The sequence below is a fragment of the Coptis chinensis genome, chromosome 4, assembly GCF_015680905.1.
Source record: "Coptis chinensis isolate HL-2020 chromosome 4, ASM1568090v1, whole genome shotgun sequence".
Lineage (NCBI taxonomy): Eukaryota > Viridiplantae > Streptophyta > Magnoliopsida > Ranunculales > Ranunculaceae > Coptis > Coptis chinensis.
Window position 1 is genome coordinate 103,355,625 of NC_141459.1, and position 139,885 is coordinate 103,495,509.

Below are 139,885 nucleotides of genomic sequence, written 5' to 3' on the forward strand. Positions count from 1 at the left end.
TTCCGAAAACTTCTTGCTATGTACAATCAATGATACTCGATACATGAATATTCATGAAAAGATGTATAAAACTATTAAGCGTCGTATTATCTAAAATTTCTTAAAACAAATCCTAATTAGGATACTAATGTGAGATTTCTAGACAATTTTCATCATTGAAAAGGAAACAAGACTTTGTCACTAAGTACAATTATTAATATGAAAATAAAAACTATATATAGGCTACAAGATGCCTAATTCTTGCTATAGGTTTAAAAGCACCCCAAACAGAATGATGCTTAGTCCTCGAAGGATCAATAATTAAAGAGAGAAAGTACCTGAGAACCGTGAGCAAAATTAGGGCTAGATTGCTGGAACCGAGAGGTTGGAGATCATAATATATTATTCAGAAAGAACAAGAAAATGTTCAATAGCACACTAAACATAGCACACGATATAATAAACCACAGCATATGAAACATGAAAAACAATAGCACACCAAACAAAAGGTTTAGCTAGATATATGTACAATGGCAAACTCAAGTTTACCATCCAGCAGGACGTGAGGGTCTGGCGTCCTCTTTAAGGAAATGCATTTCCTTAGCATCACGCCAATAGATAATAGTCTGCCAAATTTCTGCCCATTCTTTGTCTCCGGATTCCCTCAAATTGGTCTTCATCTTTTTAGTCCTTTGGGTAACATCGAACATGCCTCGGTGTCGGCGGGGACGCTTCCATTGCCGTAAACCTTAATGAAGCGAATGATTACGTTTCTTTGGGCACATGGAATCCACTTTGACCCAGTCATGAAAAGTAGCTGCAAACCTGTGGGAAATGTGTCTTCATGATTAAATTGCGGTGGTAGTAAAAGTATATACTTATCCCGAAAAGTCGCGAGCTCGTTTCAGGCTGGAGACAACACAACCCTAAAATGTTAAATAATGCATGACCCCTGAGCTAGTCTTGCACTGAATACAACGCAAAAGCGACCTCATTGGCGGTAGAAAAATGCCAATCTCCCATAATGTTTAGAATTACAAATAACATGGCAGTCCCCATGTTCATGGTCATGCTTGCTAATGGAATGGTGATGTTTAGCCATGGCACATGGCCATCTCCTTCCCCGTTTGATCTCAAGACCATCACCATAAAATTCGCCAAACGCTTGCCACTGCCACTGAAAGGAACGGTAAGAATTATGAAAGATGTACCGCCAAGATGCAGCTGGTTTAAGTGATATGGGAGGTCCAAAGATAGAGCAAGTTGTTGTTCAAAAAGATATGAGGTGTGTCATCAACTTCGGATTGTGAACCCGTCTAAGTAGAAACCATGCGCATGGTTGAATCTTTGGTGTGTCATCCATATTAGCATAAAAGTATGCAGCCAAACTAGGAGAATAAGTTTGGTCGGGTTGAAGAATTAGGGAAGACCACCCAATGTTTGTGATGTAATCATGGAAAAGATGGCCATAGGCATTGGAATCCATCATAGGCTGAAAGGATTGATTTTGGGAACCATGGATGGGAGGACCATGGATGATGAAGATGCCATAGTGGATGAAGTAATAAACTAGATGCGGCAATTTGGATGGAAAAATGAGTATGTAAGAAAATAGACCCTCCTGTAGCACATGTTAAAATTATATTAGTCACAATGGAAATGATGACAATCCTACTAAGCATTTCATACAAAATAAAACAAAAGGATAAGATAAAATACATAGTACGACGGAAAAAAACGTAATAACATATATGATTATATACTTATTGACTTAGTAATATCATGGATTCTGATATTGATCTAGGAGATGCATATTTTGCACCAGACTGTTTAGGTCTTCTATTTGTTGGCCGAGCTGCATCTGAATGTCCCCTTGGCTGGCAGAGAGTACAGTTTGATTTTCCATTAGGAGCGCGTGATTTTGCAAGGATTGAGAATGAGTTTCCAAGATCTCTTCCTGTTCAACATCATGAGTTGCTTGACGATCTTGGAAATCCTGAAGAGTTGTGATGATGATATTCTGACGAGCGTGTAGTTCCCTCAAACCCTGATGAAGGAGTTTAATGCCGTCCATAGGATTAATAATATTCACCATGGCATTTTCATCAAATAAATGGTCAGAATTTGAGCTTGGGGTGTTCTGCTCATCTATCAGAGTATTAGGGGTCCAAAAACCAACAGAGTAGTCTGTTTGAAAGACCTTTATATATGCTCTTTGAAGGGGTGTCTCTGGAGAAATTACTGGATAACCCCAACGCATCATAATCTGCGTAACCAAAGTGGGTAGAGCTGCTGACCTTCTTGTTTTCTTGGTGATTACGTTCCAGAGGTGTTGGATCATACAAAAGTCATCTCTCTGAGTTTGCAAAATCCAAAGTAGGTGAAGCTGAGGCTTTGTGACTTCAGATTGGTGTGATGTACCTAACACATTATGTCCCCCCGGTGGAGCACAACACGTTGATTCTGTTTCAAAAGCGTTGAAGAACAATGTGATGTGTATTTTCGACGTCGCCATGAGATCGGTAGCTCGCAGTAAAGTTTTAGCGGAATCAAATGATGACTCTTGAAAAAGGGACTCCTGGTTATTTATTGGGATTTGAAGTATGTCGGAGATCATGTCCTTATTCAATTCCAAACGTTGTCCATAGGCATTGAAGTAGAATCTTCCATCTTCATAACCGCTAAATTGGTAGAACATCAAAACCAATTCTCGGGAATAACTAGCTGATGAATGATATAGAAGAAATCCGGCCCTTTGACGGTGATTTCGATGTCAAAATAAGGAGAAAACCGGCCCTCTTCGAAAGATTTCAGGTAGTCTTTCTCTGCCGTTATTTTTCTTGGTTGAGCCATTATTGAGGGAAGGATAGTGAAAATTGTATGAATAAGAATGGCTTAAAAAAAAGAGATTTATAGCCAATCTGGAGTCCAAGTGTAGTTAATGACCCATGTGATTATGAACAACATCATAGGGGATCCACAGTAAGTCTTTGTCATGTCAGATATCCAAATATAATTAATGAGATTGTTTAATGTTTAGAAAATACGGAGGAAAGTTTCACAGGGTAGTTAAACTTACACGTAATTTCAGAATTGATGATCATAACTCAGTAATAGAATATGGATAGAATAATCGAGCTGCATCTGTGACAAGTGTTATGTGTACCTTGTAGCGTGCGTGATTTTCTCTGAACACCATGTGTATCCATTAATGATTTTGTTGAATTTTTGGATGGCCTTTCGTTGTTATGGTTTGCTTATTTATTTACTTATTATTATTATATATATATATATATATATATATATATATATATATATATATATATATATATATTTTTTTTTTTTTTATTTATTTTTTTTTATTGTTATTTTTTTTTTTTTTTTTTATATATTATTATATATATATATATATATATATATATATATATATATATATATATATATTAGAGAGCGAAAAAGACAACTAATAGACACAACTAATTAATCTGGAACTTCTCCATTTAATCGTAACCATTACAAATGTGTGAGAATTATTTAACACACCATACTAATATACAAAATGAAAATCAGAAAAAAAAAAAAAAACGGTTACATAGATCTAGTTATGCTGCATCGTGTTATGCATGAGTGACAAGAGAATGATGATAAACAACTTGTCATCACAATTAATGTGATAGCCCATTCGCGTTGCTCCTTTTCCCATCGCTCTAGTTTATTCATTATTGTCAAGAAATTGAAAATTTGTGAAGAAGAAGTTGTGAAGATTGAGAGAAGGGAATGAGTGAAAGAGGAAAGGAGAGTTGTATTTATAACTTGGTTTCTGACCGTTGGGCATGTGACCGTTTGGATCGATCCGTTGGGTTCGACCCGTTGGGCTTGTGAGTAGGCCCAATGAATCAAGGAGCAAACTCATATTTTTGAAAAGTACTATATTAAGCATAACATAAATAATTTCTCATTTAAACCGTGCGGAGATACAAAATTATGAGAAATCAACCGATATATAATAATTTAGCACTAAAAATAAAAAAATGCAATGCATTAGGAAAATAAATGACATAGTCATTTTTAAACCAAAGAAAATAAACAGACTCTTGGGAATCCTCGGGTTAGCGAGAAGATGAACCCGGTTTTCGTCTTGACCCACGGCGAACTTAATTTGAGTTGGCTGGGGAATGTGTGGCCTATAAGTTATAACAAACTGATCTTGGAATTTTGGCCGATTAGCCATCATCATTCTCTGGAATTGGCCTTGGCGATTTCTCATTTCTTGCTGGAATTCATTCTGGGAAGTAATCATCTCTTCCTGGCGAAGAAACATCCTGCGCATACTAGAATTCATGTTCCTCAAGGCATCCATAGGAGTATTTATTCGGCGCATGGTATCTTCGTTAAAAACGATCACAGTGGTGAAAGAGGAGGAGGAGGTACGTTATCATGCTCAATGTCATCTCTAGCTACTGGGTCCCAATGGTCCAAAACACAAGTCTCAAAAATTCCAAAATTCTCGAAAGCCCTTGTTTCAATGAAAGGCGTAGCAGACTGGAACCCTAAATTAAGCATAAGCTGAGTAACAAGTCTGACAAGAGAGAGAGCTGACTTGTTTGACGCGGTCGTAAGAATATGGCCCGTGAAATGGACCATCTGAGAAAAGTGTGCTTCCTCTCCTGTAGGATCCACAACAGGTGCAAGAAAGTCTTGTTCACGTCAGAGGTCTTTGAAGTTCCAATGACATTGTGCGCCAACCATTGAGTGACGGCTAATTGGTTACGTCTGAGCGAATCTTTGGTACCGCCTTGATTCGAGCGATGTTGTACTCCCCCTCGAGAAGCGTGTCAAACATCAAATCCCTCGTGGTCGGATACTCTGACAATAACAGGGTCGGGCTATCCGAGTTAATCGGAATCTGCGCGGTATTCGAAATCAACTCCAGCGTGAGTTCACGTTCCATCCCATCCGCCGTAATCCAAAATTCGTCACCCCGGAAACCTCCATTGTTATAAAATTTCAACACCAAATCTTCGGAATATTGAGCTGGGATTCGATGCAAAAGATATTCCCACTCTCTACTTTCAATTTCCTCATCAAAAAATGGGTGAAACATCCCGGAATTATATAGATTTTGAAATTTCTCTCGGCGTAATTAAGTCTTCGTGCTTGCCATAAGCGGTTTTAAATTAATTTTTGATAGTGCAAATAGTAAGAGGAGGTGGAGGAGGTGCTGCTGGAGGAAGGGGTGGAGTTTGGTGGAGGTTGACCAGCGTCTTGTGTCGATTCGATGGTGGAGAATTGTCGCGTGGGGTGTATGTTGGGGACCAAGATCCGGTTTTGTGGGAGAAGAAAAAATAGAGGGGAACGGGCGCGGGGTGCCCAGGCGTGGGCTTTATACCGGATCTTGGGTTTTAGGTCGGGTCAAAATTTTGGCCCAAGTACAAATGAATTACAGAAATTCCTCTTATGTCCCGAAAAGTTCGAAATTTCAAACGTGGAAATTGATTCGTTTCAACTCGAATTTAACCGATGAGATATCGAAAATGATCGATTATTAAAAATGCCATCCATTAGAATATGAAAAATCAAATTCAAACATCAATTTTTTTTTTTTTTTTTTTTTTTTTTTTTTTTTTCTTTTTGGTTTTATTTATTTATCCTTTATATACAAATGTACAAGTCGAGAAAGAGCGTGTCAACAACACGGAAATCCAAATAAAACAACACATCACAAACGAAATTAACTTCGGGCAACTTTCATGTGGGCTCTGGGGTGAACCCAATCCACCCGGACTGTGGCTTATCCTTTATGTTTTGGGGGCTAGGGTTTAGGGCGGTACCATCCTTGACCAATGTGCAATGGTCTAATAATAATATTACCCTTAGTACATATGGTATAGCCTCAAACCGCCCGAAAGCAGTCACATAGAAAACTGAATGGGGTTGGCACAGGGGAATCCATTGCCCGTCTGAACTATGAAATATCCGATGGTGCATATCCGCGACTCTCTTTGGGCACCATCTTTGGGTGCTAATAAAACAAAAAATGTATATACATGTTGAGTCTTTTAACGTCGGGATCCTCAAGGCGAATGTGAGTCTTTTAACGTCGGATCCTCAAGGCGAATGTGAGTCTTTTAACGTCGATCCTCAAGGCGAATGTGAGTCTTTTAACGTCGGATCCTCCGAAGGCGAATCCCAACTGTGGGAACAGCGGGGGCGACGACGAAGTTTATCTGTTGAGCTGGTGTCGGACAATAATATACCTTATACCTTATACGGCTCATCTCGGATAAAAGATCAAGACACAGACGAAAGGAGTTTGGCGGTTCATACACCACCCCATCCTTTTAAACAAATTAAACTTTCGAGCAAAAGTACTACGACCATTACCAATTCGAGATGGGTGAGATTTGGACCAAATGATGAGTTGGAGTTCGCGAGGAAGAGAATAGAAAAGGGAAGAGAAAGAAGGAGTTGAAATTTTTGGTACCCATTGTTTTCCTGGAGGCACGTTTGCTCGATTATCAGAAGACATTTATACTCAGTTCTGAATTAGAGTTTTTGTGGACTAAGGTTCCGGCGCTTGCAACCACACACTCTAGGGAATTTTAGAAAAGAAAATAGAAGAGGGCCCGGCTACCCTAATGGCATACTTTTCCTGTTTAAATACATGGAAAGAAGTACACCAGCGAATCTATTAGTCTGTGTAGACTGGATCATTGAGAAGAGTCTCTTCGACATCTGGAGAGCGCAACTCATGATAATGTTTAAGGCGCTGGCCATTTACTTGGAATTCGCTACCATCATTTCACGTTTTTCGAGATAGCCCCATAAGGGGTGACAAAGCAGAGATGATGAAAGGACCCGGACCATCGAGTTTTAATTTTTCACGGAAAAATGTGTAATCTTGAGTTGTACATCAAAACTTTTTGACCGATTTTGAACTCTTTTTACTTAATATGTGCTTGTCATGCACTCTTTTCATGTTGGCTTTATAGGATTTGAGAGATCATAGGCATCACTCCGAATTTCCTCAAGCTCATTTAACTGCAATTTTTCTCTTTTTAAGCCCGCCCGTTAGTGTTATAATTGAGGCTTTTGATGGCCCATAGGGCCGCGGTGCTCAAGTTCACGGCGCAGATGACAAGGTTTTCCAAAAGCGAGGCGATCACGGAGACATCCCTATAGGTGTCTTAAAAGGCATTACAGTATGCCCACAAGGCATCGGATAATCGTAGAACCGATCTTTCCTAGATGGATTGACAGTTTTTCCAAAATGGATTTTATTTCTCGATTAGAGACTTCTACTTGACCACTTGGTTTGAGGATGATCACGGAGTTGCCACTTTGTCGCGTGACTCCATATTTCTTTACTAATGATTCAAAAATTTTATTGCAGAAATGTTTTCCCCATCACTAATTATAGCTTTTGGAACACCAAATCGAGAGAAAATATTTTCTTTTACAAACAAAACTACCGTTTTATGATCGTTAGCCGCGACATGCCAATGCCTCAATCCATTTTGACACATAGTCAACTGCTACAAGTATGTATAGGAAGCCATGAGAATTTGGAAATGGACCCATGAAGTCGATGCCCCATACATCAAAGATTTCCACAATTAGAATGGGATTTAAGGGCATCATATTGCGTTGAGTAATCGACCTAACTGGCGGCAACGATTGCATGCTTTGCAATGCTCATGTGCATCTCTAAACGGTGTTGGCCAATAAAAACCACATTGTAGAACCTTGGCGCGGTTTCTTACCACTAAAATGACCACCACAAGATTGTTCATGGCGGAAGGATAACACATCGTTGTGTTCCCGGTCGGGAATCTGGCGGATTAGTTAGTCCGAACAATACTTGAAAAGGTAGGATCATCCCGAAAATAGAATTTCCGCGATGGATAAAAACTTTTTCCGGTCATTCGAGACCAAGATAAAGGAACTTCCTCGGTAACTAAGTAATTTACTATGTCCGCGTACCAAGGGGACGAAAAATAGAGTACAAGTGTTCATCACGAAAGGAATCCGCGGATAGGATCGGTATCGGCATCAACATCACTTACAAGTCTTGATAAATGGTGCGCAACCACATTTTCGCTACCTTTTTATCTCTAATTTCGAGAGTAAACTCTTTGCAAAAGGAGAATCCATCGGATCAACCTTTGTTTTGCATCTTTTTTATTAATAGATAGCGAAGTGCGCATAGTCGTCGTGTAGACAATAGTTGGAGAACCCACTAGGTAAGGAATGAAAACTTATCTAACGCGTATACAACAAATGGAAAACTCTTTCTCGGTGGTGGTATAGTTCGCGTTGAGCTTCATTAAGGGTTTTACTTTCGCATAGTAAATGACAACCGGCTTATCTTCTGGGCGTTGCCCTAGTACAGCTCAATAGCATAGTTAAACTGCGTCACACATTAATTCAAAAGGTTTAGACCAATCGGTGGTTGAATTATAGGGCGGTAGTTAATCACGGTTTTTTTAATACCTCAAAGGCTTGTTTGCAACTGAAATTGAAATCAAAAGCGGCATCTTTAAGCGGGGAGATTGGTTAAAGGTCTAGCAACCTTTGAGAAATCTTGAATAAATCTCCTATAAAACACTGCATGTCCTAAGAATCGCGAATGTCTCGAACAGTTTTGGTATAGGAAGTGAAGCAATTTTTTCTATCTTAGCTTTGTCTACTTCGATTCCGTCCTTTGAAGCGATATGTCCTAAAACTATTCCTTTAGTAACCATGAAATGGCATTTTTCCCAATTAAGAACAAGGTTTTCTCTTCCTGGCGTGTAAAGACCTTTTCAAGATTTGATAGACGACTATCGAAAGAATCTCCATAAATTGAGAAATCGTCCATGAATACTTCCATAAACCGTTCAACCATATCACTGAAAATATGAAGCATGCGGCGTTGGAAAGTACCGGTGCATTGCAAAGGCGAAAGGCATTAGATCTATATGCAAATGTACCAAATGGACCAATGAACGTTGTTTTTTCTTGATCAGCAGGATCTATGACTATCTGAAAATAACCTGAATAACCATCAAGAAAACAGTAATAGGCATGACCGGCTAAACGTTCGAGCATCTGATCGATGAATGGAAGTGGAAAGTGATCCTTACAGTGGCGGCATTAAGTTTCGCAGATAGTCAATGCATATTAAGCCATTTCTTGGGGATCTGGCGGAAATGCATTCATCTTTATCATTTAGCACAACCGTAATGCCAGATTTCTTTGGAACTACGTGTACAGGACTCACCCAAACACTATCAGAGATAGGGTAAATAATACCTGCATCTAGTAATTTTAACACTTCTTCTCGTACCCACATCTTTCATGGTAGGGTTTAGCGCGTTTGTGGTTCCGCGCGACGTCTTAGCATTTTCTTCCGTGTATCACGATGGGTGCACACATTAGGTTCAATGCCTTTAATGTCATCGAGGGACCATCCAATAGCGAGAAACGATGTTGTTGAATGACATTAATTAAGCGAGCTTCGATCGTCGGTTAATTGTGAAGAAATAATAAGCTGGGTGGCGACCATCGACATCAAAGGTATGCGTATTTTAATTCGAAGGAAGTGGTTTTAATTCGGGGGTGGGCGAGTGGGTATTAAAGATTCTTGAGGAAGGTCATCATCCATGTAGTATCTGAGAGGGATGATCATCCAAGTTACTAGACATCAACATTGTAGGGTCAATTAATGGTACTGACTCTAATAACTCATTTACTTCGTTTGTATAATCATTGTCCTCAAACTTCGAATTAAGCTAAAGGAAAGAAATTGATACACTTCATCCTCAGGAAAAGAGTTTGAGAAATACTCTTGCGGAATGCTGTCAATCCTGTTGACTTCACCATCAATGTCAGGCTCTGGAATTTGTTTCATTAACTTGAACACATTCACCTCGACCGAAAGATTTCCGAAGGACATGGTCATGGAACCATCTCGACAGTTAATAAGAGCATTAGCAGTGGCAAGGAACGGACGTCCTAAGATGATAGGAATGGAATCACAAGCAACTTCTGTATCCAAAATAACAAAGTCTACAGGATAGAAGAAATCTTGGACTTTTACAAGGACGTTTTCCACAATTCCTTTTGGATACTTTATGGAACGATCTGCTAACTGTAGAGTCATGGTGGTAGGTTTGAGTTCATGAAGACCTAATTGTTTAAATAAATAATATGGAAGTAAGTTCACGCTAGCTCCTAGGTCTAATAAGCCCTTGATGGCCGTGTATTTGTCACCTAAGGTGCATGGAACCGTTAATCGACCGGGGTCCTTGTATTTTACAATACCATTGTGTTGTTGTTGATGGAGGGAAACTGTTCAGTGAGGAACGCCTTGTTGAGGAACATTAGTTCTCCTTTTTGTGGTGCACATATCTTTTAGAAATTTTGCATGTTTTGGTAGTAATTTTAAGGCATCGAGAAAAGGTAAGTTGATTGTTAAATTTTGAAAAGTCTCTCGAATTTCAGCAAAATTGTCATCAGGTTTATTCTTTGCCAAGCGTGCAGGAAACGGTGCCTTAGGTCGAAATTTAGCGAAGGGGTCTACTTGCTTGTTTCCTACATTCGGAGGTGTTGACTTTGTTGTATCAGGGGAATCTTCCGTAGGTTCATTATTAGAACTAGAATCCTTGGAACCTTCTTTTTTCTTTTGTTGATCATCTGGCATACGTATCTGATTGTCTACAGTTTTTCCAGATCGTAAAGTAGTGATTGCATGCACCTCACCTTGGTTGGTTGTGCTTGTACCAGGGGCATTGGTGAGTTCAAAGGCTGTGTTTGCTGGTTTAGGGTTTGGAACTGCTTGTGCAGGAAACACGCCTTTCTGACTCTTTTCTTGCGCCAGTTGCTGAAGTGATTGTTGGATAGACGTTAAAATTTGAGACTGTTGGTTCATGTAAGCCAAGAAAGTCTCATTTGTTCTATCCGTAATGGTTGGCGCAGGTTGTGCAACAGGTAGTAGTTCTCGATTATTGCTTAGAAGTTGTTGATTATAGTTGGGATTTGGATTAAATTTGGAACAAGGCTTGGTTGGTCCGATAATTAGCATTGGAATTATTTTGAAATTGACCTTGTTGGTATTGTTGATTATTTCCTTGGCGGTATGGAATAAAATTATTGGTAGGTCGAATCGGTTGATTAAGCGAAACCGGGAGCCCCCATTTGTTGTTATTTTTTTGGCCAAGCGAAATTCGGATGTTGTCTCCACGGTGCATTAGGAATGTTGAATGCACATGCCTCCTCCGCTTGTTGAGTAGGGAAACATATAACAAAGGACAATATGCATCGGGATGATCGGGACTAAGACAAAGGACACAAGGAGCGTGTCAACGTTCATGGCCCAGTTTGGTAGTTGATCATTTACTTGAACTGCAAGGGCATCTACTTTTTAGTTAGGGATTCTATCAAATTTTTTATTTCGGGATCGGGTTTTACCTCAAAAATAGATGTGGCTTTTGTAACGGTATCCTTTGATGATCTAGGCGGCTCGGTGTTACCCCCAAGTGTGTACCTTTTTTAAACTTGTTTTCAAGAAAAGTATAAGCTTCAATAGCTCCTTTGTCCATGAAGCAACCTCCGTTCATTATATCAAGAGTTTCTTTTTGATGATCGAATGGACCATTAAAGAATGAGCGAACAAGGACGACTTTTCTAGTTGGTGGTGAGGACATTCCTAACGGAAGATCGATAAAAGCGACTCCATGCTTCCGTAAAAGGATTCATGAGGATTTTGATGGAAGAATTGAATTTTTGAAGCATTTCGGTTGTTTTCTTACGAGTGTAAAACCTGAAGCATAAAAGCTTGAACTAGTTTATTCCATGTGTCTATGGATTGTGATTGTTGTCCCTAAGCCGATTGATGTTTTTTTCCGCTAAAGTGAATGGAAACGGTGAAGCAAAGAGTTGTTCCTTAGATACTCTTTGGATGATGAAATGTTGTTGCCACTTGTTGAAGTCTACGAAGATGATTATGCGGTTTTTAGTGCTCCAAACCATGATATATTGGTAACAAATTGAAGACGTTTGGTGGGATCTGAAAATCACCGACAATGTCCTCAAGTTTAATCTTGCGGGGAAGAAGGTCCTTCCCGTAATGCGATATAGAAGTCGAGAGGGCTTCTCTGGCAGGTGGAGGATCGTCGGCCATAATGACCGAAGTTGATGGCAAACGAAGGATTGTGATGAAGGTAATTAGCGAAAAGAAGGACAATTTTTATGTGAGAACTTACGCAATTGCTTATCGTATTTTTTTCGACGATAGGTTTGTTCAATTTCTTTAGTGGAACCAGACCTTAATCTCATGCAAGCATAAAATTAGATCTAACTTACAGAAGGAATTATGAGGACTCGAATTTTATTATTATCTTAAGCATTAAAACAACATATGCCTAAGCTGCTGCTAACGTAGCAGTGAAGCTAGGAATATGTGTGCATAAACCAACAGCCAGGTCACAAGATAGATATGAGGGAGGATTTCCGTGCAAGCACGGTTCTAATTAAGTAACCTCAATCTTTCAAGTTTCCTAGACACCATTGGAATATGATTAAGATTTATGGAATTAAAATTTATGCAAAGGTGGTATTAAATTAATTTTAATTTAATTTAATTTAATTTAATTTAATTTAATTTTTTTTTTTTTTTTTTAAGATTTATGCAAGGTTTAAAATACAAACATACAAATACGATCTACTCATACAATACTAGGTGCAGTAGCATGTAAAGGTACTCTACTCATACGTATAGCTATACGAATAGGCAAGCTTGTGTCATCGATAAATATTTCCATACGTCTGATCAAATAAACATCGATGTACGTATATATATATACTAATTTGTAAATCGATATTACGTAAATGTATATCAACAAGACATAATTTGAATTTGAATCAAATACTCATCACGAATCATCTAAATACCTTAGTACCCAAACTAAAATCGACTCTTGTATTGCATACATTTAATGACAATACTCATTGAGAATAGATGACAAAACTAAACATGCAAAGTATTATACCTAAACTAAAACATATTAGACAATACCGTGTACGTATACGTAGAGAAATATCAAACATTTAACAAGCAACATTTATACGTAGAAAGACATATACCCATGCAATACAATACCATTAATATGTAAATATACATTCATATGCAATTCATGTCCGTGTAATCGTATATAAATATTTACCGGTATACGAACTCGATTCATACATAATTCGAGGCTAAAACTTAAATAATGATCCATAAATATTACCTAATACTATATACATGGCATTCATGCAGAAAAAACATACTAATAATAATATAAATAAATTACAATAATACTGAAATTTGGAACTCAGTAGCTTCCCCGTTTTTCGCCAAAGATATGAAAAGCGAGCGTTTCGATTCGTCGACGATTTAATCCCAAAGGATTATCAATTTTTCCGATCTTGGACCAAATATTTAGGCCTGGAAAAGGATCAAGGTGGATCGAGAGATGCTGGTGGCTGAAAATGAGCAATAAACAAGAAAAATTCACACCGAGGACGCCCACTCCCACTCACAAGACGCCGACTCCACCTGTGAGACGCGGGTCTTTTTTTCGAAATGACTTCAATTTTCACGAAAGTCTTATAATTTGCTGAAATGATGTTTCCCAGTCCTAACTTTTGGAACTGGCAAAATGGAGACGAAAATTTTTTGGATTACGTCAATCATGCGAGGGCAAAATAATAAAAAAATATGAACAAAAAACGTATCTGAACTAGAAGGAAAGAAAGAAAGAGAATGGGGGTTCCCCCTTGATGCAACTTTCGCTTTGTAGCCCAAGTTCTATTGCTTTAGAACAGCAGCGGCGCCATTTGATATTTGCTTTTTACGACCACTTAGAGTTTAGAACTCTCTAAATTGAAGCAAAAGAAATCAAGGTTCCTTACTCACGATCTTCGTTGAGTAGAGTTAGAATAAGGATTCGAACTACCTAAAGTATAGAACAACTACAAATTGTGGTTTAACAATAAGGGAACTAAGGAGTAAGGTTATAATACTAGGTTTCTTCCTAACAAACATTAAAGCAAAACATTTAAGTTTGAAATCATGCACTTAAACAAAATACAAATTACTAAAAAGAAAGGTGGAGAGTTAATCCTCCTCATGTGAAACTATCATTAGTTGTTTATTTGAAAAATGTTTTGATTCTTCCTAGACTCATAGACAAGTCCCTAATGGAAAAATAGAGTTGATCCCTAGCATGCATGGCTCACTTAAGAGCTCATACATGCTAGCAAGTGAAACAAACAATGACTTATCTCTAAGCTCATTGTTTGATTTCTAACTAGACACTACACCAACTATCATTTTGGGATAGGATGTAGTGTTAGTTGTTCATCCTAAAAACCTACCAAACTCACAACCAATGTTTTTCCCTCACATGAGTTGGATTAACTCCCCAAAAGGGAAGTTAGCTCATGATCCTTGGGACAAGGACTTATGAACTAATGAAAACTCAAAAGAGAGAGAGAGAGAGAGAGATCCAAAAAATCACAACCAACTCACTTCTATTATTTCTTAGAAGAACAAGTGTTCCTCCATTAAAACTATTACAAGCTTTTTGCAAAATAAAAACTAAAACTTCACTTCTCATTTTCACTAAGGAACTAAAATAATGCCATGTGAGGAAAATAAGTCAAGGGAGTAAATGGAGTATCCCCACCTTTGTCTAATTTCTTCTCCATTTGAGAGAAATCTCATTTCCTCCCACGTGAATTATCAAACCACATTGATTCATTTTTATCTACCACATTAAAACAAAGTGACACCTTGCCTTTTCTCACTATTAACACCTAATCTAATTTATTACATGCAAGGTGTCAACTTTGCACCAATAATTTGTTATCTTTGTCTTGACATGCTCCATGATTGATGACTCATCCAATCTTGTGGCCCCGCATAGTGGGTCCATGTGCATCCAATGGCGATCCGGTATTTTGGGCGGTTTACAACTTCCCCTATCGCGTAGAGTTCATCACATACGATTGTCCGAAGCAACTCTCTTGTCGCATTCGAGTCCCGGTTCGAGAGGTAGGAGCTTTGGAAGTATGATGCTTCTTCGTGGATTTGAGAAAATTCATATATCTGTGTTCCTCGTGCTTTATTGCGGGTTTAACCAATATTTCCATGTTTATTTGCAAATACCGCAAAAAAGTATGAAAACATATTTATTTCATGATTATTAAACACATAATGAACCAAATTTATATGTCTCAATGGGGTTTCATAATACACTTTTGGGTGCTTATCACATACCTTATTGGAATAAGTCATCTGCGGTAGGGGTGGGCAATGGGCCGGGTCGGGCTAGCCCGGCCCTAAACATTTAAAGCCCTTCAGATATTAGGGCCGGGTCGGCCCGGCCCTAAAGTCAGCATAGGGCCGGGTCGGGCCGGGTCACAAGTCTAAATCTCAAGCCCTGACCCTGACCCTAGCCCTCTTTAAGGGCTTTAGGGTCGGGCTTTAGGGCCGGGCCTATATATTTTCTTTTTTTTTACTACATCAGTTTTAAAACTCATTTATATTACAAAAATGTACAATAATCTACAAACTCAAAGTCCAACCAATCTAGTAATAATCCTGTATAAGTCCAAAATTTAAAATTCACATCCACAATCTAATGAACTTACATCGAGAGTTCGAATTTGTTCTTCCTTGTACTCAAACCTCACTAAAATTATATTTAACATTGAAATACATAGACAAATAATTATATTATCATTTTAAAGGAAGAAGTAATAGATATAAAGAAGAAACATAATAGTTTTGGTTAAGGGTCATGGAAGTTGTTAAACTATTTGTAATATCATAAATTATTTCTATAATAGATTCAAACAAATATAATATTACCTTTCTTCTAATTTAAAAGTGATTCAAGCTTTGTATATGGAAATGAAAATATTGGCTTTTGAACAAGTGATGGAGAAAGGTTTGAGATTATAAATGTCATTTTTCTGACAAAGGGTGTTTTTTGGTTTCTATGTTACAAATGTCTGCTCTGTATTTTGCTTTAATGGTGTGGAAGGAAACCTTTAGTTTTAGACTTGGCTTGGATGTGAATAAAAATATAATTTATAAGAAATTAGTGAGAAAAGAAATTGAGAATAATAAGTTATGGACTTTGACTTGATGATCAAAGGAATAAAGTCTTATTTTTTATTAGGCTAGTGCTCATTGTTCTTCATGGCTGCTAAGTTGACAAGTTTTTGTTATATAAAACAAGTTATTGGAAGTACCCTTGGGTGTAAGTGATAAATTACAAAGGACAATGTTATTTTAATTGAAAATATTTAACAAAGAGTTGGACAATTATGGTATGTGTATTTATAGTGAAAGTATGAAACAGGGCCGGTTAGGGCTTGGTTAGGGTCGGGCCTATGTTTTAGAATCTTAGCCCTAGCCCTGCCCTAGAAAGCATTAGGGCCGGCCCGGCCCGGCCCTAAACTCTGTGAGGGCTTTAGTTGTGAGGGCTTTATAGGGCATAGGGTCGGGTCGGTCAGGGCCGGGTTAGGGTCGTTAGGGCCAAATTCCCACCCCTAATCTGCGGTCTTGTTTCAAATTCTAGTTGCTCAGTTGCCCAGTCATCCAGCACATCATCTACATCATAGAAAGCATCCATAAGTTGTCATAGCCAGTTTACAATTGCCGTTTATGTTACTTGCTTTTCCTCTGCTTCTTCAAGGACATCTTGAATTGATGATAGTGTCCTGGAAAGCCTTTTCATCTCTTCATCAACACCCCATGTATAACAGGCCAACTTCATTTTGGAATAAAGATAAGAGGTTCTCATATAATATTCCAAGAAATGGGGAAACCACTACTACTTCTGCCATTGCTCCAAATTAGTATACCATTAAGCATAGTTATGTTATTTCATCTGTGGTACATCATATTCCATATTAATGATGCAATACCTAAGATTCAAACACCCACTCACATAATGAACATCTTCTACTTTTCATGTTAAGCATTCTGTATTAGTAACTCTTATTATCCTGCAAATCCCCGAAGCTTACATTGTAAATATCATAAGGTTACACCAATGAAATAAGAAATCTTGATAGATACACTTTACCATAACCTAGGTAATGACAACATCAATAGTCAGCTAATTGTAGAAAGCTCAAACATGTTTTTCATTTAACGTCGTTGACTACTATATATATATATATATATAGAGAGAGAGAGAGAGAGAGAGAGAGAGAGAGAGAGAGAGAGAGAGAGAGAGAGAGAGAGAGAGAGAGAGAGAGAGAGAGAGGTGTTCAATAATGTCATTCTTCTAAAATTTTGCAGTATATTCTTTAGAATTCAGCCCGACCATGTGACACAAGTCAAACCTCATTGATGTCAACCACAAATGAGTTATTTTGGTGACTAACATTTGACTTTATGCAACTCTATCAATATAAACCTACGCCTTTTGAAGCAACTAAGAACCACTACCTCAAATGGAGAATTTTCAATATCACAAAATAATAATATATTCCACACCAAATAGAAATTTAAGGCCAAACTTAAGAACCTGATATAGAAAGAAAGCTCGTACCATTCAAGCCTGCAAACATTGATAAGAAGACAATGAAGAGGTCTTATAGCTTTAGAGAGTAGGAAAACACGAGAGGCTTGAATACCTGGTGACGAAGAAGACGATGAGTGGGGGCCTGGAGTGGATTAATAAAATTTTGCAACAATAGATTTAGAAGACTTAACGAAAGGAATAAGGACCCAGAAGAACAAAAATGAAAGACAATATGCACCATGGTCGGTATCGGCATAAACTGCATGACTATTTGGTGAATGCATGAGTTGGTTGAAGTTGTCTTTTGACTTATTTCAGATATGAAGTTATTTCTCGGGTATCAACTTAAAAAAAGATACTAATCCTTTTCAAGAAATGGAAGCTATATATTTGGTGAACATAACATGCTCCATATGTCCAGGGATGCATAATGTGTTTAAATAAGAATATAGATACAGATCAAAAGAAGAATAAAGAGAAAGAAGTAGGCTCACTTTAACATAGTCTACCTGTCTTGGACAATCAACATGCGCATAGTGTCGGTTAACAGTCTCATACTCCACATAGGACTGCAAATACACCATAAAATTTTAGAAAGTGAGATATATATGCAGTCCAACACGCAAAAGTAATTAGTTCTTAACTATTGATATTGTAATTCTTCTCTGCCTTTGTGCAGGAGCTTTGTCAATCTCATCAAAGGCAAGAGTCTTGGCTTTTCCCTCTTCTGCTAGCACCTGAGACAAAGCATGTAACAAATTCAGTCATTCAAACTCTACTATGCTGCCTACGCATCCATCAATGTGTTCTGAATCAATCCATTATGCACTACACCACATCGAAAGGACATTGTAACTGGAAAGTTACTTTAACAAAAACAACTTAACCTTTGTAATAGCAGCTGTTAGAGTAGTTTTCTCATGATCAACATAGCCAATTGTACCCACATTTAAATGAGGTCTCCTGTAACAAAAAAGAAAAATAAAGCAATAGACATAAGACAACAATCAAACACCATATGAAACAGAAAGAAATAATATCATAATGCATGAGTATACTATTTGCAATATTCCATTCTAAGTTGAAATGTTTGTTGATTCAACTCCTATCATTTTACACTAACTTCTTCTCAATAATTTGGCAGAGATCCCCCTTGTTTTTTTTTATATCCTCCAACATCTCTACTACTTAATTAATAGCGTGGGCGAGCTAGTGGAAATAATGGAAGACGTGGCTTCATATAAGGTTTTGAAGTTTAGAAAGAGTCTTACCACCAATTCTATCAAAATTGAATCCTCCAAAGAGAACCAATAATTTAGCCAAAAAAAAAAAAAAAAAAAAACATATAATTCAATGTTCTTATAGCAATGACTCTAAAAAAAGAACATTGGAAAATGGAAAATGTTTGATCTCTACTAAACAAACATAAAAATTAAATCCACTTATTTAATTTAACATCAACTCACTTTTTAATTTTCTGAGTTTTAATAAAATATCAATTATTCACCTACATTATCGGGTAAGCTATTATCAAAAGCTTACGAATACCCATTTCGATTTTAAGTCCTTACGCGAACAGGGGACACAAAAATAAATTCATCGAGCCAAAATGAAAAACTCAACTAAACACCCCTTTCTCCATTTCTTCGTGCTTACAAATGGTATGATTCAGTGTTCCCACAATCTCATCCCACTATACTTTGGGAAAAAAACCTTGCTCTTCCTACCCTACTTTCACCATACATAAAACCATTTAGTTTTGGATCTTGTATAGTTAAACAACCAACAACAATATTATAACTATCCACCACTTCACATATGCTTCAAAGTCATTCAAAACATTCCAGCAATTTCATTCAGACTTCAAAATCCAAAAGAATATTAAAAATCTACTCTAATTGGATATTAAAAATATATTAAAATCATAGCTACTCTAATTGGATTAACTTTCATTAATAGATTATTGCTAGCTTAAGAACTCACCTTAACTTCAATAGACTCTTCAAAGATGAAGGCAAAGCCACCATACACTCCCACATTCATCTTGTGTTTGTTAATAATAATTCAAAACATGCATCCAACTTTGTCATCAACTCAACTGTTCCATAGATTGATGTAATATCCTATGTTAGTTATTACCCAGTCCATCGATAGCATCTGCAAAGTTCAGTTGTGTTTTGGATATAGAATTCATGCATTAAAGCAAATTGACTGATTTCGAGAAGTGAAGAAAACAATCATACCTGATTGGAGGTTCATAAGCAATAGAGAGATTCGTTCGTCAATTCCATCCTAGATTAGAGTATTCACTATTTCAACTATTTAGATTTTTTTACCTCGATTGAAATGAATGTCTAGAATTTGTTGCAATGAGAGAACTCAATTTGAAGAGAGGGGGAGAGAGAATGATGGCTCTGTTTAATTTTTGTTGCAAAACTTATTTTTTTGTACTATTTGCAAAAGAAGGGAAACGTAGGGGTGAAGATTGGGAGGGGAGATGTAGAGGTGTATTTATTGATAATTATTACTAATTAAATATTATTTATGGTTAATTTAACGTAAGCGTACAATTCAAAATGGCGTGGAATTGGTTTTTTAATATACCGCCATATGAAAAGACTGATTGCTCCTATTCAAAGGGGTTAAGCAACATTTTAATTTAAGGACAATATCGGTACTGAGAATTTACAAAGACATAAAAAGACCAAGTAGTCCTCATTAATAAATATCTAGGTGTTTGATATAATTATTCATCCAGGGGTATTATGCGTAAGAAAAATACCTAGATGAATTTAAGAGGCCACGATCATTATAGGATATACTACTAGTAGAGATTAGATAATGCTCTCCTTAATTTTACAAAGAATTGAGTGGTTTTTGTATCCACTTTTTGATAGATGCATTTATATCATTTTTTTTTTAAATGTGGTTCGTATACAAATGTGGACTTAAGTCATAAGGCCATTTGGTAATCTGTAATATGAACTAAATTGACGCATACAGTCCAATTTTATTGCTTAGGCCCATAGAGCACTCCTTAGGGCTATAGTACATCTTAGACATAGCCCATAATAAAGTATGTTAACCCATTTAATTGTGGTTGAGTTAATTTTTTTAATGAAAATGTGTCCTTGGTCAAAGTATTATTTATTAAGAACTTTTTGTTGATGTATAAACTTGCACTTATTAGGACTTTTGACACATCAGTAGATTTAAATAGTAGGTTAAAATGTTAAATAAGTGGGTCACAGTGTAATATTACTGCTTTGAAAATAAGAGACATTGTAAACACTTGTTTTAAGCTTTCAAATGGGCTTTGAAATGGGCTATGTTATTTTGGTTTGGTCTCTGCTTATTTTCGAAAAAAAAACATCATCGAACTCAAAAGACCTTTGCCAATCGATTCCCCACCCCGACTGTAACACTTCTTATTTTCTTCTAATATGCTCTAGCAAATCCCCAATTTTCTTCTACTTCAGTCTTAAGGTATGAGTTTTCTTTTCCAATTTTATTGATTTTTTTTCTGACGTCTAAAGTTTGTTTCGGTGAAAGTGTATAAGTTCTTCCCTTATCATTCCTTACACATTCAGCCACAAACCCATTTCCCCTAAACTCATAGTCTTCGATCTCTGCTCTCTTAGTTTCATATTCATTGTAGTCTTACTTATCAACTACCGTAGATGCCATGGATGGGTAAGTTGTTTTAGTCAAATATTGTTTTAGTCCAATTGCTTAAGATAGTAAAGAGACAAAATAGGATGAGTTATGCTAATTTAAGTTTTGGCTGAATTGAATATTTTATGTTTGATTCGATAGGTTTAGTAGTAAAACTGCATCAGGAGTAATATTTCAGAGTATGGATTGGAAAGACAAATGTGTGGCTTTGCAAACACATAAATGGATAGCAAAGTTCAAGGCTGAAGCACATATGCTAGCTGTGGATATTGTTAAAAAATACCAACTGCTGTTTTGTTAGTTTTAGAAAGTTGGTGTTAGTTTTTTTTGTTTATGGAGGGCACTTCTTTATATTTTGAATTGTAATATGTCTTGATACTTTGCAAGTTTGAAAAAAGCTTATACCATGGCATATGTTTATATTATTGGATATAGCTTTGGTAGTGATTTTGAAGAAGACGAAACAGATAAAGGAGCACTATTCTTGATCTTTAGGCATTTCTTTAGTCCCACATATATTTCTAAATATTGTTTTTTTTAGTTATTGGCAGATGATGTTCCAAATCCTCAAGTATGCGCTGTTGGATTGACCCACTTAACTACTCGTTATAAGAGTTAATTTTTCATTGCTTCCGCCAATAAATTTGGGTTAATGTCCGTCTGTTTTTAGATTAGTTTTGTATATATCTTAAATTTTGATATTTTGGCCATGATTAGATCTCCACTTCCGAAGAGATTCTTCAATAGCGAAGCTTCTCCTGTTTGTAGCCTCCACTTTGTTAGGAGCCACGATTACGACCGTGTCGTCGTAATTTGAAATTTGGATTTTGAGTTTTATAGTGCAGGCACGTGCAAAACGTTTGAGGGGTAGTTAAGGCATTTTGAAAGTGGCAAACTTGGTCAATGACGGTCAACTAACGGTAGGGGGACCTAAAACTAATAAATGAAAAACTTTGGATCCAACGCAAATACATATATTATTGGGAGGACCTAAAGCTAAATCACCCTATCATAAATTAGACTATTTTTTTTTTCAATTAGCTAGAAGTTATTGGGGTTTGAAACTTATACGATTACTATTGGGCCTAGGGCCCAAAAATTTTATAATATATGTTTTAAGCAGGTATTGTATCGCAACTTCTATTCAAATTTGGCTCTGCTACCTCTTTTTCCCATGCATATTTCATCCCAAATTCTCAATTTTATAGGATTAACATTGTTGAGTTGATCGCGAACCTCACTTTATAACAACGTTATTCTTAGTTCTATTTCGTCTTCCTTCACATGCCCAAGAGAAACATTTACTCTTGGAACAATATCATTGGTGTGTTTTCGCGGGCGATAACGGCTTCACCCTCAGTTCCTTCAGCTGTCAAAGAGCTAATTGTCCAAATCACTTGCAATTTCAAACCCCCATTTGTATAAAACGATTCAGGAATACTCCCATTATCAGCTGAACAATTACCAACAACCCCAGTAACATTATTCTCCTTAGGAACAACTGACGACACGCCTAAAATGAAACAATTATCAAGCGATGAACCAAAATCCGCTCGCCATTTTAATAAAACAGCATCCCCTATCCCCAATTCCCCACTGGGCAGCTCAATTTGAAGACTTCGAATCTCGTTAAAATTCTTCAACACTTGTGTGGGTGAATAATGAATCACACCACTTGATGATGATCCAATCTCATTATCCGTCGTGGAAGCAGTAGTCGAATTTATAACAACAACAACTACGCTTTCGCCTTTCAATAACTTATCGAGGCATGTCAATAGTTTTTGCTTATGTTATTACAGAGAGGATTTACGACACAAAAAAAGTGTTTGATGCATGGGATGGCTGAAAGAGGCACGGTGCTTTGGGCGGCGATGTTTGCTGGATATGCGCAACATGGGAAGCCATTGTTGAGTTTAGAAGTCTATATAAACATGGTTTGTGAAGAGGTGGAATTAAATGGTGTTGTTATGGTGAACTTGTTGTTGGTATGTAGTCAATTGAGGTGGTTGAGGCATGGGAAGAGTGTCTTCGAAAGACCGTAATTAGTATCCAGTACTGCTTGGCCACAAGCGCTTGACTTGCCCTGAAACCATTCCTAATATGCAGACCTCTTGCATCTCTCAGTTGAATGACTCAGGGTTGGAAGTCAGGCCCACGTTTGGAACCCTAGTGTTGGCATATCTGATCTTAACAATAAGTGAATCTTTCTTCGAATCTTATTCCACCTAGTCTTTTTTCTTGAACTCCTTAGTTTGGATGGGGATTCCAAGGTGTTGGATCGGTTACTTAGAGTAAAAAATGAGCTTGTCGAACCTTATAGTTTCCTCTGAGTTGCGGGATAAAACCTTGCCTTGCTCTTTCTTATTGATTTTGACCGCTTTACAAAAAAAGGTTTATAGGCTAAAGAACCTAGCCATCCCAGTTTCTGTTAATTACGTTATCCGGGAAGTTTTCTATTCAGCGGTCGTGGCTAATTGCTTGAACATTTGGGGCGAGTTTCACACCTCTTGATTGGCCTAGGCTTATACCCTGGTTTAGATACTTTCTGATATAATCTGCGATAAGAATGAATTCCCCTGACAACATAGGAGGGATTCTTACACTGAAGCAGACGACACAATATAATATACAATTTTTTCCCAAACATTTTAAAGAGTTTCTCTAAATGAATTTTGCAAGCTGATCATTTCATGCTGCATTATACTTCTCTAAGACAACTTGACATGGCTTTGTTGTCACATATCTGGGAGCTTTTTAAGCTGCATTGAATGCTATCAAAGTTGATGTTCTTGCTTTGTATCTCATGCTGTAGTAGAACTTACTCTGCAAGTTGGTATATTCGTTTAACTTAAACCTGAAAAAGTAGTCCTGAAGCAATTTCACTCAAAATTTTCATATAATCACTATCAAAATATGAAATTTTTCTTTTTATTTGAGCATGATTTTTCTGCTGTAGATATTTTCTTGGTTATAATTTGGAACTCATGATTAGTTTAAAACTTAAAACTTGAAGGGCTATCATTCAGACAATAACTAACCCTAAAGATTTCAAATTTAACTCACAAATTTCAGATTGAATTAATGTAAATTAATCCAAAGACACTACTAAATACCTCAAATAGTTTAAAACCTAAACATCTTTAATGTATCTCAAAGTACAAATGTTGTTAATGAAATATGAATAAATCCTAATAGAATTCCTAGTAATCTTCCATCCTAAGGCGATATTTTTCATCCTTTGATCTCTTTGTTGTCCTCATTTACCTCTGTTTCTGAATCTTTACGGAATTTTTTGGATGGACGATTTTCTTACAATGCCCAATGTAAGAAAACTGACTAAAAATTTATTACCACCTAGTAACAATAAACAAATAACACATTAACCCTGTCAATATTATCAAGCATCTCATCAGAATCATTATCATTGTAATCTTCCACATTCCCAAGCAATGTATTCATTATTACTCGCTCCCAACCCCCAGCCTCCTCATAAACCTTGTTGTGAGTGAATTCCGCCGTGATGGTTCACCAAGATCTACTTCACATGCTCGTTTAGTACAGTCACTCTCACGACAATACTTCAGTACACTCTTTCCTTAGTGATTAATGACCTCCACAGCAAACGGTGGTAACAGTGGCCGACCCACAACTTGAACATGGGACACACTGCAACATAACCAATGGCGAAAATAACGTAAATAGATCTATAAAGAAAAATGATACAATTAACAAAAAAGGAAAAACTACCCCTCTAATGTTTTTTTCTTAGGAAGGTAAAACGTGAAATTTTAAATACTTTAGAGGTGCAGCTCCTGGCATATCTTACAAAGGTGGCTCCGTAGCGTTTGTAAAGCAAATAGTTGTATAAGTTCATGGTATAAGTCAAGTGTGTGGGAGTATATGCTGTCAATAGACAATACTCATTTGGACATATTGAACTCATACTTCGTTTTATCAGTAACCTAATGAGAAACTATCAGGAAGATAAAATACCTTGAATTCCCTCCCCTCCCTCTCCCTCCCAAGGTGAAGCATAAAGCATCCTGCCAGAATCCAAAGGAATAACTTGGAATGCAGGTTGATGATCAAATTCCTCAGGAGAAAATTAATTTATTACTAAACTTTCATTGGAATCATTTTTTGGCATTACCATCGCAAAACCATAGTTCAAGACTCACCTCATCCCCCTTACCAACCCCCCCTAAAAACACACACAAACAAACAAACACACCACACACACACACACAAAAGCAACATTCCATAAAGGGAAATATTTCATTCGATGTTCATAGACCCGCAAAAAATTTATGGGCTCGCAATCAGATTATGAAAAAGAAAAATAATTTAGTTAAAGGACTAACCATATGTAGAATAATCCATCCAATTCTTGTCTCTGAACCCTACCTAACAACTGAATATGTAGAATTCCACATATTCATGGTACATGCTGCGGTAGCTTAAATTTCTGTAAGCAACTTTCCTATGCATGCCAAAAACAATATAAAAAATAAATGTAAGATTAAAAAAAAAAAAAAAAAAATATATATGTAGCATAATCAAAATATTATTATTTTATACTGACATTCAACCATAATCTAGCTAGCACTTCTAAAAACAGTGTCTCTGTTTTTACTCTGAATTCTACTCTTGAAAAGTGTTAAGATATTAAACAGCTATTCCATGCTAAGTTCAACGGAGAACAAAGGGAAAACTTTAAATGTATCCAGTGGGTAAAAGTCTTGGAAGTTTCGGACATCAAGATTACTAACCATTCCATACTTCTATCTGAACATTTTTAAGGTTAAAACATGTCTTGCTGAGGGGCAATGGCCATAGCCTAAAGTAGAAGAAGCTCTTCTTTTGCCTATCATCTTACCTACTTAATTTGCTATTTAAGTCACAATAAAGCCATATAGAGAACATTCAAGATGTGTAAAGAAAAGCTGTAACGCCCGTATTTTTTAAAAATACATTTTTATCTATTTTATTAATTAATTAAATTATTTATTTAAAAATCTGTTGGTTTGGATTCGGGATACGTGGGCCTGGTTTTGGGACCCGAGTCTGTGTTGGGCTTGGGTTTCGGACCCAAGTATATAAACACATTGTTCTGGAAAATAGGGTTCAGAGAAAAATAAAATAATGAAAATGGAGGCAGAGCTTGAAGCTTGTTTGCTCGAGCGTTGGAGCGCGACGATTCGGACTAGGAGGATTCGTCGAGCTGTTCATTATTGTGAGTAGATATTTTATAGAATTTTTTTATTAAAGTCTTGTTACTGTTGGTTTCTGTTTCGGTTGAAATCTGTGTATTATTAAACTTGAAACTCTGAAAATTTTATTTGAAGTGTTGAACTGCGATACTCTGAACTTAAACTGTTGAAACTTTGTTAAAATTGATAAACTGTCGTAGTTAGGCTGAGTCCAATGGCTCTCTATCCCTTTAAAAGTAGAGTTAAAGTCAACAGATTTTACTCTCTATCATTAATTTCCTCTTTATAGATACAAAAGAATTCTACTTCTATCTCTATTTTACTCTCTATATATAGAGAGTAAAATAGAGATAGAGAGTAGAATTCTTTGTATATATACATAGAAAAATAATAATATAGTAAAATATGTTGACTTTAGCTCTATTTTGTTGACTTTAGCTCTACTTTATTGACTTTAACACTACTTTTAAAGGGATAGGGAGCCATTAGACTCAACCTTATAAACGAGTAAATCTGAAACTATGTGGTATGGACTGTTGAAAGTTCATGGGCGTTAATGGCAGAAAGCCCTATACCAAGAAATCGCCAGTACAATCTTATGTAACTGGTATGGTGGTTTTTGTTTTTTTGTTGTTGACTGAGGATGGGGTGTAGACTTGGGGTGAGGGGTTTGAGTGTTGTTGGGGGCGGTTGGGAGCTTGGAGAAGTGTAAATGGCGTCGCCCAGCAAGAGAAAAACGACCTCCTCAGGTTTGAACTTTTGATGTCGAATTGATTGGTTGTGGATGTATGATTGAAGTGGGGTAGTGTAGGGCGTATGAGGCTGTCGAATGGGTGCTGGGAAGCTTGGTGGAAGCTCCCAAGACTTGTTAATGGCGGCTTGCCCAAACCAAACACTGCAGTAACACAGTTTGAACATTTTTGTTGATATTGTTGTTGTTTGGGTTTGATGATGATGGGGTAGTGTAGTGTGGGTGTGGGGGATGCAAATGGGGGTGTTGGAAGCTTGAACCAGCCATTAATGGCGGCGTGAATTTTGAGATCTAGATTGGATGAAGGATTTGGATTCAAGAATTTGAGGGTTTCGACTTTGTTAATGTTATGGGGGTTTTTCCCCTGAGTATTTTCGATCTGGTTTGGAAGAGTGGAGATTAGAGATGGTGGTGGCCAGAAATTTGGGCTGCTGGTGGTGGAGGAGAACTGTTGGAGAAGAGGACAATTTGGGCTTGGCCTGGGTCGGTTTCTTTGGGCCTAAACCTTTTGTTTGGTTGGGCCCAAAAATCTATTTTAGTTGGGCCGGTTTTTATGTTAAGGTTTGGGCCAGTTCTTTTTGGTTTTGTTTGGGCCCTTTTATATTTGTTTTGTATTTTGGACCAGTTTAATTAAATTTTGTTTGGGCCAGTTCTAGATTAAGTTCTATGGGCCAGTTTCATTTGTTTTGTTTGGGCCTTTTTTCAATTAGATTGTTTTGTTTGGGCCCGATTACATTAAGTTTTGGGACCAGTTTTAGTGTTAGTTGTGGGCCGAGTTCTATTTCGGTTTTGGGCCAAAACTAATTAGTTTTTGGGCCGGTTTCAGTTTAAAGTTTTTGGGCCGGTTTCAGTTCAGTTTTTGGACAGAACCACTTAACTGTTTTGGGCCAGTTTCTAATATTGCTTGGGGCTAGTCCATAGGACTTAATATAGATCCCAATTGGGTCAGGTGGAATAAATAAGTTGGTTTTAGACTTTCGGGTTCTAAGGTTTGGGCTTGGCCAGTTGGGTCCGAACCATTACCTTAGCCATGAGCCCATGAGCCATGCACATTGACCTTAGCCACGAACCATGGCTATGACCCTGAACCTGTCGAACATGGAAACGACAGTTTGACTTTGATAATGACAGTTTGACTTCGACCATGACATGTTGACTTTGACTTTGACCGTTGACTTTTTTTTCCAGTTTTTCACATATTTGATTTTATGGACTATTGTAATAATAAAATGTTGTCGAACATTATATAACGTTGTTTGTCATTATCTAATTATGATTTGACGTGAGTAGTGTGTAAAACATATAGCTATTGGGCTTTGATTGTAGACTGTGGACTGTTTAATTGTGCTACATTTTATGTTCTAAATCGTATGGACAAATCCAATGCTAAAATGCTGTGAAAGCTTGTATAAATTTGGTTGTCATTTATCTAATTAAGATTTGACGTGGATATTGTGACACTATGTAATATGTGGGATATATATATTGAATGCAATAGTTTTGGAGACATAGATTTATATAAACGCTCCATTATTATATATGTGAGATGCTACTATGAGGTAGTATAGTATTTGTGGATATTTCCCACGGGATTGTGGCGTAGTGCAATAATATATTGGCACGTGAAAGAATGAAAGTGGTTATGAGATATAATTGAGATATTTCTATATATTGTGGCTTAGTGCAATAATGTATTTGACATATATGATATAGTGAAATGATGATGAGTCATAAATGTATGACACTTGAATAAATTACGAATTGAAAATCCTAGAACCCGACTACCACAACTCATGTGATTTGGCCCTTCCGGGCGTTTGGTGAATCTGAATGGCCTTCGGCGAATAATGTGATTGGCCCTTCCGGGCGTTTCAGTGAATCGGAATGGCCTTCGGCGTAAGTAATGTGATTGGCCCTCCCGGCGTTTCAATAAAAGCTGAATGGCCCTTTCCGCGAAATTTAATAGTGGCTTGATTATTCCGTTAAGCAAAATAGAACGAGACGCGCGATATTTTATACCGAATAGTGGCATTACTTACATAATGGCTTCCGTGTGAGGATTTACCTGGTGTGCGGCATCCCGCTCAGGGTAGTTACGCACGGAGTGGTACATTATGTAAGGGGAGGCATGTGGATGTACATGTTCGGCATTGGGTAGCGATTGTGGTAGCCAGGGAAACTAGGTAAGACATAGATACGACGTGATTTTAGGGACACACAAAGAAAGCCTTAATTAATATAATTATGGTAATATGTTGGTAAATAATATATCTCTAGATAGATGATTGTATATGTTTGGCTGGTTAGTAGTTTAGTCAGAACCTAAGGCGCCTCGTGGAGGAACTAAATGCCTTTTTATTATGCGTATGGTATGTTGTATTAGTTGTTGGAAGTTAAGGCGCCTCAGTGGAGGAACTACCTGCCTAGATTATTGTACTTAAAGATGTTGTATTAGTTGTTGAAAGTTAAGGCGCCTCGGTAGAGGAACTAACTACCGTATGGATTGTGTATATATAGGTATAATTATATATTTGTATTTTAGAGCTACTCACACCAAAGATTTTTATAATGTGACCCGATTTGCATGTTTGTTTATCGGGTGTGTCCATTAAATGAACACGTTAATAAGTCTTGACAGTTTAGTGTTGAAGAAGATTGGTTTAGGCTTGTGGTTTTATGTTAAGCGTCACATTTCAAGATAGGCCTTGTTTTCCTTTGAGGTGATATAGATTTTCAGTTGAGATAAGGTTATTTGCATTTTCATTTGTAAATTTTGTAATGGAGATGACTTTTGTTTAAGTTGAAATTTTTATTGGTTTTTAATTATCCGCATTATTTAAACTGTTTATGGGTTTTTGGGAGTTGAGAGTGTGTCACACCTCGGAGATCGAAGAGTTGGGAACAAATAATGTTTTTCCGAATTCTGTCGAAATTCGGGGTGTGACAAAAGCTCTACTTGAACTGCAACTCACCCGAGTCATTAGAAATTCGGGTGAAACATATGTCCACCCAAAGTAGTCATCAGTATGAACTGCATCCACAAAACCTGTTTCCATTTCTAGTGGTGACTTAAGATGGCCCATTCTGAATCAAACAGCCTTTGCGGAATATATAGGAAAACCATATTGGAAATACGCTGGGTAAAGAGCAAAACTGGTATTAGTAAGGAAATGGATGAATGTCAATAACCGCTAAAAACAAATGAACAAAAATCTAGAGGAAAACGTTGGAATGGTTGTATGTTGATTTCTGTAATAAAACACAACTTTGAGGACAATATATATGTTAATCTCTCAGGCATCCCAACATCACTTTCTCCTTCACTTGACCAGTAAGAAGCTCAGTCATCAACTCTATCCCTCAGTTCTAATGTGTTTTCAATGCTTTCTTCAGGATAATTATCAGTGCTAGTTGCGCTAATGGCCTTAGCTATGCAATCTGTTGTCCGGGTTTTGCGATTTAGGTTGGGTGGTCGAGAAGAGAGAGTGGGAGAGAGAGATCAGTTCGTGCAAGAGTCGTGGGTTTTGTTGGGTTTCCATTTTGACTTGGAGCAGTTTTTCTCTGAATGAGTGAGCGGGGTGAAGTAAGAGGTTTTGGGGTTTTGAATGAGTGAGCAGAGAAGAAAGAGGTTATGGGGTTTTCGTTTTAATTACGTGCGACCCTCTTCTTAGTTTTTTTTATCGTAATTAGTCTGGACACGTGGACACTTTTCCTCCTGATATATTGTAATTAGTCTGGTGGACACATGGATGATTTATCGTAATTAGTATGGTGGACACGTGGACACTCTAGCAACGCTTTCTCAATTGAGGAGGGGAGAGCTATAATATATATACTAGTTTTCGAACCCGTCCTACGAACGGATGTCGTTATATTAAATTATTCTAAAAAATATTAGCAATTATGTAGAGCTATGAGATATATATGAAAATTATATTAATCACTCATTCAAATTTCTTGCACCACTCTCAATAAAAAGAAAACATCAAACCTTGATAAAACCTATTGACTTCTTTTAGTTGTTAGGTTTAATAATTGAAGTTTGATTGAAGTTTTATGAGAACGCTCAATGTGGCGAAGATGATATTGAAACTACTTGAATAGAAAGACACTCTCAATCATAATAAAAGAATTATGATAAACACTATTTAAAATGTGAAACTATACTTGTTAAGACATTATATTCTCCCTTCAAATAATACAACTAAGTTTCGTGGTTAGTTCAATACATTTGCATCAAGTTTCTGATTTTCTGTTAATTATTCATTAAGGTTAGTTCAATGTAGTTATTGCATCTAGTTTCCGATTTCCCATTAATTATTTTTTGAGGTTAGTTCAATGTAGTTGCATCAAGTTTTCGATTTCCCGTTAATTATTCTTTGAGGTTAATTCAGTGCAGTTGCATCAAGTTTATGATTTCTCGTTAGTTATTCATTAAGGTTAATTTAGTGCAGTTGCATCCAGTTTTTGATATTTCGTTAATTAGTTTTTAAGATTAGTTCATTGCATTTCCATCCAAGTTCCAATTTCTCATTAATTACTCTTTCAGATTAGCTCAATACATCCATCGGTCCAATTTTCCAAATAATTATTTTTAGAGGTTAGTTCGATCTTCAATGCATTTGCATCTAGTTTCAAATTTCTGGTTATTTATACTTTAAAGTTAGTTCGACCAGTTACATCTGATTTCTGATTTCTAGTTAACTATTCTTTGAGGTTATTTCAATGCATTTGTTGATCAAGTTTCTGATTCCCCGTTAAATATTCCTCAAGATATTGTATCCAATTTCTGATTTACCATTAGTTAATCTCTTATTTTAGTTTAATGCAGTTGCATCCAGTTTCTGATTTTCCATTAATTATTCTTTGAGGTTAGCTCAATGTAGTTAAATCCAATTTTCAATTTCTAGTTAATTGTTCTTTGAGGTTAGTTCAATATCAAGTTTCTGATTTCCCGTTAATTATTTTTTGAGGTTAGTTCAATGTAGTTGCATCAAATTTATGATTTCACTAAATTATTCATTGAGATTAGTTTAGTGCAGTTGCATCCATTTTTCAATGTTTCGTTAATTAGTCTTTGAGATTAGTTCATTGCATTTGCATACAGTTTCTGACTCCCCGTTAATAACTCTTTGAGGTTAGTTCAATATATATGCATCTAGTTTTTTATTATTTATGCTTTGAGGTTAGTTCGATGCAATTACAACTAGTTTCTGATTTTTCGTTAACTATTCTTTGAGGTTATTTCAATGCATTTGCATCTAGTTTTTTATTTTCCACCAATTATTCTATAAGGTTAGCTCAACGCATTTGCATTTGGTTTTTTATTTTCTGTTAATTATTTTTTGAGATTAGTTCAATGCATTTGCATCCAGTTTTCAATTTCTCATTAATTATTATTTGAAGTTTGTTTGATGTATTTGCATACCGTTTCCAATTTCCCATTAAATATTTTTCAAGGATTTGCATCCAATTTCTAATTTCTCATTAGTTATTCTCTAACGTTAGTTTTGCAGTTAAATCTAGTTTCCGATTTTTAGTTAATTACTTTTTGAGTCTGGTTTATTGTATTTACATAAAGTTTCCAATTTCCTGTTACTCTTTGAGCTCAGTTCAATATATTTAAATCCATTTTCCGATTTTCTTTTAATTATCCAATGTGGTGTGTAATATCAACTTCAAACAGGACATAAAAATAAATTATGTTTGATTTACTATGTGGGATCATCAAAAATTATCCAATTCCCGATTTCCCGTTAATTATTCTTTAAATTATACATGACTTACTATGTGGGATCTTTAAAGATTATCTACGAACGTGTGATGTTATATTAATTATTCTAAAAAATATTTGCAACTATATATACAGAACTATTATATGTGAATATTATATTGATCACTCATCCAAATTTCTTATAATGTGAAAACCCCACTATCCATTTAAAAAAAAAGAACTCACTCTTGATAAAACCCTTCAACTTCATTTTGTTGTTTAATAATAGAAGTTTGATTGAAGTTTTGTGAGATTGTCTAGTAAGGCGAAGTTCATATTGAAGCTACTTAAATAGCAAGGCGTTCCCAATCATACGAAAAGAGATAAGATAAACACTATTTTAAATGCAAAATCATACTTATTGAGACATTCCCACAACATATAACACAACTATATTTTGAGGTTAGTTTAGTACTTCCTCCAATTGGTGATCAAATTAAGGTCAACACAGATGGGGCTTCTAGAGGGAACCCAGGTCCAGCTTGGTTGGGTGGATCCTTTAGAAATGTTCATGGTGATTATGTCTTACTCTTGAGCAAGGGTATCGGAATTGCAGACAACTATACAGCCGAGTGCATGGCTATATTAGAGAGTGTGGAGCTTGCCCTTTCAAAAGGATGGAGTAATCTCTGGGTGGAATCAGATTCGGCAGCAGCTATCACAGCTTTTAACTCAGGGGGCATCCCTTGGCAACTCCTATGCAGATGGAAATTTGCACGACGAAGGTGCAAAGCTTGAAAGTGTTGCACAACATGGTTAGACATATCCAAATATTATAATTTTTTGTGAGAATGATCTTTATGGTGAGGAGATCATCTCCACAAAAAACCAAACTTTAACTCATTTGTATGTCGAAAATGTGACTATAATGTGTGCATAAGAATGTGCATCTATATATACATACATTATAGTGTTGAAAAAAAATTTATAAATTCAGAAATTTAATTGGAATATGTCGTAATTATTGTGGTTTTTGAAATCCTTAAGGATGACTAAATGTCAAAATCCCAAAGTAGATGATGTATTAAATCTATCCAACTTTATTTGTATAGGCCCATATAGACATATAGTGCATACAATACAATTTTATTTGTTGTCCGCTTAGTTTTGAGTGTACACTGTTACTTATTTTATGATTAGTTAACTTTTCTTTTTCTTTTTTTGTCCCAGTCACATGTGTGGTTAACAAATATAGAAAGTAAATATTCAGGCAACTCAATTCATTTTTTACTTCGTTATTTCATTGTCTTTTTCTAAAAAGAAACTTTGTTATGTTAAACTTCACCTAAGATTAGTGTAGAAACTATTCTTCGTGGCGTAAAGATTTTAGGAAAATCGTTTTAGGTGGAAACTATTGTTTTTAGCAATAATTAGTAATAAGATTTTTCCATATTAGTCTCCTACTTTTTCGTAATTAGTCAAAGAGTTTTACAAATATTGGAGATAAGAGGGTACTATAATATATATATATATATATATATATATATATATATATATATATATATATATACATATATACAAACGACTCCTAAAAGGACCTTAAATAAGTATCAAATCTAAAACACCCACAACTTTTACCTACAAAATGATTTAAAACCTAATCTTTTGTGCATATGATATACTAACCATAAAGAACATCTCTACAAAAATTCAACTCGTTTATGTTCATTTGTTGTTTTTCAGGACAAGAACATAAAGAACAATATAGCTTCTAATAATGATTACTTTCTGTTCATTTGTTGTTTTTCAGGACAAGAACATTGTCATTTTTGGTCTCCCTGTAAGTTTTTATCCTCATTTTTAGTTCTTTCCTGTTTGGTTTTTGTGTTTATGTGAGTAGTTTAGTTTTGTCTCTAATTGGAATATGATAATTTAGTCTTAGAGCAGTGAGTGTCCTTGAGATGTATAGCAATACAATCTCAGGGTCTTCCCAGTGTGAGTGTTGTTGGGTGGATGCTGTGACAATGTCGGCGAGGCAATCGTCTCAATTTGAAATTTAAAAAAAAAATGCAATTCACTGTAATAACTTGTGTACGCTTACTGAGAATTTGTAAACTGCTTTTTAGATTTTCTAGAGATGGCACTACATTTTGGAATGATTATGATGTTTGCTTGTGCATTCCCGCTCGCATTCTGCCTTGCTGCCTTGGTACAATTTGTTAAATCTTTTTATTGAGTTATATTTCAGCTTGTATCCTTTTCAAAAAAAGAAAAGAAAAAGAGTAGAATTCTTCATTTTCCTTGCAAAGATAATATCACGCGAGATAATAACGGATGCATTAAAACTGCTTGCTATGCTGAAAAGGCCTATACCTCATGCTTCTGCAACAATCGGGGATTGGCTAAACATTTTTCAGGTATGCAATTAATTATTAAGTAATCTGTACCTCACTCTTACTGGGGAAGTAACAACTTACCTCTTACTGTCTTACATTTTGCTGGATGTCCCATACAATCAATATTATGTACCTCAACATCTTTTATTAACTATTAAATTATCTGTACCTCTTGTTAGAATAGTTGAATGATCACAGCAACTAAAGTAGAACGAAGGAACAAAGAGCAATAAAGAAACAAGGACAAAAAGAATCGGGAATAACCAAGGCGCGGATTAAGTCAGTCCTAAGGAAAGATTTCGCCCCTTCCAATGGTGCGAAAAGGCAACAAGCATGGCGTCTTCCTCACAGATTCAATGGTTAACAGCAGCCCGACTTTGCACTAGAACAACACTACCCTCTAGAACAGCGAAATATAACTCTCTCTCAAGGGCCGACAGTGAAGAAGAGAAGAAGAAAAGGACTGGTTTGAGTTTTCTGTTTCTCGAGTTGAGTTTCGATCAAGTCTATTTTCTATGGACTCACAAATCCTATTTATAGAGGTTAGGAGAAAGAGAGACCAACTCCTAATAGAACACCTAAACTTGCTGCTCAAGAAAAAAGGCAAAACAAGTTTAGGATATTGGTCAAACCACTACCCACAACAAGAAGCCCAAGCCCAGGGCCAACCCTACCCGATGTGGTGGATAACCAATGTGGGACTATCTACTATGCACTAAAGTGGCGAGAATACCATTTGTTCATCTCCTCCACTTTGCACACACACACACTAGTATTTAGAAATACACAAGAGATTCCAACAATCCCCCACTATTTCAAAATACTAATAGTCCCCACTATTTTGGAATAGGATATTACAAAAGAAATGGGTTCAACGCGAAATGCCGAGAGAGAATCGAAAAACAATGCATAAGATAATCGGTGCTTTACGGGCTTGAACCACCATAGGGTAACATGTCTTATAATACGCGAAAGTGGTGGATTAAAAAATCTTTGAACCAACATTCCCTTGTAGTAAAATAGAGGACATGCACCCACATTGCTCTTTTCATTATATGCCCGTTTCTCATGTGTTATGCTTTTTGGCCCTCATACTTGTTTTGTGTTATGTGAATGCTCTAGAGTACTTGCCTCGAATACTCATAAGAACCGACCAGTTCTACATTCACGTAGGTGGATATCCATCAAGTGTACATAGCAGCTTAGAATACACTATCTCATAAAAAATAATGGACTATGGATTCCATTAAGAGTAAAATAACTTCGGCCTTTTCTCATTGCTATTCAAGTTATACAAAGTATACAATAATGCTATCTAGTCATAGGGTGGGGCGCCTCAAAGAAAGACAATAGCATACCAGAGGCGGATGAGGTGACTTGTTTTTCCCTTTGAACCTAATTCATGGGATCTCCAATCACATAGGTGGGGTTGCCGTCAGTGTCGCCCTCTATCTAAGGCAAAAGTCCCATCCCCCTCGACGTATAACCACTTGCCTCCAAAGAAGTGGTGCAGTTAGACATGTGGCCAAACTAAGTCCAACCTAACATAATCTCTAGCAGCTGCTGATTAAGTTATATCTCAACTTACATGTATTTTTTTCCCATTGCACATAAGATAACATGTCTTAGCTATTACAATGAGACAGTTGCAAAGCATATACACATCAGGAGGCTGTTTAGAGCCAATGGGAAGATTTGCCAAGAGGTTGCTAACCCACTCAAAGATCATCACATGCCTTTTCTAAAGGCATTAGCTTGATGATATCCAAGACACTCAATTTCCACCAAAGGTAAACACATAAACATTACCGGATCCAGGTTTATAACATATTACCCTTCTAACAATGATGGAAATCTACTAAATATCACCATAATCAATGGCTCGCTATAGTACTTGGATAATCTCGACAATATACATCAAAGTTCCTTATAAGGACACAATGGGTTATCACCAAGATGCCATTAATGTAGGCAATGTCATGTCTCACATACATTATCCATCAAGTACAATTGGCTACCAATGATATTGGCATATTTAGTATGAGAAAACACAAGGAGATTATTTTTCATAAGATGGATATTTGCCACAAAATGTGTTAACACATGCTTACTATCATAATACCCATACTTTTCAATGAAAAATATTTCTACTAAGTGCTATAACAATATAATGAGACCAACATGAGTTTTAATTCCTATATTCACCAGTCATTCAATTCTGTAGTGCCCGAAATTCCCCTATACCATCCGGCCGGTCTGGTTTAAGGTACGCTGTGGCCTTCAACCATATTCAAACGTCAACATCTTGACAACTGAATATAGCAGTTACAGAAATGAGTTTAACAACATAATAAACTATCATTTTCAATGACGGTTTATGACGTGTTTCAAATAGGAATTTCTGTCTCATACACATTCTCAATGCTAGCACTCATGATATTAAATCATCTAAACAAAGAGAGATTAACACTTATGTCTTGCTTTGCTCTAAAGAAAGTACACATTTTTTTTTTCAACAACGGTACTTTGACATCCATATGACACTAATATGTTGTTGAATTGCTCATGCCATTTATAGGCTTGAATCAACTCATACAAAGATTTAACTAAATTGTATACCTTCAAATTTCATCACCGGTACTACTTGGTATTGTAGTTCCACAAGACAACTACTCAACTAGAGTCTTTAGAATTTTGTAGAAGAAATTCTAGTTATATGAGCAAGGTTTCAAAATAGTATAAATTTTGTCTCGATTGAAACCCCTTGGCTATTATTATTAACATTGTATTTTGCAATACAACTATCACGCTTTTAGTTTTCTCTTGAAGATCCAATTCAACCTATAGATCCCCCAATAAATCAAGAGTCCAGTTTAGAGGAGTTGTATCCTTCAAAAAGACACTTCTCATGACATTGACAACTTCCTTATAGGTTAATGAATCTTCCTTAAGAAACATATAAACATCATCACTGTTAATGGTGGAAATACTCATTGATAGTCTTCCAAATTTCTTGTGCAGAAATAATGGGATTATCTTATGTAGTTCATTATGAACATTCAACCACTCTATGCCAATTTCTCAAAAGCACAACCTCAAATAAAATTAGCATATAAGACATTCAATAATAGTGTGGTATCTACAAAATTGTTATCACTCATGACAACTGAAAACAAACATCACTATTATGAGTTTCACCAATGAATATCTACTTGATAATTCTAGGTCTAAAAAATATATATATATATTTCTTTTTAGATTCATTCACAATAATAGCTTGGCAAGACACCCCCACATTTTGAAACATTTTTGGATAGGCCCAAGACCTTTCCATACTTTGTAGTTCAGTGTCTTTCCAATTATCTTGTGAGATGAACTATGGTAAAACAATGTCATGCATATGGGTCACTACCCCCCACAGTTCAATGGTTACTCAACCTAATCAAACTTACATGCAAAACACATTATACCGCTACAAACACTAAAAGAAACAACAACAATAAAATACACTCTTATGACAAGAATATACTTTACTCAAGTCTATGATTCTAGATCATATTAAACATAGTCATATTATGTTCATGCTATCTATATGAAAGGAAATCCACAAGTGATTCAAATGAATTTTAAAGAATAGAAGAATTAGATGAAAAAGGTTTTACCCGAGATAATATCATTATCATCCTTCTTTTCATCATTCAACATTCCAACTGCCATAGGAGACAATCCACGACTTGTACATCACCTTGGCTATTTATCCATAGTCATAGGAGGATAATGCCTAATAAGACAATCTACAAGCGCTACATCTCCTTGTCTAAAATAGTCATGGAGGATATTGTCTAAGAAGACAAACCATTACCTTACATCTCCTTGACTAAATTAGGTTTTAAGAGGATATTGATTGTTTCCCATATTGTTTCCTCTCCTCGTGACAACGATGCTCATTACTTAATAATATATGGCATGGTTAAACTTTTATGTCAATGTTAAATAATGCATTCATGCCAAACATGGTAAATATCATATCATAGGTTCAGAAAAGTAAACTTTAACCGCACCCTCACAAAAAAAAGTATACAATATTTAAGCAAATCTAGCCACCGAATATGCAAAACAACCGAGGACTCCACCTCCTTTTTTTATATGAGCTCAAGTAAGATAGAATACCCTATCAACAAGACCTCAAGTACTACCACAACATCTAATGGCTCAATCCATTAATGTCTTCAACTAGAAAAATTTACCAATAAACTATTATCAAGTTTAAAGTAAATCCACGATGATTAATATCCAAAACTAGCATGCTACACAACTTTAACATATGCTATATTGGATATAAGCTACAAGTTACTTCATCTAACATGTATTTTCACAACAAGATAATTATAACCATCGCCTAACAACACGCTTCACTCAATAAAGATAAGCAATTATGCATTGAATACATTATAATTACTATCCAAGATTTGAGTGTGGTTGATATTAACTATCTTAAGGTCTCTCTTAGACCATCTACATACATCTACATATGTACAAAGAAAATTAATATCAAACTACTTCTAGTCAAACCAATTAATTCCTCAGTGATAAACACGTATAATTTGTTGACTAGGTTATTAAAGAAGTTTAAGCTTAGGATTTTCCTCCTAAGAAAACTAGCATGCAACTCAAGGCAAGAATATCACCATATAATCAAACCAAAAGAATCGCAAAGAGTGAAAGAATACGATACCTAACCGATTGAAAAACTGGATTACCATATTTTCCTCCTTCTAGAAAAACAATTCAAAAGAACTGTAATTCTAAACCAGCTCAGGACGAATTGGGTATCAAGCCTTATACCACTGGAAAGCTCTTTGAATCAGCTATCTAACACAAGAAGCGGATTGCAAAACCAAGCTCTGAGTTGAAAGTTATAGCAGTTTCCGTAACGAGTGACGCAGCTGTCAAAAAGACAAACTTTGACGTTTTTCTTGATAGAAATCTCATATTTGACTCCCATAAACGTAGGAGAAAGGTCTACAACCATATAGGGTTTGATAAACCACAAAAGATCAATAAATATTCAATCTTTAATTGGTTTCCCTACCAAAAACAAAATTATTAGAAAATTTCTAAAGTCAAAACCCAATAACACAAACAATAACTCAAAGTAAAAGACTTATCTTTTGATTGTCGTATTAAAGCACTCTCCTTTGTTCTACTACAAAACTCTTTCCTTAAGATTGTTAGAATAGTTGAATGATCACAGCAACTAAAAGTAGAACGTAGGAACAAGAGCAATAAAGAAACAAGGACAAGTGAATCGGAATAACCAAGGCGGATTAGGTCAGTTCCCTAAGGAAAGATTTCGCCCCTTCCAATGGTGCGAAAAGGCAACAATGGCGCCTTCCTCACAGGATTCAATGGTTAACAGCAGCCTGACTTTGCACTAGAACAGACTACCCTCTAGAACAGAATATAACTCTCTCGGGCGGGCCGACAGAAGAAGAGAAGAAAGAAAAGGACCTGGTTTGAGTTTTCGCTTCTCGAAGTTGAGTTTCGATCAAGTCTATTTTCTCTATGGACTCACACAGTCCTATTTATATAGGTTAGGAGAAAGAGAGACCAACTCCTAATAGAACACCTGAAACTTGTCGCTCAAGAAAAAGGCAAAACAAGTTTAGGATATTGGTCAAACCACTACCCACAACAGTAAGCCCAAGCCCAGGCCCGAACCCTACCCGATGTGGTGGATAACCAATGTGGGACTATCTACTATGCACTAAAGTGGCGAGAATACCATTTGTTCATCTCCTCCACTTTGCACACACACACTAGTATTTAGAAATACACAAGAGATTCCAACACCTCTGACTTCTTTTAGACCAGTAGAGGAAACTTTACTTTACTGACGTGATGATATATGATCAACACTATTTTTTAAAAAAAAATCTTCAAGACAGAAAAAAGTATGCAGAGAGCTTGTGATCTAACTATATTTGTGATTGATATTGGAGCATTCTTAAGGGACTATTGAATATGAATTATTTGACTCCACTTTTCAGTGTGCGTATGGTATCATTTGGTTTAGGCAATGCAGCTTGTGAATCATTGTTGACTTCTTGATCGTTGTTTTATTTCTATGTGTGTTTTCCCTGCTTCTTGCATCGCAGGTGCATTCATCGGAGTTTGTTTAGCACAAAGATGTTCCTAGCTACAAAAACAACATCGATAAGTTTAAGGCCAAAGGAGTTGATTCTGTAACTCGTAGTCGTGAATGATCCATAATGCTATGAATGGATGGGCGAGAAGCTTCAAGCCAAAGAAGTCAGATGTTTTTCATGAATTTTATCAATTTTGTCCAAATCTAATTTTTCAAGCCATAAATGATAGTTTCTTTTACATTCTTACGTAGTTCATGCAATGTTCCAAAGAATGTGTTAAGTCTTCTTTTTTTTTTTTTTTTTTTTGATATGTTGAGCTTTAGATTGCTTAAGATCCTTTTGTTTTTCATTGTTTTGTAGGCTTTCAGTTTTTATATTTAGCTATTGAAGGTTTGTTTTGGTACATGGGTCGATTAGAGACACTAGAGTCTTCAAGGATTTTTCTTTATTTCTCGGGTTGGATGGAGATTGTCGCTTTGTGTGCTCAGCTTGGAGGCTTATTTGCATAACGGTAAATATGAAGGTATGTAGTCAATCTTTTATTCATTTTGTATTTGATGTTTATTCTTCAATGGTATATCGATCGCTTATACTGCTCAAGAAAGAAATTGTATTGTCAAGTATTGGTTTGTTTTTCGAGTTTTAGCAGGCATCGGAGGTACATGTCTTAATATTGTCAAAATGTTACTTCTCAAATTTCAGAAACTTATAGTCGATAAAGAAGAGAGAGGTAGATTGTGGGTTTTAGCCTTTTAGGGACAAGTTGATAATGGGTTGTACTCCTAAATGGACTGATTTTAAAAGTATGAAACAAATTCCAAGTAACTTTACAATGATCAAATCAACTACTTGCTGCTTTTGTGTGAGTTTGTCATAACATGTCTAAAAGCTCAGATTTTCATGTTGAGTGCATCTCATTGCCTTTAATTTTGTATTATGAATATGTATTTACAAGAATCGATGACTTCTTTTTTTTGTAAGTCTAAATACCATAAAATGAATAATTTCGAGTGCTCAATAGGTATTCCGCTTATGGCTATATCTAATTCTTATGGTGGCATTGGCGGGTTTATTATTATATTGTTATGGTTCTACTTATCTCATAACATGAGCATTTCAAGAACTTCGAGACAAAGATGGCTCTTCGATCCATCTCTTCAAGGCAAGTGCTAATCTTTAATTTTGATTGCTAAGACATGTAAAGAGAAAGGAATATAAGAAAACTATCGTTCTATCTTAATTTACTATAAAATGAAGGAAATATGACGCTGATCTTCACCTTTTGTAATTATATGCGCAGAAGAAACATTGGGGATGAATTGTCTTTAGCGTAAGGTAGATCTCTTTCGACTAACGAGATGCCGATGCTTCATGTTCAAGAATTGGCTTTAGCTACAAAGAACTTTAGTGAAATTAACTGATTGGTGAAGGAAAGTTTGGGGAAGTTTACAAGGGTCCGCTTCCACGATGGATTGTTTGTAGCCATTAAAAGCTTAGATGGTGCACCAAGCTAGGATTTTATCATAGAGGTAAGTAGTGCATGTTACTTTCAAGGTACAATTAGTTTCTGAAACATCTTACGGAAGGTGCAACATAGCACAACATAGCACAACTACAAGACAGAAAAACAATATATTTTCTCACCTCTACAACTCTTAAATCTGCTCCATGATCTTCCCCATCGAAACCCGACAACTATTAGAGTAACTTTGTTCAGTAACGGGCTGATGGAGGTTAGGTTGTCCGACTTCTCTCCTCGTAGAATTCTCCTTTATTTGATCTGCTCCGAAGTTTCCTACATCGATTGCCTTCTCCGGGTCGCAGACTTTCGATAGAGGATTTGGTAGCTGTAGGGAGGAGCATGTTGGCTCTATTTCATCACATTCTGAGTCTGCTTTCTCTTTATTGAATAACCGGCAAAGAACAAATGGACCCTGCCCAAGGTTGAGGAAGCAAGAACCAAATTCAAACAATGAGGATGGATGCTTTACTGCTGAGTATGTGTAGAAAAATAAGGAGCGTAAAAGAGCAAGAAAAGAATGTATACAGTATATCTAAATATCATGTAGAAGAGCTACATATGAGGCACACTGATCCTATACATAATATCTTAAAACACATGAAATGTATTAGATACAACTACTTGGTAATATGAGATTTTACAACTGGCACCAATACGTGGAAGAAGGGTCATATATTAAGCATGATTCATACCTTTTTTCAAAACACTCGCGTCAAGATTTCAACTATGGCACTTCCTTTTATTTAGGTGTATCAAGGAGATAACAAAGAAGAGAATAGGATCCCAAAGAATCTTGAATTATAAGTGCGCCATTGCAACCAAAATGATGAACAACTTCAGACTCTACAATTCTTAGTAAGTACGTCATCCCGACCTACTCTCTTTTTATCTTCATGGAACCTTTGTCATCTTCATTCTTAACCGATTCCAAATAAATAAATTTTCATTAAGTATATATGGCATGCAATAAAATTATTAATATCCTTCTCAAATTTCAGAAACTTATAGTCGTATAAAAAAGAGAGGTAGATTGTGGGTTTTAGCTTTTTTAGGGACAAGTTGATAATGGGTTGTACTCCTAAATGGACTGATTTTAAAGGTATGAAACAAATTCCAAGTAACTTTACAATGATCAAATCAAGTACTGCTTTTGTGTGAGTTTGTCATAACATGTCGAAAAGCTCTGTATTTTCATGTTGAGTGCATCTCATTGCCTTTAATTTTGTATTATGAATATGTATTTACAAGAATCGATGGTTTCTTTTTTTGTAAGTCTCACTACAATAAAATGAATAATTTCGAGTGCTCAACAGGTATTCCACTTATGGCTATATCTAATTCTTATGGTGGCATTTGTGGGGTTTATTATTATACTGTTATGGTTTTGCTTATCTCATAACAAGAGCATTTCAAGAACTTCCGAGACTGCATGGCTCTCTTCTGATCCATCTTTTCAAGGCAAGTGCGAATCTTTAATTTTGATTGATAAGACATGTAAAGAGAAAGGAATATAAGAAAACTACTGTTCTATCTTAATTTACTATAAAATGAAGGAAATATGATGTTGATCTTCACCTTTTGTAATTATATGCAGCAGGAAGAAACATTGGGATTGAATTGTCTTTAGCAGAAGGTAAATCTCTTTCTGACTAACGAGATGCCAGATGCTTCATGTTCGAAGAATTGGCTTTAGCTACAAAGAACTTTAGTGAAATTAATCTGATTGGTTAAGGAAAGTTTGGGGAAGTTTACAAGGGTCTGCTTCACGATGGATTGTTTTTAGCCATTAAAAAGCGAGCTGGTGCACCAAGCTAGGATTTTATCATAGAGGTAAGTAGTGCATGTTACTTTCCGGGTACAATTAGTTATAATTAACTTGGAATCTGTGAAGAAATATGTTTAAAATTTCCTACAGTGTTTGAAAATTTGTTTGGGGGTTTAGAAAACTGGTAAGAAAACCGTAAATATTTCCACTCTGAGTTGGGGTTTAGAAAAGCATATACTTCACAATTAGCCAGAAACAATATGCACAATTTTAACGGTTTAAAATGGCATTTCCTGGTTTGGGAGCGCAGCTCTCCTTGCGCTACATATGTTTTTCTTATTATTTGATTTCTTAAAGTATATGCTTCCTATACATCTTCCAGACTGCGTGCAATTTTCCAACTTGCCCAGTTTGTCTTGGAAAGACTAGATTCCTTTGAGCTTTCCAAAGTGTCCAGTGTGAACTCAAGTTTCTTTTTAATATGTATGAGGTTTTGATGTTTGATACATTTCACGTGACCATCAAATAACAAACTGTATCAATATAAGGTTGTATTCTTCCTAGAAATTTTAAAAATCAAATCAAATCAACGTAATATAATGACAATGAATTGTTTGTTTGAGGGAGTCAACAAAAGTTATAAATGATTGACAAGTAATATGTATTATATATTAATGTAACATCAATTACGTCACTTTTTTTCCTTTCTCTTTTTACGCTTGAATGATTGAAACTCGATTTCCTATCAGGTATGCTATCTCTCATCTATTCGGCATCGAAATCTTGTGAATCTTTTGGGTTCTTGCCAGAAAATGGTCAACAAATGCTTATCTATGAGTATATACCTAATGGAAGTATTTCCGCATTACACTTATATGGTAACCGCCCGACCATTTATGTGTTACTATAGCTTATAAATTGGTTATATATCCTGGTTGCTTATATTAAGAATTCGATCTAATCGTTTCGCGAATTTTGTGCTTCATTTGGTATATTTATGTGGATACTTAATTGTTTCTAATCATCACAAACTTCAAAAAGTTTACTGCAGTCCGCAGCTGTTCTTCTGAAATATAGTATATATGCAAATTCAGTCACTTAAGTTTCTTGGTTCTCTTTTTGCGGTAGCAGTCGAATTCTAATAAAAACTACAATTCAAGAATAGACTTTCAATAGCTCTTGGTGCATCTAAAGGTGATCCTATGCAAAACAGAGCACATTGACTGCTTCTCTGGTATTAGTTTTCACTTTTCATAGTCTTAGTAAGCTAAGATATCTAAAGGTCTTTAGTGGATCTCACCAAATTTTTAGTATGCTTCCCCGCAAGACGATATAATATATTCCTTGAAGTCCTCTTTAAGACTTGAAAGGTCTTAAACCGTTGTTACCTGAATGATGCTGCCCTGTTTTATTTCCCTGCAGGATTGGCTCATCTTCATGCCATAACTCCTATTTTGGTGTATAAGAATTTCAAGACGACCAATGTCTTTGTTGATGAAAACTTCATTGCTAAGGTTGCAGATGTAGGGCTTCGCAATGTACTTGGTTGAGTTAACGTTGCGGGTCCATCTCATCGAACAATGGATGAAGACGTGTTCTTTGCTCCCGAGTAATGTTCTTTTCTACAAAATTCTCCATGCATTAGATCATATTTGCATGCTTAATATTTCATTTTTTGCAACATTCTTTGCATGCACCCATAATGCAATTTAATCCCGCCTCCCCCCCCGACTTTTTTTCCAGATAAATTGTATCAATTGATATAATTTGGAAATTACATCAAGAAGATTATATATGGTGATCGACAAGTAGCTAATTTGCCACGCACCCAATCCGCCCAAGTACCAATACACCCAAGCTTCGCATGTATCTTGTAGTCCGAAAGGCCATTTGCCTATTTGCCTCTACTATATCATTTGTATTTTCAAATAATAAAACATTGTGTGTTGTTTAAATTAAGTTAACTGTACCTTGGGCTTGGATAAATGCTCCCAGTGAGTATGCGCTTGCTTTGAGACATTTCGTTCTTAGTTGGGCGTTGTGAGTACAGTACATTAGGTATTAAAGTTTAAACCAATACTCAGTTCAACTCCATAAAGTTGGTTTCCGAGTATTGCAACATCATTATGGTCTTATGTTTTTACTATAAGTGAATAAATGATCATGTACCAAAATCATTTTTTCTTTATAGCTTCTGTTTATGTATCTCCTTTTACTGATTATAGGGTGAAAGAATTTGGGAGATTTTCAGATAGAAGTGATGTATCTTGGAGTATTCCTGTTGGAGTTAGTAAGTGGAAGAGAAGCTTTGTAATCGGAGTCTTCAGAATCTGATAAAAGCTTGGTTGAATGGGTAATTAACCTCTTAATACAATGCTCTTATATGTTCTTAAAAGAGTGATCTTAAGTAGATTAGATAAATCCTCCTCTGATCAGATAATACATTGCTTTAAAATGAATATTTAGAGCTTTTCATGTTCTAATTTTTTTTATAGAATATTATGTAAGTGTATTAAACTTTGGAACATCTAGCTCAATATCAATTGGCAATGAGTGGAGCCGACCCAGGAACACATGCTATTATGCAAGATTTTGAAGTTTATACTTCTGATGTGGGACAATGTCCCGTGGGGCATGACTAGAGCCTAAGTACTACCCAACACATAGACTTTGATTTAGCAGGTAAGATGAAAGGCATGGTTGCTTCGATCGACTGGCCAGAGATACCCAAAAAAAAAGCCTCTCGGCGCAACACCATTGCCAAGGATTGATCCAAGAACTTTACTCATAGGTTGAAGTTGGGAACCAAACAATTTAAACGGCTGTCAGTGTGTCTGCTTAGGCATGATGTCAATTGTAGGTGTGCTCACCCAAATTATATATGTTTACACTCTTCAGTAAATTTTGTTTGACATCGCGTGTATAGCACGTGCATCTTGCTAGTATATATAAAGATAGAGTATCTTGTCAACGTAGGAATCGAAAGAGCTAAATTTTTTTATACAGACGCAACAACTTTTGCATTGTTTAAAGAATCTTGTAATGAAGGTTTTATGGGTATCCTCAAATCATTAAATTAACATGATTTCTCAATTCTCAGTTAAAAGGCCAAACCACCATAAGAAAGAAAATTTTAGAATTAGGATTTATACAAATTAAGCAAAATTTTCGTAATATATCTTCTATCATCTCTGGAGTCTGGGCGATTATTCGACATATTGACTTCCACAATAGACTTTGGTATGTGTTTTTTAATATCGATGGAAAGAAAAAGTAAGTGAACTGGAATTCTGGAAAGTTGCTGAACCCAAAGTCCCAAACCAGTGCGAGAGAGGTATCATGCGTCTCTCTGAGTAACCTTCACAGTATAGTCTTCTTTCGATAATCTGAGGGTACCAGGAGGCGGAGGAGCATATACCTCTTTGAAGTAAGCATGAGATCTGATTATTTCAGTCTCTGTATGTAAACTTAATGACCAAAGATTAATTGCGTTGGTGACCCTAGCAAGATTATAGTGCAATACACACTGTAACTTCTGTCACAACCATCAGTAAATCAACTTTATACTTCCCTTCCATCGCAACCAAGCATTCTTCTGTTTCTCAATACGTGACCGACCTCTACTGAGCACAAGCAGTTGAGCACCAAGACTGGTGTGGCTATAAAGACACATGTAATCCCCAAATTTTTTGTCACTACCCCTAGAAACCTTGTTTTCCATGCAGACAATGTGATTTAGATTATAAAAGCATCACAATCAATGTTCAAACACCACAGAAATATCAGATGTACTAAAGTAACTTGAAACTAAAGTACAATCAAAATTTTAACAAACCAAAAGACGACAATTAAGTCTAGCAGACCAAAGGATAAACAGAACTGAATATAATATTTACAGGAAACAGAAAATACGTAATGTCCCAAAGCGAATCACATAGTAGCTGGCAAGTGTACTGAGCATTACTCAATATCCTCACCCATACTTGAAAATACGGTTCTAGCTTTGTTATCTCATAAAATGCATATTTCATCAGATACAAATGTGTTGGTACCCTATAACTCCTAGACGCAACAAATTCCAATAGATGAGCAACATCTTCCTCAATTTTATTATGGACGAAAAGTAAAACGAAGTAAGGAAGGTTAAAATTATGGTGGTCGCAACAGTATCATTTTCTCCCGCAGTCCTATAAAAGTTGCTTTAGAAAATGTGTGACGAGCACAAAGTACCAACTTCCATAACTAAAGCCATATATCTTAATTGAACCAATTTAAGATTTATGCTTTAGTACTTTCTAGAGCATAATGTAGTAATAAGTCCCACTAAGATATAATGGCTTGAGGTCATACGACCAACAAATGACCTGAATGGATGATACTACCGGGCATTTACGATTAAAGAGTCCACATACCGTAGCAAGTCACAAAAATTGAGAAGTATACGATACAGAAGAATTGCGTTGACGTATTCCCAAAGAGATTTACTTGAACATCTACTTAGGTCTCGTAGATGTAGTGGTACCAAGTCTCAGACACACTATACTGATAAAAAAGAAAGAAACATTGGAATTCTGGTTTACATGTCTAGAGTAAAAATTTGATCTGGTATCCAAAACCCTTTTCAATAGACAGATGAATAATACAACAAAAACATGCTGGGTATTGGATCTCTATGGCACAGTTTTTGTCCTCATTGTTGACGCTTTAATTAAGGAAATTAGAACTATTTACCGGTGCTGCTTGCATATCTGGCAATTGGTGGCAGACTTGCGACTGGGATAGGTGAACTGCACAATCCTATGAGGCTTGGACTTCCTGGCTAATGCCAGCAACACTAGATTTGGATGCTGGTTCCTCGCTCCTCCCACCTTGCAACTCACAATTCTCTCCTAAATCCACATCAGCCAAATCATTCTCAAGTGCTCGGACCAGGTTTGCAAAGTATTTCTTAGTCACACTGGTCAGATTAATTAGCTTCGTACGGAACTCCTGGTAATCTTCCGGTTCCTTAGCATCAAGGAACCTTTTTAATCCCTTCTCTGCACATTCATGAAGACGTTCTAACCAAAACTCAGCGTCGCCTTGAAGGTACTCAAAGAACTGCCTCTTTGCAGGTTCATCTTCAGGTAGGTAATATCCATAGGCATAAGTCCACTTGAGCACGCGCCTGCATTCAATTATTTGTGCCCAGGCTTCTGTTATGAACTTGACCTGTACTTCTGATTCATGGTGTCCGTCACGTATATTGTTAATGTGCACAGTTTCTGCTTGATGTAAATCTGCAACTGCTTTTGTCCTTGATTTATGGTTGGCTTCCCATCTTTCATAGTAGTGAGTATACTTCTCTATAATACTCTTAGCCATCTCCCTTCTTTTCTCTTCTTCATCATACTCCCCCTCTTGCTTTGCTTTCTCATAACGATTACATGCATAGAAACCACCAGTTGCCTCACCATGAGTTTCCCACGAGCCAAGACACAACCAGCAAAACTCGTTTTTACAAGGAGGTGTGCAGGTCATATGCATGCAACCAGCATTTTTCTGAATAGGCCGCTTGCATTTTGGACAAGGCTTGGAATTAGCTAAGATCCAGGTGACATTTTCAGACTCTGCACTATTCTTCAATATCCACGTAGCCACAGTATCACATCCCACTGGACGATGTGTTTCCTCGAGACAATTCCAACAGAAGTTGCACTTGCAGTTGCATGAAACATCATAGCTCCCACTACCAGCGACAAACTCCACAGCATTATCACAGTCTGGCGCAGGGCACCACTTAACATTTGTATTAATTTCAACATATGATCTAAGAAGGTAACGGGAATACTTCTTTTTCTCTTGACCAGAAACCAATTTATCAACTATGTCTTGACCCACGATGGCAGGACACTTGATCTCAGGACATCGCAAAGTTAAACATCCAGGGCCATCATTAATTGAAGTAGTAATGTATCCCTTCCAACACAACTTACAAAACAAATGACCACAAGCAACACTAACCATATCTCGAGGGCAAAAGTCATCAAAACAAATTCTACAATTAATTTTCTTATCAGGTAGATAATAAACGACAGGTTTCACCAAAAGCCCAACTTTCTTCCTCACCTTATCCTCGTCCGCAAACCAATCATCAGTGACGTTGGAAACCCTCCAATTGTATTCACAGAGTAAAACGATAGCAGAATCTCTTGGAAGTGATAGCACAGACTCTACCTCCGTAATAGCTTCGTCTTGGCATGCTTTAATTTCCTCTTCGGTCAACACGGTGTGGTTCTGCCCACAATCTTCGTGGGAAAACTCATCGTCATCACTAGGATAACCCCCTTCTACTACATCATCATCTCCATAATCATATTCAGTTACGTTTTCTTCTTCGTTATTAAAATCCTCAACGGAATCCATATAGTCATCACTTAACTCTTCGGAATCCATCTAAATATTTAACCACCACCAAATATAAAAAATAAATATTTGATGTTTATTTCTATTTAAATATTGATTCGGAAAAGGAAGGGTATTTACCTTTCTAGAAACAACCGTGTTTGAAGTGGGAACGCACGGCAGCCAAGTTGAGTTCTGTTTTTCAGAACAACTACAACTTTCGGCGTTGCCGTGTTTGCATAATAAACAATGATTTTTTTTTTATATATATCAGAACTTTATGGCCTTTTATGGCCCAGGTTTCTTCCGTGGGGGCCACGTTGACCATTTTTTCTAATATAGGGTAGCACCTCCACGTCCGCTTCCATCTATGTTCCCCAAATCAATTGCCACCGAACTATGGAGTGGCCACTGATAAAGAATCCAAAAGGGTTGCTACAAGCCTACAACTAACATACACTACAAATGTTTTTTTGGGAGAATTATATACACTATTGTAACTAGTATATACCCCCGCCCCCCTCTAGATCCTCCCCTGCTTACGTTAAGTTGCGGCAAAACACCAAATATAACGGAATGCGTCAAAACGCTAACCCGCCAACACTATCGGTATAAATTTATTTATTTATAGTGCCAATTTTAACGAGATAGCGTTAAATCTACATGCTAATATTAGTGGCGGGTAGAAGAAATCTAAGCTACATGCCACATTGTGTGGCGGCTAGATTTTTTTTTCCACACTTTTGACAAAAAAAAAAAAATCATGGACGCCATAAGTACTAATGGCTATGAGAAAAACCATTGCTTTTTGGAAATGCAATACACACATACCCCTTTTTTGTGATGAGTGGCTGTGATTCATCTCGCGCACTTTTAATGAGAAAAACCATTGCTTTTGGAAACGCTATTCAGCTAACTTTATACACTATACTATTGTGGTTTGGTTAGACGGCGCTCCAAACCATTGGACTTACTTACAAATCCTAACATTTGAAAAGGTGTGGTTTCATGTTAATTAGGCTTAAAATGGACGCTTAGAGAGCAGAAGTCGAAAATTAACCAAAGGTCAAACTCAATTGAAAACAATGCTCATCAGTTACCAATCATGAACAGCTCAATCATAGCCCACAAGCTAAAGATATCCGACCTCAAAAGGAATCATAGTTCTCCATTATTCAATTGTATAGAGCCATGTATATTTCAATCTTCGTCTAGCTTGCTCTGCTAGAATCCTCAACCCGTGCACTCCTTTAAACCAGGCCTGTCCTAAGTTTATTCGACAAGTAATTAAACCATCTCATGTTTCTACGTTTCTCAACGTACAGTCTACAAATTACTTAAAATATTATCAAGAATAACCACACTCCTACTTCCATCCATCACAAATTATCAATAATGCTTTGGCTCTCACTATAAAAATGGTCGTACCTGTTTTATCTCATAAAAAATGTATGTATCAGTTTAATAGAAATGTGTTGTTGGTAACTTTACACCCTAAACCTCTTAGAAGCAACAAATACGAATATATGAGCAATATCTTCCTCAATATTTCTATCCTTACTGACATGGAAAGTTGCTCTAGAGTATTTCACATTCATTAGATTTAACAACTGATTATTTTGGCATGCAGTCCTACTTAAGTTGCACTTGAAATTTATGACCGGCATAACGGAACAATAGTATATATAGCTTTAGCATTTAATTTACTGAGTTCATATGATCTTATAATATAAGTAAATGGAAGCAACTGACTACCAGGCATTCACAAGTAATTAAAGACTCAAAGGTCTAACTTGCATAAGTATATGATATGGAAGAGTTGAAAACTTGCAATGACAATTTCCTACAGAGAACAGGATGAAAATTCACTTAGGTCTACTAGTACGGACCTGAATCTTGAATGATCATTGCAATAAGAAACTCCCCTCCTTTTTAAGTTGGAAGGAGAGAGTTAAGGTTACCATGGATGAGCAATTACCTTTATAGTGGTAAACGGTAATGGCCACTACTCACATTGTCAGTCATCATATCTTACCCAAGTGCGCGGTCAAAAGAAAATCTAATCCATTATTGCGCAGGAATTGGATAGACAAGAACTTGTTAAGAAACATAGTGTAAGATACCTGAGACAGATTAAACTCACACAAACTAGCTCGGAAGAACCAACAGATAAATCATAAATATGAACTGAAATGAAGAGACTGGGAAAAACGCTTGGTTAACAACAACGAGAGTTCGAGACGTTATACTGTATACCATGGTGACTGTGCTTGTCATCAAGTAAAAGTTTGCTACCAATGTCAGCACTTCAAAAATGAAAATGTAGAGTTACAACAGAGAGTCAGTACTTACAAGCACTCACCCTGGCCCTTAATACGCAGTACTTAACATGGACAATCAAGATTTGTTCTGCAGTTTTTAGCTATATTTAATTATTTAGCATAGCCGCTATCCACGATTTGAAAGTAGACGATGTATCCTGTTGGATAATTTAAAATAAACGGCACATTCATTCATATTGTCACATCTTGGATTATTAAGCTAATTCAGAGTCTCGGAGACAATATATTGATGAGAACGAAAGAAATATTGGGAAATTCTGATTACATATGTGAAAACAAGAACTTGATCAACTTGATCTGATATCGGAAAAACCATTTCAATATACAGATGAATAATACAGCTAAACTCGTCAGCGTTTGATCTCTATGGCACTGTTTTTGTCCCCAAACTGTCGACGCATTAATTAAGCAGGAGAGTCGAGCCCATTTATCGGTGCTGGATGTACATCTGGCAAGGATAAGTAATCCTAAGAGCTTTGGTCTTCCAGGCTGATGCCAGCACCACTCGGGTTATTTCCTCACCCATCCCACCTTGCAACTCGTCATTCCATCCCAAGCCATTTGCGCTATCTGTCCACATCACCCAAGGTCATTCCATTCTCCAGTGCTCGGACCAGGTTTGCAAAGTAATGCTTAGTCACCCTCGTCAGATCAGTTAGCTTTGTACGGAACTCCTGGTAATCTTCCGGTTCCTTAGCATCAAGGAACCTTTTTAATCCCTTCTCTGCACATTCATGAAGGCGTTCTAACCAAAACTCAGCCTCACCTTGAAGGTACTCAAAGAACTGCCTCTTTGCAGGTTCATCTTCAGGTAGGTAATATCCATAGGCATAGGTCCACTTGAGCACGCGCCTGCATTCAATTATTTGTGCCCAGGCTTCTGTTATGAACTTGACCTGTCCTTCTGATTCATGTTGTCCATCATGTATATTGTTAATGAGCACAGTTTCTGCTTGATGTAAATCTGCAACCGCTTTTGTCCTTGATTTATTGTTGGCTTCCCATCTTTCATAGTAGTGAGTATACTTCTCTATAATACTCTTAGCCATCTCCCTTCTTTTCTCTTCTTCGTCGTACTCCCCCTCTCGCTTTGCTTTCTCATAACGATTACATGCATAGAATCCACCAGTTGCCTCACCATGAGATTCCCATGAACCAAGACACAACCAGCAAAACTCATTTTTGCAGGGAGGTGTGCAGGTCATATGCATGCAACCATCGTTTTTCTGAATAGGCCGTCTGCATTTTGGACAGGGCTTTGAATTAGCTAAGATCCAGGTAACGTTCTCAGATTCCGCACTGTTCTTCAAAATCCACGTAGCCACAGTATCACATTCCACTGGACGATGCATTTCCTCAAGACAATTCCAGCAAAAGTTGTGTTTGCAATTGCAGGAAACATCATAACTCCCACCCACAAACTCCACCGCATTGTCACAATCCGGAGCTGGGCACCACTTAATTCTTTTTTTAACTTCAACATATGATCGAAGCAGGAAACGCAAGTACTTCCTCTGCTCTTCATCAGAAACTAATTTATTCACCAACTCCTCACCCACAGCAGCAACACACTTAATCTCAGGGCATCTCATTGTTAAACATCCAGGGCCATCATTAATTGAAGTAGTAATGTATCCCTTCCAGCACAACTTACAAAACAAATGACCACACGCAACACTAACCATATCTCTACGAAGAAAATCATCAAAACAAATTCTACAATTAACTTTCTTACCCGCAGGCGAATAATAAACAACCGGTTTTTCCATTAACCCGACCTTCTTGCGCACCTTCTCTTCATCCGCAAACCAGTCATTGTTTACAGTATCAACATCCCAATTGTACTGGCACAACAATATAGTAGCTGATGTTTTTGTTATATTAAGAACAGACGATAATTCTGTAACATCTTGTTCTTGGAGTTGTCTAATATCAGCTTCACATAAAGCTGTGTGGTTCTGCCCGCAATCTTCGTTGTTACCATAGTCCTCCTCCTCCTCACTAACATATCCCCCTATGTCATTATTGTTATCGTCCTCCTCACAAGGATATTCCCCTTCGTCATCACTTCCTCTTGCAGAAACCATTTCCTCGTCTTCGTTACTGAATTCTTCTTCGTCTGTGACCATGAGATAATCAGCTTGGTCTTCGAAATCCATGATGAATCATACACACCTGTAGATATATATATTTAGATTGAGAGCCCAATAACGTGTTTTCCTATTCAATTTTGTTACGGAAACGCAATTAGAAAGAAACACGACTTTTTCCGAAATGGTAAACACGGTTATGGAGCAAATTTGTAACATGAAAAACTATTTTGGGCTTATGGCACAATAACTTATTTCAGTATTTAGAGGTTTAGCTGTAGGCCCAATGTTAGGCCCAATTTTATTAGGTAGCCGCCTCCACGTCAGCTTCCACCTAGCCACCATGGTGATAATGTGAAATACATTTTTCCTCGAAAAACCAACGACCCTGCCGAAACCATCACCAATGTTGGCTTAATTAGAATTCCAGATGCTGGCCTGTCTTAACTCTGAAGTATCTAATCAAGTTGCTATGACGGGTACACTTATTATTTGGATAACGTTGGTTTGCATTGCAATACACACAGATACGCATCTCTATGTAAATCAATTATTAGAACTTTTAACACATCAAGAGATTCAAATAGTAAGTCAAATAAGTGAGTCCGTGTAGCATTACTAGAGTATTAGTGAGTTGCAATGAAAACAAATTGGGCATTACATTTATAGAGTTGCAGTGGAAAGTATGAAAATGTACATTAAACATTTAAACTTCCATATACAAAATTGATTATTGTATTGCGTTTATTATTTTTAATTTTTACACGTTTTTTTTCTCAATGTCATTTTACTCTGAACTTCGAAGGTTTAAGTCAGGTGATGCCATTGTCTACAATGCAAATTTGATTTTGTGCTCTGCGAAAAAATCTGGATACAAATCTGACTATGCAATAAAAAATGACTCAAAGCAGAGATGAACGTCCAACAAATAGGAAACAAAAAGACTCATCAGAGCAACAATGAATGTGGCACTGCGCATTAAATTTCAATGCAGTATGACTATGCATTGACAAAGTTCATATCAGAGTAAACTCCACTCCGCATTCACTTACCAAAACAGTTAGACGTCCAAAAAATGAAGGTGTTTGTTACTGCCGGACCCCATATTGTGTTGGGCAGACCCAAAAACTAAAACAATTATTACAAATATATGTCATTGGTCCAAAAGTTGTTTTGTGTTGGGCACCTCCCAAACCAAAGTAAATTTGACTTGTTGCAATCTTTTCAGCCCTTCTATTCTATTCTCTTCTATTCTCTTATCTTCCACCATCAAAAACCATAAACCCTTAAACCCTTAAACCCTAACACTAACACTAAACACTAATGGAAGAGCTCAACCCTATTTTAGAACATGAAGATGACGAAGAAAATGTAATGCATCATGACCACATTCAAGAAGAAAATGTAGAACAAGTTCCAAGTTACCCCAACCCTATTTTAGAACATGAAGATGACGAAAAAATGTAATGCATCATGACCCCATTCAAGAAGAAAATGTAGAACAAGTTCCAAGTGACCCTATTCAAAAAGAAAATGTAGAACAAGTTCAAAGTGAAGAAAATAGAAGAATGGATAATGATATATTTAATAAGAATAAGGTAAATCTAAATTAAACGTAATTATGCATGTAGTAATTATTTATGTGTACAGTGATTATACATGTAATAATTATGCATGTAGTAATTAAACGACCCGGCTAGGTCGTTTGTATTTCACACCAAATGGTCTGGTCACACCGTCTAGACTGTGTGTCCAAAACGATGTGGCCATGTCGTTTGGCATATGGACTAAAAAAATTTGCCGGTGTGGGCACACTGTTTGAACTTAGTCCCAAACGGCATGGCCACATGGTTTGGGACCTAGTCCAAACGGTGTGACTATGTCGTTTGGGATTTGAACTTGGAAAAAAAGACTTGTCTGTTTTTTTGCCACTTGAACGGTGTGGCCACACAGTTTGGAGTTAGTCTCAAACGACATGGCCACATCGTTACTTCCAAACGATGTGGCCATGTCGTTTGGGATTTGAACTTGGAAAAAAAGACTTGTCTGGTTTTTTGCCACTTGAATGGTGTGGCCACACCGTTTGGACTTAGTCTCAAACGACATTGCCACACCGTTTGGGGTGTGGCCATGTCGTTTGAGATTTGAACTTGGAAAAAAGACTTGTCTGCTTTTTTGCCACTTGAACGGTGTGTCCACACCATTTGGCCATGTCATTTGGGATTTGAACTTGGAAAAAATATGAAGTTCTGTTTTTTGGAATCTCTAACGGTGTGGCCATTTCGTTTTAGGATTTGAACATAGAAAAACACAAACAACGGTAAATGGTGTGTTTGTCGCATTTGGTACTTAAGCCAAACATCAATTAACAACTGTTCTTTATTTAGGATCATTTGGTGTGTTTCGAGAACTCTAGAAACTCGAATGACGTGGATGATGTTCAACCGCTTTCAATGGATACAACAGAAATATTTACTACGGAAGAGGTACATAGTAGGCATTGTTTTCACTTGTTTTTATTTTCTAAATGAAATTATATTAGTTTATTGATTGTTGTTTTCTTTCATATATTTAGGTATTTCATACACGTAATGACATAATTGGTTGGGCAACTGCTCGGGGAAAACAATGTAATGTGGTTGTGGTAATTGGGAAGTCGCAGAATGCTAACGAGAACCGAGTACCAAGGCTGGATTTAGATTGTGAGAGTTCAAGCGTGTATCGTTCACACAAAAAAGCAAAGAAAACTAATAAGAGAAATACGGGAACCAAGAAACGTGGATGTCCATTTAAGTTAAGATGTATTTTCCAACGCGGCACTATTGATAGTTGGAAAATTGTCATTCTTAATGGTGTTCACAACCATCCATTAGCGAAGACCCTTGAAGGACATGCATTTGCTACTCGACTGACTGTTCCACAATTCGAGTTCTTGTCAGAGATGACTCAAAATGGAGTTAAGCCTAAAGAAGTTTTGAAGTCCATCAGACATAGGTTTCCTAATAACCTATCTAGCATATATCAAGTCTACAATGCCAGACACAAGGTGAGGACATTGGATATGAACGATCACTCGCAAATGCAGAGATTGCGTGAGTTGTTAGCAGAAAACCATTATTTCGAGGAGGTGTGAGAGGGATATGAATCTGGGATGAGATAACGGGATTATTATGGGCCCATCCGGACGGTGTTAAAATGGCTCGGACTTTTCCAAAAGTTTTCATCATAGACGCAACCTACAAAACCAATAAGTATTGGTGGCCTTTTATACAGTTTGTGGGGGTGACTTCAACCCGGAAGTCTTTCACGCGGTCTGTCAAGTGTTGCTCCAATCCAAACAAATGATAGACTATGAGTGGGCTTTGCGTCGGTTTAACGGTTTCTTTGGGTGAAGAAAGGCCATCTGTGATCGGATCGGCGGGGACTTGGCCTTGATGAGTGCCACCGATATTGTGTTTCGACGCCAAGCACAAGCATCTCGTAGATGGCATATCTCTATGTGCGTCCTTCATAAATGCAATGATTTTTTTCCCACCACAGAACTTGTAGATAAAGGCCAGTTCTCGTGGAACACTGTAGTGAAATCAAGGACTGAGGATATCTTCAACCGTAGAATACTTTGGAAAAACACTATAGGGTTGAGTACTCCAATTTTGTTAGTTATCTGCGAGAGACTTGGTTGCCTTACAAGGATCGATTCGTATGTTGTTGGACAGATCAACACATTCACTTTGGGAGTACAACGACCAATAGAGTCGAAGGGTCTCATGCTTAGGTTAAATGTGTTCTAGGAAATACAAATAGACATGATTTTCTAAGTATGTTTTACTAGATCCACCCGATTTTAGAGATCCAGCTGTCTGATATTAGAGGTATGTTTGAGAAGAGTCTGATTATAACCCAGCACCACCACCAGATTCCTTTATTTCGTGAACTCAGAAACCTGGTCTCAAGAAAATGTTTGGACTTGCTTTATGAAGAACTAGATACCCGTGTAAGCCGTGCTGCTAAGGACTCTGAGTTCATTTGTGGGTGTTATTTGCGCACTGGTTATGGATTGTCATGTGCTCACAAAATCATTGAACTTCAAAAGCAAGAACGTTCCATATCTTTGAGTGCTATCGATCCCTTTTGGAAAACTCTGTCTATTTTTCCAAGTGTGTCGGTGGGTGTTGGTCCCGATTGTAGACCTTCCGATGGATATGTTTATGAAAATGTATGAAATGGCTTCCCGAAGAGCAAAGGGTTATGGTTAGGAAACTTATGGAGATTGCCGTGCGCCGAGTACATGGCTAGAACCACCTCATGAGGAGGCGAAAACCAAAGGTCGGCCTAAGGGTAGCTGCAAGAGAAAGCTTCCAACTGAGGATGAAAACTCTTCAAAGCGAGATTCATCTGGTTTTGAACATTTCCAACATGAGCATGAAGAGTGGGTCTCGTCGCAACAATCAGAATGTACGCCAAATTCCAAGCCTTCTCATAAAACACCCACACCATCGAAATACGCTACTCCAAACCCACCTGCAGAGAAGTCTTCTCCGAAACCACCTTTGCCACCAAAAAAATCACACCACGGAATAACTCTTCTCAAAAATCACCTTTACCACCTAAAACAACCACACCACATAATAACTCTTCTCAAAAATCACTTCAAAAGTTAGACATTGGCATCTTGAGGGGGCCGAAACTATTACGGTTTAGATATTCTAAAAGAACTGCACAAATATATTGTTAAAGTGGATGACCCTGTGGGTGATGGCAATTGCGGGTATAGAGCAATGTGCATTGCACTGGGAAGAAGTCAAGAAGAGTGGCCGTGGATGAGAAATGAGTTGTTACAAGAACTTAATGACAACCTCCCCCTATACTGTACATTGTACACTCACAGTGAGATTAGGTACGTGAAACCTACAATTTCCCATGAATGCGGTTGGGCACCCCTTGGTAAGTGTATGAGCATGCCCTTTGCTGGATATCTATTTGCTTCGAGATTTAATGTCGTCCTCGTACATTTAGAAAGTATGTACTGCCATCTTATTTTGCCACTGAGAACCCAAGCAAATCCTAAGAGAGTAAAGAAAGTGTTGGGTACCGCTTACGTACAGGGATGTCATTTTGTCCATGTTGAACTTGTTGATGATTGTCCGGTTCCAAAACCGATGCGAAGATGGCGTAGATCGAGCTCGACACTTAATTGCAGATAGTTGGGATACTGCATTACATGCAAGACAAGCGCAATTTACGATATTGAACATTCCCAATTTAGTATTGGAAGACGAGCATACTAATGATGGGTCCGAAATACGAATAATAGATGTTGACTAGGAATAAGTCTATGTAATTAATGTTCATGTGGTTAGAATTGTAATTTGGTTTTTGATACAATTTTCTTAAATTTGATGGTATTTTTTTGTCGAATTAATTGTATGGATGTATGTATGTTTGTTTGATTTTGGAAAAAATGACTTTTGGGATTTGAACTTGGAAAAAATGACTTCGCTGTTTTTTTGACTCTTGAACGGTGTGGCCACACCGTTTGGATTTAGTTCCAAACAACATGGCCACACCGTTTGGTTCAAATCCCAAATGGTGTGGTCATGTCGTTTGGGATTTGAACTTGGAAAAAAAGACTAGCTTGTCTGTTTTTTTGCCACTTGAACAATCTCGAACGACATCCCACACCGTTTGGGACTTCCCAAACGGTCTCGACGCGACATGGCCAAAAAAGGCTTGTCGTTTTTTGCCACTTGAACAGGTCCCCACAACGGTGTGGCCATGTTTGGACTTCCAGACTAAAACTTGGAAAAACAAACAAAGACTTGTCTGTTTTTGCCACTTGAGCGGTGTGACCACACCGCTTGGATTTAGTCTCAAACGACATGGCCACACCATTTGGACTAGGTCCCAAACGGTGTGGCCATGTCGCTTTTTAGACTAAAACTTGGAAAAAATTGACTTGTTTGTTTTTGCCTCTTGAGCGGTGTGGCCACACCGCCACACCGCTCAAGAGGCAAAAAAACAATGTTTCGTGTTTTGGCAATTTATCAATGTTTTGGCAAAAAAACGGTGTTTTGGCATATTGGCAACAAGATTATATAAAACGAAACAAAATACAAGAACTCGTGTGAAAATTTAATTCATGTAAGTTCCATTCTCAGTTAACCCTCACATAAACAACAATGAGCACTTGTTATACAATATCATCTAACTTCAAATATTAACATGTAACAAAAAAAAAAAATGCACTAAACATTACGTTACGCATTAGATTATTAATAGAGTTATCTTAAGCTTAATATATCAAAGCAGGGACAATTTGAACTCTTTCAGAACTCTATGAGCAAACTAAACACTAGCATGCACACATAAAATTGAGAACTGACAAACAAACCATTCACATAACCAACAAGAGTAACTTACATCATTCTCTTCCAACACAAGATAACCACTTACATGAAAAAACTAAACAACTCAGTTATCAATCTCTCTTCAACTTCTCCACATAAAAACACTAGTACAAGACAGACCAAGGATCTAAATAAACATCATCAAAAGACTGTCTCTATAACACAACAAGACTTCCAACAAGACTGCCAATGCTCAACACACTAAACCCTAAACTAACCAAACTCAACATTGCTAAATCCAATGCTCCTTAACGATATCGTCCGCCAATGAACTTGCACCGGGTCAAATTGTATGCCTCCATGAACTCGTTCCGTACATCGTCTGGAATTGCAGTCCCACCCAATTGCAGGCCTTGATTAAGCAAACGAGAAATTTCATTGACGACGGGGTGTTGTCAAAATTAAAATGAAAAACTACATTAGTATATACATTTACATTTATAAAATACCAAAAAAAAAAAAAAAAAAAAAAACTAACGTTGTAAGGTATTAACTCACCAGATTATGATATAAAAGACTCTGTAGGGAGTAGTGATTAAGATGATCAGGGTTTATCATTCGAATATGACTATTGTTTTCGTACCAACTCATGTATCTACTAACACACTCCCATGGATAAGACGGAATGGGTCATCGATATTCAAGTTGTATAAAGTGATTATGTCATTTACTCTAATAGGAAGACAATATTAAATTTCACATCGTACCCGCGTCCAAAAGTAGTTCGCGTCGAGGTCTTTGGTCTTAGGGGATCTGAAGGTACAAACTGCATATGACCCAACTGACGCACAACCCTCGAAACATTGTATTGCTCGACATTATCAAGAAAGCATATAAATCCCTCGAAAAATGCTATTTCATCTACTGGCCGTGTAGCTCGGACTTCAGTATAGGGATACCATTCAACCTGTCAAATAGCATATGATCGAGGAAATTAATCATTAACCACATACTAATAATATCAATTAATAAATAAAACTATTTATATACAAAAAAATGCTTACATTGGTACAAGTCATATTATCAATCATCATCGCGGGTATGCTTCAATGCAAATTGTTGTGCTAGCATAAAAAGATCGAAAGTAATGAAAGTACTTATGAGTACGCGACATGCTCAACTGATAGTCATCGTTTGGGAATGACCTGAACACTGGGAAGTACTCATAAATCCATGCCTAGATTAATATAGACACCCAGTTAATATTGTAATAGATAGATAAAATTGACATTGAAAAGAAAAACAAAAAAACTAATACCTGTAGGAGAGTGAAATAGCCTGAAACACCCTTCACCTTGGCACTTGTGGCAGTCCCAAGACCCCTGTACAAGTAAGTCAGTAAGGCTGCATCCCACGTGTAGTCTTTGATCTCGGCAAATTTCATAAGTAGTCTCAGATAACAAACGGGAACTGCAGTTCCAGACGTGTCGGTGAAGGCGATACATCCAAAGAAAAACAACAAATAAGCTCTCATAGCAAACCGCAACTCTTTTTGGGTTGACGCCTTCTTCACAACAACCCCATTTTCATCCCGTAAATCTTTATCCGTTACCTTCCCAGCAAACTGCTTCATCAAGAAATCCATCCTAACTTTGGAAGTGAACTTATTGGATATCATCTCCGCATCTATCTTGTCCATGGGTATGCCAAGACCTTGGTGGAGGAGTCTTTTTGTCTGTTCTAGGGTCAAATCAGTGTCCCCAGTCACTGCTTTGCCTCTGATCGGAACTCCTAAGAGTTGGAAAATATCATCCAACGTGATTGTCATCTCGCCCTACAGCATATGAAACGTATTGGTCTCTGGATGCCACCTCTCCACAAACGCAGAGACCAACACAGGATCCTGATGCCTATATACACCTAAGACCAGAGCACATAAGCCGGTCCTTTGAAGCTCCACATGAAAATTAGAACAGTTTGAACACTCTTCGACGATATCCCATTGTACCAACTTGTTGAGGTGCCCATGACACTTCAACACCCCTCGCTCCGCCTAAAACTACAAAAACTCAGTATTAATGTGTGCACAAGGTTTCGTAATACAAAATTTAAATACTAATAGACAATATATGATAATATTACCTGCCCCTCCCAAATATCGCGAGCCACGTGCACCGCATAGTCATACAATAGATGTGACACACGAGGGCCACCTCCATAAACACCTCTCTGGAACTCCAAGTCATTGTTGGACTTTCTCACAATATTCACTGGAGGTACAGGTATAGGGACTTCAGGGACCTCCTCCTCCTCCTCCTCCTCCTCTGTGTCCTCCTCATCGTCATCATTATCCTCTTCTGCATCATCAACACCCTCTTCGTCATCTTCTTCACTATCAGCATGACTTACAACTACACTCTTCCCACGATCCATATTTACGTCATCGTCATCTACATCTAAATCTAAATCTAAATCTAAATCTAAATCTACATCTACATCTAGATCACTCAGAATTGTCCCCTTTCTTCTCTTTTGATTTCCTAACTCTACACCACTTACAACATTACTGGAATCATCGGCTTTCCTATCCCCTCTACGAACTGATGCCGAGGTGGTTGTTCCCCTTCCTCTCTTTTTCTCAGGCTCCTCATCGCGACCCTAACTACTACTCCCCCCACCTAACAACTTTTTAGCACCCGTGAAAACACTTTTTGCTACATTCTTCACATTCACATTCTTTGTTCGAGGCATTGCTACAAAATAAATAGGAGTTAAAAATAAGACATTCAACTAATTCAAATTGTTGCAATACCAACGTGAAAAAACAAAAAACGAAATAAGGCGGTGTGCATGCCAATTTATATCTAAGGTGTGTAGTTCCCATACGATCAATATTTGTGTAGTAAATCAAGCAATCTTAAACAGGTGATGTGCCTAGCTATCTGTTAAACTTACAAGTAATATGCTTAAAATGGCTACAATACTACAAGTTGATTTCTCACTTCTCTAATGATCTAAACCAATATTTTCCACAACACATGTTTGTTTAACCAATAACCTACTAGAACTACTTCTCAAGTAATGAACTAGACCATTTCAAACTAATATTGATCAAACACCCAGATATGTACCAAAAAACAATTTCTAAATCAATAAAACCTAAATACGAGAAGAGTAGTATTGGTATGAACAATTTCAGCTATCTAGGCAAACTATACTCCTCTACTAAATCCCCCCTCCACACACAAACAAAAAAAAACCCAATCTAATTCAACCAATATAAGTGTTCGTTCACTATACTTATTTGTTCCATAATTTCATATAGCCGGTAAGCCGGTACCAAGCATGGAAGCACAATTGTGACAACAATATCCCTCTCATGCATGCATGCATGATGATGTTTCCAGTGGGCCTTGACACCGAGCACCTATCAATTTCAAATACTAGGTAATATTTGCAAAACAGAGCATTTTTTAGTGGAAACCTCTTAGATATGAAAAATGCTTTAATGAATGATTCTTTTTTATATTATAGTTAAATCGATTGAAATATAAATGTCAGGAGAGGAAATAGCAATTTGTACACCATGTGAGATTAAATCACCTCACCTTATTCAAATTGAGCTACTGGAGAATCAAAGACACTACTCTTCCCAATAAAAATCTGAACATGTTTTAAAAAAGATATCTTGTAAGAAACAAAAGAGGAATAACAGAATCAAGAACAAAGTAATGCTAGAAATAAACTTGAATCCCAAAACCTAATAGACGAAAATCACCAAATTCCAAATAAAACAGTTTTTGCTTCTTTTCTTGCCTCCTCCATGCATGAATATGGATTTGGTGGTGACCTCATGAATGCCTAAGGTATGTTGACTCTCCCAACCCAGATTTATTCAAGATATTCTTCTTAAACCACAAACTTTCTTTTGAAAATACCCCCAACAGTTTTAATTGATTCATGAAGGTCTCATAGCTACATTTCAATGCATCTCTAGGTTTGTAGCATGCGAAATCGACTAGGAAAACTTTGTGAGAATGACTCATGTAAAACTTTAAAGCCGCCATGGAGATAATGAACATCGAAAAAAGAAGCACATTTGTAAAACGAAAATAGTCGACGCGGCATAAGAGAAAGACAATATAAGAGCTGAAGCTCGATGGGGAAAATGAAAGGGCCATAATCTCACGAGTGGAGGAATGAAGAAAGACCAACATCAAAGGGGAACAACTGTCGATACTCGATCTTAAGTCTCTAACTCAAAAACTAATGAATATGAACTGAGTGTAGAAGCTATTAAAGTCACAGTTGTATACATAGCACATCAAGATCAATAAGCCAGAGAAAACTGTAGAGTCGAATGCATCTACTTTGTACATATATAGCAAGAGGCATTATAGAAAAATTGCTATCAGTTATTAAGTTGGATTCGAGCATATGGCATAGATGCAAGTTAAATGCAGCCACATGGTCTTGAGTTTGAGGCAAGTACAGTGTCGGTGATACACATTAATGAATTTTGGCGTCTCTCTTGCTAGTTTGGGACGTCCAACATAAACTAAAATGTCAAAAACTTTTAATCTTTTGTACTTGCATGATCTTCATGGCAAATTTTTAGTTGGAAAGAAGCCTTATGACCATGCACGAGAGTACCAGGGTAGGACGGTAGGTAGTCGGGGGTCGGGACCTTAATTAGTTTAGTTAAGCGTCACACTCCTACTATGATTTGCATGTACAAAATGGGTGCCTAGAATTCAAAAGAATTGAATCAAACATAACATTATATATATAAAAAAAAAGATAGAAAGATAGAACAGTTACCTGAAACAGAGCTATATAAGTAGTATAGTTTCAAAGACGCCAACAACTTAGAACAGTTTCTTTCCTTTCTCTGTGCTAAGGAAAGCAAGCAGTACTCCAGTCGATATGGCCTCAAATAAAAATCTAGTGATATTAATAGGAGAGACAATAAGTTCATAACTTCATTGCTTGATTTAATGATTTATTTATTTTGAATCATTCATCTCTTATAAATCCAATCAAGTAAACAAACAAAATATCTTCAATTAATAATTCAATCCCACTTAAATGTTTATAAAGCAAACAAATATCAAACAAACCCATAGCAATGCCAATTAGATTAAAAATGCAAAAAATCTTTTTCCATTAATATGATGGAAGAAACTAAAAATACAAAAGATTAAACTAACAAACAAATATAAGCTAGCCATTTCTTCTGGGCATTAAAAATGTTAATACGATATATAGCAAATGACAAAGAACCACAACGATTTTGAAATCACTTTTGCTCTTTCTTAAAGCCACCTATAAAGACTAGCCCAAGCCCCACTACATATCACGAACGAAGTGGAAAAACAGACGTAGCAATTTCTAGCTAGACACCATAATTTCATGAGTTACAACTACTGCTCATAATTTCATGAGTTACACCATAATTTCATAATTTCAAGTTAAAATAACATAGGAACAGAGCATTGCAGAGAACATATATTCATAAAGTGATTGAACAACTTTATCAAGGCCCTACTATTCCCATCGACAAACTGGATTATCTGATTATGAAATCCCACGAAACTAACAATTAGGTACAAGATAACATACACACATTCGGGAAAGATTCAAACAAACAAACAAAAAAAATCGCGTTTTTAGGATCTTACCTTTAGAAATCGAGTGAGAGATGCTATTCGAGTGTTTGAAGAGAAGGGATGATTCTGAGTGTTTGTGGGTTTTTGGTCGAGCGCGAAATCGAGGGTTTGAAGCAGAAATTGCGAAATGGAAATTGAGTGTGTGTGGGTTTGTGGGGTTGCCGGTTTATTGGTATTTGGTTGGGGGGGTGTATGGTTTATGAGTTACGCCCAACACAATGGGCAGACCCCGGCCCAACTTGGGGTCTGACCTACACAAATTGGGGTCTGGCAGTAACAGGACCCAAAATTAAAGACTCAAACTAAAGTTGATATGTATTGAGAAAAATCTAAGCAAGGTAGACTTATCACTTATGCATGCTTTCACTTACTTGGACCGTCATACATCCACAAAGACTCAAAAGCAATGATGAATGGAATGTTCCGTTGAAAACAAAAATCATCAAGGTAAAGCGTGCATTTACTTATCGGCCAGAACGGCAGAACCACCAGTCAAAAAATGTGATCGACCATTTGACATCACCTATTTTTAAGTTGCATAACTTCACCAGAGGTAGATATAAGTAATAACCCTCCTTTCCACTTGTACTCCAGAATCGTCGAACCTTCAAAACGATATTTTACCTAACACACAATTTTGTCCCATAACTATTGTTATTCAAATTGGCTTGTTCAACTTCCTATAATCACATGGAAATGAGTTTTTCTGTAGTAATTTAGTACAGGTATGTGAAAATCCGAATTAAGTAAGGAAGGAAAAAAGTTATCACTGAGGATTGGGCTTGGCACGATTTCCTTAAGACAGACAAACGCCATCGGTTTAGATACTGCCAATATGTATGGGTAACTTCCTTATGAAAATCATCTCCAAAGTTTTACAAAGACGACTCAATGGCGTCATGCACAAATTAGTCTCCAAAGAATAATATAGATTCATCAAAGGCAAGTGTGTGCAGTCAAGCATTGAACTTGCTTCTGAACTCATGAATGAACTTAACAGGAAATCCTTTAGTGGCAGTGCCGCTATCAAAGTTGATATATCACAAGCATTTGACACTATGAGTTGGGAATTTGTATGTCAAGTGATGTCAAAGATGGGATTTTCCCTTACTTGGATCAATTGGATTAGAGCAATCATGGAATCGGTCAAGATGTCTGTTCTTTTAAATGGTGGACCAATGGGCTATTTTTCAGTGGAAAGCGAATTGAAACAAGGAGATCCTCTTTCACCATTGTTATTTGCATTGGCAGAAGATTGCTTGAGTAGGGGAATCAATAACCTAATGAACAGAAGAATTGTCATGCCTATGCTACATGTAAAAGGTATGTCAGCCCCAAGTCATTTGCTCTTTGCAGATGACATCATCATCTTCACAAATGGCCAAATCAGATATCTCAAAGCAATCTCAAAGTTCCTTCACAGATATGAATTGGCCTTGGGACAGACTATGAATAAAGACAAAAGCAAGCTCTTTCTTAGTAACTTCACTCATGCAAGAAAGACACATGATGTTGTTGTTATGGGTATTACTGAAGGTACTCTTCCTGAAAAATACCTTGGTGTTCCCTTAATACAAGGTAGAGTTGCGAGAACTACATTCAACATAATAGCCGAGAAAATCAAATTAAAGTTGAGTAGCTGGAGAGGAAATATGCTTTCACTACAAGGCAGATGTACTTTAATCAAATATGTGATCAGTAGCATCCCAATCTACAATATGTCTATATATAAGTGGCATCACAGGGTGATCAAAGAAGCAAAACAAGTAATGAGGAACTTTCTCTGGAGTGGTGACCCTACCATAAGAAAAGGAGTTATTGTTGCATGGGATAAGGTTTGTAAACCTTACAAAGAAGGCGGTCTTGGGATCAAAAAGTCAAGGAGGTTAACAAGTCTATGCTCATGAAACTTGGCTGGAATATTTTACAGGGATATGATGAATTTGCAAAATTCATGAAGCTTAAGTACTACACAAGGCATGGGGATGTGATTGGGTACTTCAGACCTACGTCTATATGGCAAGGCATCAAAGCAGCATTGTTAGAAGTATATATATCCCAGAATCCAATGGTCTGGGATATATATGGCAACAGGGGGTTAGAAGGATATATATCCCAGACCTACGTCTATATGGCAACAAAGTCGATGTCTGGAGAGATAATTGGATTGGGCAAAAATCTCTTAAAGAAGCTCTTGCACTCACTGAACAAGAGTTACATGACTGTAATTCTAAAGTTAGTACTCTTGTTAACAATGGAACAATTGAGTTACCATAAAACTTTTAAGAGTTGATAGATGTTGCAGACCTTGACACATCTAACATTCTAAAAGGAAGAGAAAATGACGAAGATACACTTTTCTGTTGGGGTTTAACACCGATACCAATCGATTCCCTACTACACAGATAACTTGTATTAGAACAATAACAACTCCAGACAACAATCTAAATATTTCCTTCAACCAAACTAACATGCCCAACTCACTAAACAACTATTAACAATATATAATAATGTAAAGCAGTAAAAGCATACCACAACACAAAGATATACCGTGGTTCAGCCAATGGTGCCTACTTTTACAAGAGCTAATCATTTTATAAAGTGGGAAGGAAGATTACAATCACTCCTTTTAGTCTCTCACCTTACTCAATCACTCCTCTCTCTTTATAGGCTTGTCTCTCTATAAAGGTTATCTATCAATCTTGATTGCTTTCAAGATTGGGTTTTCTCTCTCTTGTGTTGCCTTGGTTCGTGTTGGTTCTGTCTTAGGTTTTGCCAAAAAAAACCCAAACCTTATATTGCAAACTTGTAGTTTTGCAAAAATAGAAATCCTGACCAAAATAGGTGTGGATGCGAGCGAGCCTTGGGCAAGGCCAAAGTCGAGCGCGCGCGCCCTCAAAATACTGGAAGTCGTCCAAGGCATGGGCGCGTCGTGCCTTAAGCAAGGCTAATAGGAGCACGTGCGTGCTCAGGGCTACTTCAAGCAAGCTGAACTCTTTTTTCTCCTCATGTGAGGGATAACTCCAACAATCTCCCCCTCCTGAACAGTGAGGGGGGATACCTCCATGCAATTTCCAAATCAACAGGAGGAGTCTGCTACTATTTTGGTGGTAGCACAGCAAACATCAAACTTATCTTTCGGTAAGACTTTGGTCATCATATCCGACCCGTTCTTATCAGTATGGATCTTCTCGATGCACAAATGTTTGTCTTCGAGTACTTCTCTAATCTAATGATAACGCACATGTATGTGCTTGGATCTAGAATAAAAACTCAGATTCTTGCTCAAATGGATGGTGCTCTGATTGTCACATAGAACTATAAACTATTTCTGCTTTAGCCTTAGTTCATCGAAGAACCTCTTCATCCATAACATCTCTTTGCAACACTCAGTGGCTGCAATATACTCGACTTCTGTAGTGGAGAGGGCAACACACTTTTGCAATTTAGATTGCCAAGAAACTGCTCTCCTTACAAAAGTAACCAGATAACCGGAGGTGGATTTCATCGAGTCAACATCACCTACCATGTCTGTATCAGTGTAACCTTCAAGTAAGGGCTTACTTCTACCAAAACACAAACACGATTTGGAAGTGCCCTTAAGATATCTTAATATCCACTTAACACCTTTCCAATGCTCCTTATCCAGATTTGACAGAAATCGGCTTACAACACCAACGGCGAAAGCAATACCTAGTATTGTACACACCATTGCATACATTAAGATGCCCATTATGGATGCATAAGGAATCTTTTCCATCTGAATCTACTTATGCTCACCCTTTAGACACATCTCTTTGGTCATGCGGAACTGGCCACCAAGAGAACAACTGACTGGCTTTGCTTGATCTATGTTGAATCTCTTCAACACCTTCTCAATGTAGCTTTCTTGAGAAAGCCACAACTTCCCACTCTTTTTGTCATGAGTGATCCGCATCCCAAGTATCTACTTTGCTTGACCCAAATCCTTCATCTCAAAAGACTTACTCAAGTCTTTCTTCAACTTGGATATCTTGTTGATGTTTAGGCCAACTATCAACATATCATCCACATACAACAAGAACACTATGAAATCCCAGTCTGGAAATTTCTGGACAAACACACAATGATCGGAAGCAGACTTCTTGTATCCTTGCTTTGCCATAAAGGAATCAAACTTTATGTACCACTGTCTTGGTGTCTGCTTCAACCTATACAAGCTCTTTATCAGCTTGCATACTAGGTGCTCTTTGCCATTGACCTCAAACCCCTCTGGCTGGTCCATGTAGACATCTTCTAAAAAGGAGGAGTGTCAAAGGTCTCCATGAAGAAAAGCTGTCTTCACATCTAGCTGCTCAACCTTTAGGTTCATACTTGTGGTCATACCCAATACCACCCGGATAGAAGTCATCTTCACTACAGAAGAGAAAATCTTATCAAAGTCAATCCCTTTCCTTTGGCCGAATTCCTTCACAACAAGGCGAGCTTTGTGCCTTGGGTGTAGATTATTCTCCTCATGCTTGACTTTGTAGATCCAATTATTCTGGAGAATTTTTCTTCCTTTTGATTTCTCAACTAACTCATAAGTGTGACTCTTATGCAAAGAATCCATCTCATCATGCATGGCCTTCAACCACTTCTCTTTGTCTGTACCTTCAAGTGTCTCTTGATAGTACATAGGTTCTTCCACCATCATATAGTAAAATATACGTATGTGGTGGATACTTGGTTGAAGCTTGTCTCTCTCTGTTAGACCTCCTTGCCCCATCTACTGGTGCCTCAGGATGATGTACTTCTGCTTGCTCAGGTGGTGGTTCATGCACTTCATCTGCATCTTCTATATCAATAGGTTAAATCCCATCATGAGCAATAGGATTCTCATCATGAGCTTCAAACTCATGGTTATCTACATTCTCAATGCCTTCTGCACGTTCCACAGTAGGAACTTATGGTTTTGAATCAACAAGATCATTAGTGAAAGCCTGTAGCTTCTCACCCTCCTCAAAATCTGAAATGGTTTGGTCTTCCAAAAACACAACATCTCGACTTCGGATTACCTTTTTGTTAATCAAATCATAGACTTTGTAGCCAAACTTCTCATCCCCATAACCCAGAAAAATGCACTGCTTGGCTTTTCCATCAAACTTGGATCTCTCATCCTTCGAAATATGCACAAATGCCCTGTACCCAAATACCCTCAATTATCCATAATCAACATCTCTGCCTAACCATACTCTCTTTGGATAATCACTATTTAGAGGCTTTGACGGCGATAGGTTGATCACATGCATGGCTGTACACATTGCTTCTACCCAGTAACTTCTAGGTAGCTTAGAGTTAGACAACATGCATCTCATCCTCTCTACAATGGTACGGTTCATTCTCTCTGCTATTCTATTCTGTTGCGGTGTCTTGGGAACGATCTGCTCATGACGAATCCCATGACTCTTGCAATACTCTTCAAATGGCCCAATGTACTTACCCCCATTATCTAAGCGAATACACTTCAAAAGCTTCCCTGTCTCTCTTTCCACCATGCTATGGAAATTCTCAAAGACGCCAAATACTTCATCCTTGGTCTTCAGACTATATGCCCATACCTTTCTTGACGCATCATCAATGAAGGTCACGAAGTATAAAGCCCCCCCGTGGGACTTTACTTTTATAGGACCACATAAATCTGTGTGCACTAGTTCAAGGACATTGTCCTTTCTGTGAGACGGGAATCTTTGGAAAGACACCCTATGTTGCTTTCCTACCAAACAGTGAGTACATCTATTTAAATGTGTACCTCTTTGATATCTGGCAAGGCCTTTTGCTTAGCAAGAACTTCCATCCCTTTTTCACCCATATGACATAGTCTCTTGTGCCACAGTTCGGAAGAAGTTCGGAAGAAGCTTCTTCTTCTGCCACATTTACTTCTGCTTTACACAAACTAGCATGTGTTTTGTAAAGAGAGCAAGTTTTCTTCCCTCTGGCTGCTACAATGGAACCTCTGCTCAGTTTCCATACCCCGTTACCAAACGAGTTTATAAAGCCATCATCATCTAACTTCCCAGCAGAAATTAGGCTTAGTCGAATGTCAGGGACATGTCTTACATCCTTGAGTGTCAAGGTACATCCGACATTGGTTTCTATATGAATATCCCCAATCCCTACAATCTTCGAGACTCCACTATTGCCCATCTTCACTTCACCATATTCTCCACAGCTGTAGGTAGTGTAGAATCCCCTGTGCGGTGTGACGTGATAGGATGCTCTTGTATCTATCACCCACTCTATATCCTAGCATGAGGTACTAAGACAACACTCACCACAATCTAACATAATTCCCACTAAACCATTATCGAATAGTGCGGTAGTATCTCTGCTTGAGTTTATGTTCCTTCTTTACCATGTCTTCATGTACACAATTATTCTTCTCATCCCTCTTCAGAGTTCTGCACTCATACCTGAAGTGACCCTTGGTGGCACAGTAGTAACATTGCCTCTCTGCCTTAGGAGTTCAAGCTTCACCCCTAGATTTGCTTCTATCATCACCTCTAGAATGAGATGATTTTCTGCTTCTACCTCTCTCCCGTTTCTCTGTGACAAGGATCTCTGAGTGAGAGGAGATGCTTCTTAAACTCCTTCTAGTCTCCTCATTCAACAAAGACGTGGTAGCCATCTCCATGGAAATAATTCAATCCTTAGCTGATCCATGTAGAGAAACTGCTAACGTCTCCTAACTTTCGAGTAGAGAGTTTAATAGAAACAAAGCATCAACTTTGTCTCCCATATTAATCTTCATCAAATGCAACTGATTGATGGTATTCTATACTTCATTAAGATGCTCAGACATTGAAGAACCTTCTTGGTACTTAGTGTTGACAAACTTCTTAACGAGTAGCACTTTGTTTCCGCCCGACTTCCTCTCATAGAGGTCTTCGAGTTTCTTTCACAAGCCAAAAGCTGTAGTCTCTTGGGATACATGGTGAAAGACACTGTCGTCAATCCACTGTCGAATGTACCTAATTGCTTTTCTGTCAAGCTTGCTCCACTCAACCGCAACAACCGATTCTAGTTTTTCTCTTCCATTTTCAATGGGTTGTGCCAAGTCCTTGCAGTAAAGCAAGTCTTCCATCTTGGCTTTCCAAATGGTGTAGTTCTTCCTATTCAGACTCATCATGCAAGTGTTCACAGAATTGTCCATCTCTACAAGTTATTACCAACTCAAATCTCCTCTCAGGAATTTGTTCAAACACCTTCTGGGCTAGGTTTGATTAACACCAAGGCTCTGATACCACTTGTTGGGGTTTAACACCGATATCAATCGATTCCCCACTACACAGATAACTTGTATTTGAACAATAACAACTCCATAACAATCTAAATATTCCCTACAACCAAACTAACATGCCCAACTCGCTAAACAACTATTAACAACAGATAATAATGTAAAGTAGTAAAAGCATACTACAACACAAAGATATACCGTAGTTCGGCCAATGGTGCCTACTTCCATAAGAGCTAATCCTTTTATAAAGTGGGAATGAAGATTACAATCACTCATTTCAGTTTCTCACCTTACTTGATCACTCCTCTCTCTTTACAGGCTTGTCTCTCTGTAAAGGTTATCTTTCAATCTTGATTGCTTTCAAGATTGGGTTTTCTCTCTCTTCTGTTGCCTTGGTTCATGTTGGTTCTGTCTTAGGTTTTACCAAAAAAAAACCCAAACCTTATATTGCAAACTCGCAGTTTCGCAAAAATAGAAATCCTGACCAAAATAGGTATGGGCACGGGCGAGCCTTAGGCAAGGCCAAAGTCGAGCACGACGCCTCAAAACACTAGAAGTCGTCCAAGGCATGGACGCGTGCGCACTCAGGCTTCTCCAAACAAGCAGAACTCCTTTTTCTCCTCATGTGAGGGATAACTCCAACATTTTTTGGTGTCTAGAACTAAAGGGATGTTTCACAGTAGCTTCGGCTTATCAAGAAATTAGAAGCAAAAGAACTGGAGTCAGTTGGTCCAAATGCATTTGGAACACCTACACACACCCGAGAACTTCTGCATTGGCATGGAAGCTTTGTCAGAGGGGCGTTCCAGTTGATGAAGCTATTAAAAGAAGAGGCATCCATTTGGCATCTTGTTGCATACTCTGTAACAAAGATGAAGAAACTCCCAATCACTTATTATGGGATTGCTCTTTTTCAGGCAAGATTTGGAGATGGCTAAGATAAAAATTCAAAATACGGGATGATGCACTGAAGCTCTCACGACACAGCAACCCATTCATCAAACAACTTTGGAATACAACAATCATAAGTACCATGACGATTATCTAGAAGCATCGTAACAAGATTGCCTTTGAAGACAAGAAGCCTAATCTCTCTAAATGCTTTCAGCAAATCCAAAGTCACATCTTTTGCACATCACATCTCTCTAAAGCCCACATGAACCATGATGACATCCACATCTTTAGCTTCTGGGGAATTAAAGGGCGATTAAGAAATGCCCCGAGAATTCGAAGCACGCAATGGCTTCCACCAACATCACCTACCACTAAGATCAATACAAATGGTGTTTCACAAGGCAATCCAAGAAACGCTGGCGTTGGAGCCACATATCGAAACTGTAATGGAGATTTCCTACTTGTCTACCATAGGCATATAGGAGTTTCTACTAGCTACTAGGTAGAATGTCTAGCGATTGTAGAAGGACTCGAGGTGGCTATTGAGAAAGTTTGGCTGGATGTAGGGATTGAAAGTGACTCAGAAGTTGCAGTTAAAGCATTTGGCACTTCGGCACTACCGTGGCAACTCTCCAATAGATGGAAGTACATCCTCGATAATATTCAAAAACTTTTCATCACTTCAACTTGGAGGGAAGTGAACCTTTCAGCAAACCAAGATGTAAACCAAGGATGCAGACTACCCGACAAATTAAGAAGAGTGGAAGATGGAAAACCCAACTGGCTCACAAGGTGGGAACATCCGTGTCATACCCCGAATTTCGACAGAATTTGGAAAAACAGAATTTGTTCCCGACTCTTTGATCTTCAAGGTGTGAGACTCTCAACTCTCAAAACCCCATAAACAGTTTAAATATGCGGATAATTAAAACCAAAAAAATTTAACTTAAACAAAAGTCATCTTCATTACAAAAATTCACAAATAAGATTAGGTTACAAATCTCTTTTCAATAACTCTTTATTTAAAATTACAAATGAAAATACAAATAACATTGTCTTAATTGAAAATCTATATCACCTCAAGGGAAAACAAAACCTATCTTGAAATGCGACGCTAACGCAAACCACAAGCAGCAACCAACCTTCTTCAACACTAAACCTGTCAAGATTTATCAACTATGTTCATTTATGAACACACCGATAAGCAAACATGCAAATCGGGTCAAGATTATAAAAAATGCTTTGGTGTGAGTAGCTTTAAAATACAACATATATTTATACATATACATACACAATCCATAAGGCGCTTAGTTCCTCCACCGAAGGCTTTTAACTTCCAACAACTAATACAACATTCTTAACTACAATAAGTAAGGCAGGTAGTTCCTCCACTAAGGCGCCTTAACTTCCCACTAACCACACAACAAACCATAAGCATAATAAAAAGGCATTTAGTTTCTCCACGAGGCGTCTTAGGTTCTAACTAAACTAATAACTAGCCAAGCATATTCTATACTTACCGCATTTCATGCTCAATTACAGAGTGGGTCGTCTCTGCACAAATAATTAGTTTGACCCACCCTTCTGCAAAACCATATACAATCATCTATCTAAAGATATATCATTCACCAATATATTACCATAATTATATTATTTAAGGCTTTTTTTGCGTGTCCCTAAAATCACGTCGTAACTATGTCTTACCTAGCTTCCCTGGCTACCACAATTGCTTCCCAACGCCGAACATGTACATCTACATGCCTCCCTTCACATAATGAACCACTCCGCGTGAACTACCTCGAAATGATGCCGCACACCGGGTAACCCTCACACGAAAAGCCATTATGTGAGTACTGCCATTATTCGGCATAAAATATCGCGCATCTCGTTCTAATTTTGCAAACGGAATAATCAAGCCACTATTCGGCTACGCCAGAAGGGTCATTCAGATTCACTGAAACGCTAAAAGGGCCAATCACATTACTTACGCCCGAAGGGCCATTCAGATTCACTGAAACGCCAGAAGGGCCAATCATATCACATACGCCCATCACCAAGGCAAATCCCATGAGTTGTGGTAGCTAGGTTCTAGGATTTTCGTTACGTAATTTATTCATGTGTCATACACTTATATCTCAGAAAAAATTTTATTCTATCTCATGCCAGTATACTTAATTGTACTTAAGCTCAACGTTTTTCGTTATAATATAATCCACATTATCACGTGCCAATACTATTCATTGCACGATATCCAAATATCTCTATATCAAATCTCAAAATTTATTATTTCACGTGCCAATTATATATTGCACTACACCATATGAAATATCTCAGCCTTCATACATACTACAATTCATTTAAGTAGCAACTCATAATAATAATCAATCATAAAATTTATTCGTTCAATATATTTAGGTGAACTCAAGTCACCCTCAAAGCACGCATAATTATTCGAGTCCAAATCATAAGTCAAGTCAAACTGATCAACCATCAAAAAGTCCAAAACTAAAGTCCATGAATCTGAGTCCATGTGTAGTTTAATTCTCATAAAAACGTATATATCTAAGTCTTATACGAATTCCCCTCTGTTACGTGCCAATCTTATATTCTTTACACACTACTCACGTCAAATCTTAATTAGATAATGACAAACAAAGTTATACAATTTTCGACAACATTTTATTATTACAATTGTCCATAAAATTAAATATGTGAAAATCTGAAAAAAGTCAACATTCCACAGTCAACGGTCAACTGTCAATGGTCAACGGTCAAAGTCAAAGTCAACACGTCATTTCCATGTTCAACAAGTTCATGGTCATAGCCATGGTTCACGGCTAAGGTCAAAGGTGCATGGCTCATGACTCATGACTAAAGAAACGGTTCGGACCCAACTAGCCAAGCCCAAACCCCAAACCTTAGAACCCGACCCCAAAAGTCTAAACCAACTTATTATTCAACCTGACCCAATTGAGGACATAAAGACCAACCCACATAAAATTAGAAACCGGCCCAAAGAAAACTAATTAGTTTTGGCCCAAACAACTTAAACTAAACTGGCCCAAAAACTTTGAACTCAAACCGGCCCAAAAATTTTAAACCAAACTGGCCCAAACAAAACAAATAGAACTGCCCAATATAACTAATATGGTCTGGCCCAACCAACAAACCAAAGAAATTGGCCCAAAGCCCAAAAACTTAAACCGATCTAATGTATCTAAAATACGTCCGGGAGCACTGGATCGTGCTCTCGGTTGTCTTCCTCACCAGCGCATATGTTTCCATCACCAGGCACCATGAGCTCCTCCTCCTCCAACTTCATCACATCGGTTTGACTCCTTTTGAAAAACCAAACAACTTTAATTAACCCACCACCCCCTTTCAACGACTATCGAGATCTCTCCCCAATCAAGATCTCGACCGCCATTAACAACCTCTCCGAGCTTTGTCAGCCCCCATTCGACAGCTCCACACACAATACACTAGCTACCCAACTACAACCAATCATCAATTCACCAACACAAACAACCGAAAAATAGTTCAACATATTTTACTGGAGTGTTTGGGCGAGCCACCATTAATTAACAGTTCCTTCAAGCTTCGAACTCACCCAAACCAGCATCAATACCACATTCCCAACACTTCCCCACAACCACCGAACATCCTTCAATCCTAACCTCATCAGTAAGGGTTCAAAACCACCCCAACAAAGTTCAACCAAAAATATAGGACGATTTCTTGCTATTAGGCTTTATCTGCCATTAACGCCTATAAAGCTTCGACAGTCAATACAACATAGTTTCAGATTTAATCGTTTATCAATACGACAGTTTATCAATACGACATGAGGAAAAGATTATCAACAGTAAGCATAACCAAAATTATACTGAGCCCGAAGCCAAAACTCTGACAGTATTGTAGGTTCGGTGAAAATTTAAAAAAATATAACCACTCACCTGTATTAAAAGTTCCACGAATTCATCATAGTTCGAATCGACGTGTTCCAACCCTCTAGCAAATCCAGCTCCTATCTCTGCCTCCATTTTTATTTTATTTTATTATCTAAGAACCCTATTCTCCATAACAATATGAATATATATCTGGGTTTGAAACCTAAGCCCAATATAGACTCGGGCCCAGAAATCAGGCCCACATATTCCAAATCCAGTCCAACAAATTTTAAATAAATAAATAAATAAATACATATTTTAAATACGGGCATTACAATCCGGACTTGCACTATTATCGATTTAGCTAATGATACTTCTGTTTACCACTAATGGTAGTTTGTCAGTTGACAAGCTAAGTGTAACTTGAGTGAGGTGTGGATCTCTCACAACTCACTCCCCAATTTTGTTCACCTTCATCTTATAATATTTTCGCTTACCTAACAAAAAAAGATACTGCCAATAAGTAATCTACTTCTTTCAAAAAATGAATATAAAATTCTACATTAGCAGTTATTTACACCTAATCACTCTATGAAAACCTCACAAGGACAAAAACAATGGTGTTTGAACTAACAGAATAAAAAAGAAGATCATGCTCTAAGGACCAGCACATGTCTTCATATAATTGAGTCTGCCTTTGTAACCAAGCCAGTCGAACCACGCACAGATGGTATGAGAACAAAAAATTCTAGTTCGATTTCATCTAAAAATGTCCAAAACATCCATGTAGAGTTCACGACCATTCAACATATCAGATATCTGATTGAGAATGTCAACAAAATCCTTATGTATACGTTATCCGCACCTTCAGAGTCGATAGCACAGGAGGTCAGGAGGACCTTCATTTTAAGGTACTATAAACCAATTTCTCAAACTTGGAAATATTAACGCTTTTACACATTAGGGGATTCTTTTTACTAACTAACATGTATAGAGGAGTAGAATGAGCCACATCAAATGTGAATCACAAGTCGAAGTGCACTGAAGGGTTTGGCTCAACCAAACATCCACTTTAAAAGAAAACCAAACATCCACTTTAAAAGAAAAAGATTATCAAAAAAAAAAAAGAATGAGCCATGCATCATATCAAATTACATTAAAAAGTTGTTGTTCACGAGCCACATTAGGTGTTACACCAATTAAAGGTGTAGTCCAACTCTCGACAATTTGGAAGTGTTTGATGACGGACCCTGCACCATATGGGTTTTCTGTTCAAATAATGTTGGAAGGATATATGTCATATAGGATAGATGCACAATATCACGGATTAGATATGATCAATCAATTAGTGATTTGATCTTATATTAGTTTCCAAATTAGTTGGATTTTATTTTTATTAATTGTTTCCCTAGTAGGAATGTTCTCTCCTATATAACCCATGTATGTTTGGGTAAGATTCAATAATCATCAATAAAACCTAAAAGATTATTCAATAAATTTTCTTTAATTTTCTACATGGTATCAGAGCAGGTTCAATTGAATTCTTCTTTCTCCTTGTTGCAATATGGGTTAGAAAAACAATAGTTCTTTGATCTATTCCTTGTTGCAACATGGGTGAAGAAAGTCACAATTCTAGTGCAAAGTTGAAAACAATCCTCCTTAACGGATTGAATTATGTAGCATGGTTGTTGGAGCTCTTAAGACCCACCCTCACCTTTTCCTCTTTTTTCTCCTCTACTCTCTCTGGTTTAGCCAAAACCTCCCCTTCTCTCTCTCCCATTGTTCTTTTTATACTCCTTAGTATCCCATCGCAGCCGTCCACTTGTCCTCCCATCCCTCGCTCCCCCTTCCTCCACGTGTAGGGTTACTGCCGGGTACCCTCATGACCGCGGACTAATACTGTGCACCCCAGTTATCAGCATATCTTGTATCGGGCCCATCCCAATGTCGATCCCCTACTCCTCGGCTCGCTCTCTCATAACCTGCATCAGGTCGCTTCACCCTTCATCTTCAATACCGCTAATCCTACCACTACAGATGCCCTTTCTCGATTCTGTGGACCTATATGGGCCCGGGATCGAGAATAGCCATTCCATCCTTGCCGCGGCACCCAGTCGCCCTTTTTCTGACCCTCCATTAATACACATGCATTGCAGTGAGTAACCATCACACCCATCTTTTCACTGACCCTTCATACTCTGCGCCTCCACGTGCCATCCATCCGTTGGATTGTCTGCCGACTCTTCGGTTTCCTCACCCCCAAGAATTTACCTTTCTACCCCTCCCTCTCTTAAAATCCCGCTCGTTCTTCTTCTTTTCCTCACTTCATTTCATTTTTCTCCAAACACCCCCACCTCTCTCACCAACAACTCCTCCTCTTCTCCTTCACTTTGCCCTGCTTGCTTCGTCGGTATTTTGCTCCGGTCCGGCTTTGATATACGGGGATTCCGAATCAGGTGTGTTTTCTTGGTCTCTATTCCCTTTATCTTTGTGATTTGCTTTTTCTATATCTTTCCCCTTGCATAACAACTGTTGGTGTCTTCTTCTATCTTCAAATCTGTTAATCTTCCCATCTCGATGTCGATAACGGCTTCCGAGAACTCCTCCTCTTCCCGATCTATTGAGGTGGCCTCTCCACCTCCTGTGGCTGCTGCGGCCCTGTCCACCTCTGGGCAATTCATTTCTCCCTTGCCGCCCCCATCCCACTATCGTAGACCTAATTTGGATGCGATTAGGGATGCGTATGGGATCCCCTCTAATATTATTATAGAGCACGTGTCATCGGTCACCCACTACCCGCATCTAGTTCCCCTGCGGCCGGGGTATCTGGTAGTTTCTGTAGGCCAGATTGTAGTCGGACTGTGGCTTCCACTCACCGTACTGGATATTAAAGTGTGTAACCACTTCAATATCCCTCCATGCCAAGGCATTGGGAATTTTTGGAGGCTGATGTATGCCGCGAACTACTATAATAGATCTGGCAACCCCAAATTGACATACCGCGATATTATCTCCTACTACTTCATAAAGACTAGCACCAAGGACGTTAGTGTAGGGTATCAATCATTTTGTGTCCGACCTAAAAAGAAATCCTTTGTACTCCGCATCAGCACTTCTGATAAACAGTGGCACCATTATCCGCTGTATGTATCTGGGGATTTCTTGCCCGTGGACCTCCCATCCGGGTTGACACTGAACCACCTTGCCTTTCAATCTAGCGGTGAGTCTCACTACAGCCTCCTTTCCCCCTGCATTTAATGCGCAATATTAACATTTTCTTGGATGTCTTTCCTTGCAGGTTGGCGACCCGATTCAAAACCTCGGGTCAGACTCCACGCTCTTGGTTCAGCTCAAGCTAACCATTTGAACCTCCATCCCAACAAAGGCACACCTCTGTTAGAGGCCCCGCCCTCCACAACTTTGCCGGCTTCTTCGCCTATTTTTACCGCCCTCCTCCCCCCAAGGAAAGAAAACCCCGAGCTTTGCCTCCTTCCCGGAAATGCTCTAGACACCATACCTCCCACCGTCGTTCACGCCGCGGCTCCTCTCATTCACACACTACACTCACATCCAGTGAAGCCCCTTTCCCCAGTGCTCTAGAAAATCCTCCCTCCTACAAGTCCATTTCCACCTGGGAAGACCAATATACCCCTCTCATCTCTCCCTCTGCAGATATGAATGTTTCCAAGATGAAGTTGTTTGATAGCGACGAAGACGATGATGAAGTAATGGAGATCTCTCCCACCGCGGTGGGCAATCTGACCGATGGGCCGTCTAGTAAGCGACCGAGGACCAATATGTCTGAGGAACCCGCTCCCATCATCCAGGCCACTACCTTTGAAGCCCCAACTGAACTTGCCTGTCGACCAGGCAAGGAAGCGGCCCTCCCCGCTGACAAAGATGCTGCCCCTGCTATGTTTTCCCCCACTTTTAAGGTGCGCAACCATCAAGTAAATGTCACTGACTCGGCTCTCGACAACCCCGCCGTGGCCTCCTCTATCTTCTACGGCTCCCACTTGCCGAAGGATATGGCCTATACGGAAGGCGGTACCTTTGATCTACACCGTACTTCGTTGTACAATAACTGGGAAAAGGTACCCTCGCTTACCCTTGCCCTTGTTCCCCTTTCTCTCATTCTTGATCTGTTGTCCTTCTTTCTCTCAGGTGAGCCTTGACATCTCTTACATGATCCGCGGTCTCTTCAATGCTCGAGCCAAGGTGGATTCTCTGGAGAAAGAGTCCGGCGGCCTTGATGGTCTGAGAGCCACCTGTGCCAGACTTCAACATGCGTTAGAAGCTTCGGATCTAGCCAAAATCCAAGCCCAGGATGAACTGAGGACTGCGGAAGTCAACCATCAGTCATACATGGACAAGGTCAATGAACGCTTAAGTCACTAGCGCAACACTCTACTCCAGCAACACCAGACTGCCTTGGACGCTCTTGCTCTGCAGCATCAGACCAATACTATGGACCTTTTAGAACAACACACATCGGACATGGTCACTCTCCAAAGCCGCTTCAAAGCTCTGGCCGACAAGCGTGTGGCCAGGAAGCTTCAAGAAAAACAGGAGCGGTTTATCAAGGAAGGCCGCCTCCTGCCCGAAAAGCCACCCACCCTTGCTGAGGTGGCTAGAGAAGAGAACCCTAAAGATGTTGCCAACACCGCGGTATCCCCTGGAGCTGAGGAGGACCCTGAAGCCTCTACCAAAGCCGTCATCCCTGACACCATGATTACTTCCACAGATCTGACCTCTGCGGAGCCCCCCTCAAGCACACTATGAAACATTAGCCATGATTTTTGTTCGAAGGAACTTTGTTTCTTGTTAAGTTTATGACATTCTCTAGGTTTGCCTGTTTTGTATTTGATACCATGGATATTTTCTTTCTTTTCTCATGCTTTTGTCGCATCTTTCGTGGCTCCTGTTCTCATGTAACAAAATATTAATCTTTCATAGAATTTGTATGCTCCTTCTCTCTGCACACTAGTTTGAGATAATTTCCTTTGCATTTTGTTTTTGCTTCCCCGTTGTGTCTTCCCTCTAAGGCAGCGTACTAAGGCAATTCTTTTGGCTCGCGTCTATGTTTGATTCGGACCTTCTGTCTGCGAAGGGCTCTCCTCCCCTCGCTGTCTCTTTCGCTAATGAGCCTGCTGTGGGGCAACACTTTGCCCTAAGTTTGATTAGGACCCTCTATCCGCGAAAGGCTCTTCCCCCCCCCCCCTGCTATCTCTGAGGCCGTTGAGCCTGCTGGGGCAACACTTTGCCCCTAAGTTTGATTCAGACCCTCTATCCGTGAAGGGCTTTCCCCTCCCCGCTATCTCTGAGCCTGCTGGGGCAACACTTTGCCCCTAAGTTTGATTCGCCTTGTTAACTTCCCAAAAGTGTCATTGTATTATATATGCAAACAACCCTAGTCCTGTGCCCCGGACCAGTGTTACATTTAAACATAAAACTTTTTCAACATTCTTACATTCCAAGGCCTCTCTATCAGCTTCCCTTCCATGTTTCGCAGCTTGTATGTGCCCGCCCCTCCAACATCCACCACCGTGTAAGGTCCTTCCCAATTTGGTCCCAGCTTTCCTTCACTTAATTTCTTGGTGCTTGGAGTCACTCTGTGGAGTACAAGGTCTCCTACTTGGAATTGTCGCGGCTTCAACACCGGTGATACTCCTCTAACCTGACCCACGCCCGCATCCCTCCTTTCCTCGGCCAAGTTCAAATCCTTGGACAATATGCCCTAGTTCAATCCCCTCTCCACAACTTTAGTGCGGGTCGTGGATGCTACCATCTCCGATGGGATCACCGCCTCCATGCCGTAAGCCAACGAGAATGGAGTCTCTCTCGTTGAGGTTCGCGGTGTGGTCCGATAAGCCCAAAGCACATGACTCAGTTCATCGCCCCAGGCCCCTTTTATATCTTCCAACTTCCATTTGAGATTGTTCATTATGGTCTTGTTAGATGATTCGGCCTGTCCATTTCCCTCAGGGTTGTAGGGGGCTGAGAATCCTTGCTTCACATTATAAGCCTGTAAGAACCCATGTACTTTTAACCTCATAAACTGTGTCCCATTGTCTGCTATGATGGAGTGCGGCAATCCAAACCTGCATATGATGTTTTCCTATAGAAATTTGATCACTTGCTCTCCCTTGACCTGCTGCAAGGCCACTGCCTCTATCCATTTGGTAAAATAATCTGTAGCGGCCAGCATGAATCTTCTCTTTCCGCTGGCCATAGGCAATGGTCCCACAATATCCATGGCCCACATAGCAAAGGGCCACGGACTTGATAAATTATGTAGTGGCTCCACCAATGCAAATATTAAATGAGAAAACCTCTGACACTTTCCACACTTTTTCGCAAATTCCACTGCATCCCTCTTCATGTGAGGCCAGAAATATCCTTACGTCAGCAGCCGATGTGTCGTAGTCCTTCCCACGGAGTGACTCCCACAGTCTCCCGCATGCAATTCCGCCAGTACCTCCTGTGCCAGGTTTGGTCCCAAGCACCTCAACAATGGTCTATCAAAATTCTTTCGGTACATCTCCCCCTCTATCATCGTGTACCTCCGCGAAGTCTGCTCCAATCTCCACCTTTCTTTCTTATCAACCACTTCTCCTCCTCGATAGAAAATGCTTGATTGGATTCATCCATCCCTCCGCCCCTTCCGCGGTTTGGCAGATATCCTCCCCCTTCTCTATACTCGATTTCTCCAGCCTCCTTACCCTTATGGTTCTCTCTTCTGACCCACGTAAGCTAGGGTGTCGGCGTGTCTGTTCTCCCCGCAACCCAAATGAATGAATCTGATTTTTTTGAACTTCCCCGCTCTGTTATGTACAACTTCCAAATATCTTGACATTCGTGCACATCTAGCAACAAACCTTCCATTTACCTGGCATACCACCAAATTTGAATTTGAATATACCTTCAGTTTGTGCACTCCCAAATCCACTGCCATCTCTAACCCTGCTATCACTGCCTCGTATTCTGTTTCATTGTTGGTTGCCGTGAATCCCAATTTCATTGACAACTCAATCTTGTCATTATCGGGAGTGACCACCACTACACGTGTCCATGGCCGAACCGTCCGTGAATACTCTTCATCCATTCCGCCTGTCCCATGGATCTAGCAAGTCTGGCTCCCCCTCACACTCAGGTTCCATGACCATCTCCTCTCCCCACGTAGGATCCTCAGTTGGGAACTCTGCCAAAAACTCAGCCATTGCCTGTGCTTTCTCTGCAGTCTTTATTTGATACTGAACTTCATAAGAACTCAGCATCACCGCCCATTTTAGCATTCTTCCGGACTTCTCTGTTTTCAGTGCCTGTTTGAGGGGCAGATTTGTCACCACCACTACCGCATGCGCGTCAAAGTAGGGTTTCAACTTCAATACAGAGAATACCAATGCCAACGCGTACTTTTCCACTCTACTATATTGGGTCTCCGCATCCAACAAGGTTTTACTCTGGAAATATACCGGTTTTTCAACTTTATCTACCACTCGAACTAGGATTGAGCTTACCGTGTACTCTATAACCCCCAAGTATAAGTATAACTTCTCTCCCGATTCTGGCCGCGATAGTCAAGGCGCCTTGCCCAGATAACCCTTCAGCTCTTGAAACGCTTCCTCACATTCTGCGGTCCAAACGAAGTCCGGCGTACTCCTTAATAGTCGATACAGCGGTCTACACTTATCTAACGACTTAGAAATGAACCGGTTCAATCCCGCGACTCGTCCAGCTAGCCGTTGCACTTTTTTGACATTCTGCGGCTATGGCATCTCTACCAGTGCTCGTATCTGTTTAGAATTGGCTTATATTCTTCGATGGTTCACTATGTATCCCAAAAACTTCCCCTGTGGTTACTCCGAATGCGCACTTCTCTAGATTGAGCTTTAAGTTATGCATTTGCAGTATGTTAAATGTCTCCCTAAGGCCTTCCAGGTGCTCTTCCTTCGACATACTCTTTTCCACCATGTCATCTATATATATTTCGATTCCCTTCCGGATCTTGCTCTTGAACATTTTCTCTCCCAATCTTTGAAAAGTGGCCCCGACATTCTTCAATCCAAACAACATCCTGGTAAACAATACGTACCCCCTTCCACTATGAATGTCCTCTTCTCCTGATCCAGCCCATACATCGCGACCTGGTTATACCCCATCGACGCATCCATGAATGAGAATATTTTAAACCCCACCATTTGATCCACTAGCTCGTCCACTCACGACATGGGATAGCAATCTTTGGGGCACTCTGAGTTGACATCTGTGAAATCGACACACATACGTACCTTGCCATTCTTTTTTGGTACCGCGACTATGTTAGACAACCAATCCATGAACTCCACTTCCCGTATTATTCCTGCTTCTTTTAGCCTTGCTACCTCCTCGCGGATCCCCTCTACATACTTCAATCTCACACCTCGCAATCTTTGTCTTACTGGCTTCTCATCTTCCCTCATGTGCAAATGATGACATGCAAAATATGGATCCAATCCTGTGACATCTTCTATGGTCCAAGCAAAGACTTCCTTGTTGTCAGAAAGAAACTGTACCAATTTGTTTTTCCACTCCTCGGGCAAACTGGTCCCTACTGAAGTAAACTTTTCTTCTTCCCCTACCCCCAAATTCACTATCTCGATCTCATCAAGAGTTTTCATATCGTACGCCGCCTCCACCTCCTGCTGCAGAGGCACATAAATGTGCTTTCTTAGGGTTCGATGTTTCTCCCTCATCCCCTCGGATCAATCTTTCAAACTATTCCTTGCCATCACTTGATCACCGCGAACCTCGTACATCCCCCGATTATGGGAAATCGAATCACCCGTAGTAAGTGGATGGTACTTTGCTTTCATCTCGTGGATCCACCGCCTCCCCTAAGATGGCATTGTATCGCGTGAATTAAGGCCCACCACTTTGAATCGAGAGAACACCGTCACGGTCCTTGTTGTCACTGGGAGTAAGAGTTATCCCAAAGGCTCAGTCATGCTTCCATTAAATCCGTACAAATTGGTCAGCGATGGTCTCAACTGATTTCTGTCGATCTTCATCTCCTCCATTGTCCCCCTGAACAGCAAATCCACAGCGCTGCCACAATCCAATAGCACCTTTTTCACCATGTAGTTATCCATTGTCACTATGATCACCAATGCGTCCTCATGCGGGGAGTCCACTGCTTTTAGGTCCGCTTCAGTAAACACTATGCTCCCCATTTCTGCCGTAGACCATGGGGTTGGCTACGAATGTCTGGATATTTCATGAACTTGCTAGATGCTCGTCGTTCGTCTTATCCTATCGCGATGGGCGTTGTGACTCAATATCTCCCCGCTGAAAATGACGTTGATTGTCCCCAGTATCCTCCCCTGATCAGGTACCTACTCCTCTTTCCCTTTCCCCGTGGATCCCTTTCCCTATCATCCTCTGCACTAACCACTTAAACGCATAGCATTCATTCGTCTCATGGTTCAGATCCGATGGTAAGCCTGAATAAGGCTTACCCGGTATCTCCTCCACCACTTTTCAAAGCCCTGCATCCTCTGAATCAACGATAGTATTTCACTCAACGGCCAGTTCAGAGGTGTCTGTTCCATTTCCCGATAAGGTTTCCTCTCCTTATACTCTTTCTTGACTTCGCTTCTCCCCCTCTCAGGACACGAATGGTATCCTTGGTATCCCCTGCCTCCTCTGTCTGCTGCTTCGTATCTTCCGCGATCCTCCCCTTTTTCCAATGACAACACAGCCTTCCCCGGCCTCTTTACTTCTTTCTGCATAGTATCCTCATATCTTATATATTTATCCACCGTGGGGTACAAATTTTGTAACGTTGCGATCTCATTTTTCGCCATGGACTCGTGTACTCTAGTCCCCGGGCGCAACCCTCTTTCGAACACAATCACCCCGGTTCTCTCATCCAAGTTTTCCACCTTCAGTGTCTTTGCCTTGAACCTACATAAGAAGTCTCTCACCGATTCCGCGGATCTCTATCTCACGTTGAATAGAGTCGCGATATCAACTACTCGCTTCTTCTGGTGTATGAAGTGGTCCACGAATTCTCGCTCTAACTCTTGGAAATTGTTTATGCTCTTCGATGGCAACCGGTAATGCCAGTCGGAAGCTCCCCCCTTTAAGCTTGCGGGGAACATCATACACCGCAGTCCATCATATCTAAGTTCTTGCCACAGCGGCATCTTTTGATGGGATATGATCTGCGGGATCTCCCTTCCCGTCATACCTCTCAAATTTGGGCTGGTTGAACCGCTTTGGGACCTCAGACTTCCAAATTGCGTCAGCCACCACCTGGTTCGCCGCTCCACTTATACCTTTAGCTTGCCCCAGATTCGCTCTCAGGTTATTGGCTATCATTTCCCTCACTTGCTCCCTGGTGAGTCCCGGTAACTCATTGTTCGCCAAGTTGGGTCTCCCCTCCTCCTCTTTTTCCGACTCAGACGCCTCTCCCTCTGATTCTTCTATGGTTTCTTTCTCCCTCCGTAGCCCTTCATTTTCTTCTCTCAACCTCACTATTTTCTCATGTAACAATCGTGTTTCCTCTTACCCGAATGCGGTGGTCTCCTCTCCGCCTTGCTCTCCCCCCTCATTCCTCACTGATTCCACATCCTCCTCTACCACCACCACCTTCCTTGGCCTTCTTACACCTCTCTTCACTCTTGCGGCCATTTCTCAAGTTGTTTAGATCTCAGTTCCCACAGACGGCACCAAATGTTGGAGCTCTTAAGACCCACCCTCACATTTTCTTCTTTTTTCTCCTCTACTCTCTCTGGTTTAGACAAAAATGACCTCCCCTTCTCTCTCTCCCATTGTTCTTTTTATACTCCCTAGTCTCCCATCGCAGCCGTCCAGCTGTCCTCCCATCCCTCGCTCCCCCTTCCTCCACGTGTAGGGTTACTGCCGGGTGCCTTCATGACCGCAGACTGATACTGTGCGCCCCAGTTATCAACATATCTTGCATTGGGCCCATCCCAATACCGATCCCCTACTCCTCGGCTCGTCCTCTCATAACCTGCATCAGGTCGCTTCACGCTTCATCTTCAATACCGCTAATCCTACCACTACAATGGTCTAGAGCCGTATCTTTAGCTCTTGGTGGAAAATAAAAAATAGGCCTCAATGGCAAAAAAAGTGTCCTTGTATCATATCAACAGATCCGAAGTATGAAGAATGGTTGTGTGCGGATCAGATGGTTATGTCTTGACTTCTTAACTCTATGGAGCCTCATATTGCTGCAATTTTCACGTTTTCTGAGACGGCTAAAGTTTTGTGGGATGCTGTTGGAGACTTATATGGTCATCAAAATAATGTTGCGCACATTTTTCAATTGGATAAGCACACACGATAACAAACAAGGTGATAAATCCTTCTCTGAACATCTTGGTAAGATAAAAAGCGTGTGGGATGAATTAGCCATGTACCGCCCTCCCAGAATAGATCTTAAAACTCTCAAAAAGATAGTTGAAGACGATAAGGTGTTTCAGTTATTAGGGAGTTTGAAACCGGAGTATGATAGTGTTTGTGGCCAAATGTTGATGGGATCTGAAGTACCATCTCTTGTAATTGTGTGTATTATACTCCAAAGAGAAGAAACCCGCAAGAAGGTCATGCATGTCGAATCTGAAAGAAATGAATCTAGTGCTCTTTTCACCAACAAAAGAAAACAAGTAAAAGGGTGAATGCAACAATGCGGTCATTGCAATAAAATTGGTCACATTAAAGAAGCGTCTTAGATTCTTCATCCAGATCTAAAGCCTAAATCTAACAATTTGTCTATGGCACAACTAGCTAAACTTTTAAATCGGCTAAGTAACTCGGAACAGACTATTTATGGTAATTTTGCGAGTAATAAGTTGGACTCGAAAAATGAAGAAGATGATTGGTAAAAGAGCAGGTTGCTGCTCAACTTGGTAAGAGCAGGGTGCTGCTTGTTTTTTGTTTTCTTATTTTTAGAAAGACAGGTTTCTGCTTCTATTGTGGAACGAGAGCAGGTTGGGCTGCTTCAATTCATATGTCAAAGGAAAGCAGGTTGCTGCTTCGAAGAATTAGAAAATACTACTTTCGGCAAGCTCATGATGATTTTCTGTCCACTAAAAAACAAATCATCATGAGCTTCATGAGGGAGGATGTTGGAAGGATTTGCGTCATATAGGATAGATGCACAATATCACGGATTAGATATGATCAATCAATTAGTGATTTGATCTTATAGTTTCCAAATTAGTTGGATTTTATTTTCACTGATTGTTTCCCTAGTAGGAATTTTCTTAACCCATGTATGTTTGGGTAAGATTCAATAATCATTAATAAAAGATTATTCAATATATTTTCTTCAATTTTTACAAATAATACCATATCAAGTACAAATAGCAGATGGATTAAACTAAATTCGGCGCTGTTAGCCTTGTACCTTCCTGGCTAATGCCCGCATTTGGAGGTTGTTTCCTCGCTCTTTCCCCCTCAGGATAGTCTTCTTATTCCGACCTGAGCCCTTTGCGTTGCCCGTCCTGCAGCAGGCACCACTTAGAACCACCTCACCCAAGTCGTTCTCCAGTGCTTGGCCCAGGTCCTCGAAGTATTTCTTAGTCGGCTTGGTCAGCCCAGATAGCTTTACACGGAACTCTGTGAATTCTTTAGATGGTTCCATAGCAGTAAGATACTTTTGTAAATCCTTCTCCGTACATTCATGAAGACGTTCTAACCAAGACTCAGCCTCACCTTGAAGGTACTCAAAGAGCTGCCTCTTTGTATTTTCACGCTCAGGTAGGTAATATCCATAAGCATACGTCCACTTGAGTACACGTCTGCATTCAATTATTTGTAGCCAGGCCTCCGTTATGAACTTGACCTGTAAGGCCGACTCACCTTGTCCGTCACATAGCTTGCCCATATGCATAGTTTCCATTTTACGTAAATCTGCAACCGCCTTTTTCATGGACTTGTCGTTGGCTTTCCATCTTTCATAGTAATGAGTATACTTCTCAATAATACTTTTAGCCATCTCCCTTCTTCTCTCCTCTTCGTCGTACACCCCGTCTTTCTTTGCTCGCTCATAACGATTACATGCATAGAAACCACCAGTTCTCCTACCATGATCTGTCCACGAACCAAGACACAACCAGCAAAACTCACACTTGCATGGAGCAGTGCAGGTCATGTGCATGCAACCAGAGTTTTTCTGAATAGGCCGCTTACATTTTGGACAAGGCCTTGAATTAGCTAAGATCAAGGTAACGTTTTCGACTCCGCACTATTCTTTATCATCCACTTAGCCACAGTATCACATTTCACTGGACAATGTGTTTCCTCAAGACAGTTCCAGCAGAAGTTGCATTTGCAATTGCATGCAACGTCATAGCTCTCACTACCAGCGACAAAGTCCACCGCATTATCACAATCCGGAGCAGGGCACCACTTAATATTTTTATTAACATCAACATAAGATTTAAGAAGGAAACACGAATATTTCTTCTTCTCTTCATCAGAAACCAACTTATCCACTATGTCCTGACCCACAGCAGCAGGGCACTTGGCCTCAGGACAGCGCAACGTTAAACATCCAGGGCCATCTTTAATTGAAGTGCTAACGTATCTCTCCCAGCATAACTTGCAAAATAAATGACCACAACAAGCACTAACCATCTGTCTGCGACCAAAGTTATCAAAACAAATACGACATTGTATCTTCTTACCATCTGGATGAACAAACTGGCTTCTCCAACAACCCAACCTTCAAGCGAACTCTCTCTTCCTCGGCAAACCACTCATCCATGCAACTAGCACTCCAATTAAAGTTTAACAGCAAAATACTAGCAGACGTTTTTGATATACAAAGTAAGGATGTTACCTTTGTAATAATGTCATCTTGGCGTTTTCTTACGTCAGATTCGGTTAGCACCGAGTGGTTTGGTTCGCAATCTTCATGGTCGTCGTCATTCTCACTGACGTAGTATTCATCACTGGAACACTCAGCAGCATCATAATCACTTCCTTCATATTCATCTTCATTATCCTCGAAGTCACCATTGGAATCCATATATTCTTCTCCTTCAGAATCCATCTATCTAGGTGTAATATGATTTTAGAATTAACAACAATACACCAAAAGTTGTAAGCAAAACTTCTTATATATATTACCAAATCTACAAAAAGTGGAAACCAAGTAGGAGACCAATTTCAATATAGGCCGAAACTTAGGAATTTTAATCAAACTCCAGCTTCCAAATTGAAATTGGTCTCCTACTTGGTTTCCACTTTCCACCAAGTAGTTTTATTTTGTGGAAAAGTAGACAACCTTTATGGAACCTTCCAATCTTCCATATCAAAAAAGAATCAAAACCATTATATATGCAGCTTTTTCTAATGGACCTTTTCTTAATTTTATACCATGGCGGCCCAATTAGTAATTCTTTTACATTCAGGTAACGATTTCAGATCTATAGGTTCTCCAGCACTTGGAGAGAAGCTAATGCATCGGCTGAAACAGCAGCAAATTATGCATTTACAATGTCTAGCAATATGGCTTTCTTGTTTGAAAGGAGACCCAGCTGGGTCACCAAATGGGAAATGCCTTTTATGCGGATCTATAGATTTGTAAACTAACCCAAGGGTGTTGTGCATATGATTGGTAAATGTATATAGGACTTATCTAGTAGGGAAGATATGCTATTTACAATGATGCAGTCCCCTTCAACTAACCTGATGTGTAATGTACTTGTGTAAATTTCAACATATCAATACAATCTGCTCACTTAGCAAAAAAAAAAATATATAACTAGTTCAGAGTCCGCAGTCAGAGACTTAGATGTAGCTACCAAAGGAAGTGTATAAGGGTGCCTACGGGCCATGGAACTCTTTGCATTCAGAGATTTTACAAAGCCATAAAGGAAACCCCAAACGGTAGTTAAGACGAAAAAGAAACACTTCAATTTTTTGGCTGACCAGTTTACATTGGTCGAGTGCTGCTACACTGACAGAAAATTGACACATTTATCCGACATTGTGATGTGGCACGTCTTGTATCATCGTGCTACACGTCATGTACCATCGTGCTATACGTCATGTATCATTGTGTAAGAGGGTGATACATGTCATATATCATGATAATACATGACTTGTATCATCCGCCACGTCACTGTCAGATGAATGTATCAATTTTCTGTGTCAGTGTAGAATTATTGGTATGATATAAGACATTGCATCCCATTGTAACATTGATATCTCGTTATATCTATTATTTGTCTGTAAATAAGGTCATGTTCTTTTCCATAAAAGCAGTTATCTACATCTCATCACATCAATCAAACCTTACAAGAAAAAAAAAGGGTTATATTTGAACAAACAGAAAATAGATACAGCTCCAAGAACGAGCACACGTCTTTATGATTGAGTCTGCCTCTGCAACCAAGTAAGTCGAACCTCTGGCGGTATGGAAACAAAAAATTCCCTGTTTGATTTCTTCTTAAAAATGTCCAAAGCATCCATGTACAGTTCACTCCCAATCAGCAAATCAGACACCTGGTTAAGAAGGTCGACACAATCCTTAATTGTGTACACGCTTTCTGCCCCCTCAGAGTCCAGAGCACATGAGGACCTTGATTTTGACTCACTGTCTACCAACTTCTCTCGCATGTTCTCAAACTTTGAAACATTAGAGAACTTCCTACGCTTCACGCCTTGGGCGAACATGTGTAGGAGTAGATTTAGCCATGATATCAACGTCATTGGAAGATTGCTGTTGAGCCTCATGCACTGCATCAGGTGTACCATCATCTTCGTCGGACTCTAGTAGTGGCTCAACTGGTCCTTGGTCATAGTTATGCGCAAGACCAGAATTACGTTTCCACTGGAAGTCACCAATTGCAGTTGTTCCACCAAAGATGTAGTCCAACTCTTGACAATGTGGAAGTGTTTGATTACGGTACCGTGCAGCAGATGGGTTTCTCTGCTCAACCAATATGTTGTCATTGGCCATCATTCAGATAAATACATCAAGCTCAGTGTGAGAGAAACAATTATTTATGCCAAAAGAATATGTACCTCTAGATAGTCATCCCAGAAATCATCACTGGAATTCATTTTTCGGGTAATTGGGTCCCAGACAGCACCAATGTTGAATATTAACTTGTGCCACGCTTTCCAAGCATCTTTAGTATTATCCCAGTGGTTCTTCAATTGCCTCTTATCATATGTTACCCCAGTCTTCCTACTGAACTCTTTGCAGAGTTCTTTCCAGCCCTGTCTGTTCAGGTGTGTTTTAGGTCTATTACCTTTTCTAACCTGTTGCAAACATATATCAATGAATAACTTGTGCCATTCTGGGGTCCAGTTAGCCCTCACTTGGCTACCTCCTCCAGCTTGGGAGCTCATCTGTATCAAGAGCAGAATAATTAAAACAGGACTATTAGAAATTCAAAGTGCATTCATGATAAACATAAAGCAAAGACCAATAATGATTTAGAAATTCATCAGCCAATTCCTAAATGACTAGATTCAATAATACCCAAGAAGTAGGATTGGAATTTGATATCATCATATGACTATTTGCTGAAGTTCGTTCATTGTACACAGTTTACACAAAAAATAACTTCAGTATCACAAGAACAAAAATATGACTGTTAGGCAAAGAAAGGGGGGCTGAAGGCATGAGCAGGAAATACTCTTCTTACAACAGTGCCTCCAGCCCTAACAGACTTTGAAGTGTAAAATTCTTCTCAAAATAAATTACTGTTTCCTCCCAAGACAGAGAAGCCTTATAGGTAACTCCACGACTCCCTATAGTGTGCAAATTGCAATAGCAAGAGGAAAAATTTCAAATAAACTACTTGAAGGATAAAATAGGAAGGATAAATGAAGAAGAAATAAGCAACAAAAAAGAATACATCAACTAGAGAAAATAAATTTCATCTCTCTTTTTTTTTGTAATGAAAATTAAAAGTGTGGCTGCTGGGATTCGATAACCCAGCTGCTACTCATATGATCAGATTCTGTACTTCTCGGAAGTCAGAATTGATTCATATCCCCGAAATCACTAAGAGTTATACACTGCGATGGTCTATGAAGGACAAAAGAAAGCATCTGATAGAATCCCCGTGTTACGATTCAGAACTCTACTATGTCAGGCATCACAAGGTTACAAACCATAATTCCAGCAGATTTCGTCCTACACCTTTATTCTCTAATAGCCACAAGCGTACAAAGTAAGCATCTCTTATGGTAGACGGTCATACAAAGCTAGAACTTCAAATACCAAAACTAGAAAAAGACAAAGAAAAAAGAAAACGTTTTGGTTAGTTAAAAGCATAGAATTTTGTTACTTTCTCTCGAAAAACAGTATTGATCTCCAATGGAGCTTAACTCAACCCTCTCAATTCAACCTTATATTCCCCCACAAAAACGGTGTAAAAGAGGTTCTCTACCACACACTAATGTTTGAGTCATCATCCACTTGGACTTGACACAAATGTGACCAAATTTCACCAATGTCAACAGCTTAGATTGTATCCCAAAGCATTCCAGGATGCCCACATACTAAAAAATATTGCTGGGAATTTAGCAATGCATTTGATCTATCATTACAATCCCCATAAGAAAAATAAAATGAGTGTAATTACTTTCCGTATCCGTATTTCTTTTTCAAATGTTCTCTAAGTAAGTCGTTACGGGCTTTAGTTCGAGCTTGTTGAGGAGCAATGTTAACGTACGACAGGTGTGCACCGATACCAAATAGGCAAACTCCTACGCCGAAACAACCTATTGTCGCTGCAAACCCCTTTGGCGTCCACGGTGAGCAACCAACCATCTGATAAATAAAAAATAAAGCAAGCATTTGGGTGGTAAATGTAACACAAATAAAAATGTTTCACTAAAATCGGTAGAGCATACCTTTAATCTTGGATGTTCGGCATAAAGAAAGACGGGGTGTGTGGAAATTGATTCTCGCTACTATATCTATGGAAATTGATTCTATCCTCATTCAGGTTGTTATATTTGCACCCAACTTTTAAAACGAAAATAAAATATAATATAAATACATGACTAGGCAATCTCAAACTCACCATATGAACTCACTCCGCCGTTTTTCTTCCGATAAATTTCCCTCATCACTCCTCTTAAAAAAAGTATCTGATATCCCTCAAAATCTCGACACACCTCCATCTATTTCATCCTTATTAAAAGCATGCAAAACTCATAAACATCTCGAAACAATCCATGCACGCATTATTCAAAATGGTTTAGAACAAGATAACTTTATAATAAACCAATTTATTTCACAATGCTATAACATTTTTTCCAATATTAAATACGCTACTAGTGTTTTTGAACGTGTTAATGCACCAAATATATATTTATGGAACAATATACTTAAAGGCCATTGTGACAACTCATCTCTTTTTATTACTATAGTGTTGTTTAAATGTTTGAAGGGCTCTGCTATTGTTCTTCCTGATAAGTATACTTTTCCTTCTTTGATTAAAGTTTGTTCTAATGAGTTGGCATTAAGAGAAGGGACTGTTATACATGGGTGTGTGGTGAGGTGTGGGTTTGAGAGTGATGTGTTTGTTGGAACTAGTTTGATAGATTTGTATGGGAAGTGTAAAGAGATTGTTTGTGCTAGGAAGGTTTTTGATCAAATGTGTGACACGAGTGAAGTTACTTGGACAGCTATGATGGTGGGGTATTTGAATTTTGGTGATTTAGAAGGTGCAAAGGTTATATTTGATGAAATGCCTAAAAGGGTTATTGGTTCGTGGAATGCGATGGTATGTGGGTATGTAAAGTTTGGTGATTTGGTTAATGCTAGGAAGATTTTTGATGAAATGGGTAACAGGAATGTAGTTTCTTTTACTTTGTTGATTGATGGGTATGCTAAAAGTGGTGATATGGTGTCGGCGAGGTTTCTTTTTGAGCAAGCGCCTAAGGTAGATTTAGTTGCGTGGTCAGCATTGATTTCTGGATATGTACAGAATGGTCAGCCTAATGAGGCTGTGAGAATTTTTGCGATGATGCAAGATAAGAATGTTAGGCCAGATGAGTTCATCGTGGTGAGCTTGATGTCTGCGTGTTCTCAAATTGGGAATTTGCAATTGGCAAAGTGGGTTGATTCGTATGTGGCTACATGCTCGATTGATCTTCAACGAGCTCATGTTGTCTCTGCTCTCATCGACATGAATGCCAAGTGTGGGAACATGGAGAGAGCGGGAAGTTTGTTTCAGAAGATGCCTAAAAAAGATTTAATCTCATATTGTTCCATGATACAAGGCTTTTCGATGCATGGACGTGGTGTCGAGGCTGTTCAGTTATTTGGTCAAATGTTGGAAGAAGGGTTAATCCCTGATAGTGTGGCCTTCACGGTTGTTCTGACAGCTTGTAGTCATGCAGGGTTTGTAGAAGAAGGGTGTCGGTACTTCAATTTGATGAAGAACGATTACTGCATAGTTCCGTCTGCTGACCACTTTGCCTGTATTGTTGATCTTCTTGGTCGGGCTGGCCAGTTAGAGGCAGCACACGAGATCATTAAATGTATGCCTGTAGAACCTAATGCTGGTGCATGGGGTGCGCTGCTTGGTGCTTGTAAGCTACACGGCAATACTGAACTTGGAAATATTGTAGCAGGCAGGCTATTTGAAGTTGAGCCGAACAATGCTGGTAACTATGTGTTGCTTTCAAACATTTATGCTGCTGCAGATCAGTGGTCTGATGTTGCAGAGGTGAGGGACAGGATGCGAGAAAGAGGACTTCAGAAGAAACCTGGTTGCAGTTGGATCTGATTTTGGAGCTGAATTATTGGGTTTTCCCCCCTCAAAGCAGCACCATTATGTGGTTGGTGAGATTGGTTTTTATGCTGTGCTAGCTTGGAGCTAGATAGATGTGTCTGCTGTTTAAAGGCATATGGGCCAAGAGGATCAAAACCGTTAAAAGTCCGATATATGCATGGTCATATGTTGTCGTCGAAATTTTTCTGGACGTTGGATGTCTAGAAAAGTTTGTTCAAAAAATTCTCTAACTTGGGAATGGATATGATGAGAGGGTAACTACTAGGTGGGATACTTACATGTAATGGGAGTTACTTGTGGTTTATTTACAATAGCACCGAGGAACTGGTGCTCTGTAATGTATTTTTTCCCAACTTAACCTGCTAGGAAGTGGCAGATTACTTAATACGAAATACCCAATTTAGGAAGTGTAAAGGATTCCAGAGTTGTTTCTTTAACTGTTTTGTGTATGTTGAGAGGTTTGATTACAAGAAAGGTACATGTGAATTGATTTTTTAGTTTTCAAGTCAGTTCATGTTTTTTATGGTTAGTCAGAGAGTGTAGACAATTCGGGTACTCATGACATAATTATATGTGCAGGTTGGAACAACCATTTTAGTAGTCCCGGTACAACTTCTAAGCAAGACTATCAACCTCTGTTATGGTTGATTGTATACATTTGGAAGCTTTAATACCTGCAAGGTTTGTGCCATTTATATTTTAAGCTTTTTCTATTGTTTGATATTTATCAGTTTGCCATCCTTTTCTCTACTGGTTGCTGAACAACCACCATTTGTAACTCCTAAACACATGTTATAAAATCCAATAAGAAACCTCTTAACCCTCTTAAACTCTTCATGGTCTATAGGAAACAAAGCACTGTATATGGATTAGATGATGTAGATACTAATTGGCGATAAAATTATCAATTACGACATTGAACTGTCTTTCTTGCATCAAAGTTCAAAGTTCTTTAAAAAAATACTTCAAAGTTCAAAGTTCAAAGTTCTTCACCTAATTGTTCACCCAAGGAATCTTCATCTGTTGCATCCTCTTTGCACAAGGAAGACTATTCACTACAGTCAATTACCACAATAATGATTGTGGTCGTTTTACTAAAAGTAAAAATAAAAGAAAGAATAATACAAGTTTCTTACAATTTTTTACATTTTGGACAATTTCTTTTATCATGTGATACTCCAACCTTAACCTTGTTTCATCCATTGCACCGTCTACTTTTGTGCATTTTCACATTCCTAAGTGCTTTCCCCTCCCCCCCCCCCCTCAAGTTTTTTCCACATCTTTTTGCACTTGCTTGACTCAGTTCACAATAATTATTCTACACTTGTACCACAACCAACCAAGTTACTAATTTGGAGAATAATTACTGTGAATTGAGTTAAGCAAGGGCAAAAGGGGAAAAGACAGGCACTTAGGATGGTGAAAAAGTACAAATTTAGACGGTGCAATGGATGTAACAAAGTTGGAGTATCACATGATAAAAGAAATTGTCCAACACTTAAAATTGGTAAGATCGAAACTCTTTTTTTTTCATTTTCTCTTTGGGTGAACAATCAGCTGAAGAACGTTGAAGCTTATATCTACTAGTAGTATCTCCTATAATGAACCTGACCCCTTAAATTCATCTGGGTATATTTTTTATGCATAATACCCCTAATGATTAATTAAATTAAAACACCCATATACTATTTACAAGGATTGTCTTTTTAAGCCTTTGAAAATTCTTGGTTCCCATATTGACCTTAAATTGAAGTATTGGCTAACACTTTAAATAGGAGTAATTGGTAATTTCATGTATTAGTTAATTAAAATACCAAACCCGCGCATCAATTTGAATTGTACGCCACCATAAATGGCATTTAATTACCAATTTAATTTGACGGTTTAGAAAAATGAAAACACAAGAGAGAGAATACGAAAACTGAAAAGTCCCAAAATTAACCAACAAAAGGATTTTTTCCATCTTTATCTCATCGTTGCAATCATCAGTTTTCTTCTTTTTTCACAACATCTTAATACTGCTTCAACACCACCAACAACTATTCCTCCTACTGGCGTTCATGAATTGCTCGAGTGTCCTGTTTGTACCAATTCCATGTACCCTCATATTATTCAGGTTAGTGTTAATGACTTTTGAGTTTTGTTGGGGTTTGGTTTTTGCATGTTTTGGTCAGTGGTTGTTCTTCATACTTTGAATTTGTTTAAGTATGTATGGGATTTTGTTGAATTTCTTGATATCCAAAGGTTGGTTCGTTCGTTATGTGTGCATTAATCGTATGATAGAGAATGGCATTTCTTTAACACCTAGTGAAATTCCTTGGAAGCTTTTTTACTTGGAGGTCTATCGCATCTTTTAAAGGACATTCATGATCACCACTTTGGTGACCAAAATTTCCACATCTCAAACACTTCACATTACGAACTTCCACTCCAAATGGTTTCGGCCTTGCAGGTAGACCTGTCTCCAAATGGGGAGCATTTTTCAATACTTCAAACTCTTTTTCTCTGGGCAATGCATGGCCAAAAACATCTTTTGGCCTGAGCTTCTTCTTTTCTTCTGCTGGCATTAATGAAGGCGCCATGTGGCCATCAGTAGAGGGTTGAGGATAACAGACTCCATCTGTTCTTCTTCTCTCATCTTCAAGCTCTGCAGGGCACTTTCCGCATTGTAATCAGGTGGGTGAACATACATAAAGCTCACAACCTTCATTACCTCAATCTTCTCTTTCTCTTTCTTAGATATTAACGTGCTCTGTCGAAAAAACTCCTATTCCTGAGCAAACTCTCTGGCAACTTCTTTAGTCAGACGCTTCGAGCATCGACCGTTCAAAAATCCATTTATTTATGTTGGTACGGTTCGGGTAAGATAAAGGATGTCATGGTTTTTTATTCAAATAATAATGACTCCAAGTTGTACCTACCGTTTATCATATGTGGAAGGACAGTTTCCAAAGAAGAACCAAGAAGATAGAGACTATAACACATCAGTAGCTTCTTCAAGCTCAGTCACATCAGAAAAACTCTATCCTATTCTTAATGTTGCTAAGCCGTCTGACAGATCCCGTGCTTCCAGAAAATGTACTAGCGACGTGAGCTTCGCTGATTATGGTAATTCATTGTCAAGATTGAGTACAGAACAATATGATAGGTGGCACTCCGATGGTGATGGCAAAGTAGATGTGGCACAAACGTCAATTTAACGTCCAGATAAAAATAATCAGCAGCGAGTCGGGGAGATATTTCAAAATAATTTTGTAGATAAAACCAAAGAGTATGGCAATAATGCTATTGGTAATTATGATTGTAGAGATTTCAGTCATGACAGATTTACAGACAGCAGATTGATTGCGATGGATCCTAAAGATAAAAGCTCATCACTTGATTCTGGTTGAAGTAGGCCTAAGCCAATGCTTGATGATGTAGCTGAACTGGAAATACCATGGGAGCACCTTTATATTGGTGAAAGGATTGGTCTTGGTAATGGCTTCTACTGCGCTATAATTTGTTGTTTGTGTATACATTGTGCATTCCTTTCCTCTGGCTATTCTTTGTCAATCTAATATAGTTCTCTACATTGATTATAGTGATCGAATTTCTCTATTTTCACTTTTAGAAATATTAAGTTCTCTCCATCTTAATTGTTGGGGTTCCTGGTGGGGTAGCTGGTGGAGACTGTGGAATAGTTACTTATGGTGAAATGCATTTTTTTAATATTATCTTGCTTGACTATAGTTCTGCTTTTGGTAGAATAGGCTCATATGGAGAAGTGTATCGTGCTGATTGGAATGGCATGGTGAGTCTCTCTCTCACACACGCACATACATAGAAACACACCGCACCTATCTCCTCAGACATAGTCTACGTACCACAGACATATGTATAACCATCATCTATTTTTTAGGTTTGATAAGAATGCAATAAGCACCCCTGTGAACATTTATATTTCCCTATTTTATAGTTCAAGTGAAAATTACATTAGTCAAATATCATTATAATATGGTGCATACTTGAGACTGGGTGCCCAAGAATATGCATGCTGACGAAGACAGCCCAACTAGATCAACACTTCATAGCCCTATCATAATTTTATCATCCCGCCTTGGACATTGTTATCCCTATATCCCCACCTGGGAAGAGTTTAATATTCAATTGCCCGATAAAAGTTAACACCCTAATAGAGTCGTGCTATCTCTTTACTTTTATGTGCTACAACGGCAGTTGTATCTGTCGTTTATTATGATAACCACAATAGTTGTTGATGGAGAATAACAGTAGATGATGTAGTATTTGGTTATTTAGGAGCTACATACAAGGACTACCTATTATCTATGGTTTTGTTCTGTAGGTATATCCTGCTTTTGGCTCTGTTGACTCAGGTGCCCATTTTATTCTTACAAGTGTAAAAGAGATTAATCATCCCTCATCATTTAAGGCTACTCATTCTTTTGTAATTACTGTTGCACCATATTATCCTTGGGATGAAAGAAGATTATGTTGTTTATGTCATGGCCATGGAATTAAATTTCAGAGAACTCTTGAAAATTTCATGAAAATTTCATTTTTGGCAGACAAAGAAAATTTTAATGTCCTGAAAATTTATATATTAATCATACAATTTAGAATGTTTTACTCTTTTCGAAAACCTAGATGACTTTTTTTCAGCATTCCTAGAAACTTTGATCAAAACCGAAATTAGTTCCTTGGTCACAATTTTTCCTCATCTTCTGTTGTTTAGTGTTATGAGTTATGACTAAGATGTCTTAGGGAGATGAATCGAAAAGAATAAAGAAAAAGAAAAAAACAATAATGGGTTTACAGGTTTTCTTGGATCTAGAATTCCTTTCTATGTATTAGTCTTTTGTACAGTCTTAAATAGTACTGATTTGTTCATTTGTGTTTTTTTTTTCTTTGTTGTTTAGTTTTGAACCTTAGGAAGCGGCTATAAAAAAGTTCTTAGATCAGGACTTTTATGGGGATGCGCTGGACAAGTTCAAAAGTGAAGTAAGTGATAAGTTGACTCTCAATGTGTTCTTTAAAGCATAATTTCTATTCATGACCATATGTGGTCTTTCCCATTTACAACATTCTAAAGTAGTATGGTGCTCTCAATTGCCAGGTTCGCATAATACGCAGATTGTGCCATCTGAATGTTGTCCTTTTTGTAGGAGCTATAACCTGTCCTCCTAACCTCTCTATCGTCTCTAAGTTTCTTCCGAGGTACAATTGGCCACTAAGCTATATGCTCTTTGTAGTTAGTTGAGCTCGCTAAGAAATTGTTGATGTTACCTACTGACTTGGGTTTTTACTGTTGAAAGAAAGCATATTTGTTAGCAAAATGCTTGGTACGTCATTCTTTTACTTGTGTAAATGCAGGATCCTCTAAGAGGTGGTACAGATGACTTGGTCAAAGATCTAATTGCTTTTATTCATGTTGGTGATCAAGCGGCTCTTGCCAAAGATGCAGTGCTCATCACTCCGAGGAGATGCATGGTCCCTAAGTTCATGGTGAAGTAGGCTCGGAAAATCAGCCCTTTTAATCACACTTCAAATTCCAAGTGATGCAAAGCTTCAAGTTCTCATTACTCAAAACATCAGATTATTTTTTTGTATGTTGTGTTATTCTTGTAGCAGTAGACCGCCTGACACTCCAATATTTTTGAAGTTATGATAACGATAACGTACCGCTATGAAGTATTTGGTTAACTTGGTTCTGATAACTCAAGTTTCATCGCATTTGTATATTTGCGCCTGATGTTGTGCTTCCTAACTAAAAATTAATTATTGATTCGACTGAAATATGTCATTATTCCTATGGAAATTGCCCCTAGCGGTCCTACTCATTGACCACATCTTTATGAACTCAACCTTTGCAATCCTTTGCCCAAACACATCCGAGTTACTTAAGGAGTCTCCTTGGTGTTATAGTCTATGGAGACAAAATTTCTATATCTTGGTTCTTTTGCTTTTGTATTAAATATCTATTGATTGGTTATTTTCTTCTTTTGCCCTTTCTATGCAGGTATGCTACTGGGTTTGTAGCTTTTGTTGCAGGCATGGCCTGTTTGGTTGGGGTTGCCTTTAGTTCAAAACTGATTACATCTCTAGCTAAATCTTTTGAGGTATGTCTACTTTAATAAGTTAAATATATGTTACCGGAACTGTGTGCCTTCACACTTCAGTTTGTGTAGTTGGTCAAATGAATCCTACCATATTTTATATATGCGGAAAATTGTATGCTCAAATACGACTTTTAGCTACTGTATATTTTATTCTCTACAACAATCTTTTTTCTACTTGCAGGATGAGTTTATGAAAGAAGACAACCTGTCTTTGCGAAATCTAACCCTTTTGCTATCTTAGAGCATCTCTAGGTGGTGGTAGCATACTCTTCAAATTTGAAGAATGCTACCACAGAATTTGCTATCAAATTTCGACCAACTCTAGGTGGTCGCAAATTCGTGGTCGCAAAATTCATTGGGGACCATTGGGGACATTAGTCTTGGCTTGCGACAAGATCATCAAGCGGCGGATACATTGCGGCTAGCGCCGAAGATAATGTCGCGTGCCATGTTTTATTTAATGTCGCGCGACAGTCGGACTTTTGTCATTTTACAAATTTTTTTTCAACTCAGTCACTCTAGTTAGTAGGAAAAAAATGAGTTCCGACGACGAATCCGTCTATAATAACCAAACACGATGGAGTGCTGGAGATGAGGAAGAAGAAAACAAATGCATACGTTTGGGATAATCCCGGTGGTGATCTAGATGATGAACCAACCACTTCCTGAGTCGGAAATCAAGGAGTTGAGGCTGACGATCCATTGCTGCTTCAATATCAGCAAGTCGATTTTGAATTTCCTGCGGAGGCTATTGATTTCAGCCATCTTAGGCCGGTGTCTAAGAGATTTCATGATAGGCATGTCTCAAGAGTTGTTCTTGAACAACAGGTATGTATTTTAATTTCATAAATTAGTAGTAGTAGTAGTTAATTTTAGTAGTTCAATACGTATATTTTTATTTTTATTTTTTTTAATTTTAGTTTCATTTTGCGTACATCAGAGATGTGTTATGTATCGGGTTCGGTGCACTCCACGCGGCGCTTAGGGCGACGGTGGGATGATATTAAGAAAGTCGGTGCACTTGACCATGTTAGAGATGCAATTTTAGCGACTCCCTTTGCTCATCTAGTTGACATCCCTTATAATAAGACTGACATTCAGGGAGTTATTAATGGTTTAGTTGAGAGATGGTGGGATAGTACACATACTTTTCACTTCCCTCAGGGAGAGTTGGGTTTCACTCCATTAGATTTTTGCATGATATCTGGTTTGAGTATAGGATTAGGTAATCCGTTGAGATGTAAAGATCAAATTCCAAAGTTGTGCCCAAATGATGACTTTCTTCCCTTGTCCGACCGAGGAGTCGTTATGACGATCTTTGGTGTTAGGATTTACGGTATCAAGGTCGCATACATTACACCGTTGACTACCGATTTGAGATTGCAGTTTTGATAGATTATTTGTCACTTGATTCGATGATGGTCAAACCAAGATGTAAGAGCTTTACGTATGTATTTGATGGGTATCTTTTTTTTCCTTCCGGTCATTCCACGATTAATTTGGGATATCTAGCTAACTTTGAGCACTTGCAATGAGTTGGGCGGTATTGATTTTGGTGGAGCCATATATCGTCATTTGTTATGTTGTTTAGATAGGGCCCTCTCGACATCTTGGTGTTGTCGGTAGTCCCCGATGGGAGGGTTTGTCATTCTCTTAGAGGTATGGTTTTATGAGTATTTTCGTTGCAAAATCTATCCTCACAGAGTATACCGATGAGAGGCCTAAGCTCGGGGCTTGGCACGGACCTTGTCGGTAGCGTCGACCGGTGAGATCGGTCATAACATAACTTCGTCCAACCCGTTTGAGCTTAGCACACGGGCTTCTATTGTTTGGAGGCCTTGGAGGACATCTCATGCACATCGGGCGTGAATGAATGGTGTAGATATGCATTGTTCATTTCTCATAGGAGGATGGTATTCACTTGTGGGAGTGATATGGAGTGGTATTTAGGGGATAGATGTTACGCACGACTCACACCATACTTTGGTATCCCTCCGATCCGCCTACCCATGTATCGAGGCTAAGGACATGACCTTAGAGCAAGTCATCGAGAGTAACGTGCATTGGACTTGGCTACGTGCTTCGACCTAGTTACATTGCGGACTTATGAAGCGATTACTATCATTCTTCGGTTCAGGGTGTCTATTGGTCATTTGCTCCCCACCGTAGGTCGTCGCACAGCAACATTCATACGGTTAGCAATTTGGGTGTCGACGTGAATTCAGTTGGCCGGCCGTCCGCCGGTAAACCGACGTTTCAAAGATGGACTGTGCACACATTTGTTCGGCAAAGACTCCCCCCCCTCACCGAGTGGCCTTGGGTTTTCGGTTTGAAGCGATCCGAGTGGCGGGCGATTTACCGACCCATTTCTTCTATTGATGCCACTTTCGCGTCGTGCATTAGAGCGACCTTGGACATCTATCTCGTAATTATTTTTATTGGTTTTGTTTTATTATTTTGGTTTATTATGAAAATGTCAAAATTATTAATGAATAATTATTTCGGGATGACCTACGCATGAGATATGAGACAAGCATTCGTGTAAATGATGGCTTGCGCTCCTCGGTATTCGCTTCGATGTTTAGAGAGAGACTTCTTTCCCGTGCTCATGTGGATTATGACGATTTGCAACGCCCGGATTGATGAGTTCTGCTCGGATTGATCGCCTGGTGGTGAGTTCATCCAAAGATGGACCAATGACGGAGAGTTCAAAGACAAGGACGGTCGAGGAGGAGTTCACGCGGAGGAGGCGTATGTAGGATAGTCTAGGAGGTTGTTGTATAACGATTATTATTATGTTGTGTGATTTAGAATTTGTTCATTTGATCATTTTGATATGTTGTGTCATTATTATTATGTTGTGTGATATGTTGTGTGGTTATTATTATGTTGTGTGATTTAGAATTTACTTCATTTGATTTAGCAAATGAATTACAATTTTTATTAATAGAACGACAACTAATACATGATTGCAAACACATAAAATAAAAATAAATAAATAAAAGATAACTATTACATATCACCCTTATTACATACTACTAAAGTTACTCTAATTATATAATAAATAAATAAAAGATTACAACAATCAATGTCGGTCACCCCTAATGCTCCATAGATGCTCGACAAGGTCGCTTTTAAGTCTATCATGCATAGTCTTTGATTGAACTCGTAGAGTCCCTTCAATGTAGTGTTCCCGAGTAGGTGGAATCTGTGGTTGCCCTTCTGGATCAGGAATGTACCTCCTCATTTCATAATTTTTATTCTTAGCTCCGATTACCATATTGTGCAATATGATACATGCTCTCATAACAGTACCCATTGTCTCCACATGCCATAATTTGCAAGCTTTTGCCAAAATACTAAATTTAGCTTGCAAAACCCCAAAAGCTCTTTCAATATCGTTTCTTGCGACTTCTTGCATCGTTCTTGAACCACTTCGCCTTAAGAGCATTAAGGTTTGAAATTGTTTGTATAAATGCCGCGATAGTCGGGATAGATACCATCGACTAAATAATAACCCATATTATAGTTATCTTTGATTTACATCAAAAGAAATAGGTGGAGAAGTACCATTGATCCGTGCTCAAATACCGGGCGAAGTTGTCCAACACGTTGATGTCATTGTGTGATCCCGGCATCCCAAAGAAAGAATGCCATATCCACAGTCTTCGGTTAACAATTCGAGAATAACGGATGGTTTTCGAGCGACCACCAATCGTAAGCACCTTGCCATCCGGTTGGACAATTATGCCATTCCCAATGCATACAATCAATGCTTCCCAACATACCCGCCATCCACGCGTGGCGTAATGTGCAAACAAGCCGCTCAGATATCGCAATATTTGGCCTTCGCAAGTAGATCGAACCGCATAATTTGATAATTGCATCACGAAAATGCCTCAACGCCGGGTTTCCACTTTGCTTTCGAAATGTATAATTGATCGTCAAGTTGATCGGATTAATCGCGCCATAACCAAGAATACGCAAAGTCGCTGCGACCACCTTGACCGGAGGGATCTATACCGGGTTTACCAAAGATTGTTAACTTTAGGCTGAAAAAACTTAAAATGAGTTTGAATATCGTTGAAGATGTGAACAAATAAAGATTTTTCATCTGAAAGCGCCGTTTGAAATCCTCTTTCGAAAGACGGGACGATCGACGGCGAAGTTGTTCTTCAAGATTTCCAAAGTCGAGCATATTTTCTATGTTTAATTTTTCGACCCTTCTTTGAACCACCATGTGGTGCCTTCGGAGCATGTATTTGTGCTTGTGCAAGTACAGCCAAAGTGTGTTTCATAAGAGGCATGGCATTAACAAATTCTTCATCAAGACTATCTACCGAAGTCTTCATTTGGAGGAGATGAAGAAGAAGACTCGATGAAAGATGAAGATGAAGATGAAGACTTAAAGCGAAAATATCTCATATACTTCATGATCCATTTTTTCGCAATGTGTGTGTTGTTTGTTAAGGATTGATGTGAAATGGTTGAGTTGTTTGATACAAATGTTTGAGTTGAGTGTGTGTAAAATGAAGAAGGAGATGAGTGTAGATATAGAAGGTAGAAATCAGGCCGTTTTTTGCCCGTTGGAGCACGCGACATTAGGAGTGGCGCGCGACATTAGGAGTGGCGACGATGATAAATGGCGCCTTTGGTTGTGGTCAAAGTCAATAAAGAGTTGCGCGACATTAGTAATGGCGCGCGATATTACTATTGTCGCTCCGCATCCGCATCCAAATTGCCAAATTTGCGAACAAGAATGCGAACAAGCAGGTGATGCGACCACGAATGCGACCACCTAGAGTTGGAATTCCGGGAAATTCCGACGCATTTCTTCAAATTTGAAGAATGCGACCATGGATACGTCCACCTAGAGATGCTCTTAGTACACATTTGGTGTTTGCTCTAGGTTGGTGACCTCCATTGCTGGAAAAAAAAGTGTTTTAAAGTAGCATAATAATTTTGTATGGTACACACCAGCTTCATACTAGATTGGTAGAAAACTCATAATTGTTATTGTCTAATTTCTCCACCATCTCTAATAATCAACTTTGTGTTGGTAATTTTCAGTGATTTGATATACGACTTTCTAAGCATTTTGAACAAGCGATTGTTGGAGATAGATGTTTCCAATATATTGACAATTTTACCAATGTAAGTCTTCTTTCTTCTCTTTTTGAAAGTTTACCATGTGAACATAACAATAAGTTACAGAAGTAACCCACCACACCAGTATGATCTTGACTTTATAAATCATCCTATCAACTCCTTCTAATTGTTTATATATACCTTCTATTTGTGAACAAATGCAAGTAGCAGATAAGAGTGAAGCGCTAATGAGGATATTGCGGCGCTCTTTTTTCAGTTAGATTTGGCAACTAGAGATCTGGTATGCTACCGATTTTTTTTTTTTTTTTTTTTTTTTTTATATTTTTGTTCTTGAAAAATTATTGTTAGACGTATTTTAAAAATGGTTGTGTGCTTTGAATATGGAGTGGTATGAAATTGCTTAAGGACTGAGGAACAAGCTTACAGATTGTACCTCTATCAAACTTAAATGGTTATCTGGAGTAGAAAATTTGTTTGTTACTGAAAACTAAAAGTAGATATCACATTTCGATGGAATAATAACAAAGAAATATCTATCTTCTTGGTTTTATATTTTTTGCGGTTAACACCTTTTTTTATAATGTTATTAATTCATTGCTACCACTTTGAAATTGAGTTTTTGGGGTTTAGGATTTGGAATTGAGTTTTTGTAGACTATTTAAGTGACACTTTTTCAGATTGTGTACTTCCATTGCATTAATAGACAAAGGCATCATTGGATGTCGACCATAATTTTTTTGCATAATTCAATCAAATTTTTAATTTTGAAAAGTTATAATGGTAAGGTTCACATGATGACATGAAGGCGTATGACGATATTATGATTTACAAGTTTAGCAAGTCTACTACGGTTACGCTTTTACGCAGCTAGCTGAAGTTCTTCGCAATGGAAGTAATAATAACTCTTATGCTGTCATATTTGATATTGGTAGTTCTATAACTAGAGTTCATGTTTATTGCTTTGACCAGAATTTGAATCTTGTGAAAGTTGGAAATGGGCTTGAACTCTTTGTTCATATACTTATATTTTAACTCATCTACCATTTTTTTCTTTCCTAATGTGATCCTTATACTGCATATTGTGTGTGTAGCTAAAACCATGTTTGAGTGCATATGAAAGCAATCCAGAATTAGTTGTAGAGTTATTTTCATCTTCATTGAAGCGAGCAGAAAGTGTTATGCCTAAGGAGGTGTATGGTGATCGAGACACCAGTAAGACTTCAGGTAATTTTTTAACTTTTATGTTACTATATTTTGTTTTGGGCTGAAATGCTTGATGATTATTGCTTTAGTAGTGTTATTGAAATTTGTTCTGATGATGGTTTGTAGGCTACAGCAGGGGCAAGGCACTTGAAAGGTGACGTGTCGGTCTGTCGGATAAACTTTTGCAAGCAGTAACTCTCTTTCACTGGTGATTGTTAGTATAATATATTCTTGCTTATGTTATATAAATATACACTTACCTAGGTTGTTCATTACTGAGAACTAGAAACCAAGAGTATAAGCTACCAAGAGCATATTTTTCTTTTCCGGATGAATACAAGATACTTATCCGGTAATGTTTTTGCTTTCTTGATCGCCTTATTTGTATGTTTAGCTCTATTCATGATATTAATAACTATAAGAGGATAGATTGAAGATGAATGTCAATGGTTAGTGTACTATTCTTGGTTTAATCGTATAGACCTCACACTTCCATTAGAATTTGAATCATATAATAGCAAAACTATATACCTCATCATTTTAAGTAATTCTTTAAGATCTAAGACGTGTAGAGTTGAAAGTATATACCATACACTGTATACCTCATTGCTTAGATGGTATTGTTTGGTCGATGGTTCATATTTAGATGGTTAGATGTGCCTTGCTTTTGAGTTACTCTTTTCATGCCATGTCTTACATGTTCTCATAAAGAGATCAAGTAATATCTAATGCTAGCGTTTCTTATATACTTTACCCTTTCTACTGGTTATACTTTTTATTTGGGCATGTCTTTAAGGCACTATTATGAGCTTATTATGTGTTACTCAGGGATTTAATCCATGGCTTAGAGAAAATCAGCAAAAACAAATATTAAATAATAGAATACAGCAAAAAGATGGATTCTAATCCAACCTTTGTCTGATTTGCAGGTCCTTCAAAGTTAGTTGCAGTTAAGGATCTCAAGGCTACTCCTTAAGGATTTTTTTATTTAGTAGAAGTTTTTAGTTATTAGTTTTTCTCATTCCTTTATGACAATTGTGGGGCTAATTAATGTATCTTTCTTATTCAAATTTAGAGGAAGCAATTATTCTTCAATTCCTATGTTTGATATGTTGAGTATGGTCTTTGACTCAAATTTATAATAAATAATTGCAATTTTTTTTCTCACATTCTTTGCATGGTTCCCAGATGACATATTTTGTTGGATTATTTCAGTTGTCAATTTGTAAACAAGTGATCATACATACTATTTTTAATACATTAAATTTGTCATCCACGTGTATAACACGTGCTTTTTGCTAGTATGTTTAAAGATGCTAGGGAGGGTGTATTTTGTAGAAAGCATTGATCTAGAAGGGACTTCTTTTATCAACGGTGTACTTTTGATCATGTATGTTGCTCGGACAAATTTATTGCAAGATGAAATAACCAACATTTAGTTTATTGTCGTATGTTTTATAAATGTTAATTTTTTTTGCTATGACTTTGTATTAATTTACTGGAACAGATTCATTGCTAAAGTCGCTATTTACTCTAGCTAGTACTACTTAACGATGTTATTCTAACGACAAGGGTTCAAAGGGAATATATACAACATAAAGAAAAACCTTTATTTTGCATTCTTTGAAGTTCGACCATCAATTAGTTGTCAGGTCTTCTAGCAATACACATTCATATGCACCAAAAATATCTTGCTCTGAAATATCATTCTACTAGTAGAACCAAGACAAATACATAAAAATGTTTTTAAGGAATTTGCATGAAAATTAAAAATTATCACTTAGCAATGAAAATGGAGAGACCCACAATTATGTTTCTACAAAGCCAACCCACATTCAATCAAATTCTATGATGAAAATTTGTCGTCAAACATTTCTTCCAATTTCTCCATAAAAAACCTTCACATTTAAGGAACTCCATATACATTCCCAATAATTTTGATAATTAAGATATGGACCTTACGTAATTTTCATCAATAGAAAACATCATTGCCACCATTAAAAAAATCAATTCATATTTGATCCCCAAATCTTGCTAAATTTCGACCCCACTTATTAGTACCCACTTTAAATTTTTGGAGAGAAACTAGTTATTTTGAAGTTTAGCTTGTTCTAAATTTTGTTCATATTTATTTAGTTGAAATATTGATATTTTTGTTGTTGTTGATTTTATGAAATAGTTTATTTGTTTTTGTTGTTGGAACTTTTGTGGGTATCTAATCATCATATTGGGCTTAAGAATAGTGTTAAAGTGTGACCACAGTGTGATGTATCTTGTTGGCGGAAGCTTCAACAATAGATGAACATCAATAAGATTTAATAAAACAAACACCTAAATCTATGGTTTAAACCTTCAAATATAAAGAACAATTCTCAAAGAATTGATATTCCATAATAACCATCTAACAATAAAGGCCTAGATGCCTTTATATAAGAAAACAACTACTAAACCTAATTGGAAACCAAATAGGAATTCCTATTCCTAATTGGATTAGGAAACCAAACAAAATAGAAACTACTAATTAATTAATAATCCATGCTCATGCATTAATCTCCTCGGCTTAAAAGAAACTCGTCCTCGAGTTTGGAGTTATAAAAATCCATCAACTCATAAAAGCTCTTCATAGTCGTATACGTCACCCTCTTTGGGCTGCAGAAAATTTGACCTTGAATTTTGCCCAAATATCGGCTCAAACAAATAACATGACACCAAATTGCTGCTAGTACTCTTGTCAAGAACCACAACAGATATTGGAAGTCACGAAAGAGACATTAAACTGCTTTGTAGGGGCAAGCAAAATCCTCCTCGAAATTGGATATATATGGATCCACATAATCAGTAGAAAGTTTAAGCAACTCACTACAATTCCCATATCTTGGAGATGACGGAAGTGGGGTATTAAAGTTGACACTTAAATCAGCAATTTGAAAATCAATCCCATCTGGTTCTTCTTTCTGATCTTCTTGGCTTTCAAGAGTGTCACCCTGAACTGATAAGTAAGAAGGGGGTGAGTGTTCCGGTAATGGACTAAGGCACCTAGCTGTTGTATTGGTAATTTTTGAACAACGTCTTCTTGATGGTGGTGACACTCGTCAAATTCATCTGGTGTGGTGTGTTGGTCCCATAGATTTGGAGAAAGAGGCAGTGGGCAGGTTGTGTGAGAGGCTTTCAGAACAAAAGATGTTGACGTTGTCACTCTCTTTCATAGTCAGGTGGTGGAGGAACTTCCCAAGTAGGATCAAAACAACTACTTTTTCTTTCTTTAGATGATTTACTGAGTTGATCAGGAGGAGAAGGTTTGAGAGCTTGCCTAACCAACAAAGGTGAATTTTTTTTGTAGTGGTGGTAGTGCCAATTTTTAAGAGGGGAAACACCATCCTTCTTTGTGTGGCCATAATCGGAATCATACATCAATTCGTGGGAGAAAAATTTGCATCCCTTCTCTGACTTGAATTTTTGTTGCAAACTAACAACTAGTGATGGAGGAGGGGAAGGAGGTTCATACCTTCTTGAAGGAGTAAAACTCTCACGGAGGCTGCAACCCATATTGTAAGTTCTCTCATAATTGTGACGGCATGGTACTTCGACCCGTGGAATCTTCGGTGATCGGGCGGTAGTGGTGACGGTGACTCTCTTCTATTTCTCCTACGATACTCCATGACAATTAACCAAGAAAATTGAAAAAAGTTTTTTTTTTCGCAGTGAATAGTGTTCGGTGAACAGTATATGTGGCGAACAGTACTCGTGAACAATGTTTCCTTAAAAAAAATCCCAAAAATCAACCGGCTCTAATACCAAATTTGATGTATTTTGTTGGTGAAAGCTTCAACAATAGATGAACATCAATAAGATTTAATAAAACAAACACCTAAATTTAGGGTTTAAACCTTCAAACATGGAAAACAATTCTCAAAGAATTAATATTCTATAATAACTATCTAACAATGAAGGCCTAGCTAGATGCCTTTATATAAGAAAACAACTACTAAACATAATTGGAAACCAAATAGGAATTCCTATTCCTAATTGAATTAGGAAACCAAACAAAATAAAAACTATTATCCATGTTCATGCATCATAGTGTATGGACCTTGTGTATTTCTAAACCCTTATGAGGTTCATAAGTTAAGTTAAACAGGCTTAAACCTTGAATTAAAATTAACCTACGAATTTTCAAGATAATATTCTCTTTTATATAAAAAGAAGCCTCCATTAAAAGCTTGGTAGTTCTTGCATTGAAAGAAACCAAGAGAAAAAGGAAGAAAAAAGGAAAATGTGAAGCTTTTAAAGTGAAGCTTTTTTTTTTTTAAAAAAAATGGAAGAAAAAGAAAATGGAAAAAGTGAAGCTTTTCTTTACGTTGCATTTATTTTGTTTGGCTATTTTTTTACCAGCAATCTAACTTTAGTGTGAGTAGACACTATTTAAATTTATATATTGTTTTTATTTTTTTTGTGTTTAGAGAAATTTTTTTTGCATTATTATTGTTTTGTTTGGATTATAATGTCTAAGGCATAATAGATGAGAACAAAAAAAAAAAATCAAATTTTAGTAAATCATAGTGTATGTACCAGTGTACTCGTTACCCTACGAATGACCATCATTGGATACTACTATAAGAGCCGCTCACTAATGTGGTGTACTTGCTTGCCCGATACTGTGGCATTCTCGCTTGCCTACTAGTGTTGCATTCTGGCGTGCCCACTAGTGGAGCAATGACACTACCCACTAATGTAGCACCCAAGTTATATATAGTAGGTCCGAAGATATGTCAAGGGATTTTTTCCATATAAAGCTTTTGAAAAGATTTTTGTACAAAGAGGGAAATATCTCATCAAATAAGGAAATGATGTCTTAGGCAATAAGAAACTTAACATATTCATTTTCCCAAAAATATCCAACAATCATTTCAACAAAGAACTACGTTCAAGAAGAGACTTGATTCCAGAAAGTGATTTGGATACATAGGCAGCCATTGATGGTACAGTCTCAACAATTCTACATATAACAATCTCCCTAACAAGATCGTTAGTGTATTTTTGGGTGAGTTCTTACCCAAACATAAGTGTATGTACCAGTGTACTCATATCCTTACGAACGACCATCATTGGGTATGGTACTACTATAAGAGCCGCTCACTAATGTGGCGTACTTGCTTGCCCGCTTCCGCTACTGTGGCATTCCCGCTTGCCTACTAGTGTTGCATTCTGGCGTGCCCACTAGTGGAGCAATGGCACTACCCACTAATATAGCACCCAAGTTATATATAGCAGGTCCGAAGATATGTTAAGGGATTTTTTCCATATAAAGCTTTTGGAAAGATTTTTGTGCAAAGAGAGAACCATCTCATCAAATAAGGAAATGATATCTTAGGCAATAAGAAGCTTAACATATTCCTATAAATACCCAACAATCATTTCAACAAAGAACTATGTTCAAGAAGAGACTTGATTCTAGAAAGCGATTTGGATACGTAGGCAGCCATTGATGGTACAATCTCAACAATTCTACATACAACAATCTCCTTAACAAGATCGTTAGTGTGTTTGGGTGAGTTCTTACTGATAAAAGTAAAATGAATAGTTTTACTCACGAATAAATGATGAAACTTAAACGCAAGTAAAACTAAAGCTATTTTCTACTAAGGTTGTTTACCAAAGATTTCTACTCTCGATTCTATCGAAATAGAGTTGGAGTAAAAGATTCGTTTCACTCCTAGTTCTTTAGAATGTGTGTTTCCTAAGATTATCAATCTCTCCAAAGTTAATGAGAGTTTTACGAAATTTATACTACGATAGAATTTTAACTAACCAAATATGATTTATACGACTACAAAGATTCGTTCCACTCCTAGTTCTTTAGAATTTGCGTTTCCTAAGCTTATCAATCTCTCCAAAGTTAATGAGAGTTTTACGAAATTTATACTACGATGGAATTTTAACTAACCAGATATGATTTTATACGACTACAGAATGCTAAATTGAATCTATGATAATGAATTAGGGGGGATTGATTCTACCTTAACTCGACTTAATTTACTAACGAAGAATTGTCGTAATCCAAATTAAACTGCTTTCGCATAACAATTAGTTCTTCCTAATCCCTAGTTGTTCATGGTAATCTCTACCAACTAACATCTAGCATGTGAAACAATCAAACCCATTCTCATGGTGAACTAATTGTTTTCTAGAATGGAATAGGAAATCACGACTATTCTATGCTTAACAAAAATCAAGCTTCATCAAGGCTTCTTCAACCCCCTCTAATGGATGTTTATCCTAGAATCATTATGTTATCATTAATGTCATTATGATATCAAAGTTATTCTACTCTCGATGCTATCAAAATAGAGTTGGAGTAAAAGATTCGTTCCACTCCTAGTTCTTTAGAATTCGCGTTTCCTAAGATTATCAGTCTATCCAAAGTCAATGAGAGTAATGATGGAATTATACTACGATACAAATTATACTAACAAGATACGATAATTTAACAAATAATACTAAGGTTTGAATCTAGATAAAGAATTAGGAGAATTTGATTGCACCTTAAATTCAACTTAATAAACTAGTATAGATTGTTGTAATCCTATTCTTACGTTCTTACGATAATAATTGGTCGTTCTAATCCCTAATCAATAATGGCAATCTCTACCAAATAATGACTAGCATGTGAGGAAGTCCAACCCATTCTCATGGCGAATCAATTACCTTCTAGAGTGGAATAGACTCTTACAACTAGTTCTACACTACACAATCAAGTTTTCATCAAGGCTTCATCAAACCCCTCTAATGGAGGTTTAGCCTTGATTCATCAAACTATCATTTCCATTTGAATTTGAACAAGACATAATATAAAAATTCTAACTTTACTAATATAAGGTTTATAATCAATAATTCAAAACTAAATTAACACTAAGATATGATTAACAACTAAGATATGAATTTAACAATACTAAAACTAAATAAGAATTTAATCACTAAACTAAATTGGAATTAAAAACTAATACTTTATTATAAAACTAAATATGATTCTCAACTAATAATTTACTTGTTCTAACTAATCTATTGCAAAGTAAAAACTAGATCTAAAAATAATAATTGAAAACTAATTTATGGAATGTAAAACTAGATCTACAATTATATGCTAATGGCTACTTGCTACCTAAAGCTAATGATTCTTAAGAGTTAAGTCTTGTGTCTTCAAATGGAGGAGACCAGATCCACATTTTCGTGCATGGGCTGAGGAGCCATGTTTCGGGCCAGAAAATCGAGCCCAAAACCCAATTTCTTCAGTCCACAGAGGCCTTCTCAGTTGGATTTTGCTTCAACAGATTTTTCATCCACTTTTTCTCCTCTGACTGGGTCAAGGCTTAGCCCATTGGAAATCTCTTTCCGATCCGGTCGTTTTGACATAAGGTAGGCCCAATTCCGAGGTCTGAGTCCAAAGATACGGTCTTTGGAAGTTCTACTGACTTTTGTGCGTTGTTTCTGCCCGCGTTGACTTTGACTTTTCAGCTTTGACCGGGCTTTACAAAGGCTTTTTCTCCTTGAATCTTGGCCTTTAATCACATAACTTCTTAGCAACCAACCCTTGCTCCTTTATCTCGCCAAAGCGACACATTTCTGCACATAATTAACTTCAATGCCTAAAATACATAAAAGCACGTAATCAGCATTAACTCTTATTTATTACTCGCATAATTGGTCTAAAAGTATTATTGTTAAGGGGTTAAAACTACAGTTTTGGTCTCTTATCACTTACCCAAACATAATTGGCGCCGTTGGCGCCGTTTGCTATTTTTATCAACGGGCCCTCTTCCACGTTCTTTCTTCCAAGCACCATTTATGGCAAAAACTACAAGGTCCCAGGTGAACAAGAATGCAAGAACACAACAACAACAACAACAACAAAATCCGGAAGTTCTAATCAATCAGGATGTGATAGATCAATCCGCTGCAACAGATCTGCAAGATCAGCCTTCACAGCTCCAAGTGCCACAATAACCCAGGTCTAGACATTCGCCACCTCAGGCTCCAGTTACTCACCTTCAAGATCTAGATGCTAATAATGCAAATGAAGTAGATCCAGAAAATATGGCGGCAAACGATGATTACGTTACATTAGAAATGATACGTCAAAAGTTCATAAGAGAGAAAGAACACAACAAAAACTTGCAAAAGCAACTGGACAAAGGGAAGCAAGTACAAAGGGATGGCGTCGATGCTGCATCTTCCACACCGGCAAGAGCCCCCAGATCTGGTGAAAATCGGAGCGTATTCAACCGAATACAAGATAATAACGACAAATCTCATCCATTGGAACCCATCCCCGAACATTGTCAAAATCACTCGAGGTCAAGCAGACATTCATCCCATTCAAGAAAGCAATCCAGATCTCGAAATACCAACAACACTAGGCATAGTAGTGGTCATAACACAAGGCATGAAGAACAACAATACACAGTGTCAGGTAATCATCATACCTCCTTTTACATGCTAGTTTCATTGAACATTGATCGTAGCGTATCAGAAAGGTGGACAACATCCACCATAAGAGGCAGTGCTAGACGCCAAGATCATGACCTCAGAGCCGAATTGCAACATGACGTTAGACATGGTTTGAATGCAGCAAACTAGTACAGAAGGTTCAACGCAGGTCAGCCCAGAGTTTGGCCACACCAAAGAAACTACTCCCCAGTTCACTAACATAACCCATATTATTGGCACAGGTCCCGCAGCCCAACGAACCAGCGAACTCTAGAAGTAAGCAACAACTGGGGGCAGCAACACCGTGAGATTAAACATAGGGAAGTTACTCCTCAAATCGAAAGTCAAGAAGCTGTAGGAGCAACATTTACGGAGCAACAAATCAAAAACATCATAAAGAAAACAATGAGCAATGTAGGTGTGGCTGAAACTCGATGGAAAGACCTTACAGTGAACGAAGATGTCGTTACAGTGAACCAGCGAACTCTAGAAGTAAGCAACAACTGGGGGCAGCAACACCATGAGATTAAACATAGGGAAGTTACTCCTCAAATCGAAAGTCAAGAAGCTGTAGGAGCAACATTTACGGAGCAACAAATCAAAAACATCATAAAGAAAACAATGAGCAATGTAGGTGTGGCTGAAACTCGATGGAAAGACCTTACAGTGAACGAAGATGTCGTTAGGCGATTTTCTCTGATCATACAAAATGCATAACATCAAGATGGCTTCAAACAATCAGATCTTCCTAAGTTTGATGAAGCAAGAGATGACCCGAACGATCATATCATGGAATTTAAAAGCAGACTAATTTTATGGTGTGGGGATGACCCCCTCTTATGCAAACTTTTTCCATCTACATTAAAAGGAGAAGCTCTCCGTTGGCTCTCCCGCCTGCTAGCTCATTCTATCACATCATTCCAAGTATTAGCAAGTCAGTTCACAGATCGGTTTAAGCATAATTGGACACGTCCTAAGGATGTCAACATCTTGCTAAATACCAAGCAGCAAAAGGACAAAACTCTGGCAAAGTTCATAATTCGTTTCCACTAAGTGCAAGCAGAGGTTACTGACGTCCCTGACGTAATGATCATTCATGCATTCAAGGAAGGGGTCCATTTCGATAAAAATGGAATTTACAATTCCCTTGTACAAGACCCCCCACAATCTAAGTCCGATTTGTTTACACGATCACAACAGTTCATTAACGTCGAAGAAGATGTTAGAGCAAAAGCCTCAAGAGGAGTAAAGATTCAAGCAATGGTAAAGCCAAACAAATGCAAAACACTGCGGAAGGATAACAACAAAAATTAGACTACAAAATGCCGAACAAGGTTCGCAAAGAAATAAAGCTCACTCCATTAAATGCCAAATATGAAGTAATAAATGAGAAGATTAAAGAACGCAACTTACTTTTTCCTCCAATGCCCTTACCTTAAAACACCAAGTCTAGAAGTGACAAAAATCTTTGGTGTCACTTCCATAATGATTTCGATCATGAAACCGAAGATTGCAGATCCCTCAGGGGAAAGATATAGAAGTTAGTTGAAACATAATAGTTAGACAAGTTCTTATTTTCAAAGACTGTGAAGCAAAATTTAGCAATGATGGGCTATAATATCATACTAGCTGGTCACGCCAAAATCAATGACATTTTACGAACAAGGCAGAAATATGAGCAACGAGCCAAGTTTGGTTTCTTATGTGAATTTTATCACGTAATTAATATTGATTTTGTAGAAGGAATTCGTTCAGAAACTACAAAACCCGGTCCCTTATGTTTTAGTGATAAAGACCTAATTGGTGTCCATCATCCTCATTATGATGCGGTTGTCATCTTTGCTTTCATTGAATTATGGCGAGTTCAGCGGATAATGATAGACACTGGGAGTTCTGTCAGTGTTATTTTTGTAGGTTGCTACAAGAACATGTAGCTTTCAGAGAATTTGGTGGCTGCAGAAAATAATCTAATAGTCAATTTCGATGGAACAGCAACAACCCAAGTGGGTAGAGTTTTTTTACCAGACACACTCATGGACAATGTAGGGGATTTTTTGAGTTTACCCTGATCTTCCACTGTGCCTTGTGATCTTGGAACCTTTGAATGAATGGAGATGGGATGAGATGATTGTGAGTTCAGGGTTGAACTGTCTAACGGCTGCCTACGTATCTCCTTGTTTATTATGGAGAATCAAACCCTATCTTACGTAGTTCCTAAGAGAGAAATCCCTCTGGTTTATATAAGAAGAGCTTTGAGAGTCTTAAGGTTAGGGCTGTCTTCACCGCCTATGAGTTCCCTTCCATCTTTGGACTCTATCTTCCTATTAGGAATTCCCTCTTTATAGAAGTCTGAATCTAGACTATATCTTTGTGAGAGGTAAGTTTCCTTATTGATCATAATGTCCTATCGTGTATGGGAAGATTATATCTAAAAGGAAACTCCTAAGATATGTCTTCACAATTCTTTTCTTATCATCAAAGATCGTCATCTTCAGTTCCCTTATGTTTAGGAACTGTCTACTTCAGTTCCTAACAACTGGGTAACTATTATGTTGGAAGGCGGTCAGCCATGTACCTGGCACATGTCCACTAAACACTCGTGATACGCACGAGATTATTTACTCATAGAACTGATCCAATGGTTTTTGTCTCATTCTGGGCATCCATAGTCTTAGGTCATTTCCCATACACGAGTCATCTGTTCAGTGATGGGAAATCCCCCTACAGATGCCCCCTCTCGTGCCATCTAGCACGTGGGAGCTTGAAGCGACGCTGCTTTTGGTGCGAGAATCCTTTTTCCAAAACTGTTGTTAGGAACTGCTAACGTACCCAACTAATTATGGTTCTGAAAAGACTACTCGAACAGACATGCCGTTTCCCGAAAAAAGGTAATGATAGCAATTCAATCCCAAAAAGACGCACCGCTTGGGTTCATCCTAACCGTCCATCTTATATGTATATAAGAGATCTAGTGAGAGAACTTGTATTACCTCTTCTGCTACTTTTTTTTGCATACTGAACCTTTTGATCTCCCGTTAGGATTTAACCAAAGCTTGAAACTTTTCATCTTTCTTGACCATGAATCCCAACTGGTCACTTGTAAACTTCAAAGATCTTTCCTCCCTGGAACTGATCCGCACAAAATTTCACATCCCTGAGGATGTTGGCCTAGAGTGGGGGAGGTTATCGGATAAGTTAGCCTATAAGGAGGTGGTGCTCATCACCATTGGTCAACTTAGGGCCGGACTCACTCTTCCCCTCCACCCATTGATACGAGAATGTCTGATTCACTTTAATCTTGCTTTTGGTCAGGCAGCACCCCTGATTTAAAGAACTGTGATGTACTCTGCCCTTCTCGCTAAGAGACATAGATTTGCTCTCAACCGTTGGGTGTTCGGTTACTTTTATGAGGTCTGGCGTATTCGAGACCAATCGTACTATTACCTCATGAACAGAGACAAGAATTCTCCGATCATCTTTTTTTAGGGGAAGTAAAGTGACGAAGGCTGGGCTGATCACCACCTTCATATATTGGGTGATGCTTAAGATATTCGCCCCTCTGATGATGATGGTGAGCCCATGGGAATTCCTGTGCCCAAAAAACACACCTATGCTCCAACCAGTAAGTTTTCCTACTTAGGTACTTTATAACTTGATATAGGAGTCTTTTGCCTGAATATCTTTTGCTATTATTCCTTAGATGACTCTTCCCCCTTGAATCAACTAACTGCAATTGATGCTGCTATGGTGGACATTATCAAGAAGATCCCCAAGGAACAGAGAATGCCTTGGGTGATAGTTCCTGATCCCACCCGTCTTTTTGAATATCTCAACATGTCTACTGAAGAAATGTTGCAACTTATTCCTGACTCTTCCCTCTTTGGGATAAATACTGTGAATTCTGGGTGCACAACACTTCCTCCTCCTATTGATCAGGATGCTGAACTTCTTCCTCCTCCAGTTCTGGATGAATCCTCTCTGATTACTAGAAGAAGAGGAAACCGCAAGGAGAAGAGTTCGGAGGCCATCTCCAGTGATGCTACACCATCGGGTTCAGTTCAGGAGCCTACTGTTAGTGATGATTGTGTGATCACTGGTGGGAGGGCCCTGAACTGCGTCATGAACTGCTAGAGGCCAGTAATTTTAAAAAGAGAGTGCGTGCATCCAACCATTCAAACTTGAAGAGGTCTGATACCGCTTCTGATGTTGCCCCCTCTGGTAAGAAAACGAAGTTTCGCCTTCTCTCTGTTAGTGAAGATACACTTTTTAAAGTTCCTGCTAGTATTCCCCCACCTGTTAAGTCTTGTAAGAATGTAGCTGTACCTCCACCAGTTCCAGTTCCAGTTCCTTCTACAGGTTCTGAACAAACTGATGATAATGTCATTTTGACTGTTAACCCTCCCCTCCCTGATAATCGCAAGGGGAAGGGTATTACTTAGACCACTGTTGTGACTATCGCTCTCCCTCCTTCCCGATTTGGTGATGGGAGGAAGGGGAGTGATGACATCCCTTTCTTGCCTCGATCTCCAGATTCCCCTGAAAGGGAGATGATAGTAGAGATGAAGAGTTTGGGACGAACTGATAAACAACCTGTTACCAACAAACATTCTATTAAAGATGTTGATATTGCATTTGGAGTTTTGGAAGCTGCACGTCTTCCAGTTGATAAGGCTGAAGCCAATATAGCTGGGACCTTGGACCTGTCCTATTGTCGCTCTGCTGTTCACCTTGCCAAGGTAAGACTTTCTTCTCTGTTCAATGTTCGGTTTCTCTCATTGTGATACTTACACATCCTATATTATTCTCCAGTTAGTGAATAACTTCTTCGCTATGAAAGACCCCATCTTTGCGGCCTCCGCTGATTCATCCACTGATGTCATGGCTACTGGTGAGCTGATCTGGGTGAAAGAGGTCATTGAGAAGAAAACTGTAGAGCTGCAGATCCAGGTTGACCAGCTCTTGGTGAAAGAGAAAAAATCTGATACTGGCTTTAGGAACATGAGAGACACTATCTCCAACCTTCGGAGCTCTCTAGAGAAAGCCCAAAAAGGAGTGGCTGATGCTGCCATTTGGAAAGTGAAGTTCTTGGAACTACACACCCACTTCATTACCCTGCAAGCACAACATGATCAAGTCCAAGGGGAACTCAACAGTAGGAACACTGAGATGAGGACACTTGGGCAAGCCATTGGCCATGCAAATGAGGTCATGTCAGGCTATGAGAGGGCTCTAAAAGAAAAACATCTTCGCTCTGATAAGAAGACTGGTGACCTCTTGGCAGAGACCTCTGAGTTATATTTTCAAGTGGTGAAGGAGGTGAGGAAGAGGTCAGGTGAAAATATCGTTCGCTTTGCTCTGAGAGTACTTAATGTTTTTCAAGAGTCATTCGAGGCTGCCAGACAAGTTAAATTTGAGGAGGCTATTGAGGCTACTGGATATGTCTCTCAGTTGGATGCTCAGGGGCGAGTGACCATCCCTTTCATCTTGTTTCTTGATCTAGACACCAGCATCTCAACTATCCAGGAAGAACTTATGCCTGATGCTTCCTCATCCTCTGAAGAAGACACTGATGATGACATGCCTCCCATTCAGCTTCCTTTTCTGCTAGTCCCTATTTCAGGTGAGTGTTCTGTTCAGCCTTCAACCGTTCCAGTTAATCCAACCACACAGTCTGTTCCTGAGAGTGAAGCATGAGTTCCTGATGCTGGTGCAACAGCAAGCACTGATGATGAACCAAAGTTTGACTCTACCTCTGCTTCATAAGTTTTTCAGTTGATGATTCACAAAAACAATTATTCTTAAACAAATTATTCTATGGGTCTGTAATATCGAGTCATGTAGTTCACATACAATTTACTTTACTGAGCTCTGTAACTATTCTATTTCATGCATGCTATTTACTTACTGAGCTCTGTAGCTCTTCTATTTTATGTATGCCTTCAAAGTATTTTATGTTATATTACATATATTACTGTGCATACTCTGCCCCTGTGCCCCCAAAGTTCATTTGGAACAACAATAGGTGACCCTAGCAAGCTAAACAAATTAAGATGAGGCAAAACCAAAATTTGATCAGGATGTCATAGGAGCCATTTCAACTTAACTGTAACTGAGAGTTCGATCGCATAGAGGCATATGCCTTTGCAAAAGCAACTCAGTGCCATGAGCACAACACTGTGTTTAATAACGATTGTTCCAATTTATTTTAAAAAAAAATAAAAAGGGTACCGCCTGAATAGCAGTGGAGGAGTCTTCCTCAGCACCATCATGTCGATGCAGTTCCAGGCCAATGATGGTGTGCTAGGATCTGGATCCCACCCAAATCTTTCTAGCAACCCCTGCATTTGATGTTTTGAGAGCGCCCGAAGCTGGCATACAGTTCAGGCTCGCAAGAACACTATCTCTTGTTCTAAGTCAAACCGGCATACAATTTACTGAATAGTTAGCGTGGTTATATTCCCTAAAGGCTTAACCCATCGAGGATATTTGCAATTTAAAAGAACTGGCATACAGTTCCTAGCTGCATGAGGCTGAGAAAGGAACTGTCAGTTCGACTTTCCCTTACTCAGTATCACTAGTTCCAAAGCAAATTGGCACACAATATTCTTGAACAGATAGTGAGCAAATAATTCCCTAAAGGCTTAGTCCATTGAGGATAATAAAGAACATGCAAGGGATATATTCGATTGCAAAGTGAAGAACTTTATTGATGGTAAAATATGCATAACAAAGCATGAAATAATAGTTTACTGATAGTACTTGTGAAGGTGCTGTCCGTTCCATGGTTTGACAAGAACGTCACCTTCAACAGTGCGTAGGTAGTAAAAACTAGTTCGACCAACCTTGTCAATGATGTATGGTCCTTCCCAGTTAGGTCCAAGTTTACCGTTGGGCTCTGGGATCTCACGGAGAACCCAATCGCCATTTTTGAAACATCGAATCCGGACTCTCTTGTCGTATGATCTCTTCAAAGTTTATTGGTTAGCAGCTAAGCAAAGTGCGGCATCTTCTCGCTTTTCATCTAGGAGATCCATTTCTCTACATAATAGCTCCTCGTTGTCCAGAGTGTGCACAACATCTAACTTCTGAGTGGGAGCTACCACTTCTGGAGGTATGACAACTTCAGTTCCGTAGGTCAATGAAAATGGAGACTCACCAGTTGACCGCCTGGGTGTAGTTCGGTTCGCCCATAGGACCTTAGGCAGTTCTTCGACCCATAAACTTTTTTCGTCATCTAATTTATGTTTCATGTTATCCAAGATGACCCTGTTAGAGGCTTCAGCCTGGCCATTGCCTTGTGGGTACCTTGGAGTTGAGAACAGATGGGTGATATGGAACTCCTCACACAGTTCAGTAACCAGTCCTCCAGCGAACTGTTGCCCATTATCTAAAATGATAACTTTGGGTATGCCAAATCTGCAGACAATGTTGTTCCAAATGAACTTTCTGACGTCCTGTTCTCGAATGAAGACAAGAGGAACTGCTTCTATCCACTTGGTGAAGTAATCTGTTGCGACTAGCAAGAATCTGACATTGTCAGGCGCGGGTGGTAGAGGTCCTACAATGTCAGTGCCCCACTGTGTGAATGGCCATGGGCTGGCCAATGGGTGCAGTTCTGTTGCTGGAGCATGGATAAGTGGAGCGAATCGTTGACATTTTTCGCACTTGTAGGCAAAAACTTGCACATCTTTTTGCATATAAGGCTAAAAGTATCCTTGCCTTAGGATCTTGAGAGCTAGAGTTTTGCCCCCAGCATGGTTGCCACAAATTCCTTCATGAACTTCTCGCATAACCTGTTTAGCGAGATCTGGGGAGAAACATCTGAGATGAGGTCCTAGAAAAGACTTCTTGTACAGATCGTCTCTTACGAGGGTGAATCTATGTATCTTTACAAGCAGACACCTTACTATACTCTTATATTCAGGGCGTGTCCCTTCTTTGAGGTAGGACCTATATGGATCCATCCAAGTTGGAGTAATAGCTGGAACAACACAAACTATTGTAACTAGGACCTAAATGCTAGATTTCTCCTGGAACTCGATAAGGATTGAACGAGACTCGTTGTTTCCCAACATTGAGGCAACATATGCCAAAGCATCTGCGTGTTTATTGGCTGGCTGAGGCAGTTGATAGAACTGAATGTTCTCAAACTTACTCTGAATGCCCCTTACTAGTTCCAGGTATTTTGCCATTCGTTCATCCCTGGCCTCGTACCCACCGTCAACTTGAAAAACAACCAGTTGTGAGTCACTAAAAACTGTGAGGTGTGTCAGGCCCAGATCAAGAGCCATTATGAGGCCAGCAAAAGTGGCTTCATATTCTACCTCGTTGTTGGAAGCATTCCAACCTAATCGGATGGATTTCTCCAGTTGTATATTGTCAGGAGTGACTAACACAGCTCCAATTCTTGCGCCTTTGTCATTCGAAGATTCATCCACAAACAACCGCCACCCGGAACTTGGATCCCAGGGATCTCGACGGTTTTCTGGAGATTTAAGTTGAATGCGATCATCTAAACTGGGGGTAGTTGAGTCGTACCATGTGTAGGTCATTAGGAAATCTCCCAAGAATTCTGCTAGTGCCTGACCCTTCTTTGAGATTATGGGGACATAAATAATATCATATTCTGACAGTTACACAGACCATTTTGCTAGCCTCCCTTACCTGTTCGGTCTTTTTAGAATTGACCGCAATTGGTACTCTGTGATTACTCTGATAGTATGGGACTGGAAGTATGGTCGCAACTTCTCTGCTGCAAAAACAAGTGCTAGGGCCACTCTTTCGAGTTTTGGGTACCTTGTTTATGCTAGAAGAAGCGTGCAGCTCAAGAAATAGATTGGCTTTTCAACCTTCTTTTCATCCACGCATATTAGTATAGAGCTGATACCGTAGTCAGACGAACAGAGATAAAGACCCAAGACCTCTCCATCAACTGGCTTGGAAAGGATTGGTGGTGCCCCCAAGTATGTTTTGAGTTGATTGAATGCTTTCTAGCATTCTTCCATCCATGCAAATGAAGTATTCTTTCATAGTAACTGAAAGAGAGGTTTGCACTTATCTGAACTCTTGGAGATGAACCTGTTAAGAGCTGCTAACCTGCCCATAACTTTTTGAACCTCTTTCATATTTTTAGGTGAGGGCATATCTAGGAGTGCCCGGATTTGATCCGAGTTTGCCTCGATTCCTCTTTTGGTAACTAGATACCCTAGAAACTTCCCTGATGAGACAGTGAAAGCACATTTTGCAGGGTTGAGCTTCATGCGATACTCCCTAAGAATGTCGAATGCACGCTTCAGGTGGGAGAGATGATCTCCTCGTCTCAGGCTTTTGATCAAAAGATCGTCTACATACACCTTCATAATGTCACATATCAATCCTTTGAACATCTTGTTTACCAATTGCTGGTATGTAGCCCCTGCATTTTTCAGCCCGAACAGTATGACCTGATAATAATATAGGCCATCATCGGTTGTGAAACTGGCATACTTGTGGTCTTCTTCATGCAAGGGGATCTGGTTGTAACCAAATGACCCATCTGTGAAAGACAACAGTTCATCCTCGGTTGTGAAACTGCCATCCTCGTCTCAGGCTTTTGATCAAAAGATCGTCTACATACACCTCTATAATGTCACCTATCAATCCTTTAAACATCTTGTTTACCAATTGCTGGTATGTAGCTCCTGCATTTTTCAGCCCGAACAGTATGACCTGATAGTAATACAGGCTATCCTCGGTTGTGAAACTGGCATACTTGTGGTCCTCTTCATGCAAGGGGATCTGGTTGTAACCAGATGACCCATCTGTGAAAGACAACAGTTCATGTCCAGTCGTTGCATCCACCAATTTATTAATTCATGGCAGAGGGTAGCTGTCCTTCGGACATGCACGGTTCAGATCCGTGAAGTCGATACAGATTCTCCATGACCCATTTTTCTTTCTTACTGGGACAATATTAGAAATCCAAGTGGAAAAATTGATTTCTCTAACAAATTTAGCTGCCTTTAGCTTTTCAACTTTGGCTTTTACAGCTTTGGATCTGTCAGCACCTATTTTCCTTGGTTTTTGCTTGACTACTACTGCATCACAACGAACATTGAGTCAGTGGCATGCCACATGGGGATCAATCCCTGATATTTCTTCAAACGACCAAGCAAACACATCCTTGTGCTCTCGGAGGAACTGTATCAGAGCCATGCGCTCTTCATAACTCAACATGGTGCCGATGAAAGTGGTTTTTGGCGAGCTGCCTCCCCCAATGTCCACTTCTTCCAACGGCTCCAGTGAGGAGGGATCCTCCCTCTCTCTTGGGACCAGATCCGGGATAGGGGGATCAAACTGTAATTGCAATTTGGCGGGTGGCCCGGCCTTTTAACTGTAACTGCAATTTGGCGATGCGCATTTGATATCGCGCACCCTTGTCAATGACATGTCCACTTCGTTTACTTGCTTTACCATAAATCATATTTATCTAGAGGTGGCCATTGAGCGGTCCAGTACCTTGGGGGTCCTAAACTGACGTACTTTTCTCCTCAGGATGTACTACATTTGCTTGTTCGTTTGCCACAAATTGCTTCAAATACCCCCTTTCAATCAGATCCTGTAGTTCATTTTTCAGGGTCCTGCAGGCTCTAGTGTTTTGACCCTTACTCTTATGGAACTTGCAGTAGGTTCTTTGGTCTCTGGTACCCAAGGAACCTGGCGTAAGCAGAACTGGCCATTTAAGGTAACTCTAATTTTTTATCGAGTCCAGAATCTCATCTTGCATTTTGTTCAGAGGGGAGAATTTTATGTCCATTGAGGGAAGATCTTCTTCAATTCCTTCCACACGTGGCTTCTTCTATTGCTTTTCATCTGCACTACTGGCTAAATTCTGGTATTGCCCTCTGGGCATTCGTCCCTTTGATGGGGATTCAGCCCTTTGGCGACCACAATTACAGTCTCTCTTTGATTTTCGAGGGGAAGAATTTCCATTCCCTTCTTGAGGAACTCCAGGAACTGTCCGACTAGGTTTCTTCGCTTCTTGACGTCTGTTCAGGACATCTTCTTACCACCCCGCATGAGTTTCAATCCTGTCAAGGAGTTCCTCTAAATCACGGGGAGGTTTCCTGGAGAGAGATCCAAATAAGGCGTTGTTTTCATCCAACCCTTGTTTGAAAGCTATTATAGCAGTCTGTTCATCACAAGACTCTATTTGGATGGAAATTTCCATGAACCGTTGCATGTAGGATCTCAATGCCTCTCCATCCTTTTTCTTGATGTTAAACAGTGCATTGATCCATTTAGGTTGATGCTTGTTGCACGAGTACCTATCTATGAAGGTCCTAAATAGTTCTTCTGAGGACCTGATCTGACGCTCAGGTAATCTGTGGTACCACTGGAGTGTAGATCCAGACAAGGAAGCTTTGAATTCCTGAAACATGACATGGTCATATCTTTCATATTGTCCCATAGTGGCACGATACCTGAATACATGATCCACCGGATCTGACTTGCCACTAAAGACACTGAACTTCGGTTGTTTGTAACCACGGGGATATGGTTTCCTCATCACCCGTGATGCGAAAGGAGATCTGCCTACCCCCATTATAGAGGATTGAACGAGGGAGTCTTGCATTTTTCTCCCCTTACCTGTCATCTGACGGATCTGGTCATTCTTCTCAGTTTCCCATGCAGCTTCTTTAGTAGAATGCTTCTTGGTCTGAGCTCTTTTTTTGTGTCGAGGGTCAACATCACGATCCTGGTCGGTTAACTTTGGTTCGAATGCTGTATCCGAGTCCTAATCTAAGTTGTTGTATTCTGACTCAGATGTCTCACGTCGAGCTGGACCCCCACGCCTTGGGTTCTTTGCACGACCACCTTCTGGAAGGTCATCATCATCAAGGTCAATGAGTGGCTCCTTCCCTGTGTCAAATTGATACAGATGCCTCAGCAGCTGTACTTCTCGTTCAAGATTGCTCCTTTGCTGTTCCAGAAATTATACTGCCTGGCTTGCATGAACAGACTCTGGGTTGGTGATGACAGCATTCTCACTATCTTGACGCTCCTCTTGAGCATTATCCCTGGGGCCTACACCAGGAATTGCTTGTGCGTTGATGCTGGTCATGGGTCTTTGGAGGGGGTTTTTTGTGTCGTGGTGACCAGCGTTGTCCCCCTCTTCAAGTCTCTCATGCTCTTTTTCTCTCACAGCGACGCTGCGTGTGGTAGCACCACCCTTTGTTTTCTTTTCTCCTGCCATCACAACAGTAAGAGTTTTTAGGCTAAATCAATCATCTAAAACGAGTATTTACCTATTTTCGTCCCCATAGACGGCGCCACTAGATGTAGGGGATTTTTTGAGTTTTCCCTGATCTTCCTCTGTGCCTTGTGATCTTGGAACCTTTGAATGAATGGAGATGGGATGAGATGATTGTGAGTTCAGGGTTAAACTGTCTAACGGCTGCCTACGTATCTCCTTGTTTATTATGGAGAATCAAACCCTATCTTACGTAGTTCCTAAGAGAGAAATCCTTCTGGTTTATATAAGAAGAGCTTTGAGAGTCCTAGGGTTAAGGCTGTCTTCACCGCTGTGAGTTCCCTTCCATCTTTGGACTCTATCTTCCTATTAGGAATTCCCTCTTTATGGAAGTCTGAATCTAGACCATATCTTTGTGAGAGGTAAGTTTCCTTGCTGATCATAATGTCCCATCGTGTATGGGAAGATTATATCTAAAAGAAAACTCCTAAGATATGTCTTCATGATTCCTTCCTTATCATCAAAGATCGCCATCTTCAGTTCCCTTCTGTTCAGGAACTGTCTACATCAGTTCCTAACGACTGGGTAACTGTTATGTTGGAAGGCGGTCAGCCATGTACCTAGCACATGTCCACTAAACACTCGTGATACGCTCGAGATTATTTACTCATAGAACTAATCCGATGGTCCTCATCTCATTCTGGACATCCATAGTCTTAGGTTATTTCTCATACACGTGTCATTTGTTCAGTGACGGGAAATCCCCACTACAGACAAAATGGCAGACATTGAATTCCTTCTAATGAATTGCAAATCCCCTTATAATGCAATCTTAGGAAGGGATTGGCTCCATAGTATGGGGGCAGTAGTCTCTACTTTTCATCAGGCAGTCAAGTTCCCATCCCTCAGCAAAATTTGTAAAGTACGGGGCGACTTGATGGCTTCCCACAGCTGCCACGAAAAAGTCTTGGAAGAGTATCATCAGTTCGATATGCGAGGGAATACATTTCTCAGCAATTCGTAAGAGGTGTCTAAGTCAGAATCAGTACCACACAATATTTGTAATGCTATTTCACGAAATGAAGGGCCGCCAACTATAAACCGCCTCTTAGAAGTGTAGATTAGGAATTCAAGCGGTGAAAAACTTTCATATTGGCAGAACTGTCAGAAAATGAACAAGCGGAGATGATTGCACTCCTCAGAAAAAACAAGACGATATTTGCTTGGTCAGTGGAACAGATGCCTGGAATTAGCCCAGATATTGCATGCCACACGCTTGACATTGATCCTACAATCAAGCCAGTGCGGCAGAAACCTAGGCGTATGGCATTGGATAGAAACTCAAGGTCAAGGAAGAGATCGATCGTCTACTCTCAGTCAAGTTTATTCGGCCAGTTTCATATCCTACATGGTTGTCTAACGTAGTGGCAATACCTAAGAAAGATGGTAAAATGAGAGTGTGCATCGATTTCACGAACCTTAACAAAGCTTGCCCGATTCATCCTTACACTCTTCCACGAATATCAGAACTGGTAAACGCCACATCTGGATACCCGCGATTATCATTTATGGATGCTTACTCAAGATACCACCAAATTATGCTATCTATTAAAAACCAAGAAGCGACTGCATTCATAACTGATCAGGGAATTTTTTGTTACCAAGTTATGCATTTTGGTTTAAAAAATGCGGGTGCCACTTATCAGAGGATGATCAACACCATATTCGGAGATATGTTAGGCAAGATAATGGAGGTGTACATTGACGACATGGTTGTGAAATTCAAGCATAAGGGAGGTTATATCTCTAACTTGCAATCCGTTTTTGACAGAATTGAAGAATTCAACATGCGGCTCAATCCTTCAAAATGCACTTTTGGGCTAATCTCCAGCAAATTTCTAGGGTATTTGATGACGGAAGCTAATCCATAGCATATCTGATCCATTCAAGTCATGCCATCTCTGAAAACAAAAAATGAGATTCAGTAGCTCTCAACCACTTCATCTCTAAGTACTCAGACAGATGTCGTCCTTTCTTTCAGACTTTAAAGGACTAAGCAAGGTAGAATGATGACTGTGAAAATGCCTTCCAATCTATCAAGAAATACTTAGTTTCGTCACCAATTTTGGCCAGCCCAGCCACAGGGCAACCTATCGGAGTTTACTTGGCGCTCTGATTAATCTGCAATCGGTCGCGATCGTTTCATCGATCGAGAAGATGGTCGTCCAATCTTCTTCATTAGTAAGACCCTAATGGGGGCAGAAACTAGATATGCGAGAGTTGAAAAAATCGCTCTAGCATTGGTTCATGCTGCCAGATGCCTCAAGCCATACTTCCAAGGAAGATTGGTCAAGGTATACAATGAATACCCACTTCACAAAGTTTTCCATAGTGCTCAGGAATCAAACAGACTGGCTGAATGGGACATTTATTTAAGCGCTTACAACATTGTCTTTGAACCTCGCGTTTCATAAAAGGGTCACACCCTTGCATCCCTAATGACAGATTTTCCAATTGACGATTTAGTCCCTGAAATCAACCAAGACGATGACATCTTTAGTGAGGCACTAGCAGTTGGGGATGAGGAATCCCCAAAAAATCTTACGACCCCATCACCCGATTCATAGATGGTTTACACGAATGGCTCACACAACAAAGCCGGCTCTGGATTAGGATGTGTATTTATCAAGCCAGACAATTAGTAGTTTGGGTGGACAGTTCCTTAGAGCTGGTCCTTGAAGTAATATTATTTTGTTTTCCAAATTATCAATCATCAATAAAATGCATTATTCCACATTTCTTTATTTTCATTCAGTTAGTTAGTCAAAAATAATATATATCGATTACTTAGTTACCATTCTTAAAGACAAATAGTTGATATGAAGGCTAAACTATACAAAATATATACAAATTCAAAAATCATAGATTTTGCGTTTGCAACACCTCTCTCCATGCACCAAAAAGTCATGGAGTTCGCGTTTTCAACACCTCTCTCCATTTATCAAATTAGGGATATCGAAATTGAGTTTTAGTAACTGGTTACCACTTTACAAATACAATGTTCAGCAACTGAACACCAAAAGTTTGAGCAATTTTCAGCAAATAGATATCATTTATCAAATTAGTAACTAGATGCCGAAATTGAATTTTAATTTCTGTAACTGGTTACCACTTTACTATGCTTGCAATCACCTTCTGTAGAGATATTCTTTGTGTTTTTCCTATTTCAAGGCATGAGTGATAGAAATATTCAACCAAACAGCCTATCAAAAAAAATATTCAACCAAACACGACAAAAATATATGTTTCAAGTTTCACATGGCTTATACCTGAGTATCAGGTGGTGGTACAGGTTATGGATGGAATGACGGTGGACAACAGTATTCAAATCCTCTTGGTGATATTGATCCTACAAAGGTTACATATGCAGATTTAGTTCATGTGTGGTGCCTATATTAGGTGTGCCTGATGCTCTTGTACCCCTGGATCTGCTAGTCTCCCAAATTAAACTACTAATTAACGCATCTTATGCTTGAACCTATTATTTCATATTCTAAAACGTATCGTTGTAGGTGGAATAAGTAAATCAAGAATAATCAGAACTGATAATACACTGAACATCGCAAAAAGTGCACTTGGGAAATTTATAGCAGCAACAACAAAAGCCTGTTTCAGAAACATATCTATTTTCTAAACTTAGATCCAACAAAAAGAAACTAAAAAAAAAACGTCCAGAGATTCTGTTGTTCAAGGCTTTTGTTATGCACTTGGAGAGTTAGATATCCTTCACTGCAGGGTCTAGATATTCGAACTGGGTTTTTGAAGGATGGCAAGCCTGTTAGTCTCAAACAAGGTCTAGAGATCACCATTTCCACTGACTAATTGATGTTTAGAAGGAGCTTGTCTAGCCGAAAAGTGAGAAGATCGTCCAGCCGTGTGAAGAAAGTATGATTATAAGAATCAGAAACAACTAGCATTCGTGGTTCCAACGCGCCAAAATACCCTTCTTATTCATCTACAAAGATTTTCTTATACAAACTCTGATAAGGTTATCATCATCATGTCAATATAAACTTTTTTTTCTCTCAATAAACAAATTTCTAGCTAAGGAAAAACTGAAATGACTATCCCACCAAGATTTCTAACAACTGTATACACTTAAAATGAAACTGAATTATAGTTGATGACAAAAAAGCTTTAAAGAAATAGAAACATGGCATCACCATCATTCCAACAAAAGAAAGAATCCCCAAAACATTCTTGAAACTTTAAAAACTAAAATGGAATTTGAAACAAGCCCAACCAATATTTACACATAATCAAATGCCACAGAGCAATTGAATAGAAAAGAACTTGCGGCATGCTACGTTGTTGAGGTTATCACTTATTATTTGAATAGAAAAGTCTGACACCATCAAGTCACATCTTTGCTTTAAAAAATAACTACCAAAATTAACATATACATGGACACATTCAAACAACCAAACAAACTAGTAGAAAAATAATGTGCAAAGTCTATTTATATGTTTCAAACCCGCAGTATTCCTAAGAAAGTGTGATTTACCTTGAGAGTGAAAGATCTGTGACAAGTTTCATTTCCATTATTATTAGCAACCTCTGGCAAAGAATAAGGTACCATCCATGTCCACACGAAATCAACAAATATTTTTTATGAACAGGCTAAATGTAAAATCAACTTGCTACTTTGATTCTCAAAATTGGGTAAGTTCAAGTTTAAGTACGTACCATCATCAATATTTTAACTGCGTCAGTGCTAAAGCCCTCTGAAAGTACTCCTGCTTCTCTAGAGGAATTTCACCTTTGTCATTGCCATTGCTACAAAACAATCAACTCAATCATAAAGGCGATAATGACACTTCTATATTTCAAAGAATTTCAATTTTCTAATGTTTTAACATCTTATAAATCTCCTTAGCAATTAGAATAGACTAAAAATTAGCAGCATGCATGGTAAAGAACTATTCATATGACTTCAAAACTGAGTAACTTATATACATTACATCACACCCTAGAATGTGCTTGAAGAAATAACAATTTGTACACATTGATAACTACATGGCCCTCTAACAATCACTAGGAAATCCCAGAAAACATACAAATTCTCACTATTTTAGATTGAATGATACCACAACAAAAATAATAGGCACACATTCGGAATAACTGTCCATCTTAATCTCCAGAAATGTATATTATAGAATGTTGCATTAAAATCATTATAAATTGGAAGCAACATAATCAAAGATCTCCCACAAAAGAGAAACCAACCATTATAAAGCTTACATGCATCAAATTCTATGCGCAACTGCTTTCCTGCTTACAACACGAACCCGGACAAACCCAAACTATAGGAGCAATCCCATGAATAATCTGTTAGCCCCAAAATGAAAATGGCAAGATCCCTCTACGTTTCTTACTCTAAGTCGCAAAATTCCCCCAAGACTTTTTTTTACAGGTAAAAACATATTATGATAAAAATGTTCTTGTGGAATTATAGTGAGAGGGGTAACTCCCCAAGGCTTTATTTGCAAATTGGAAGTGAGAGGTGCTAATACTATCTATTCCTACCTTTAAACCATATATAGTTCACTCTCCCTTATGTGTAAACCTACTAAGAGAAATGTGGATGCATACTTGAATACTCAAATCACCACTACCAAAATCCAATTTCTCCAAAAACCAAAGCGAAAACTCCAAACACTTGTCCACAACCGCAACAACTAGTTTCTCTGTTTGCTCAAATGTTTCACCAAAAACAAAATCACAAAACTTCAATTCCACATACAATCACACTAAATATGATTTTTTTTTTTTTTTAAAAATTAAAAGCTGGGGTTAAAGCAGACCACCTTATTATTGCAAAAGGTTAAACCTTACAAGCCTCCCTAAGAGTTAGATCATTAAAAGGAGGAACACAAAGACTCTATACCGACAGGCTTCAAGCCTAACATACTAGTCGTCCTGCAATTGAACCTAAGAAAGTAAAGATAGTAGTCCTACTTCCTAGTCATGATTTCTTTAACAATCTTAGGATGATCCTTCCTAAGATGAGTCTGCGATTTCTCATAGTTACAAAAGAAACCTTCGCAAGCACAACACACATAAGTGAGTCCCAAAGTATCATCCAAATTTTTTTTGGTGTAGTCTTCAAGATTTCTCATCTTTTCGTTTTTTAGTAATGACTTTACTTTCTTCATCATTCCAGCGTATGCTCTACTTCTCCTAAATCACGCTCTTGGATCCGTTTGCTTCTTTTTGGTTTCACAATAGTCCTTTGATTTTGATCCTCAGAAGGCGCTACATACCTTGATGAGCTCTTTTGCAAAACAAATGTTGGGGATACTGCATCCATAAAGAACTCAGTCTCATTCTCTGAGAGATCATCATCTTCATCCTCATTTTCAGCAACTAGCCCTTCAAACATATTTCGTTCTCTACTACATGGCAGTTGGTTAATCGGAATAACTCTAGGCTGACTCTGGATTGATGTAACCATATTACTCTTATCTCTCTGGTTACTTGGAGTTCCTCTTTGCGAAAAAGTGTTCACATGAGGAATATCCATAGTTTCACCAATCATATTTACTATAGGAGTTGTTATCTCAGCAGGTACATAATGTACTAGCTGAAGTCCAATGGAAGGATCGGTTCCAGTCTCATGTACACCAGTATTGAGCTCTTCAACCTCTGTTCCATTCCCCTGAGTACCACTACTCTAGCTATTTGGTTCATGCTGGGCAGTTGTACCAGTGGGCTGCTCCCTGATCTCTTTGCCTTTATCATTTCTTATGCAACTTGTTCCTACACCTTCAGAGAGGGCACTAGGATGACTCCTAATTCTCCATATTCTTCTATTCATATCTTCTCCACTTCTATTGCCAGCATACGTTACAGTATTCCTCATAGCATTCCCATAGCTTACACTGGCATTAGGAGTCATTCTGCCTTCCTTCTTGTGAACTGGTTACATTGTTAGCATCCAATCCAGTAGATTGTACAGTATTTAGTCTACTCATTCTTCCACTTATATTAGTGGTATTCAGCCTCCTTGAATTTGCATCACCCAAACATTTTTCAGTTTTATGCCCAAACTTTTGACACTTCTCACATCTTTTTGGGATCCAAGGGTACTCAAACTAGACAAAGTAAAGCTGATAAATGTAAATGAAAGGAGAAAGAAAAGGTTTTGAATCTTACTTTAATGGATTGATTATGTTTGTAGTATGTTTGAATTGCAGAGCTCTATTTATTCGCTTCTTTTTTTCTCGTTTTGACTCGCAGGATTTTTTTTTTGGTTTTAAGGTGAGTTTGTTTGTTAGGTAGGAGGCTCGGGTTTTT

General features: G+C 38.4%; 3 protein-coding genes and 6 pseudogenes across 21 annotated transcripts; 3 read left to right on the forward strand and 6 right to left on the reverse strand.

Annotated features, from left to right (window-relative positions):
• Positions 1–16,572: 16,572 nt before the first annotated feature.
• LOC147506469 (elongation factor Tu, mitochondrial-like) lies at positions 16,573–20,024 on the reverse strand. 3 transcript variants are annotated; one of them, XM_086604260.1, is made up of 7 exons: positions 19,790–20,024; positions 19,530–19,703; positions 18,434–18,509; positions 18,191–18,283; positions 18,041–18,115; positions 17,574–17,658; positions 16,573–17,022 (listed from the first exon to the last, which is right to left on the reverse strand). In XM_086604260.1, the coding sequence occupies exons 2-6, from the start codon at positions 19,583–19,585 to the stop codon at positions 17,617–17,619; spliced, it is 342 nt and encodes a 113-aa protein (XP_086460386.1). In that variant the 5' UTR covers positions 19,586–19,703; positions 19,790–20,024; the 3' UTR covers positions 16,573–17,022; positions 17,574–17,616. The 3 variants fall into 3 exon arrangements, with proteins under 3 accessions (XP_086460386.1, XP_086460387.1, XP_086460385.1); XM_086604261.1 differs by lacking the exon at positions 16,573–17,022 and having other exon boundaries at positions 17,274–17,658; positions 19,530–19,644; XM_086604259.1 differs by lacking the exon at positions 16,573–17,022 and having other exon boundaries at positions 17,274–17,658.
• A 4,661-nt stretch (positions 20,025–24,685) lies between these two features.
• LOC147506470 (F-box protein At4g00755-like) lies at positions 24,686–30,633 on the reverse strand (annotated as a pseudogene).
• A 13,675-nt stretch (positions 30,634–44,308) lies between these two features.
• LOC147506471 (putative serine/threonine-protein kinase PBL22) lies at positions 44,309–51,355 on the forward strand (annotated as a pseudogene). The gene is made up of 6 exons (XR_015221137.1): positions 44,309–44,423; positions 44,560–44,795; positions 45,480–45,615; positions 45,878–45,924; positions 46,153–46,339; positions 46,956–51,355. The product of XR_015221137.1 is annotated as a putative serine/threonine-protein kinase PBL22 (transcript).
• On the reverse strand, positions 49,176–51,388 carry LOC147506472 (putative E3 ubiquitin-protein ligase ARI7 pseudogene; annotated as a pseudogene). Its single transcript, XR_015193766.1, has 2 exons — positions 51,256–51,388; positions 49,176–51,165 (listed from the first exon to the last, which is right to left on the reverse strand). The product of XR_015193766.1 is annotated as a putative E3 ubiquitin-protein ligase ARI7 pseudogene (transcript).
• A 2,259-nt stretch (positions 51,389–53,647) lies between these two features.
• LOC147506473 (putative E3 ubiquitin-protein ligase ARI8 pseudogene) lies at positions 53,648–55,763 on the reverse strand (annotated as a pseudogene). Its single transcript, XR_015193767.1, has one exon. The product of XR_015193767.1 is annotated as a putative E3 ubiquitin-protein ligase ARI8 pseudogene (transcript).
• Positions 55,764–91,906: 36,143 nt separating this feature from the next.
• Positions 91,907–93,773, reverse strand: LOC147506474 (putative E3 ubiquitin-protein ligase ARI7 pseudogene; annotated as a pseudogene).
• A 1,069-nt stretch (positions 93,774–94,842) lies between these two features.
• Positions 94,843–97,359, reverse strand: LOC147506475 (L10-interacting MYB domain-containing protein-like). The gene is given in 4 exon segments (XM_086558625.1): positions 94,843–95,340; positions 95,342–95,550; positions 95,646–95,975; positions 97,220–97,359. Coding segments are annotated over 3 exon segments (894 nt in total). The 5' UTR covers positions 97,220–97,359; the 3' UTR covers positions 94,843–94,985.
• A 248-nt stretch (positions 97,360–97,607) lies between these two features.
• Positions 97,608–99,789, forward strand: LOC147506476 (putative pentatricopeptide repeat-containing protein At5g37570 pseudogene; annotated as a pseudogene). The gene has a single exon (XR_015193768.1). The product of XR_015193768.1 is annotated as a putative pentatricopeptide repeat-containing protein At5g37570 pseudogene (transcript).
• A 32-nt stretch (positions 99,790–99,821) lies between these two features.
• On the forward strand, positions 99,822–112,980 carry LOC147506477 (uncharacterized). Of its 13 annotated transcripts, none has more exons than XR_015193770.1 (11): positions 102,421–102,859; positions 104,302–104,383; positions 104,499–104,599; positions 104,756–104,988; positions 105,402–105,501; positions 105,683–105,753; positions 110,572–110,655; positions 110,818–110,890; positions 111,702–111,834; positions 111,940–112,004; positions 112,743–112,980. XR_015193770.1 is itself a non-coding variant. In XM_086558624.1 (5 exons), exons 2-5 carry the CDS (start codon positions 100,023–100,025, stop codon positions 104,031–104,033), a joined length of 468 nt encoding a protein of 155 aa, XP_086414750.1. In that variant the 5' UTR covers positions 99,822–99,857; positions 99,962–100,022; the 3' UTR covers positions 104,034–104,167. The 13 variants fall into 13 exon arrangements, 1 of the variants encoding a protein (XP_086414750.1); XR_015193772.1 differs by having other exon boundaries at positions 102,648–102,859; positions 104,756–104,892; positions 110,821–110,890; XR_015193771.1 differs by having other exon boundaries at positions 102,727–102,859; positions 111,940–111,967.
• The last annotated feature ends 26,905 nt before the right edge of the window (positions 112,981–139,885 follow it).

Bases quoted from the DNA above. Each gene is read 5' to 3' on its own strand.
- LOC147506469 (XM_086604260.1), bottom strand. From the start codon at position 19,585: ATGTGGGAGTGTATGGTGGCTTTGCCTTCATCTTTGAAGAGTCTATTG. The intron at 18,284-18,433 runs GTTAAGTTGTTT...GCTTTGTCTCAG, and splicing joins TAACAGCTGCTATTACAAAG to GTGCTAGCAGAAGAGGGAAA. The intron at 17,659-18,040 runs GTGAGCCTACTT...CTTCGTCACCAG, and splicing joins GACAGGTAGACTATGTTAAA to GTATTCAAGCCTCTCGTGTT.
- LOC147506477 (XM_086558624.1), top strand. From the start codon at position 100,023: ATGGTTGATTGTATACATTTGGAAGCTTTAATACCTGCAAG. The intron at 102,860-103,134 runs GTAATGGCTTCT...TTGGTAGAATAG, and splicing joins TGGTGAAAGGATTGGTCTTG to GCTCATATGGAGAAGTGTAT. The intron at 103,176-103,727 runs GTGAGTCTCTCT...TTTGTTCTGTAG, and splicing joins GTGCTGATTGGAATGGCATG to GTATATCCTGCTTTTGGCTC.